Raw genomic sequence first — 132,107 nt, 5'->3', positions numbered from 1 at the left:
TCAATCAAATGTTCCATCTTAAAACGAGCCTCTTTAGGGAGATGTTTTCTACTTGGTAGACGGATAGGTGGGGCAATGTCTCTTTATCCTGAGAAGGGGAATGCCCAATATAGGATCTGTCTGCTAGGAAGATGGCACCGTATGCCCACGGAAGAATCCGGGGGGGCTTGTCGCCTCTCGGTTTCTGATGACCCAGTGACAGCGCTATGCTAAAACGTTTGATTCTGAAAGATTTAGCGCTGTGAAGTGGCTCTAAGACACACACCAGCGCTTTACAAAGCAATTCAACAGTACCCACCCCTCCCCCCATCCCAAAAAAAGCGACTGTAATGAGGCTTACCAAACACCATGGCGACAAAGAGCTTTCTCGGCACTGCTCTGCCTTTTTGTGCAGAAATAAGAAAGTGTCCGTTTTTACCCATCACTGCAGTGCAGTACATTGCTCACACCCATGGTACAGCCCGAGGTTGCACTTCCTTTCGGCCCTTCCTGTAGGAAAGGCGTGCCCATGCCATCTGGATCTGACCTCAGCAAGAATGCCTCGACGTCATTTCCTCTCTGCAACCTGTTCCCACCATTGGGATCCGCTCCAGGCTTCAGCTGCAGTTCGATGCAACCTGCCTTTATAAAAATCAACAGATAGGAAATCTGCGAACTGGGATCTGCTGTTTGTGTGATCAAATTACACCTGTGTGCTTAAGTTTCACGTAACTGTGCAAACATTTTAAATCTGAGCTGCTTTTCAATTAGAGTGCATATTAATATTAAGGGGGTCGCCCGCGCTACCTCATAAGGTTGGTGCACTCTGCCCCACACACCCCAGAACTCACAGAAAACAAAATGGTCTCCTGTTGAAAGTAACACTCATAGTCACTTCAGGGCCACAGGACCACCCCTATGTGCCCGCTGAAGTACATTGTTGCACCTCTCTGCTTCCGGATCGCCCTGTAACTCCGCCTGCAACGAAAAAGGAACACATTAAAAACTCCCTTATGAGTGCCTCCCCCTAGATGACACTCTGGGTTAGAGGTAGGGAGGGAAAAGAGTGTCCCCGACGTAGTGCGCGCGACGTCCGGAGCGGCAAAGAGGCCTGAGCAATGGCAAGGGGGAGAGATATACCCCCTCTCCCTGCCTGCCGCCCCGGACGCGCGTCACCTGGCCCGCCCACATCCAACCGGGCAACGCCTGCCCTGGGAAGGAGTGGCAGAAGATGACATTAAGGGACAGGGGCAGCCCTCCGCGACTAAGGGCCCGCCCTCCTGATGGCCACCGGGTGGCCTCGGGCAGGCACATAGTCACTTCAGGGCCACAGGACCCCCCGCCCCAACATATACAACATCCCGCAAATAACACACAGACACAAGTGTTAAGATTGGGAAAAACTGCTGCAGGTTTATTATTACATACAACATTATGTAATCACGGTGGGTTATCTTACGGACGATCCAAGGGCAGGCCGCATTCTCGCCACCTGCCCGCCTGTTGAGCCAATCAGCACAGTGGCGAACCACCCAACTGCTGCACCATTATGGTAATAAAACTACTCACGCCCCTTGCGAGGTGTAACTAGGCGAACCCCCGTTTGCACAGGCACACAACCGCCCGAAGGACTACTGGGGCGCCGACACGAGTTCCTGGACCTCCCATGAGGTTCTAGGTTAGGCTCTGGCATCCCTATGTGCCAGCTGAAGTACATTGTTGCACCTCTCTGCTTCCGGATCGCCCTGTAACTCCGCCACAGCCCGGCCGGCGGCCACCGTCGCCGTGCGGGCCCCCCACCACTTCGCTTCTTAGGGAACCTGCAACCCTGTACTATAGAGCTTCTCGCCAGTCCCACGGAACACGACCAAAATGACCGGGGAGCGGTGAACCATTTCCACCTAAGGCGACCTTAGATCCAGGCAAGAACATACCTGTCTGAAGAAACCCAGGCCCCTCTGCCACTAATCTGCAGATACCCCCGGGTCCTTATTCCTTACCACATTCGTGTAACCAACCCCGATACGTAAGGACATACTACCAGGGAAATGAAAAGAGAGAGGAGCGGGCCCTAATGCTGAAGGCGATTCGTATTGTGCGATAGGCGCTTCAGCACATGCCACTGGAACTTAACCACACTCCTTACATAGAGCGTCAGCAGACTCACCCTGGTAAGACACACACTGCAGCCCGCCGTACTCCACATATCCCAGAGGAAGTGTGCTACATAGAACGTTTGTGCTGCTAACTCGCAAAATCACACGGGCCTCGAAGGGATCCATACGTAATACTATAATACTTGGGCGATGTCCCTGCATATGCCAATGCAAGATTGCCATGGACCACTGGCTACACCTGGCCTCTCGGGTTTTAGTCTGAAAGCAGCTAGGCCATACTACCTCAGAGAGCTTTGTCTGTAAGGTAGACATAGGACCACCACCAAGGGATCGCTGAGACAGAACCAAGTGCCCCTAAGGTACAGACCTGCAATGACATGCCTGCTGAAACACATGCCCATCTGACACAAACAGCTAGTACCCCCGGGTGCTGATACCTCTACCGCAATGGCGAAGACTATCCTAGGATCGTGAGGACAAACTCCTAGGTAATAGACTAGGAGATGCGGGGGCCTCCCCTGCTGGAAACGCTTCCTATATATATACAATAGCAGAACCAGCGCATGCCACTGAGATCCCCCACACACCTACACATCAAGCATCCGCAGGCAACACCCAGAATATGCAACTTCTGCCGAACGCGGTTCTCCAAATTACACTGTAACAGAACTTTGTTTTAACGCTTATGCCACCGTGCTCCCGAAGAGTACAGAGAGATATTCAAAGTAAAATACCCAGATTTATGGTATGTAACTTGCGTAGTGGCCTTACATATAATATACAGGAAAGCAAAGGAGAAACAGCTGGCATGAAATGCCCCCTCGTTCGGCCTGGCGGCTGCTTCGACCATGCTACCCAAGGATAGCTTGTCTATAGTATTGACTTACAACCCCCAAAAGGGTTTTTTGCGACTGAACCAGAGTGCCCCCAGAAATGGAGACCTCACTACCTCAGCCAACTTCTCTACCTTGGTAGGGGCTCAGGGACATACAAGAGGCTGTGCAAGCGCCAGCCAGGGGAGTCCCACCGTACTAAACGTGATAAAGAAGCTGTGTGAACAGATCCTGATAGGAACCCAACGCCAAAGCCACCACACATATTAGTAAAACGAGCCAACGGGGGGGTGGTAAACCAGTTAGATCATGTGAGCCCCCGCACGCTAAGCGAGGAAAGAATGAGGGCCCCTCCCAAATGCACCACGGTAGCAAGCCCAGCAGCAAATCTGTACTATGTGTGATACCAGGTGCCCAAGCACGCTACCGAGGCGAGCAGCGAGAGGGGGGGGGTACAGAAACATCTGCCCGCTGAGACGAGGGAAGCTGAAATGCTGGCAATGCCACCTGCTCGGTGATCGTGTGGCCTACCACCTTCCCCGGACTGCGGGGTGGGGGGGGGAGGGGGGGAGGCGCGCGCCGAGCACACACAGGAACTGGGCGGTACCTGTAGCGGGAAGGCGGCATGTGTGCCCCGTGTCTTTGCTTGAAGGACTGGCCCTGGAGACAACGCCCCAACTAGACAAATGTTTCTAGGGAAGGCCTGCACTACACTGTATTTGGGCAGACCCAAAAGACGCCTAGTGCTGAACACGTGACTGAAACCTTTGGTACACAAATGCCACTCAGTTGTGGCCTACGTACATACTGATCCGACAGTCGCAGCACTATCCTGGTTTGAAAGTAATGTTAGATGTTTTCCAGACATAACGCTCCAAATGGCTTTACCAAAGCACAAGAGCAGGTGTCCCACACATACCTGTACCCTGAGTGCACAATTACACGCCTCTCCGGACCGGGCAGTCATTCAAAAGTCTGCTGTGCCCACATGCCCTGTTGCTCGGCAGCTCTCTTGTGGGTGACAGGCGCACATACGCATATACACTGTGCACACCTCACACAGTGTCTGTTACATGCAACTCTTCTGCATGGCCACCCATGTACGTGCCCTCTGACCACAGCATGCAGGGTTGGGTGCGACCACATCTCCTACCAACCTGCACTCAGTCACATGTATACATTTATCACACAGTGGACGGCTTGCACAGTCAACGTCCCCTAAAGACAGACACACAAACTCAGATATAGTTTAGCCACATCAACCCGTGTCTGTACACAGGTGGCCTAACTACTGCACGACTCCGATACACCAGCAATCAGTTATGTGTAAATATTGTCTACACTATGCAGTAGCATATGCTTGGCTGGTGTATCGCATATGTCCTAGAACTGGATAACCGGGCACCTGTACATACTGGTCCCCTCATGCATAGTAGGCTCGCAGTTTGTCTGGAAGAAACCAAATCTCTTAACCTGGGTGCTCAGTTACACGTACACATTAATCACATCATACAGTCCCAGCTTGCTGCTTGCCTGATGTATCACACCTCTTGCACAGGGGCGCCCCGTCACACGTACACCAAGCGGCCTACGCAGAGTACCCTCGCTGATGCAGGCACTTGCGGGTATGCACTTACTGAGTATACATGCCGTGTCGGCTTGCTGCCAGCCTGGTTGCCTCACACTCACACCAGCACTTCAAATACAGGTGTTCACAATCCCCAATGGCACATCATAGCTGTGTAACATTGAAATGCTACCGCTCACCCCTTTCCTAGGCAACTGTGAATGCTTCAGTCTACTATCGGAATATTAGCCCAGAGAAATGTAATGCAACTGACTCTCCGTGATGCGCTCTTGACCTATGTGCAAGGATCGCGCTAAACAAACACCCTTAACTAAACGACTACCGCTCCAGCCCCGCAGCCTAAATGGAGCATTAGCCATGGCTAGTATGATGAAAATCAGTTCTTAGATGCGGCACTCTGACCTAGAAAGAGTTCGTACCAGATCTAGGTTCGAATGTGTAACATGCACACGCCTCTCATCTCCTGAAACACAGCATTGTAATCTGTACACTTGTAGAATTCTCCCCCTGTGTCATTACTGTTCCCCGAAGACGCTCTGCCGCCTTCGGGAACGCAGTGCGGGAGCGTAAGGCACACTGGAAATATACCATCCTACCACCCTGTCACCAACGCCTCCTGCAGCACTGGGATAAACGCCTCTGCAGTACCGTATAACAACGCATCATGCCTGCAGGGGGCATGACCCTATACCCCAGACGAAGTGGCAAGTCAAAAGATCCCGGGACCGTTTCCCGATCGCCGACAGAGAAGAGAGGCTGGATAATAAAGAAGACAAAAGAAAAGAAGCCAAACGGCCTCTATGTCCAACGGCAGCCAACAGCAGGGTGAAGGAAGCAACCCGATGACCTCGCGCTTGTCACGACTTGTAATGCCCCCTGTTGTAGTATACAATACTGACCCGCACTAACTATCGGAGGGGGGGGCGTCCTGTTGTACTGACCGAAGCTACCGGGAACAGTAGGGCAAATGGGAATGCTCACACTACGCTTTTCAAGCCTGTACACATCTCACTCACTGATACCCTCTGTAAGGTACGTTAGCAACTATGTCACTCTGACGTTATCTACTGACACTTCGCCGCGTGTCATTTGGGCTTGCTCTGAACAAGCACACTTCACTTCTTTCCCCCCCACGAGAGTCAATACTGTACCCGTAGTGAAGCGCTCTAGGACCCTGAGTCAGTCTGCGCATAAACTAGCATAATGATAAATGAAGCTGGCCGTGCAAAGAACTCCAAAGATAGGACAGCCTATATTTCAGCGTGGGCGGAGCCACTCGTTGGGTTAACATGGGAACCGTGTGACCCAAAACCGACCAGAAAAAAGGGGGGGGAGGGGTCCACGGGGGATGACTCGCTTCCCACACCCACCCCAACAACTGCAATTAGACCGAGCCAGCTCCAGACCACGCCTGACAAGAAGGCCTAGTGTCCCGCCTGAACGGAGGGGCCGACGCCCAGGAGACACATCGCCCACGATTGCCACGGGTAAAAATTGCCCGAGGATATGGAACGCCACAACTGGGAAGCACGCGTGTCCACAGAACTAGTAAATGCGCAGTAGAACCTCGCAATACGGACTCCTGCCCATGCGACATGTAACTGCGCAGGTGAACCCTGCATTACGATACCGAGGCAACCTGGCATATGAAGTGCAAACTCATTACACGTAACTTGGCCTTCGAAAAACCGGCCAAATGAACTTCTCACAATTGTCCCCATCTGTTAGTCCTTACAGGTCTGAGCCGTATACAAACCTCCCTTAACAATACACCCCTCCCTACACACAAACGCATCTCAATATAGTTGTTGCTACAAGGATTGCTCAGTGTCGCTGCCAAGCCCATCGCCTACAACAGAACTGCTGAGATAGCCAGGATCAATCATCGACGCAGAACGCACCCCAAAACAGATCTCCCCGAGGACCTGAACGTGATTGCGAAGTTGCCCAAACAAACCGCCCACGGGCCTCAGCTACAATGGCATAAAGTTACTCTTCACCATATTTAATAAAGGACACTGGAAACCAAATTACGCGCGTGAACGGCTTACCTCTCGCGCTGAAATCTGCAGAGCCACTTGCAACCTGAAAAGATCATTCGATTGGGCCTCGAGGTACCATGGCCTCGTGATACCACAGACCATAAGAAAATTACGGACACCAAGCACAATATTTAGTGCACGAAGTAAGCATAACCATCGCGCTGAAATATGCGGTGCCACGTGTGGAAGACATGAGTCACTCGATTGGGCCTCGAGATACTATGGGCCAAAGATACTAAACACCATTTGTAAACATGGACACCATCAAGCAGATTGCGCATGGAAATAAGCTCACCCATCGCGCCGAAATTGCAATGCCCCGTGTAAACCTGAATAAGTCACCCGATTGTGCCTCGAGGTCTTATGGCCCATTGAAACTAACCACCATTTGCAAATACGGCCACCGTCGACACATTGGCGCACGAAAAGATTACCCATTGCGCTGCAATAAGCGATGCCACGTGTACAATGCACAAGTCACTCGAATGGGCCAGAAATGCTATGGCCCAAAGATACAATACACCTTTGTAAATACGAACACCATCCACCACATTGCGCACAAATATGCAATGCCCCGTGTGAGATAAGTGACACAAATGGGCCGAAGTACTATGGCCCAATGATACTATACACCATTAGTACATCCGGCACCCTCCACAAATTTGCGCACCGAATATGCCTATCCCTCCTGTAGAAATGCCATGCCACGTGTTGAAATTGAAAAGACACCCGAATTGTGGCCAGTGAGCATTTGCTTCAAACCACTCCTAATCCCATGCACAGTTACTCACATTCAAAGCCTGTTAGCAAGAGGTTCACGTGCTGAGTGCACCAACGTGCTCGATAGTGGGACCAAGCATGAATCAGAACACTCGTGGCAATGAGGGAAATTGCCCATGCTTCCCACCTATAATTATAAATGTGTGGATCAGTTTCGCGGCACTGGCTGACAAGCGCCCGGAAGTTCACCGCTCTAAGACGTGAAAAGGCCTCTATCGGTGCTCTACACCCCACTCGCCCAGACGTCCCTTCCAAACATTTCAGTTCCAGCTTGAACAATGGCACATGAAAAAGCGTACGGTTGGTGCACAAGAGCTTTACACTGGGGCATAGCTAACGTGCTCACCCTGAGAAACTCACTTACGAATAGGACACATGGGGATGTAGGCCTCAGAGGTCCGATTTTTGAGCGAGAGAAAAGCCGGCAATACTCTAAGCAAAAGCAGTGCCACAGATCCGCAGTACACAGTTTCGCTGCATGACCATAAGATGCATCAAAATAGTGGGTACCTCGCAACGATCGTCTGTTCATGCTCATCGGCCAAGCACTAGGCTGCACGGGCGCACCGCATCCGCATAATGTGCGGTCTTGATATAACAAATCGACACGCGAACTGCTCCGAACACGGAATGAAGCGCTGGCGCCTAACACACCTAAAAAAATTTCAAACCATCCCAAACCGGAAATGCGCACTCCGCCACCACAGACTGATAGGCCAATACAACCAATTAGTATGCCCGCCTGGCTGCAACCAACATGCGCTCTCGTGCCCCGACACACTCAAAGAAGAACTTCTCCTGCCCTTTAAATTACCGTAGCACGGCTAATTCCATCACAAAGCACGACAATCACCCGTAAGGGTCTCTCGGCGCAGGGGGCCGTCAGGAAGATTAAGCAAGCTATTGCCCGAGTCACAAAGACATTTCTCGAAACTATCCTCACCACTCGGATCCCTCTAAACACTCTTATTGCACACCGCACGATGGACCCGGCCGGAAACACACTGCCCCCATAGCCAAGACAGAGAAAACATGGCCCACGTGCAATCCAGCCAGGCCATACAAAACCGGGCCACTAAGTCCATGTCACCCGACGTAAAGGGACGACTGGAGGAGGCTGGGAATGCCCCGCCACGCACCCAAATCGGGACAGATCAGGGACACGACGTCTAGACAGACAACCGCAGCCGCTCCTCGACACAATCCCCTAAGCCAGCTAAACGAGGACGACAAGAGTGTCCCTAAAACACTCACCACGTAAAAGAGAAGGACCGGGAACACGACGCCTGACAACCGCAGCAGCTCCTCGGCACGACCACCTAGGCTGGGAAAGACGAGGAAAAGAGTGTCCCCGACGTAGTGCGCGCGACGTCCGGAGCGGCAAAGAGGCCTGAGCAATGGCGAGGGGGAGAGATATACCCCCTCTCGCTGCCTGCCGCCCCGGACGCGCGTCACCTGGCCCGCCCACATCCAACCGGGCAACGCCTGCCCTGGGGAGGAGTAGCAGAAGACGACATTAAGGGACGGGGGGAACCCTCCGCGACTAAGGGCCCGCCCTCCTGATGGCCACCGGGTGGCCTCGGGCAGGCACAGGTAACTTTTGTGCTTTTATTCAGTGGCCAAGCCAGGGTGCCCCTGGATAGCCCACAGATTCCTTTGAGAGGACAGGTGTAGGCTGATCCGACTGGCAAGTGGCAGGGTCGGATTGGGATTGAAAAACGGCCCGGGCACACAAAATCGGCCCCCATTTGCATAATGCCTTTCCTCAAATCACTGCTTCAGCGTAATTACATTAAAAAGAAGGAGGGGGGGGGCTTAAAAATAAATGCAAGCATTAGTTTACACTAGTGAAAAACACCTGAAAACAAGTGAGGCCACTTCTACTGAGGCCCCCTGCCCCGCTCAGTATGTGCACACATTAATGGGCCGGCCAGCGAGACAAAAGGGAGTGATACCTCTGCCTATTGCTAAACCAGGGGTGTGGGACCGGCGGTGTTGTTGGGGGGGGGGGGGGCGGAGGGGGTGTTAATGAGCGCCCATCTGCCTGCAGAAAGGCCACTCAGTCATCCACTGGGCCTCTGGCTGTATGCTGAAAATAGAAACACTGCCCAAATCGGCCCCAGACTGCTCAAAGAAGCAGCCCACAGCAGGGACTCAGACACCGGCCCCTCGGGCATTGCCCGATTGCCCGCGTTACCAATCCGAGGCTGCCAAGTGGGTTCTGCACCTGCTGCTGGGATTAGTGTTCAATATGCACTTTGCATGCCGAAATTCCGTCGAGACAATCCAGCCTTTCATCCTTCTATGGCTGATAAAATGAGTACCGCTGAGAGGAGGTAAAGTAGCATATAAATGTCCATTATGGTTGTAGATCCCTTTCGTTGTCCCCGGATGCTGGAGTCGTACCCGTGTTTTGTCCATGCAGGGAAGAAGTCTCTGCGATTGGGGTTCCAGATCTCACATCAGATGTTTGCTGTAGCTGCTGCCTGCATCCATACAAATCCATATCTGCTATGTCCCTGTCGCCATTTTCAACTGGAGAAGGAAGGAAACGTATTTGTATAAATATATGATCAGGTAGAAAATAAACATAAACTGTCATTTTAAAAAGTGGAGAAACTGAGGGGACAGTTGAGATCAGGGTGTCAGGAGTTTCATTCCTGTCCTCCTGTGTCGGCAAAACCATACCCACCTAGGAGACATTAAATGGTGGACATCAGAGGAGCAACTAGAGCCAAATTTCGAGGGTGGGGGGGGGCTAAGATTTTTTTTTTTTTGGTGGTGGGGGGTTAATTCTTCCAGCCATAGGCAGAGTGGAGCTGCAGGGGCTCTAAGAAGGGGTGAAACACAACAAAGCCTCATTCACAAGCAAATGGTCTTTTAAAGACCTGTGAAGTACTCAGGTGTGGCTGTGTGTGTGCCCGGGAAGCTCTCTCAGCCCAGGCTGACACACACGACGGGGGGCTGAAGCCCTTTCAGCCCAGTGGGCGTTGCACGCCTGGTGAACATGCCCAGGGACCTCCATGCATTTCCACCAGAAATGAACAATCACAGTCCTGATCTCATTTTGTGGACTCCATGGTGGAACTGAGGGACACCTCACACACCGTGGGCCGCGTGATTCACTTGTTGAGAAGATGGCCATCCTGGCAAGCTACCTGATTGGCTCGGATGGAGGCTGCTGAACCTGTAATGGAATCGTGGAACCTGTAACATTCAGGTGCCCCTCCACACTGAAAAGCGACCCCTGAAATCAGCTATCCGGAACCCTCCTCACTGCAGTGGAGACCACTCAACCTGCAATGGAGGCCCTCAACAGCGAATGGGGACCCCTGTATCTCCAATGGAACCCATTCCACCCTGGTAAGGAGCCCCCAAAACATGCAATGAATACTCTTCCATAGTGGCCCAGAGAATCCTCAGCACTGAATGGAGACCCCAAAAACCTACAATATGAAACACTGAGTCTGCAATGGGGCCCTCCCCTTAGAGGACACCCTAAAACCTGTAATATAGGCCCTTGCTGATTGTAAAGTGAGAGAGTGGGAAAGAACATCAAACCTAAATTATTTATGTATTTATTTATTGAGGAATTTTAGAAACATTTGACAGGTCCCCTGGAATTATGTGATCCTGCAGCCACATAATTATGTATGTGCTATATCTGCCTCACAATCCATCATCTGCTGCATAATTTTCAGATTTGAACAAAAAGATTAGTTTCTAGCTCAAACTGACGAAGAGTTGCCTCAAATGTATGCGGTGACGTGTTGCCGCACTGGGGCACGCCCTTTGCAAAGACTGACTGGCCCCCTTTCAGTTGCTTAATGCAATAATTGGATGTTTAAAATGTACTAATGAAGTGAAATATTTGTTCAGACAGTGTTAGTATGTGTACAAATGGGAACATATTAAAGTTATCACAAAATGTTTCGCATTATACCGCATAATTTGCTTTGTCTTGTCGCAGAGTGTGCCTTTTCTTGCCGCATAATTTGGTCCTCCTAATTCCAGTGAACTTCTCTTTCATTCAATTATCATTTATAGTTTTATAAAGCTCGGATCTAACCAGTTTAGACATCAGGATGCTGTACAAATCTTTAATCTGGCAATTTATGAGCATATAATAATAATAATAATCTTTATTCGGCATATAAAAATATGGCCATAAAAGAAGCATTTTCAGCTATATGACAATGTAAACAGTATTCATAAAAACAGTCCGGAAGGCATTAAAAAACAGAGCAAGATCCATACAATGTTATTGTCCTTCTTGGTCTCATACATTTATGACACAGCCAATAACCATTACTTCAATTTAAGAGAGGATAAAAAATAACTACTAAAAACATTTGTTTTAAACTCTTGTAGCCACCACACATAATACAAAGATAAACAGGAAGTCTTGGGCCTTTAGGCACCCCTAGTAGTTCTTAACTTTAGAGCGGATCTCAAAAAGTTTGAGACACAAAAGAGTCTAAAAACATCTAAAGACAATTGTAAAACAGCAGAGCAACAGGGCCTGCTTAAATCTTAGTTTCTTTAAAAGCCCCTTGAGAAACACTCGCCTCGGGTATGAATAGTAGGGACAGAGGAGAACAAAGTGTGGAGAACTGTTCATATAAGTAACTACATTTGCAGAGCTCAACATGCCTTACACATGATAGCTTTTTATTTGCATTGGTCTGTGTGTTTTTGGCTCCTTGACTATTAGTTTTACAGTATGAGCTTTGTTCTGATTTGGGTAGGTGCTTCCTTGCACGGTGCAGCTGACAGTCGCTCCTGTTGGTCTGGCCCTAGGTGCAGCTCGAGTGCAAGGAACACACTTTTCTTGGGCACTTCCAGAGTGGAAGTTACTGGATTTCGGAGATAAAAGGACCAGCTATTTTAATGACACATTGGTTAGTTAGGGGTTAACTGGCAAAGTTCATATATGCAGGGCCGGACTGGCCTATAGGGCAAACTGGCAGTGCCAGTAGGACTGGTGGCACAGGTCAGTGTTTGAGCCAATTTTATGGCTTTGTCGGCCTGTTTTATGGTCTTGTTTGACGTTTTTTACTCTTGGTTACTCTGATGTTACCACATATATTGTCTTCGGCAAGCACAAATGCATGTAGTTGCCCTTACCTTGTAAAACACCTATACAGCATATCTTTACAACTTCAAAACTCACTAGATTCTCAAACGCGGGCCATTTTTTTTTGGCTATCTGAGTCACTAATGGGGGCTACTCTTAATTTGGTGCCCGGGCCCATTAATTGTCCCAGTCCTGTAGTGCTACAGGCCTGCTAGGGTTCCACCACCTAGGGCGCCCACGCAGGGGGATTTACCTGTGTCCCCCCCATGAGCGTCTTGACCTTGGCTTGGCCTGGCATCACACTTCAGATTACCAATAAATGGAACTCGTCTAGGCAGGATGTGACAAATGTTCTAGCTGATGCAGCAAGAATGTTCAATTCCATTATGGACATGGATTTGAGGATTATGCTTCTCTTTTCTTTACTGTAAAATTTCAGCACTCAATGAAATAAACAAAAAAAACGACATTACCCATGTGACTCGTTTACGTCACATATCGCATGCCCCAATCATAATAGAGCAACCCTTATAAGTACAGAATACTCCATTTTGTGTCTTCTTTCTTAAGTGGATAATGACGTAAGTACACAATTCTCCAACACGAAACATAATAATAGCCACCAAAAGTCAAAACCAATCTAAACATGGATCCAAAGCTTCCAGATAATCCAACAGGGACGTCGAACAACCAAAACTGGGCCAGATGCAGACATCCAAACTGGACCCCCAGAGCGTAGAAGGCAACAAGCCGTACTCGACCCCTTCTCAGGTGTGACCAGCAATTAAGGCCGGAATCACCTTCTCGACCATTCTTCTGTTCATTGCCTGAAATGGAAAATAGCAAACCGTAAAGCCTGTAAGTGGATATCAGCAATACAAAATATTTAAAATGTAACAGGGTAGGAGAAGAAATCACCAGCATTGAAAAATCAATGAAATATTCATGAATACATTGATTGCATATATTGCGGTGGTATAATACTCGCCTACGTGTACTTAATAGATTTGAAATGTTTTGCAGCGTAAGATAGAAACTTTTCCATTCAATGTCAGGACTGGAGGCTCTGATTATGCTCGTTCAAAGCTGGGTTACCACAACAGACACAACATCTATAATAAGCTTATAGTAAACCGTTCGTACCGTAGACTCGATAGAGCAATCCGCTGTCCTCGTAATGTCCTCTATGCAGGAACCTAAAGCATACAATTTTGATGCCATGGACCCCCAAGCGGAATGTGCTCCAAAAGCAGAGATGTCAATACCTGCTTCTGCTAGCAACCACCTCACTCTCCTGGCTAGTGTAGCCGAGGTCACAGGTCTATAACACTTTTGTAAAGCAATGAGAAGTTGACCACCAGACTCTTGTCTCACTTCACTAGTAGAAACCTTGTATTCTATAAAACACTGAACAACACATAACTGAGAAGTACCTGTCAAGGCCAGGTAGGATTCCAACCTGGAATTTGCTTTAGTACGATGAGTTCTATTGAATGTAACACCCTCTGGGGAAACAACCCTGCCTGCTAAATCCAGTGCTCGAATATGGGATACCCTTTTACACAAAATTAGACATAAAAGCAAAGTGAGCTTAGCCAAAAGCTGCTTGCGCAACAAATATTTGTTCTCTGGCTATCGCTCCAGGAACCTGAGAATAACATTCACATCCCATAGAGATGATTACTTAGGCACCGGAAGACTGGACATACGAATGTCCCTCATTAGTCCTCATTCAGTCCCTACCCCGCCCCTTAGGCCGAGGTGGTGGCATTGCCATCATTCATCGGGACTACCTCCACTGCAAATCCGGCGATGCGCAGATCCCTGACTCTGACTCTGAAAGCCTGCAATTTACAATCAAGCTAGACCCGACCAACTCACTGACAGGAGTCCTTGTTTACCGCCCTCCCGGGCATCCAGGCCCTTTCGCTAGCTCTCTCCTGGACACTGTAGCGACCCAGGCCCACTCCTTATCAAATTTCCTGATTGTAGGGGATCTAAACATCCATCTTGATGACCCTACCGACCCGGCAGCAGCTGACCTGATCTCCGATCTGGCAGCACTTGACATCCACCTCCTTAATTCTGGAGCCACTCATACTAAGGGTCACCTGCTGGATCCAGTGTTCACTAGCACCCCTTCGATGCAAGTGAAGGAGGCCTCTCCCTTACCCTGGACAGACCATTTCTTAGTCTCCTTCCTACTACCAGGATCTTTCAGGACACCTCTAAAACCGCCTACCTACATCAGGGACAGGACCTGGTCCAGACTTCCCACCGAAGAATGGGCCAGGAATCTTAAAAACACCATCCCTGCACACGCAGAAGACCCGGTTGTCGCCGACAGTAATTTCAGAGAGTGGATCACCACCTCCCTGGACTCCGTACTCCCACTAAGAACCAGGGAGGACAAAAACGGAAAACCCGGGTCCGCCCCGTGGTATTCTTCGGACCTCCGACTACTCCGCAAAAACTGTAAAAGAGCTGAACGGCTTTGGAGGAAAGACTGGCAGCACACCAGCAAGGAAGCATACCATAATACAGTCAGACTCTACAAAGATGCCATTAGGCACGCCAAAGCTTCCCATTATGACACGCGGATAACAGAATCCTCCAATTCGGCCAGGGAATCCTTCCTAATTGTAAAGGAGCTGCTTAAAGTACCTAACTCTCCTTCCTCCAGTTCCCCCCCGGTGGACCGAAGTAATGATCTAGCCACCTATTTCGACGACAAAATCGCCCGTATTCTAGCTTCCCTCCCCTCTCCTGATCCCGCCAGCCATTTGGACAATCCTCCACCTCCCAGCCAGACCGAAAGTAATCCCCGCCCTCAACTTGCGACATTCAGGCCAGTAACATACGTAGAGGCAGAACGAACCATGAGAAGCGGATCACCTCTGGATCCGGCTCCCATTAGATTCCTCAAAACCGTGGCCCCTGTCATCGTCCCCACGGTCATGGAGCTCATTAATAGCTCACTTGCCCAGGGATCTGTTCCTGCCAGCTGGAAGAGCACGGTGGTAAAAGCACTCCTTAAAAAACCCCAGCTCGATCCAGCAGATATGGCAAACTACCGACCAATATCACTCCTTCCGGCAATCAGCAAGGTAGCTGAGAAACTGGTCAACGGACAATTGTCCCAGTTCTTTGAAACAAACAACGTCCTACGGGAATCCCAAACTGGATTTCGCCCGGGTCATGGCACAGATACTGCCCTCCTCGCCGTCATCGAGGAGGCAAGGCGCATACTGGATTCAGGAGGGTCAGTGGCAGTGATCCTCCTGGATCTCAGTGCAGCCTTCGACACAGTTAACCATCGTGTCCTTCTCCACCGACTCGCGGCAGCAGGGATCACCGGGACGGCACTCAGCTGGATAGAATCCTTCCTCACCGGACGCACGTTTCAGGTATGGGACGGCAATTACCACTCATCCACCCTCCCCCTCACAAGCGGGGTCCCTCAGGGATCTTCCCTGAGCCCGACGCTTTTTAATGCATATATGGCCCCTCTTGAAGACGTGGTGACACCATTTGACATAAAAATGGTAAGCTACGCTGATGACACTCAACTGGTCGTCTCCTTATCCCAACTAGTCGACCACCCAGATAATCTGGCTAACTGTCTCACACAAATCCACAGCTGGATGAGTGATTCATCATTAAAATTAAATGGGTCTAAGACGGAAGTGATGCTCCTGGGAAAACAATGGGCGACCATCCCCCCAACAGTCTGGCCTGACGTGTTCGGAGAAATCCCTTCTCCGAAGCGTGAAATCAAAACCCTTGGAGTGTGGCTCGAACCTGAGCTCACCATGAAGACGCAAGCGGCCAAAACTGCGGGTACCTGTTTTGGGCTCATGCGCACTACCCGTAAGATTCTCCCCTTACTACCACCTGCTTCCAGGAAACTCCTTATCCAGGGACTAGTATTGTCCCGTCTGGATTATAGCAATATGGTCTACCTGGGAGCCCCAGAGGCCACATTGACGAGACTGCAGCGGACACAGAACGCTGCGGCACGTCTGCTCATGAACCTTCCCTCGAGAGTGTCAGCAAAACCAGCCCTCAAGGCCCTGCACTGGCTCCCTGTGTGCTAAAGGGTGGAATTCAAAGCCATGTGCACGACACACAAACTAATCAACGGATCTGGCCCTGCGATCCTCAGCAGCTTGGTCACCCCCTACAAAGCATCCAGATCCCTCCGTTCGGAGAATGAGCACTTAGCCAACATCCCCAAATTCAAAAGGACACGCACAGGAGGACGACGATTCTCGGTTCAAGCGGCCAGGGGATGGAACTCCCTCCCACGCACCCTCAGACTGGAATCCAGTTACCTGGTTTTTCGCAAAAAACTGAAAACGCACCTATTCCCGAAATAAATGTCCCTCCTCCCTTCCCTTCCCTCAATGGATAACAACCTTCTTACAGCACGGGGATGCCCTTGGGTCACCAGGCGCTATACAAATCGCTAAATAAATAAATAAATAAATTAGTTTGCAGATCAAGGGGTGTTCACCCACTGGTTTACCTTTGAAAGGTGGATGTCCTGTTGAAATTGAAGAACTGAAGTTATTTACAGTTCTGTATGCAAAACCAAAAGATGCCAGGTCAGAAAGGAAATGTATTATCATGCATCACTGCTTCCACAGCATCAACACCCCACTCATTGCACCAAGCACACCATCTCCTCCAAGCTGAGGCAAAATGTTTGTGAGTGCTGTCTGTCCATGCCTGCCTGGTGAAAAAGAAGAGCTTGTTGCTAAATGCTTGGGGTATACCATCTTTTTCAGAAACCATCCAAGCCATCAACTTGAGTTGACCGGACAAGACTAAGGGATGAGGATGATCCTCTGGATCCAATAACAGATCCAGATGGGACATGAATTGGATTAGTGCTCGCTTGAGCTAAGGCTACGGGGAACCAATGATGAGCCCACCAGAATGGAGTCAAGAGAATGATCTCCGACCCCTGATGCCTGACTTGCGCCAGGACTCTGGGTATCATGAGAAAAGTGGGAAAAGCGCAACCCCAAAACTGAGACCATTCTTGGTGAAAAGCATCAGTGGCCTGGGCTTCCAGATCCGGACGCCAACTGAAGAACTTCGCTAGCTGACTCTTAAGCCGAGACGCAAACAAGTCTACTCTGCATGGACCCCACAGGTTGTGAAGGCCCTGGAACAGAGTGTATGAAGCTTCCAGTCACTGAAGTTCCTCAGGTGATAGGAATTACAATTAGCTATTGTGTTTCTCTTGTCCGAAAGATATTCCACTGTGATTGAAATTTGATGTCTGAGGCAGAAATACCAGAAATCCTTGGCAATCTCTGCTAGTAGACGGGACTTTGTCCCCCTAGCTTGTTGACGTATTGAATCACTGAGATGTTGTTCGTCCTCCAAAAGATGCAACAATCTGTCTTTGAAGGGGAGAGACTCCTCATGGCGAAGGACCCCGCCAGGAGTTCCAGCCAATTTATATGGAGACTCAGCGACGCTTCTCACCAACGACCCCCCATTGAGCGGGATCCTCACTTCACTCCCCAGCCCCAATGGCTGACAACTGATTCTATCAACACTTCTGGGAAGGTGCCGAAAATAGCCTTGCCATTCCAGGATTCCATGTGCTCCAACCACCATTTCATCTCTGTCTTGGCTTTGTCCAACAGGGGAACCTGTTCCGAATAAGAGAGAGCCTTCCTCAAGTGACACATTTTTAATCTTTGAAGGACTCTGTGTTGGAGGGGGCACAGAAAAATGGTCTGGTGAGGAGGCTAGCAGACCCACAATCCTGGCAATCAACCTCAACGTTACAGTCTGGCTGTGCAATACAGAACTCAATTCTCTCTTGATGTTTCGACTCTTCTGGGAGGGAAGGATCAATTGGGTCAGGCCCAATCTATCTGGATCCCAAAAATTCCATCTCTTGTGCAGGACACAACACTGACTTTTGTGAGTTGACTATGAATCCCAAACTCTGCAGAAACTGAATGGTCCATGAAAGATGAGTCCTGCGCATCTGCGGATCCTGAGCCATCAAAAGAAGGCTGTCTAGAAACATGATTAGACGGACTCCCAGAGCTCTTAGCGACTCTACCAGTGGTCTCATCAGTTTGGTGAAGCATCAGGGGGCTGATGAGAGACTGAAAGGAAGGCACATTTATCCCAGGCATTGAACCCACCACAGGAATTGTAGAAATCTCCTGTGAGGCGGATAAATGAGAATCAATAGGTAGATATCCTTCAGATCCAGCCCAACCATCTAAGTGCCTTCCTGAAGGATATCTCTAAGCACATGAATGTACTCCATTTTGAAATGTCTGTATAATATCCAGACATTGAAATCTTTCAGATTTAGAACTAAATGGTTGCCACTCCCTTTCTTTTCAACCAGGAAAATGGGACTTACGAACCCTTTAGGGTGATGTACCTGAAAACATACTGCCCCTTCGTCCAACAACGTTTGAATTTCTGAGTCTATAAAAGGCTGCTCTTTCTAGGTAACAGACATGTGTTTTGGAGGACATGATTGCACTGGTGTGTCGTAAAATTCTAGTATGAAGCCTAGCATGGTCTCTAGGACCCACGGATTCTGGGTAATCTGCCTCCATTGTCTGGGAACAATCCCACTCGTCCTCCCCAGGTTACCTCTGAAAAAGGGATAACTCTCATGGTTATATCCAGCGTCCTGAATTTTGTGTTCCTCTGCGATTGCCACAGTGGAAGTGGGACGGCCTCCACATGGACTAGTGGAGTAGAAGGCTGCTGGTTCTTGTTATGTAGTCAGCAGTCTAGTAGCTGGGTGGGTGGAGCTAGCTGGGGTGGAAGGGAAGAGGAGGAGCGTAGGGAGGATGGGGTTAGTTAGAGTAGGGACAGAGACACTGAAGGAGGTACTCAATAAAGCTCCTCTACAAATATATATATTAGTCGGTCTTCATTTCATAGACACGACAACTGGCAACGAGGGTGGGATCGGCGTGTCCATCGCCCACAGAACCTTGCAGGAGTGTCCTGTCCCAAGCAGCGTCCAGAAAAGAGAACGCTGCTATACGAAGCGAAGCTGCCGCCTGAGGAGAGAGGCCAGCAGCAGGTGACCCTGTCCCCCAGTCCGGCGACTGCGAGGGAGCCAAGAGGGGCCGAAGCAACAAGTGCCGAAACGCTCGAGAAAAGGAAGCCCGTTCGCGCCAAAACCGCAACTCACGCCTAATGCGTGTAAGGTAGCACGTATTGAAAGAGCAGAAGTCGGGAGCCCACTCCGACTCTGCCTGCCACCCGAAGCCATCCGGAATCGTCCTGACAGCAAGCATCGCCCACAGAAGGCCTGCGGACCCGTGCCAGCGAGCGTGGTGCACCCGGAGCTCAAGTGGCGCGCGACCTTGCGATCTCACTCCCGATGCGTGAGGTTCGGCGAGGTGGCGCCGAGTGAGCGCGAGACGCCAAGAAAAGCAAGGCGGGAGCCCACCTCATCCTTACCTGGGTGCAGCAGCAGTGGCCCAGGGTGGGGAGACCAGGAGAAGTGCTGCCCTTCCTGGAATCGACGGCCGGTGAGTCTGTACTGAAACAGCCCTGGTCTGAATGAACAGAGAGAAAGTCTCGGGTGCAGTGAGAAGCCAACAATGGCGGCCATTTTGAGGTCAGGCAGCCTCAAGGACAGACTCCTTGTCCAGTGTAGGGGCGGCCATCTTAAGGTCAGGCATGGTGATTGGCCAGTGAAAAACGACACACAGGTTACAAAGAAGCACAGCAAACCTGAATTAACCCGATTAAACAAAGCTGAACAAGCACGAGCAGCGGCAGGCCAGTCAGTGTCAGAGAAAGGGGTGAGAGGCACGTGATACCACGATGGTGACCCCAGATACATCCCCACAGCGAAATGAAGTCAAGCCCATCATTACAGGATTGTCGCATCTGCGGGCCCCGGAACCTTTAACCCTGACCACCGGAGGGAGCATGGGCCCCAAGTGGCAAGAGTGGCTGAAAGACTTCGAAGACTACATCGAGGGATCCAAAGTAACAGCAGATAAAGAAAAATTGATTGCCCTTCGCAACATAGCAGGTCGAGAAATAAGCAAGATAATCAAAGAGCTTCCCCCTGCAGATGCTGGAACCTATGACAAGGTACGTGAGGCATTGAACAAAAAATTCCTCCATAAGAGAAACGTGGATTATGAACGTCATGCGTTTCATCAAGCGCGCCAGGGAAAGGATGAAGCGATGAGCGCGTTCATCACCCGACTGCGGCGGCTGTCGAGACACTGTGAATTCGACAACTTCTCAACAGATGCCGCCATCAAGTCACAAATCATAGATGGATGCCACTCGGAAACCCTCAGGAGGCGGCTGCTACGCAAACCCCATGAATTAGACGACATTGAAGAAATGACTCGCGTCTATGACCAGGCAGAGGAACATGCCACCACCATTGAAACGGGGCGCAATGTAAGTCAGTGCGTCGTGTCCAGGCCAAAGGCAGCAGCCGAAGAAACTCGAGAGAAAAGCAATGGAGACCGAGACCGTCATCTCGTCAAAGACGCCCAGACCACAAGAGGCGAGAACCTGGGCGGAGAGACAGGGGACCGGAAAGGACGAGAAGATGCTACAGGTGTGGATATGACTATCCTCATGCCGATACCTGCCCTGCCATGGGTCAACGATGTAGGAAATGTGGGCGGACGAACCACTTCGAAGCGATGTGTGGGGACTATCACAAGGAGAGGCGAAGCGAAACGACGAGGTCATCTCGTTCCGACACTAGCAAACATCACATAAGAGCTGTCCATGGAAAGTCCGCATTGTCCTCAGGATCGTCACACTCCAGCCGAGAGTCGCGCAGATCTCGATGGGAACGCAGGTCACCGTCCCGGGACTCCAGATCATCGTCCAGAGATTCAGAATACACAGTAGAATATGTAAATATGATTGCGGATCCCGACCAACTCAAAAATATCCACGCTTGGACATAAAAGTAGGGAACCACAACACTAAATTCATACTGGACAGCGGGGCTTTGCTGAACTATATCCCGGTCACAGAATATGAGAGAATGAATCCTAATCCCCCACTAACTTATGCACCGGTCTGAGTTTTCACTTGGATGTCCAAGAAGCCACTCCCTTGTTTGGGAAAATTCCCAACAACACTCAAACACGACACCATCACCATACCAGCGGTCATACATGTCATCAAAGGCCCAGAGGCCGGTTGCTTACTTAGCCTACCAACTGCGGAGCGTCTCCGCCTTGTTGAAATCCTATTTAAGGTCAGCGATGACCAGGACAGTGTCAACAACTTTCCCAAGCTATTTCAAGGTCTAGGGAAATTGAAGGGATGCCAAATACATCTACACATCAATGAACAGGTTAAGCCTGTGGCACAGCACCCTCGACGTATTCCATTCCATCTTCAAAAGGCTGTTGAGGATGAACTTCAAGACCTCCTGTCTGCAGACATCATCGAACGAACGGATGGTCCAACCCCATGGGTATCGCCAGTGGTCATCGTACCGAAGAAAGGGACCCCTAACAAGGTGAGACTGTGTGTTGACATGCGATTACCTAACACGGCGATAGAAAGGGAGCGTCACCCTGGGCCGCATCTGAGCGACATGATCTCTGCTTTGAACGGAGCATGGGTGTTCTCGAAGCTGGATTTAAACAAAGGCTATCACCAGCTGGAATTGGACGTCAAGTCCCGCTACATTACGACATTTGCAACTCACTTAGGGCTCTTCAGATACAAGAGACTGAGTTTTGGTGTCTCATCAGCGGCGGAAATTTTTCAGGAGGCAATCCGGCAAATCATTCAGCACATTCCCAACACTCTGAACTACAGCGACGATATTCCTGTGTATGGCTCCGATGTTCGTGAGCACGACATAGCACTTGATCGCGTCAGTCACGCCCTGTTGGGTGCGAACCTGACATTGAACAAAGATAAGTGCGAGTTCCACCAGTCCACTTTGAAGTTCTTTGGCCACATTTTCTCGGGTGCAGGGATGAAACCTGATCCGGACAAGATAGCGGCTCTGAACGACACCAAGAGCCCGCAAGATGTCAATGAACTGAGATCGTTCCTGGGGATGGCCAGCTACTGTGCCCGCTACATCAGGGACTATGCGACCATCAGCCATCCTCTTCGCAACCTCACTAAACAAGGCCAACCGTTCGACTGGACGCCCCAGTGTGAACAAGCGTTTAGAGAGATCAAGCGTGCAGTGGAATCTGCTGACAACCTCTCGTACTTCAATCCTCGACGGAAGACTGAGATCACTGTAGATGCCAGCCCTGTGGGGTTGGGGGCTATTTTGGCACAATATGACACTGACTCTGACCAGAGACGCATCGTTGCCTATGCCAGTCGCAGTCTGTATGATCCTGAAAAGGCATATTCGCAACCTGAAAAGGAGAGTCTTGCGGTGGTCTGGGCATGTGAACATTTTCATGTCTTCATTTACGGCAAGCACTTTACTTTGATCACCGATCATCAGGCGCTGGTCACCATCTACGGCAACCCCAGATCCAAAATGCCTCAGAGGATTGAGAGGTGGGGTCTCAGACTTCAGGAATATACTTTTACCATTGTCCATAAACCCGGGAAGGCGGAGAACCCGGCTGACTACATGTCCCGACACCCTCATGCATCGTCGGACTCCAAACCATCTATTGCCGAGGAGTACATCCACTTCGTGGCTGACCAGGCACTGCCGCCTGCCATTACCAAGGAAGTCATCCGAGAGGTCACTGCACAAGACGTTATCTTGCAGAAAGTACTCCGTCGGATTCAGACTAACCTGTGGAGACATGACTCTCAAGAAGAAGACAACGACCCGGCTGTTAAGCAGGAGATGCAAGTATTCCATCACGTCTGTGACGAACTGTCTGTTACCACAGATGGAGTAATAATGCGAGGTCAACGGATCGTGGTTCCTAGCCAACTACGGCAGGGAGTCATCAACCTTGCCCATGACGGCCACAGAGGAGTAGTATCAACAAAGCGAGCTCTCCGAGAACGTGTGTGGTTTCCCCTCCTCGACCAGATGGTAGAGTCTACTCTGAAGGATTGCCATCTGTGCCAGCTGACCAACAAAGGTGATCCACCAGCCCCACTACAAATGACCACCCTACCCAGTGGAGTATGGCAAGAACTTGCCATGGATTTCTACGGACCGCTACAATCCGGAAAATACGTGGTAGCTATAGTTGATGAATACTCACGATTTCCCATCGCACAATTTGTGCCATCCACAAGTGCCTCTAGCACTCTCAAAGTGCTAGATGAAGTGTTTGCAACCTGGGGTGTCCCCAGAGAGGTAAAAACAGACAATGGACCTCCGTTCAATGGGCATGAGTTCAGTGCGTTCGCAAAACACCTGAATTTCAATCACAGGAAAATTACACTTCTCTGGCCACAAGCGAATGGCACCATTGAAAGATTTATGGCCACAATCAAAAAGACATTTCAGCAAGCCACGGCTGAAAAGAAGGACCTGCAAGTGGCCCTCAACGAAGTCCTCAGAGCCTATAGGACGACCCCTCACTCGACCACCGGAAAGTGCCCTGCAACACTCATGCTGGGGCGCCCCATGAGAAACCGCATCCCCACCTGGGAAGGGGCTTTGTGAGCAATGTCGCCAACCCGCAGCCATCAAGAGATGATGGCGACTGATAAATGCAACAAGGACAAAATGAAACTATATGCTGATGCCAAAAGGAGAGCGAGATCACCATCCTTGCATGAAGGAGATTACGTTGTTGTCAAACAAGATCAACAAAGAAAGACTGACTGTCGGTTCCGAGATGAACCTTTGCTAGTTACCCAACAGAAGGGCACCATGCTAACTGCGGAATCTGATCAACGACGAGTCACCAGGAATGTATCGCATTTTAAGAAATGTCCACGAGACATGAAAGGACCCTTGATGAACGTGACTGACATGCTCACTCCTGAAGGGTCTGATCAAGTTGACCAAGAGATAAGGGATCAGCCAAGTGGACCCCTGATCGATGATACTACTGGAACCATGTCCACGCGACCCTGCCGAGATGTTCAGCGGCCAAAGAGACTCATTGAAAAAATTTGATTTAGTACACTGTTCTGTCATTTTGTTAAGAAAGGGGGAGATGTTATGTAGTCAGCAGTCTAGTAGCTGGGTGGGTGGAGCTAGCTGGGGTGGAAGGGAAGAGGAGGAGTGTAGGGAGGATGGGGTTAGTTAGAGTAGGGACAGAGACACTGAAGGAGGTACTCAATAAAGCTCCTCTACAAATATATATATTAGTCGGTCTTCATTTCATAGACACAACAGTTCTCCACACCATTCACCCCTGGGGATAGTACCCTTGTTGAGAGCCTTGAAAGGATCACCAGCCTTACGCGTGCCCTCAAAACCCACGGCCATGCCTAAAAGGCTTTTTCAAAATACATTATTTTTTAAAGATTCTTTTTATTAATAAAACCACAAAGAAAATAAATCAGGTGACTATCGTAGCTCTTGCCACGGTTCAGCTTTACATTCCATACATAAAAATAAACAATACAAAATAATGAAATCGGATGAAGGGAACCCGTGCGCCTCCACCCCTTCCGGGCGTATCGGGGGTACACAGACATCTCCTCTGTATTGGTTCCAAGCCTCCCAAACTTTCCCCCACTTCTTAGGACACCCCCTCGCCACATACACTGCTCGTTCCCTGAACATGCACCAATTCAGGTCCTCTTTCCATTTCTTCTCAATACTTTTTTAAGTGACATTTGGGACTTATCCAGTGTGGAATATGTGAAGCAAAACCTGATAAGTTCCTTAACAAATGGACCCACAAACAACAGTCCTTCGGCCACTGGCCAGGCTTCAGAGGTGGCCAAGTCATTAAGCTTTGGGTCTATTCACTTGAGAATAGATCTCCATCGTTCTGTGGAAATAGCGCAGTTGGTGTTTCCCAGTTGGCAAATGGGTCTCTGCGCCCAACCCACTAGGATATCCAGATCCACTAGGGAGTACGATTCTTAAGCATGGAGAGCCAACTCGAGTATCTTTGCCAATGGGTCGGACATGTCCAGGAGGTTGTCCTGGCAATTACGCTATACTCGGCCTAAGCCCTTCTTAAGGTCCTTTGCATACTTTCTCATAAAGAAGACCATGGTAGGGTCCACCTCCGACGTATCTGCGCCCGTACCTATTAGGTCTGTACAAGGCAATTCTGTCAAAGACGAGCACAGACTTCCTTAACGATGCCCGGGCAGAGGTGTGTTTGGACATACGCCTTGACCTCCTGAGGAGGAGCCCAATTTGAAGCTCTGGGTGTATAATCTCTATGAGTTCAAAGGTAAGTACTTGAGGGTTCTTGGAGAAAGAAGAGTGTTTCTTCTTGCTATGCCCAGGTGTATCTTCCTCTTCGCCTGTGGAAGTATGCAGAGTCTGACTCACAGGGTGGGGTGAATGAAGAGCTGTGTGAGGTCTCTCCCTGAGGGGAGGCGCTATAGCCATGATGAGTGTCCCTTTTGTGTTGCAGTTTCTCAAATGCTTCTGCATGCACCTCAGCCTGGATTTTTGACCTTGCCCTTTTATGGGGTCAACAGCATTGCTTCCTGCCGCAGGGATCAATGGCTGCCAGCCCTGTTTACGCTCATAGTTACGTGAATGATGAGTAAAGGGACCCAAAGCCCGGACTACACCCTTATTCACACACTGCAGTCAAGTGCGTCCACCAGGTCCAGTTCCAACTGGTCAACATTATCATTGGGTAAAGCCACCATATCAGGCTCATAAGTGGGCGTTGGTGACAGCTGTCGTGTACAAAAGGGATCGTGCTGCAGCGCGCGCAATTATGCTAAAAAGTAAAGCAAAGCACACAAAGCGAATCCCGAAATAACTATTGGCGATGACAATAATCAGCTGCAAATCAATGGAAACAGCGCAGCGGTCAGCAAATGCAAAAATGCAATATGCATCATCAATAACGTAATATTCAAGCATTAAATAAGGGTATAAATGTACTTTTCTGGCTGTGAAGCAGCAAAGAAAGAGGACACAAATTGAAGCTGTCTATACTTATAAGGGGTGCTCTATTATGATCGGGGCATGTGATATGTGACATATATGGGTGACATGGGTAGTGTAGTTTTTTGTTACTTAATTGGGATTGGCTGCTGAAATTTTACAGTAAAGAAAAGAGAAGCAGAACCGAAGCCTCCAGTCCTGACATAGAATTCGTTTTCGTAGTGCAGAATATGGTGTGTGAGTCGTTATTTAAGTGCGCCCCCACACTACGCCACAAGTCCGGCCTTGCATATATGCTGTACCGCAAATGTAAGGGGAGATGTGGTCTAACGTCTAGAGCTGCCAACTTTGGAACTGGGAAACCATGTTCGAGGCTGGGCGTGGGCTCAACAGCCTCCAATTCTGGCCAAATCACTCAATCTCCCTGCCCCAAAAAATATATATGCAAATGATCTGTTTTTTATGTCCTAGGCCAAGTCTGCGCTATATAAAACTGCACAAAAAAATCTGCATCAGATTAAAAGTGGGTATTTTCGCAACATGGCGCTTCTTGGCAAAATAGCACTGTAATTAAGTAGTTGCCCAGCGGCTGGAACCCGGAAGACCTAAATTTGAATCATCGCGGCTTTCCCTAGAGACCAGGCCGTGTGTTCTGCGATGAAAACGGAAACAAACGGCCCCCGCTTTGATGCCTGTGGACGGCTGAAATGTAGTCGACAAAGCAAGACGTCCGTTTTTACTTCTGGCCGCGAGGCGGCAGTATTTCCACACTGTTGTCCTAATTCCACGTTAGCAATCCAGTTTTGCTTGCAGAGGCAGTTTCCTGGGCGAGTTCGACAATGCATGGCGTCGCAAAAGAAGCTTGTGTATTTATGTGGCGTAGCCTGGAATTCTGAAGGCGGCGTGGAGATATATAGGAAAGTAACCACGTCAAGGAGCCAAGACAAATATAGAAGAAGCATGGGCGAAGGCAATGAGCCGGGTAGTGGCTGCCAGTGCCAGCCCTTTTGGCTTTGTCAATGCTTCGAGGGGGAGATTTCCAAACCATTTGCGCTGTTTTAGCGTCACAAAAGTGACATTAACCGGCGCAATTTTTTGTTTTTGCTATTTTCTTTCCAGTGCAAAACGTGTTTTGCACTGGAAAGCACCCTCTATGATACCGTCCTGATACCTTCAGAAGCGGTTGCTCCTCTCTGCTCTCTGGTGTGATCGGCGCTCGTGGTATCGTAGCGCTATACTTCCAAATTGCTGTGTGCTTGCTCGAATTGCTCCCAATATTCCAAGTGCCTTGCCATTGATATATGTGATCGGCGCTCGTGGTATCGTAGCGCAATACTTCCAAATTGCTGTGTGCTTGCTCGAATTGCTCCCAATATTTCAAGTGCCTTGCCATTGATATATGTGATCGGCGCTCGTGGTATCGTAGCGCTATACTTCCAAATTGCTGTGGGCTTGCTCGAATTGCTCCCAATATTCCAAGTGCCTTGCCATTGATATATGTGATCGGCGCTCGTGGTATCGTAGCGCAATACTTCCTAATTGCTGTGTGCTTGCTCGAATTGCTCCCAATATTCCAAGTGCCTTGCCATTGATATTTCATTTGCCTGTATCTATCATTTGTGCCTGACTGTGCCGGTGCTACTGGCGTTATCATCGCGTTTATTTACTGTGTGCCCCAATCCTGTCTCGCGTTTGGCTTGCAGCCATTTTGTTGTTTGTTTGTTGTTGTACCTCCCTGCCCGGCCCTCCAACCCGCTCCCGCCTCCCAGCTGCTCCTCCCTCCCACTGATAGTTGTGGCTACGCTCTCCAACTGCAGCGCTGTGACCGTCCTGATACCTTCAGAAGCGGTCGCTCCTCTCTGCTCCCTGGTGTGATCGGCGCTCGTGGTATCGTAGCGCTATACTTCCAAATTGCTGTGTGCTTGCTCGAATTGCTCCCAATATTCCAAGTGCCTTGGCATTGATATATGTGATCGGTGCTCGTGGTATCGTAGCGCTATACTTCCAAATTGCTGTGTGCTTGCTCGAATTGCTCCCAATATTCCAAGTGCCTTGCCATTGATATTTCATTTGCCTGTATCTATCATTTGTGCCTGACTGTGCCGGTGCTACTGGCGTTATCATCGCGTTTATTTACTGTGTGCCCCAATCCTGTCTCACGTTTGGCTTGCAGCCATTTTGTTGTTTGTTTGTTGTTGTACCTCCCTGCCTGGCCCTCCAACCCGCTCCCGCCTCCCAGCTGCTCCTCCCTCCCACTGATAGTTGTGGCTACGCTCTCCAACTGCAGCGCTGTGACCGTCCTGATACCTTCAGAAGCGGACGCTCCTCTCTGCTCCCTGGTGTGATCGGCGCTCGTGGTATCGTAGCGCTATACTTCCAAATTGCTGTGTGCTTGCTCGAATTGCTCCCAATATTCCAAGTGCCTTGCCATTGATATATGTGATCGGCGCTCGTGGTATCGTAGCGCAATACTTCCAAATTGCTGTGTGCTTGCTCGAATTGCTCCCAATATTCCAAGTGCCTTGCCATTGATATATGTGATCGGCGCTCGTGGTATCGTAGCGCAATACTTCCAAATTGCTGTGTGCTTGCTCGAATTGCTCCCAATATTCCAAGTGCCTTGCTATTGATATTTCATTTGCCTGTATCTATCATTTGTGCCTGACTGTGCCGGTGCTACTGGCGTTATCATCGCGTTTATTTACTGTGTGCCCCAATCCTGTCTCGCGTTTGGCTTGCAGCCATTTTGTTGTTTGTTTGTTGTTGTACCTCCCTGCCCGGCCCTCCAACCCGCTCCCGCCTCCCAGCTGCTCCTCCCTCGCCCCTCCCCTCTCCACCATCCACATATGACAGATGCCTTCGCACGCAGCGGTCAAGCCCCATGCGCGCCGAAGGTGCGCCAAAGGTAAGCCCGTCTACGCCCGTCCGCTCCTGGACCGCGCCCAACGCCAGACCCCCTGGTCCTCGCAAATCCCACCCCACCCGCATAACGTATGACTCCGCTACCCTCTCAGCCCTCAACCCCGGCCGCACACCACAATGCTACCAAGCTGCCCCAGGACACACCCAGGGACCCTTCACCTGCCACTCCTGCAAATACGACTGCATCAGGACCCACACCAAATCCACTAACTCCAGACATAATTCTGACTCTAACCACCTGAAGTGCATCCTGCTGAACACCCGCTCGGTCCACAGACACTCCATTGAACTCTGGAACCTACTCGACACTACTTTACTGGACGTCGCCTTCCTCACAGAAACCTGGATGAACGCCTCATCTGCACCCGACATCGCCATAGCCATCCCGGACGGCTACAAGATCATCCGAAAGGACCGCACCAACCAAACAGGAGGAGGCATCGCCATCGTCCATAAGAACACCATCCGCATCACAACCAGCTCCGACGATAACCTCGCTACCGCCGAACACCTTCACTTCCAGATCCACACCGACCCCAAGACCACACTCAGAGGCACCCTCCTCTACAGACCACCAGCACCCCGCACACAATTCAGCGAAGACATCACTGACTTCATCAGCCCACATGCCCTCACCTCCGAGAACTACATTCTACTGGGAGACCTCAACTTCCATTTGGAAAAGAAAAACGACAGCAACACCACCTCCCTTCTGGACAACCTGAACAATCTCGGACTCAAACAACTTGTTGACACCCCCACCCACCTTGCCGGACACACGCTCGACCCTATCTTCACCTCCAGCAAACACATCTCCTTCGATCACACCACAGAACTCCATTGGACGGACCACAGCTGCGTCCACTTCAGCTACAAAAAGACCACGACCCACAACCCCCCACATCCTATACCTCGAAGAAATTGGAACAAAATCACCACAGACCAGCTCTTCACTTCACTCCACCAAAACCCCCCTGCCATATTATCTGACCCAAACCAAGCAGCTACCAACCTCACACAATGGATCACCCACAGCGCCGACGAACTAGCACCCTTGAAGAACCATCTATTCAAGCAAAGTAGCAAAAAAGCCTCCTGGTTCAACGATGACCTTAAGAAATCCAAGAAGCTCTGCCGTACTTTTGAGAAAGCCTGGAGAAAAAACCCAACCACTGACAACCTGGCCACCTTCAAGAACGCCACCCGCAAACACCACCAACTGATCCGATCCACAACGAAATCAGCATTCAAGGATCGACTCGACAACAATGCCCAAAACAGCAAGGAACTATTCAACATCGTCAAAGAATTTACTAACCCCACAGCCGGCACCAACGACATCACTCCCTCCCAAGACCTCTGCGACTCTCTATCCTCATTCTTCCACAACAAAATCGCCGACATACATAACAGCTTTGATAACCAGTACGAAGACCAGCCCACTCCACCCACCTCTGAACCAAAACCGCACTCTAACAACCTTTGCGCCTGGAACCCAATCACCACTGAACACACCATCCGCCTGATGAACTCCATCCTCTCAGGATCGCCAACCGACCCATGTCCTCACCACATTTTCAACAAGTCAGACTTCATCATCGCACTCCATCTCCGCGATGTCATCAACTATTCCTTCAACTCCGCTACCTTCCCGGAAAGCTGGAAACATGCCGAACTCAGCGCCCTTCTGAAGAAACCCACAGCAGACCCCACTGAACTTAAGAACTACCGCCCCATCTCGCTCCTCCCATTCCCTGCCAAAGTCATTGAGAAAGCCGTCAATAATCAGCTCGCCGCCTTCCTTCAATCCAACAAATCCCTCGACCCCTCACAGTCCGGCTTCCGAGCCAAACACAGCACCGAAACTGCCCTCATCGCAGCAACAGACGACATTCGAACTCTACTGGACAATGGAGAAACAGCCGCCCTCATTCTACTCGACCTCTCCGCAGCCTTCGACACAGTCTGTCATAGCACCCTCATTCAACGCCTCAGCAACATCGGAATACAAGGGAAAGCATTGGACTGGATCATCTCGTTCCTCGCCGGAAGAACCCAAAGAGTCCGCCTTCCCCCTTTTACATCAGAGGCCACTGAAGTCATCTGTGGCGTACCACAAGGATCGTCACTCAGTCCCACCCTCTTCAACGTATACATGAGTCCCCTCGCATCCATCGCTCGCCAACACAACCTCAACATCATCTCCTACGCAGAAGACACCCAGCTGATCCTCTCCCTCACCAAAGACCCAAACACCGCCAAAACCAACTTACACGAAGGAATGAAAGAAGTAGCCGAGTGGATGAAGAACAGCCGTCTAAAACTAAACTCCGACAAAACGGAAGTCCTCATCTTAGGATCATCCCCCTCTGCCTGGGACGACTCTTGGTGGCCACCGGCCCTAGGAACCGCACCCAAACCTACGGATCACGCACGTAACCTGGGCTTCATCCTAGACTCCTCCCTCTCGATGACCAGACAAGCCAACGCCGTCTCATCATCTTGCTTCAACATCCTCCGCATGCTCAAAAAAATCTTCAGTTGGATCCCCACCGAAACAAGAAAGACGGTCACTCATGCACTGGTCACCAGCCGACTGGATTACGGAAACACCCTCTACGCCGGAACCACAGCCAAACTACAGAAAAAACTCCAACGAATCCAAAACGCCTCAGCCAGACTCATATTGGACATCCCTCGGCAAGCTCACATTTCTAGCCACCTGAAAGACCTCCATTGGCTGCCCGTCAACAAGAGAATAACGTTCCGCCTCCTCACCCACGCACACAAAGCCCTCTACGACCAAGGACCCGAATGCCTCAACACGCGACTGTCCTTCTACACCCCCTCCCGCCAACTAAGATCGTCCAATCAAGCCCTCGCCGCTATTCTGCGCATCCATAAATCCACCATGGGGGGAAGATCCTTCTCCTACTTAGCAGCCAAATCCTGGAATTCTCTCCCCACCCACCTCCGCCTTACACAGAACCACCTCGCCTTCAGAAAGCAACTAAAAACTTGGATATTCGATAAGTAAAGCACCCCCCCCCCCCTCTCAAGCGCCTTGAGACCCTCTGGGTGAGTAGTGCGCTATACAAATCTCTGAACTTGAACTCTAAGTAGCGCAAAGCACTGCTTTGTGTTACTTTGCGCCGAGGGGGTGTTCCATGGGTGGTACACGGGCGTTCCCCTGCAACCATCCATGCCTTTTGACGCAAAACCATATTTACAAAGATTTGTAAACATGGTTTTGCGCCAAAAGTTAACGCCCCTTCAGAGGCGGTGCTAACAGGAGAAATGCTTTAATTTCCCCGTGTTTTTCCGACTTTGTATGCGTGCTGCACTGTGCAGCACACGTACAAAGTGGGAAAAGCTTTGCATCGTGCCTCGAACAGTATTTTGCACAAGCAGGGTACCCTTCCTGTACGAAACCTAGGCTACACTCATGCACACACCCTAGCGATGCAGCTCTAAGATGTGTGCATGGTGCACAGCAACTGAAATCAGCGCTGGCGCAAGGGAAAGGGGCGGAGAGTGCCAGATCTCTGCAGATATGGCGCACTCCTGCTCCCTCTTTGTCGCGCAACAAAGAGTCTTGCGGGGGCTGCACTGCATTGCGCAACTTTCTCTCTTTCTCTCCTTCTCTTTCTCCTCTCTCTCTCTCTCTCTCTGTATATATGTATATATATACATACATGTGATCAAGGCCTCTTTGAGGCCGAAACGCGTCATGGCGGCAGTGCTGGGTTTTATAAAACAATAAAGACTTTGCAGGCACGTTTGGGTCCGTATCCGTCCTTTCAGTAGAGTTTGATTAACGTGACAGAGTTCTTCTCTCTCTCTCTCTCTCTATATATATATATATATATATATATATATATGTATATTTGCTGATTCCTTTGGTCCGTCTCCCTCGTTTGCTGGCGCGCGCTGTGGCCGTGGCGCTGTGAAATCTGAGGAGGAGCCTGTACTTGATGTGTATATATATATATATATATATCCACCTCACATTCTCCGATCTTGAGCCCCGACCTCTCACAGGGTGGCCTCGGCGCGCGGGGACCGGAGTGCCTTGCTTAACATAAAGCATACCTCCCTTTGACAACAAAAGAAGAGCGCCGTGCACCAAATTTAAAATACAGGAGCTTTATTTCGAAAACACCAGCATGGCAGCAGATAGGTTCCTGACGCGTTTCAGCTAATGAAGCCTTGATCACAGGTGAGCCTCTGGATAATTATGCGGGCGTGGCCTTGATGCTACGCCCTTTAACAAAGACTGCAACGTCACTCTGCAGTCCTCACATACTTCAACATCCAAGATGCACTGGGTAAGTCTTTTATCGACAAAGTCAGCAATTGCATTTTCCAAATTATTAAAGTGTTTCAGGGAAATTGCAGACTCCGTACTTGTAGTATTTTAGTTTCCAAGTGCACCTATTGCTGGCTCAAAATGTCATACTGCCAAATTAATGCCATGTTTCAGCGCCTGCATTTGGAAATCTGTAACAAACAGACCAGTGTCTGCTTGTATCCCCTTGCTCTGCTGCACCTTTCCTGATACCGGCTGAAATTCTTCATACCTTCCATGTGGTGACTCACGCAGGCGGGTCAGGCTCTTCACTGTTCAATCCACCTCACATTCTCCGATCTTGAGCCCCGACCTCTCACAGGGTGGCCTCGGCGCGCGGGGACCGGAGTGCCTCGCTTAACATAAAGCATACCTCCCTTTGACAACAAAAGAAGAGCGCCGTGCACCAAATTTAAAATACAGGAGCTTTATTTCGAAAACACCAGCATGGCAGCAGATAGGTTCCTGACGCGTTTCAGCTAATGAAGCCTTGATCACAGGTGAGCCTCTGGATAATTATGCGGGCGTGGCCTTGATGCTACGCCCTTTAACAAAGACTGCAACGTCACTCTGCAGTCCTCACATACTTCAACATCCAAGATGCACTGGGTAAGTCTTTTATCGACAAAGTCAGCAATTGCATTTTCCAAATTATTAAAGTGTTTCAGGGAAATTGCAGACTCCGTACTTGTAGTATTTTAGTTTCCAAGTGCACCTATTGCTGGCTCAAAATGTCATACTGCCAAATTAATGCCATGTTTCAGCGCCTGCATTTGGAAATCTGTAACAAACAGACCAGTGTCTGCTTGTATCCCCTTGCTCTGCTGCACCTTTCCTGATACCGGCTGAAATTCTTCATACCTTCCATGTGGTGACTCACGCAGGCGGGTCAGGCTCTTCACTGTTCAATCCACCTCACATTCTCCGATCTTGAGCCCCGACCTCTCACAGGGTGGCCTCGGCGCGCCGGGACCGGAGTGCCTCGCTTAACATAAAGCATACCTCCCTTTGACAACAAAAGAAGAGCGCCGTGCACCAAATTTAAAATACAGGAGCTTTATTTCGAAAACACCAGCATGGCAGCAGATAGGTTCCTGACGCGTTTCAGCTAATGAAGCCTTGATCACAGGTGAGCCTCTGGATAATTATGCGGGCGTGGCCACGCCCGCATAATTATCCAGAGGCTCACCTGTGATCAAGGCTTCATTAGCTGAAACGCGTCAGGAACCTATCTGCTGCCATGCTGGTGTTTTCGAAATAAAGCTCCTGTATTTTAAATTTGGTGCACGGCGCTCTTCTTTTGTTGTCAAAGGGAGGTATGCTTTATATATATATATATATATATATATATATATATATATATGTATGTATATATATATATATATATATCCCATGTGAATGACATGACAACAGACCATAGGATAAACAAGGCTGGCTTAATTCCCTATAAGTAAGTATATTATAAACATATTTTTACTAAAATCAAACATTCTTGCCAATTGCCAGAGGTAAAAACCATTCAATGGGAAGTTAAAGATACATTGGGATGTGACTGAGACAGCGTTGAAGATACCTTGACCAACTTAAAGGCCCAAAGAAGAAAGAACAGAAACACAGTGGGTAAGAAAATTCAGAAGTATTCAGGAAAGTTCTAGTGGATCCCTGGAAGCTGTGAAATCAGGGTTGGAGGTTATAGACACATGGGCAGTTACAAAGGCACAAAAGAGTATAAAATCAAGGTGAAAGTTTCAGGGAGGAAACACAGGGTGCAGCCGCGGTCCGTACAGGTAACAGCGGTGGGGGGGTTCCGACGGACGATGCAGAGGGAAAATTAAATAAATAATTAATTTCTCCCTCTGCATCTTCGGTCGCAATCCGCCCCCACCCGGCCACACCACCCCACCACCCCACCACTGTTACCTGCACAGACTGCGGTTGACAGGGTGACTGTACAGAGACACAGTGAGGAGTTTATATGGCCGACCTGGGAGGTTGTTACAGATGCTCAAGAAGTCTTCTCTAACCCACCACGTCCAAGGAGTGCAAATGGAGTACTTTTATATGGTGATTGAATGGAAATGAATGAGACATTATGCCACAAGAGGATATGGCGTAAGAGTCAGAGCTGCCAACTTTGGATATGGGGAACCAGGTTTGAGCCTTGGCTCAACATCCTGAGATTCTGGGAAAATCACTTAATCTCTCCTGCTTACCAAAAATGAATGTGTCTTTGTGTAACGTAACTGATGCTCATGTAAAGGGCTCCAATACCTTCGGGTCGAGTTTGCGCTATATAAAACTGCAAAGAAAAATGGGGTGGACATGTTGTTTTGTTGGGGGAGTAGGTTTTCAGGCTGGATGATTCCACTCAAACCTGATTATACCAAGGGTGACACCACCGACTGACGGTGAGATGAGAGGTATGCATGGATGGACTTACTCCAACAACGAACTACAACCAACATAACTTACTCCGATTTTGCCAGAGCCCCACGCAGTGACAGCCCCTTGCTGCGCTAGGGTGTCAATAGAAACATGTAACTGTGTGATAATATAAATAGAGGCATCAGATATTTAAAATCTGTCAATGGTAAAAAAGCTTTGGGAAGATCTCAAATATTTTAAAAAAAGCCCTCTTGAGTCGAAATGCAATGTTGCCAGGAGCACTGAAAATCTCTGCCTTATTTCTGTGAGGCTCAGGGTGTCGAAAAAAGCCACGGGTAGGGCATAGATAGGACAGAGTCATCAGGTATTTTGAATAAGAACATATGCATGAGAGGCACAGACCTGGATTAAGGTATAGAATGTGGGTATCTATCTATCTATCTATCTATCTATATATATATATATATATATATATATGTATATATATATATATATGTATATATATATATATATATATATATATATATCCATTCAAAAAGGTTGCCTGCTATGTAAGAAACCACACCACTGGTTTGTATTTCGCCCAATTCGTTTTAATAGGAGAGCAGCAGCATGTAGGTAATTCAGTCCACAATAGTAACAAAGTCCAACCCGACACGTTTCATCATAACTTCTTCAGGGGCATTGGACTCGAGTCAAGCGGCAGCATATTTTTGGCGGCAACTCTGTTATTCAAATACCTTTTCCTCAGTGGGCGTGGCCCGCACACCGCGGCCTGCTGGTACTTGGAGTCCCGTCATCTTCCTCCAGCGAGTTACCTGCCACTAACTCGAAAATATCATTTCATTCTTTTCCCAGGGGAACGTGGCACAAATTACTGTCCCTGCCACAGCTGAAGTCTCTTACTAAACGGCACCAGCTTTGTTACTATTGTGGACTGAATTACCTACATGCTGCTGCTCTCCTATTAAAACGAATTGGGCGAAATACAAACCAGTGGTGTGGTTTCTTCCATATCAGGCAACCTTTTTGGCTGGATGTTGAGCGGCTGGTCTGAGCCGCGGAAGGCGCTCCGGTGCTGTTTCCAGGACCCATGCTGAACCGTCAACTGGTGGATCAGCGTAAGGCGCTGGTGTCAGTACCCATGCTGAACCGTCAACTGGTGGATCAGCGTAAGGCGCTGGTGTCAGTACCCATGCTGAACCGTCAACTGGTGGATCAGCGTAAGGCGCTGGTGTCAGTACCCCTGCTGAACCGTCAACCGGCGGATTAGCGTAAGGCGCTGGTGCCGTTTTGTAAGAGACTTCAGCTGTGGCAGGGACAGTAATTTGTGCCATGTTCCACTGGGAAAAGAATAGAACAGACTCCAACTCAACCGAGATTTATCTCACACCGCGGCTCCACGGATGAGCTGAGACAGACAACTGGGCAAGGTTAAGTAGAGACAAGCATGACTCTTATCTCCCTTACACTCTTCTGCAGCACGAATGTGCTTAAACATGGCACACAGATGCAGCAACATACCTGGAGCACCCCTCTGGCTGTCATGCATGACACCTAGCACTTCTCACACAGGTCACACTACAAATAAATGCTCTATCTCAAAAAACACCATCAGTATGAACATATTGTATAAGTGATTTACTACTATGCAGTACACTACAACAGAGGCAAAGAGCTTAAAGTTTCACCCTCAGGGGCCAGAGGGTATATAACAGATACCTAGTGGACTGAAGTTGGATGGAAACCCAAAACAGGAGTGCAGGGTATAGAAAAAAAGACACTGTGTAATTGGCATCATAGATAGAGACTCCCAGAAGCAAGCAGTACCATCAGTAATGTCTTACCTGTTCCCCCTTGGCAGTCCTCTTTCTGCTTCCACTAGGCTCAGTGGCCCTGCTTAGAGGCCCCTGCCTCCACAATGGCGTCTGTTTGGCACAGCTTCCTGAAAACATGGGGACAACAAGAGAAACAGGTGTCAGATCCACACTTTCCGCTTATCTCTTTGATGGATGCCTGGTAAAATAGACACACCAACCCCTACACCCACTAGTATCTCTTCAACGTTCCTTGGCACAGGGCTCTTAGCCAATGCTATTTTGTAAAAAATTAAGTGCCATGGCTAACGTCAGGAGGCTACTGCAGCTTGCACCACACATCACCCCTGCCAACGCTGCCAATGATGGTAACACAACTACTAACCATCAAACTCCTAAAGGTGTGGCCATTTGGACTATTTTAGGCCCCCAAAGCTATAAGAATTACTTGGGCAGCAGGTATTAGTCATTTTTGATGTATATTGAATTAATAATTAACTGTTGTTGTGGTCATCGCTAAATTGGCAAGACAGCACCACCTTGTGGCAGAATGTCACAAGCACAGGTGCTGACAATTAAGTGCCGTGCAGAGCACCAGAAACCACCGGCTCATATTAAGCACTGCTCTTTGCCTTTTCCATGTTTAAGGCAACATGTACCCCATGTACACTTTTATAGATAACAGAAAGATGAAAACCAGGCTGGCAATATGATATCTCACACTCTTTTAATATTCATGCCATGCGCTAGCAAAGGTACATGTGTTAGAGGGAGATCATGGTTTTTAGGTCTGGCTTAACATTGCAACTTTCGCCAGACATAATGTGATCAACAACAAAAAAAGAGCTTTCAGGAGTACTACAGGGAGGGGGTTTGGCTCTGCCCATATGTTGGTAGCCAGAAGCATGTGCTCTGATAGGGCAGAAGTTGTACGCTTCCACAGAAAAAAAAATTCTCCTCCACGCAGCTGTGATTACATTATTTGTCCAGCTGCCTGAGAAAGCAGCAGTATGGCTGCCAGAACTGGAACTTTCAGGGGCACACACATGGCATTGTAATGCTGTTGAAGCATCTTAGATAACTTGATAATGTTCCGTGTTTATTTTTCTCCGACCGCAGCACAGATGTTAGGAGGGCAGCCACATTGAATTTATTACAGTCCCAGCACCTTCTCGTTTCATCATAAACTTTAGACTTCAGAGTGCTGTTTTATTTTTTGAGAACAGTATGGGATGCCAAGGGCTACACTAAGCTACATTGATGTTTAGGTCTGGCTTGACAGTGCAACTGTCGCCTGACCTTATGTTATAAACAAAAAGAGTTTGCAGAGTAGTACTGATAGGGGCGTATACTGCAACCACATGTTGGTTCCCCTGAGAACATCATTTAATTGGGCTGAACGTGTGTACTTTCACAGGAATACTTCTTGTATTGCATTTTTTCTCTTGTGGCTAAGTTGACACTCGATTCAGCAGGACTGACTTGGTTATGGTGGCAAGCCAATGATCATGGCTATAGGACTGATCTGTTTATTATGACATATTTATTGTGAAAAGCATGTATTAAAGTCGAAGGGCATTTATGTGTGACTTTGTTTAACTCTCTATTAAAGCCCATGGAATCTAACAAATTAACATCATAGGCAATGGTTTTGGAGTTGGCTACCCCACGTGACAAACTGTGGATGTAGAAGGTTGGCTCTGTGAGAATCCTTCTTATGTTCTCCTGCAGGAGGCAGTATTTTGCTTAGCCAGCTGTCATTTTGAATACCTTTCTGATTTTAAACAAATGTATAAAGAATATACATTCAAGATGGAAACAATCCAAAGGAAAATGTTGATGCTTCCAATGAAAAGCCTTATGGCAATTATAGACTTAATGGATGCATATTTTCACATTCCTATAGCAGTCGAGAGCCTGTATTTTCTAAGGTTATGTGTTTTTGGCATCCGCAGTCAGTTCCCAGTGTTGCCCTTTGCAATCAAATCTGCCCCTAGCGTATTGACGAAAAAGATGGCTCCACTGGTAACCTCTGTCTATCTTCAAGGTCTTCTCATTTTTAGGTCTCGCCTGTCGATGCGCATGCGCATCGAGCTTGCGAGACTATTGGGGCTTAAACAGTCTTTAACCAACTTGCAAGGAATCGTGGCGATTCCTTGCAGTGCCCGTGAAATTCAAGCTTAATGCGCATGTGCATTGAGCGTAAAAGCGCGTGCACATGCCCCCAGCCGCCTGCTTGCATGTATTTTCCCTCAGCCGCACTCCTCCCACACCCCCGCTCCGCCCCCTCCCCTGCCTGCCGTGTCGCATTTCTTCAGTTCCCTTAGCCGCACTCCAGGCCCCTGCTGCTTTCACACACTCATGCCGCTCTCCCCGCTCCGCCCCCTCGCCTGCCCGCCGTGTCGCATTCATCCCCCCTCCCCTTCTCTGCCTTTCCTCCGTCTTCTCCCCCACAGGCAACAAGAGGCTAGTTCACGACGCGCGTCCACATCACAGCCTTCAGCCTCCCTCCCGCGGGCAGCTTGGCCTCAGGTATTCACCCCAGCGCGACTTCTCCTCCCCCCTAATTACTTGCCTGCTGTTTACTTCTTTCACGGCAGCTCTCTCGCACATCAAAGGCTGCCCCCCACGCCTCGCAACAGACTTCATTGGAATGCGCTCCATGCATTCTCCCCTTCCTTTCAGCCTCTTTCCCAGCTCCAAGCCGGACCCTCCTTTCTCACCTCCTCTTTCTTTATTTACAGGGAGAACTTGTATTTTTCCCCGAGGCAACCAGTTCTGACACACACCAACTTAGAGCTTGACTTGTACTGACACTGTCACCCCAGCAGACATGCAAGCATCAGACATCCACAAGCATCAGACATATATATTCACCCACTCTGCTTCAGTCACCCACTCTGCTTCAGTCACCCACTCTGCTTCAGTCACCCACTCTGCTTCAGTCACCCACTCTGCTTCAGTCACCCACTCTGCTTCAGTCACCCACTCTGCTTCAGTCACCCACTCTGCTTCATTCACCCACTCTGCTTCAGTCACCCACTCTAAATCTTTCACCCACTCTAAATCTTTCACCCACTCTAAATCTTTCACCCACTCTAAATCTTTCACCCACTCTGCACCTTTCACCCACTCTGTACCTTTCACCCACTCTGTACCTTTCACCCACTCTGTACCTTTCACGCACTCTGTACCTTTCACCCACTCTGTACCTTTCACCCACTCTGTACCTTTCACCTTCTCTGTACCTTTCACCCACTCTGTACCTTTCACCCACTCTGTACCTTTCACCCACTCTGTACCTTTCACCCACTCTGCACTTTTCACCCACTCTCTACCTTTCACCCACTCTCTACCTTTCACCCACTCTCTACCTTTCACCCACTCTGTACCTTTCATCCACTCTGTACCTTTCATCCACTCAGCACCTTTCACCCACTCCGTAACTTTCACCCACTCCGTACCTTTCACCCACTCCGTACCTTTCACCCACTCTGTACCTTTCACCCACTCTGCACTTTTAACCCACTCTGTACCTTTCACCCACTCAGTACCTTTCACACACACTGTACCTTTCACCCACTCTGTACCTTTCACACACTCTGTACCTTTCACACACTCTGTACCTTTCACACACTCTGTACCTTTCACCCACTCTGTACCTTTCACCCACTCTGTACCTTTCGCCCGCTCTGTAGCTTTCAGCCAGTCTGTACCTTTCACCCACTCTGTACCTTTCACCCACTCCGTACCTTTCACCCACTCCGTACTTTTAACCCACTCTGTACCTTTCACCCACTCTGTACCTTTCACCCACTCTGTACCTTTCACCCACTCTGTACCTTTCACCCACTCTGTACCTTTCACCCTCTCTGTACCTTTCACCCACTCTGTACCTTTCACCCACTCTGTACCTTTCACCCACTCTGTACCTTTCACCCACTCTGTACCTTTCACCCACTCTGTACCTTTCACCCACTCTGCACTTTTAACCCACTCTGTACCTTTCACCCACTCAGTACCTTTCACACACACTGTACCTTTCACACACTCTGTACCTTTCACACACTCTGTACCTTTCACACACTCTGTACCTTTCACACACTCTGTACCTTTCACACACTCTGTACCTTTCACACACTCTGTACCTTTCACACACTCTGTACCTTTCACCCACTCTGTACCTTTCACCCACTCTGTACCTTTCGCCCGCTCTGTAGCTTTCAGCCAGTCTGTACCTTTCACCCACTCCGTACCTTTCACCCACTCTGTACTTTTAACCCACTCTGTACCTTTCACCCACTCTGTACCTTTCACCCACTCTGTACCTTTCACCCACTCTGTACCTTTCACCCACTCTGTACCTTTCACCCACTCTGCACTTTTAACCCACTCTGTACCTTTCACCCACTCTGCACTTTTAACCCACTCTGTACCTTTCACCCACTCTGCACTTTTAACCCACTCTGTACCTTTCACACACTCAGTACCTTTCACACACACTGTACCTTTCACCCACTCTGTACCTTTCACACACTCTGTACCTTTCACACACTCTGTACCTTTCACACACTCTGTACCTTTCACCCACTCTGTACCTTTCACCCACTCTGTACCTTTCGCCCGCTCTGTAGCTTTCAGCCAGTCTGTACCTTTCACCCACTCTGTACCTTTCACCCACTCCGTACCTTTCACCCACTCCGTACTTTTAACCCACTCTGTACCTTTCACCCACTCTGTACCTTTCACCCACTCTGTACCTTTCACCCACTCTGTACCTTTCACCCACTCTGTACCTTTCACCCTCTCTGTACCTTTCACCCACTCTGTACCTTTCACCCACTCTGTACCTTTCACCCACTCTGTACCTTTCACCCACTCCGTACCTTTCACCCACTCCGTACCTTTAACCCACTCTGTACCTTTCACCCACTCTGCACTTTTAACCCACTCTGTACCTTTCACACACTCAGTACCTTTCACACACACTGTACCTTTCACCCACTCTGTACCTTTCACACACTCTGTACCTTTCACACACTCTGTACCTTTCACACACTCTGTACCTTTCACCCACTCTGTACCTTTCACCCACTCTGTACCTTTCGCCCGCTCTGTAGCTTTCAGCCAGTCTGTACCTTTCACCCACTCTGTACCTTTCACCCACTCCGTACCTTTCACCCACTCCGTACTTTTAACCCACTCTGTACCTTTCACCCACTCTGTACCTTTCACCCACTCTGTACCTTTCACCCACTCTGTACCTTTCACCCACTCTGTACCTTTCACCCTCTCTGTACCTTTCACCCACTCTGTACCTTTCACCCACTCTGTACCTTTCACCCACTCTGTACCTTTCACCCACTCTGTACCTTTCACCCACTCTGTACCTTTCACCCACTCTGCACTTTTAACCCACTCTGTACCTTTCACCCACTCAGTACCTTTCACACACACTGTACCTTTCACACACTCTGTACCTTTCACACACTCTGTACCTTTCACACACTCTGTACCTTTCACACACTCTGTACCTTTCACACACTCTGTACCTTTCACACACTCTGTACCTTTCACACACTCTGTACCTTTCACCCACTCTGTACCTTTCACCCACTCTGTACCTTTCGCCCGCTCTGTAGCTTTCAGCCAGTCTGTACCTTTCACCCACTCCGTACCTTTCACCCACTCTGTACTTTTAACCCACTCTGTACCTTTCACCCACTCTGTACCTTTCACCCACTCTGTACCTTTCACCCACTCTGTACCTTTCACCCACTCTGTACCTTTCACCCACTCTGCACTTTTAACCCACTCTGTACCTTTCACCCACTCTGCACTTTTAACCCACTCTGTACCTTTCACCCACTCTGCACTTTTAACCCACTCTGTACCTTTCACACACTCTGTACCTTTCACACACTCTGTACCTTTCACACACTCTGTACCTTTCACCCACTCTGTACCTTTCACCCACTCTGTACCTTTCACCCACTCTGTACCTTTCACCCACTCTGTACTCTGTAACCACTCACACCCACGCAAGCCCACTATCACCCACGCAACGCCACTCACTCACGCAACGCCACTCACCCACGCAACGCCACTCACCCACGCAACGCCACTCACCCACGTAACAACACTCACACATGCAACGCCACTCACCCACGCAACGCCACTCACTCAAAGCAATGCCACTCACACACGCAACGCCACTCACACACGCAACGCCACTCACACACGCAACGCCACTCACACACGCAACGCCACTCACACACACAACGCCACTCACACACAAGCCGAATATGTGCATGCAGCTTTCCAATATAGAAAACAAATTGGACTTTATTCGCAAAAAAATATATACTACAATTGGACTCCTTGGGTTCACTCACATGCAAACCTCAAGTGACTCCAACTATGAAATCTTCATTAACACAAACAAAGATACTTGGCACAAAACCACCCAATAGGCATACTGCCAATAAAACCATGCTCAAATCAGGCCAGAAAGTTAGTCTCGTTTTGCCATCAAGGAACAATGAATTTACAATAAACATGGCCATTGAAAATGTATTCTTAAAAATGAGGATTGGAATTATATGGCCATTAAGTTATTAACTATTTTGCAGATGAAAAGAAACCGTAAGTCCGTAACTGACACACTAGTTAGAATTCTTTAGATAAGTACTGAGCTCTGACATCGATGTACAACCTTCAGGCCATAAATGTAAACCCCGTCAGGAGTGAATCCGACCTTCATCCTTCTGAGGTGGATACACGGAGTACCACTGAGTGATCAACAGACACACCTTTTACGAACAGCGCTATATATAACAGCAAAACTAACGAAGCAAGGGAGGGTTAAAACAAGAATATGCTTTATTAATAGGGAAATTCAAAAGTGGGGCTGCGACGTGATAAAATAAAATGGAAAGTAATGATTGACGTCATTGACAGCACATGTGAACATATCATCCACGAGCTGATCACGTAAATATCGTTCCGGCGTTTCTTCCGCCGATTACTTTCAAGATTCATCTGGCAATGCATAAGTCTTAAAAACACCTTTGTAAATCAAACCAATGCACATGAAAACATTTTCGGCCATATTGGAAAAAACATAGACTATTTGAAAAAAAAACGAGCCAAAACACTTCACAAACGATCACAGGCTAAAGCAAAATAAACTGCAAGTACAAAAACATATTTACTGCAAACACCAAGTAACACTAGTTTAAACGTTGAAGGTTGTTGCATACCAATAGTGTCTAAATTCATCTCAGCCTTAAATATTAATCAAAATCATTCACAACACAAAAGAATAATACTGCAAAAGAAAGACACTGTGATTACAATACAACAGTACAATCGCAATCGCACATTGTCAACAAAAAAAATATTTCCCAAAAAATGTCTGAAGTACAGTACATAAAATAACTACATCGAAAGATATTTACTAAAAACAACATTTATACATAGCACATAAAAATGTTGAAACTTTCAATAGCTAGACACGATGTGCAAAAGAAAAGTCAAATTCAGTCGGAATATGTTGTACGTACATCACAAAAAATTCCAACATTGCCATATATTCATTACAAACAACATTAATACATAGCAGATAAAAATTTGCAAACGTTCAATAGCTGTACACAAACAGCATACAAAAAGTCAAATTCAGTTGGAATATGTCGGAACTACGTCCCATAAAATTAAGACATTTGCAATATATTCATTAAAATCAACATTTATACATAGCACATCAACATTTTTAAACGTCACATAACTATACACTAAGTACATACGCAAAACGAAATACAGTCTGAATACGCAAACGTCATAAACAATACAAAACATTAATAATATTAAAATTCAAACTTACCTGTCAAACGACGCAGCAACAACACAAGAAGCACAACGCGCCTTTCACACGTGACGGTTCTCGAAGATATGGGAATTTCCCCGTTGACGCACGTCAAACGCAACGCTACGTCACAAAACGTAGCGCTGCGATTGGCTAGAAATTACGTCACACTAAACATTACATAAAAAAAAAAAAAAGACTAGAACGCTAATCTCCCTTACGTAACAAACGTAAAGGGAATACAAAGCGTACGACATTTTTACATAATAAAAATAAAACACACTTTAAAAATATTCACTAAACACTTATAATCCCAATACAAATACACGAATACACACACACATTACATTAAAAATATAAATTAACACATGCAAAACACTCACATATGCCAATCACACATGCAACCCCACTCACACATGCAACGCCACTCACACATGCAACGCCACTCACACATGCAACGCCACACACACATGCAACGCCACACACACATGCAACGCCACACACACATGCAACGCCACTCACACATGCAACGCCACTCACACATGCAACGCCACTCACACATGCAACGCCACTCACACATGCAACGCCACTCAACCACGCAACGCCACTCAACCACGCAACGCCACTCAACCACGCAACGCCACTCAACCACGCAACGCCACTCAACCACGCAACGCCACTCACACACACAACGCCACTCACACACACAACGCCACTCACACACGCAACGCCACTCACCCACGCAACGCCACTTAACCACGCAACGCCACTCACCCACGCAACGCCACTCACCCACGCAACGCCACTCAGCCACGCAACGCCACTCACACACGCAACGCCACTCACACACGCAACGCCACTCACACACGCAACGCCACTCACACAGGCAACGCCACTCATCCACGCAACACCACTCACACATGCAACGCCACTCAACAACGCAACGCCACTCAACCATGCAACGCCACTCACACATGCAACGCCACTCACACACGCAACGCCACTGAAACAACAGCGCCACTCAAACAACAGCGCCACTCACACACGCAACGCCACTCACACACGCAACGCCACTCACACATGCAACGCCACTCACACAAACAACGCCACTCACACAAACAACGCCACTCACAAACACAACGCCACTCAACCACGCAACGCCACTCACCCACGCAACGCCACTCACCCACGCAACGCCACTCAGCCACGCAACGCCACTCACCCACGTAACGCCACTCACACACGCAATGCCAATCACACACGCAACGCCACTCACACACGCAACGCCACTCACACACGCAACGCCACTCACACAGGCAACGCCACTCATCCACGCAACACCACTCACACACGCAACGCCACTCACACTCGCAACGCCACTCACACACGCAACGCCACTCACACACGCAACGCCACTCACACACGCAACGCCACTCACACACGCAACGCCACTCACCCATGCAACGCCACTCACCCACGCAGCGCCACTCACCCACGCAGCGCCACTCACCCACGCAACGCCACTCACCCACGCAACACCACTCACCCACGCAACGCCACTCACACATGCAACGCCACTCAACGTCACTCAACAACGCAACGCAAATCAACAACGCAACGTCACTCACACATGCAACGCCACTCACACACGCAACGCCACTCACACACGCAACGCCACTCATCCACGCAACGCCACTCATCCACGCAACGCCACTCATCCACGCAACGCCACTCATCCACGCAACGCCACTCATCCACGCAACGCCACTCATCCATTTGCAAAACGAAAAATGTCAAACTCTTCTATTGCGAGACCTATTGCATTTTCAATGCTTGTTCCATATCTGGACGATGGGCCCTGGTGGCCAGAAAAGAGCAGAAAACTCTAGAGAGAGTCAGACTCATGGGGTACTGTCTAAAGCCTCATGGTCTCGTCTTGAATCATGCAAAATGCCAATTCATTCCCTTCCAAAAGAGGATTTTCATAGGCGCTCTTGTCTATACTCTCAAGGGTATGGTCTATCTTTCTCAAGGAGAGGTTTAGGTAGACCTTATGCCAGCTGCTCAAACAGGATAAAGCCTCAATAAGGTTTTGGTTGAAAGTTTAGGGGCACAAGGCCTCATTTGTCTTCCTAGTTCCATGGGTGAGATTGGGTATGAGTCCTCAATAGGCACAGCTACTCAAATTCTGCAGACCAGCATCATTGAATTTTAAGAAGAAGATTCTTATTATAAGACAAATCTCAATGCAGCTCCTGTGGTGTCTCAAGAGTTCCTCCATTTTAGGTCGAGCCTAGACAGCGCTTGCGGTGTCTGGACGATCTATTGTATGTACTTTGTGGGCTCTGGAGATCAGCCCCAGCACTTGTCTGCTTTCGCTTAAGGACTTTTCTTTCTGTTCAACTGCCTCCATTTAACTGTCTTGATAGAAAACTACCAGTAGAGGTCAGTTAAATACCAGAATTGCTTTCTGCTTAGGAACTTTCTTCTTTTATTTTCTGGCAACAGCCTCTATTTAACTTTCTTGATCGAAAACAACCAGCAGAAGTCAGTAAAATTCCAGAATCACTTTAGCATTCCCTAGATTTCAGGCTATAGAAACTTGCCTTCCACAAGCACCCGTAGACAAAAATATTGTTTTCAAATCTTGTATTTTTACTGATATGACCACTGAAGGCCCTGATTTTATATTAAAAACTGAGCTTTGGACAATACCATTTCCCGCCAGTATGCGGTATTTCTCTTCATGTGTTCCCATAGCTGGCGTGTTCAGCAGTTTGGTGCTTACTTTTCTTCCATGCTAAAGAACAGTAGATGTTTCAGCACCCAGGCTAATGGGCTGCATAGCTTAATACATATAAGGTCCCAAAAGCGAGACCAATTGCATTGCAAATGCTTGTTTTAACCTATTTTTATTCTGATTTTCACCATATTACCATAGCTGTCATTTGCCATGGTGAAACATGTGAATCAAATGCATTAAGTTTATCAATTTTCCCCGTTCGGAATCTTCGATCCCCCACTTCCGGGGCCTCCTTCCACCCACCTTCTCGATCCCACCCAATCTCTATCTCCCTACCCAGGAAATCTCCAGTGGGTATGGTTGGTTCTGTCCGCATCATCCAAGAGCTCCTCTTTGAGCACAGGGCTTTCCATCGAACCCCAGTCTTCCTCTCATTCTAACGACAGATGCCAGTCTAGCAGGATGGGGAGCAACACTGGGATATCATACAGTGGAAAAAAGATGGTCATGGAAACAGAAACAACATTCTATTAATTTGAAAGAACGATCGGAAATCTAGGAAGCCTTCTCAAACAGAACCATGTCTGATGATGCTAACTGTGCACATCAACAGGCGGGATTGGAGGGGGCAAATAGTCCTTAAATCTGGTAGCAGTAAAAATAGGGATTTTGGCAGATACATTACTCTTATCCATGATGGCCACATACATCAATAGGGAAGAAATGCTCAAATGGACTTGCTGAGTCGACCCTTGCCTCTCACAGCTGACATTCAAGGAGGTGTGTGGCAGATTCAGTGACCCCTTCTTGGACCTCTTCGTGTCCCCAAACAACATGCAGCTGATGAGGTGTGCCACACTGACTCCTACTCCGGTTGGAGTGGATGCTCTAATGTAGGGTGACCAGGCGTCCCAAATTTCCCCGGACAGTCCCAGGTTTTCACCAGCTGTCCTGGCAGATTACGCACATTTTGTCTCATGTCCCGGTTTTTAGAGGGGGTCGACTGAAACCAGTGAGAGGCACTTATTGAGTGTTCTAAAGTTGTGCTAGTTAGCAGATGCACCTGCAAGTTTAATAAAAATATTTTTTTTATTAAAGAAAAGGCGGGCTAAAGAAAAGAAGGGTTCTTGATAATTTGTCCTTGGTATTTCAGCATTCTAGATACATTGTCATCGGTAAAGCACCTTCACCTGCATCCGTGACCCCACATGCTGTAACAATGCAGTCGTTATAATGACCGCGTTGTGACAACGCATACCATTACTCCGCAAGTCATTACAACGACTTGCGGAGGGGGGGAGAAGGCGTTGGATTTAAAATCCAACACCTTCCCTAAAGTCTGCACACATTTGAGTTGGAATAGTACATTTTACTATTCCAACATCCAGCGCCCCCCCTCCGCAAGTCGTTGTAACGACTTGCGGAGTAATGGTATGTGTTGTCACAACGTGTTCGTTGTTACGACCGCGTTATGATAGCATGCAGGATAATGGTATGCGGAGTGAAGAGGCATATTCATTGTCATCATATTCTCGACATTGGAAGAAGTCCCAGACCTGGAGTTTACAGAAACAGAGCTCTCCAATTGATTGTGAGATTGGCACAGTACGACAGTTTCTGTTTTATGGTTATAATAAGGGTTTATCAGTTTTCAAAGTTGAGATTTCAGTAGGCGGCTATCAGAGCCTTTAAAAACCACGAGGATGGGTTTGTGACAAAAGATACTTAATTGTTAGACTTCTGAGAGGCTTCTCCACCTCTAGACCTGTGATTATCCTATTATTAGCTCCTCGGGTTGTACATTTGGTCATTAAAGCTTTGCAAAGTTTACCTTTCAAATCTTTATCTATGGTGAAGCTTAAATGGCTCACATTAAAGGTGATATTTCTGGTGGTAGTCTCATCAGCAAGCAGGGCTGGTGAATTAGGGGCCTTGTTGTGTAAAGCTCCAGGTTTGAAGGTTTTGGAAGCTGGAATATTTTTGAGAATTGACCCAGGTTTCTTAACAAAGGTGCCCTCTTTGGGCCATAGGGAGCAGGACATGTTTATTCCTTCTTTTTTTCCTAATTCCTCTTCTCATGATGAAACCCTTATTCCTTCTCCAGACTTGAAGAGGGCAGATTTGATGGACTTAGATCATACCAAGAGCTTCAGGGAAACAGATAAGCTTCTTGTTAACTTCGGAAGTGTCATCCAGGGATGTAAATAGTCTAGGATTACTGTAAGCAGATGGATTAGAGAAACAATTTCAGTAGTTTGAGTCATCCAATGTTACTTCACCGGTGCTTTTTAAGGGCTTTTCCACAAGGGGTGTAGCTGCCTCTTGGGCTAACTTTAAAGGGGGTTCCTTATCGGGAAACATCCTTTACGACGCAACTTTTACCACGCAGTGCCTTTACAATGCAGGTTTTTCAACGCAAGTCATTACAACTAATTGCGCTGGGGGGCGCTCTAGGATAGGTAATAGTTTAATTTACTATCCAACACCTTCCCTACTATCCATGGGGACTGGAGTTGGAATAGTAAATTAAACTATTCACTATCCAGCACCCCCCAACGCAAGTCGTTGTAACGACTTGCGTTGAAAAACCTGCGTTGTAAAGGCATGTGTAGTAAAAGCATGCGTTGTAACAACGTACATCCTCCTTATCAGAGATATAACCAGTAGGAACCTGAAAACTCCTCACACCTTCCCGAAACATTACAAAATTGAGGGAGTGGGCCTGGAGGGAAATTGTTTTGGTCACAAAGTTTTGGAATGAAGATTACCGGTAAGTAACCAGGTCAGTACTTGAGACTCATTGCTGGGGTAGCCATGCGCTTTACAAGACAACCTAACATAACATAACACAACCTGGAGCAAATCGCCTAACGAGGCAGTTGTTCTGGTCTGCCGAAAATGGGATAATGGCAACATTTGGTGACCACCTGTATTTAGAGGGGAGTGGCTATCAACTGTGTGCGGCACGTGCAGTGTCGCAGGGACTCGGTACAGTAAGTGACCCTCTGCATCCCAATTGTAGCCTTTTACAGCTTAGCACGGGGATAGCAGATCAATTTTCCATGCTGGCATTAGGGGCATGGCACCCTGCTGGGCTGGCGGGAATAAGTGTTATTTAAACGTGGACATCAAATCTCAGCATGTAGCGGTGTTGTTAATAAATGATTCCTTTTCTGAGTTGGCGCTAAGTCCAGGTCAGAGTTGGTGTTTTCAAGAAGTAAGGCAAGATCCCATTTCACTCATGGGGACTTAAGAGTCCGAAACTAGACTTACCGAGCTTCCACCAAGTTTCCGGCCGCCACGCGCGCACACTGGTCTCGTGCCCGGTCCTTTAGCTGATGTACATTCTTCTCCAGCTCCTGGATCTTCAATTCTATTCATGCCAAGGGAACATCAATTAAGATTCGTCTTCCTTATTTCGGTTGTCGCACACGCGCATGCGCACAAAAACACACACGGTACCATGCAAGCAGCACCAGGCTCCAATGCACACATACACCCTGGGTATGGTAAGGGCTGATGCAGCCGCGGCCCATGCAGGTAAGAGCGATGGGTGGTGTGGCGGTGGGGCCAGGTGGGGGGGGGGTTAATTCGACAACAACAAGGGAAAATGAACTATTTAATTTTCCCTTGTCATCCTCTGTCAAAATTCCCCCCCACCCGGCCCATCGCTCTTACCTGCACGGGCCGTGGCTGACTGCTAGGTTACCTTACACACAGGAATTATACTCTCCATAGGGTGACCAACCATCCGTAAATTTCACGGACTGTGAGAAGCCTCAGCCCTCTGATGGGGCTGCCTCACACTCCTCCTAGAGCACAAGCACAGCCCATTATCATTCTGCATGCGGCTAATTGTGAGGTTCTGAAAATCTGGATTCGTATAATTATTCTGAACTCGAGAATTAAAACTTCACCGAAACATGACGAATTTGGTATCAGAAGACCGAGAATGACGAGCACCTCATATACCTATATTTTCAGCACATTCGAGTGACGATTACACCTCGAAATCGTCACTTAACGTTCTGAACCCTTGACTCCCATCTATACGTTGCCCTTTACATAGGCCTTAATCCAGTAGAATTCAACTCCACAAGGACACATGCTCCTTGATTGACTTTTCCATGACCCGTGCAGGTTGGAACCATTGCCCCAGGCCGAACTCGTTAGGTCAGTTCCCCTCCCAGTGCCCGAGCAAGATAGCATCTAGGCTCAACTAACCATAAAACCATTTCAGCACACGCACCTGCCATATCTCGACTCACATCTATCTCCACTCTTTGCTTCACTTATTTTATGATGGGGAGGTGCCCGTTTTTATTGGGGTCCAGCGATATCTGATGAAATGTTAGGCCTTGCCGGATGATTTGTTATGGGCAGCACGACGTAAAATATGTACATGTCATCATAACTCTGCTTTTCTTTTGTAACCAGTAACTATAAATGACATACTACGAATTCGAAGAATGTTTGCCTAAGGCTGAATATTATGTATAAAGAGAGAAGCCTGACTTCGTGAATGTGTGCAGTCTCCTGAGAATATACCCCCGTTGTACTTCTAGGACACTTGTTACCTTGGTTGCAGCCAATAAACGAATCTTTGACTTCACCTAGAAGACTCTGAGTTTCTGTAGGTCTGAATCAGGAAGAACCCGAGGTCTCTGGGTGTTGATTCCCTGGCCCGCTGGGTTACCGGTTCTGTGCCGGTCCTTAAAAACCCAGTACCTCAATTGCCACATACACATTGGCAATGGGGCAGTCTGGTCTGTTAAAGCATATGGTGGCCTCCTCCTGCCTCCGTGTACAGCAGGGCATTCTGTTAGATGGATAAAAGGTAAAATGCCCACGCTGCAACGTGAGAATACAGTTTATATAAAGAAGCCTGCGAAACAAGTTAAAAAGAACGGGTTATAGTTCTTTCACTGTCTCACCATTTTAGAGCTGATGCATTTTCAAATTATATTCAACAAAGCCATGGTTGCTGCTTTTTTAGGGCTCGGCCTACATCCCACGAAGTGGGTGTGGCTTCAGAGTCCTCTAGAGAGTAGTTTGGCGAGCTAACCTAGACATTCCAGAGAAGCGCGTGAAATGGGTTCGGAATTTATGGCAGCTGCATGTCAATTGGCCCGCGCATGGCTGTGTTTTTACAAACCAGCACGCAATAGGCCATAGGTTTTTGAGCTGCTCCGCTTCCTGCATATTCCGTGCGAGGACGCGCACCAGAAGTCTATATTTCATCAATAACCAGCTGTCAGGGGCTGTGGTAATTGAAGGCAGATGCTCTGTGCGCATTCACCTTATCCAGGTCATTTTTTTTCAGCTGTGTGTGCGCGCGCATGCTGGCTCCCTGCCAAAGCTTGTGGGCCTGTGGTAATTGAAGCCAGATGCCGTACCACTCGTTAGTATTAACGCAGACCTCCTCTGTACTCTTCAAAACTAGGTAGATTGCATAAACACCTATAGTGTCGCCTCAGCACAAAAGAACCCTTCATGTACACACCTCTTGTAATAATAAACGTGCCACATTTATTTATTCTGTGCTTGAAAGTTATGCTATGGGAGTGACACCCACAGAGAACAGGCAGTGCACCAGTGCAATGGGAGTGACACCCATAGGGAACAGGCACTGCACCAATGCTATAGGAATGACACCCATAGAGAACAGGCACTGCACCAATGCTGTGAGAGTGACACCCATAAAGAACAGGCACTGCACCAATGCTATGGGAGTGAAACCCACAGAGAACAGGCACTGCACCAGTGCAATGGGAGTGACACCCATAGAGAACAGGCACTGCAACAATGCTATGATAGTGACACCCATAGGGAACAGGCACTGCACCAGTGAAATGGGAATGACACCCATAGAGAACAGGCACTGCACCAATGCTATGATAGTGACACCCATAGGGAACAGGCACTGCACCAATGCTATGGGAGTGACACCCACAGAGAACAGGCACTGCACCCGTGCAACGGGAGTGACACCCACAGAGAACAGGCAGTGCACCAATGCAATGGGAGTGACACCCACAGAGAACAGGCACTGCACCAGTGCAATGGGGAGTGACACCCTTAGAAAACAGGCACTGCACCAATGCTATGATAGTGACACCCATAGGGAACAGGCACTGCACCAGTGCAATGGGAATGACACCCATAGAGAACAGGCACTGCACCAATGCTATGATAGTGACACCCATAGGGAACAGGCACTGCACCAATGTTATAGGAATGACACTCATAGAGAACAGGCACTGCACCAATGCTGTGAGAGTGACACCCATAGGGAACAGGCACTGCACCAGTGCAATGGGAATGACACCCATAGAGAACAGGCACTGCACCAATGCTATGATAGTGACACCCATAGGGAACAGGCACTGCACCAATGCTATAGGAATGACACCCATAGAGAACAGGCACTGCACCAATTCTGTGAGAGTGACACCCATAGGGAACAGGCACTACACCAGTGCAATGGGAATGACACCCATAGAGAACAGGCACTGCACCAATGCTATGATAGTGACACCCATAGAGAACAGGCACTGCACCAAGATAGACCTAAACCCACATCTTGTAAAGGTAACGTACAGCGCAAATGACTTAAGGCATAAAATTGAAGGAAGTGTAAGGTCCCATTCTGAAAGGTGCCCTCCATTGTTTTTATATAGGTACCCAACTAACAAAAGCCCTGAAGAAAAGCCTGGCGAACAAGACACGGGCTTGGAAACGCGTCGGCTCATTATATTTTGTTTGTTCACTTCAATACATGAACACTTAATGCGCAAAGGGCCATCAATATAACGTTGGACTTTTTACTTTAACGTTTATGAAATACGTTTGCCCTTGCGTAACCAGCCCCGAATTATACACAAGTCATACAATGACGGTCTGGTGGTACAAATTGTTAGTAGGGTTCAATTTCGATTGTTTGTTTGTAAAATATATGTAGAAATTGTATAGTAATGTATAGTCATTTTCTATTTGTTTGTTTGGATGTTAATTGTAGATTTTGTATATAATAACTTGGTGTCTGTGCATGATAAAGCAAACCCTCGGACCAATATACCGGGTGATCCAAGTGAAGCAACTTACTTTGGCTATAAACTAATCACAACACCCACGGATTAAAAATCGTAGGGTGCAAAAATCTGCTCAAATAAAAATAAGTAGCAGAATCAAAAAGCGACTGGGTGCCTATTATTGATATACATGATTACGTTGTCCTACCCAGCGCTAAATAGGACACAACCCCTCCTTTTCTCAAACCTATATAGAGCGGTAAATCTTCCGCGAGGGTACTGCATTTAAATTAAATGCCAGTTCAATTAATCAACAGAGGATTAACCAAAATATAGGCTGCCCAACAGCCTAGCAACATATGTCCGAGGAGGAAACTTTGTCATTCACAGAAGCATATACCAAAAATGTAATCTCTGGACCTTCACCTTTCGCGTCATTAAAATTGAGTACTAATGTTCAGCAACAGAATGAAACGGACAAGTTGATGCGCTTAAGCAAAAAACACGTTCGGACGGAGTTACACGGGCACTTTTTGTTTCAACACTTAAAAACAGGTACCATCCCTTGGAGACTCCAAGTTAAAAACGTGCCGGTGGTTTTTACAGAGGACCCAGTCTATAAAAAAGGCTTCAGTTATATTGCCACGAAGTGCAGTAGGGACCTAATGGTCCATACAGTAGAGACTGCTCAACGAATTTGCTCAAAAGAACAGGAGGAAATAGACGCTTTGGCCAAAGAGATCACTGATAACCATAATACACTGGAAGCAAAGGCCTTATTAGAGAAAATAGAGAAGGAGCTCCAAACGTTCAAGGACACGACAATAAATTATAGAATTAATAAATTTGAGAAGGACTGTAAAGCATTCAACTTAGAAACAGTTTATCCATATTTAAGGGAGGATTTTTACACTCAACAAGAATCCCGTAGAGCACTCTCCCAATATCAAGGGCGTTCTAAAAATCGTTTTCTCACCTTCTCAGAGAGTTCATCTTCTGACTCTTCTGGAGATCCAGACCCCAGAGAAGGTACATCAAAACGTCAAAATACTTTTTTAGAGAAGGCCGAAGGCAGAGGCCGAGTAAGGTTCAAGCCCCAACCACAAGCATGGGAGATGAGAACCCGCAACAAGAATTACTACAAGACATAACAAACTCGTCTATCATTAACCTTTCTACTAAACAGCTCACTGTACATGAAAGATCAGTCCTTGAACTAGGAATTAAATGTGTCCCAATAGTCAAAACGGATATAATAAATCTAAAGATAGAGGTTCAAGATCTATTCAGAAAAATCAGATTAAAAGCCTTCTTTCACAATAAGGAAAACACAAGATCACTGGAACCATCTAATTTATCTAATAAATCGTCTTTTACTCCGACATCTCAAATGGTTCCCAAACAAGTATTGGCGTTTGAACAAGCCGTGCTTTCCTCAATCACGCAGTTAGGCCAACAAAAGACATTTTTTAGGAGAAACATCTCAAAAGACCAACAGACAGCAATTAAACATCTAAGCGAGGACACAACCATCGTAGTGAAGCCGGCCGATAAAGGGGGAGCCCTGGTGGTTTGGCAAAAAGATAAATACATTAAAGAAGCGACAAGCCAAATAGACAACACAGAATGGTATAGAAAATTAACAGATGATCCAACTAATAGGATCCAGGCAGAGATACAAATTAAACTGAAAGAAGGACTTGATGAAGGCATATTGGGCACAAAGGAATTTGAATACATGAACAAGAAAAATCCACGGACCCCAGTGATTTACTTCATGCCCAAGGTGCATAAAAATCTGCAAAATCCGCCCGGAAGACCGATAGTCTCCGAGTGTGATTCCATCCTAGAACCACTAGCCAAATATGTGGATGTTTTTTTAAAACCCTTCTTGAGCGATGTAAAATCCTACATTAAGAACACAGGAGATTTCATCAATAAAGTTGAAAACTTGCCGTTTGATGAAAAGAAAGAACTAATGGTGGCGTTCGACGTAAATTCGTTGTACACCCAGATCCCCCAAGAGGAGGGACTTGAAGCTATTGAGTTCTTCTTAGATACCAGGCCAAACCCCCAAAGAGTTCCCACCAAATTCATAATAGAGCTGGCCAGCTTGGCACTAAAAAGGAACTACTTTCGATTCATGGACACCTTCTACGTGCAGGTGAAGGGCATCGCCATGGGGTGTCCTTATGCCCCGGAGATGGCGGTGCTCTTCATGGCCCTGTACGAAGAAAGATTTGTCTATCAAAACAACCCATACAACAAGCACATCCTAAAATGGTACCTCTATATAGACGACGTCTGGTGCCATTGGAGTGGGACCCAAGAACATCTGGCCCAGTTCCATGAATGGCTAAACAGCAGGCACCAAGACATCAAATTCAGTATGGCACATAGCAACACTCGCTTAACTTTTCTAGATGTTGAGGTGTTTCCCAAAAATAACGAATTGGTTACCACATTACACCGAAAACAGACTGATAAAAATAACATCCTACATTATCGAAGCTTCCACCCACAGAGCCTAAAAGAAAATCTACCGTATAGTCAATTGTTAAGAATCCGGCGAAACTGCTCTAGAAAAGAAGATTATCTGACACATGCTGAAATCTTCTGTGAGCAACTAAAGGCTAGAGGCTACCCGAAGAAAATGTTAAAACACGCGACAAAACGCGCGTGGTTTACTCCCAGAGAGGTACTGCTAACAAAAAAGAAAAAAACCTCTGGAACAATTAGTTTGTGTCTCAACATATGGCCCACTGACAAACCGATTTAAATCCATAGTTTTAAAAAATCGGCATATATTGTCAAATCTTGAAATTCCATTCGCAAAACCTTTGTTTTCTCTAAAAAAGAACAAAAACTTTGGTCAACAACTAATAAGAGCTGACTTAGGCGTTTCAACAGTGAAAAGTGACCTTCGACACTCTATGGAATCTAGATCCAGTACAAGGCCATCATAAATGTGGCAATTGTGTTTCATGTGCAAGTACCATTGAAGGTACGATGTTTGAACACAACACCATCAAATGGAGCCATAATGAATTTACTAACTGCAAAAGCAAAAATATTGTCTATGTAATAGTTTGTCCATGTGACAAAATATACATCGGCAAGACTAATCAGCAAATCACACAAAGATTGGCACAACACAGCTCCAGGATAAAACAGAAAGTGTTGACCGCACCCATGGTACAACACTTCATAGAGCAGAACCACACTGAAAAAGACCTACGTTGGTCTGTTTTATCTGGAATAAAACCTCCCCCGAGAGGAGGTAATGTGGAAACGCTTTTAATTAGGAGAGAAGCGTACTTAATTATGAAGTTCAACTGCGTGACTGCGGGATTAAATGAGCAATTTGAAAACTGAATGTAAGACTGTGTCCTCAGTAAAAAGACTGACTAAAAAAATAGCATCAGGACTACATCTCCCACAACCTCCAGATCACATGACATGAGTATAATATAAGAGATCATGTGACCAACATCACCAAACACCCGTTGAACACGAAAGCTGACAGGAAAACTACGAGCGAGAAAGAATTCTAAAGGTAAGGTGTACTAACGGAAGGGCAAACGAGGCGATCCCACAGTACAATTCCTAAAAAACCTTCCCTTTTACTTTTGCAGTAAACGCGATAAAAACGAGAACAGAGATAAAGGCGGTGCCGCGCATTTGAAAAAAGCAGCGGCCGGCCCGCGGGCTAACCCCCAAGTAAGTAAGCACCAAAAATTGGGGAATTAATTAAAAAGTCTCGCTATATGAATAAATAGAACTTAGGACTCTCCTCACCTTATCGCCAATACAGTCCCTGCCTTCGCCGCTCAAAGAAACGGCAGTAAAATGAAAAACAGACTCCCCAACTACAACATAACGAAGACGTTAGATAAATGTAAGTCCTGATGTAACTTTAACCACTGTGACAGTAAGCTGCTTGTATAAACTCTAACCATTGTGATAGTAAGCTGCTGTATAAACATGGACAACAGAGATAATAAGTGCCTCTCACTTCTGCAGAACCACCTGTAGCCCAGGAGTTTTCGACCAAGATAGACCTAAACCCACATCTTGTAAAGGTAACGTACAGCGCAAATGACTTAAGGCATAAAATTGAAGGAAGTGTAAGGTCCCATTCTGAAAGGTGTCCTCCATTGTTTTTATATAGGTACCCAACTAACAAAAGCCCTGAAGAAAAGCCTGGCGAACAAGACACAGGCTTGGAAACGCGTCGGCTCATTTATATTTTGTTTGTTCACTTCAATACATGAACACTTAATGCGCAAAGGGCCATCAATATAACGTTGGACTTTTTACTGTAACGTTTATGAAATACGTTTGCCCTTGCGTAACCAGCCCCGAATTATACACAAGTCATACAATGACGGTCTGGTGGTAAAAATTGTTAGTAGGGTTCAATTTCGATTGTTTGTTTGTAAAATATATGTAGAAATTGTATAGTAATGTATAGTCATTTTCTATTTGTTTGTTTGGATGTTAATTGTAGATTTTGTATATAATAACTTGGTGTCTGTGCATGATAAAGCAAACCCTCGGACCAATATACCGGGTGATCCAAGTAAAGCAATTTGTAACTTTGGCTATAAACTAATCACAACACCCACGGATTAAAAATCGTAGGGTGCAACAATCTGCTCAAATAAAAATAAGTAGCAGAATCAAAAAGAGACTGGGTGCCTATTATTGATTTACATGATTACGTTGTCCTACCCAGCGCTAAATAGGACACAACCCCTCCTTTTCTCAAACCCATAGAGAACAGGCACTGCACCAATGCTGTCAGAGTAACACCCATAGAGAACTGGCACTGCACCAATGCTATAGGAATGACACCCATAGAGAACATGCACTGCACCCGTGCAATGGGAATGACACCCATAGAGAACAGGCACTGCACCAGTGCAATGGGAGTGACACCCACAGAGAACAGGCACTGCACCAGTGCAATGGGAGTGACACCCATAGAGAACAGGCACTGCACCAATGCTATGTGCAATGGGAGAGACACCCACAGAGAACAGGCACTGCACCAGTGCAATGGGAGTGACACCCATAGAGAACAGGCACTGCACCAATGCTATGATAGTGACACCCATAGGGAAGAGGCACTGCACCAATGCTATGATAGTGACAACCATAGGGAACAGGCACTGCACCAATGCTATAGGAATGACACCCATAGAGAACAGGCACTGCACCAATGCTGTGAGAGTGAAACCCATAGGGCTCAGGCACTGCACCAATGCTATGGAATGACACCCACAGAGAACAGGCACTGCACCAGTGCAAGTGGAGTGACACCCACAGAGAACAGGCGCTGCACCAGTGCAATGGGAGTGACACCCATAGAGAACAGGCACTGCACCAATGCTATGATAGTGACACCCATAGAGAACAGGCAGTGCACCAATGATATGATAGTGACACCCACAGGGAACAGGCACTGCACCAATGCTATAGGAATGACACCCATAGAGAACAGGCACTGCACCAATGCTGTGAGAGTGACACACATAGGGGACAGGCACTGCAACATTGCTATAGGAATGCCACCCACAGAGAACAGGCACTGCACCAGTGCAATGGGAGTGACACCCACAGAGAACAGGCACTGTACCAGTGCAATGGGAGTGACACCCATAGAGAACAGGCACTGCACCAATGCTATGATAGTGACACCCATAGGGAACAGGCACTGCACCAGTGCTATAGGAATACACCTATAGAGAACAGGCACTGCACCAATGCTGTATGAGTGACACCAACAGAGAACAGGCAGTGCACCAATGCTATGGGAGTGACACCCACAGAGAACGGGCACTGCACTAGGTGGCTCTATGTGAGGGTGGCTCTGTGTGTGTGGGTGGCTCTATGTGAATGACTGTGTGGGTGGCTTTGTATGTGTGTGTGGGTGGCTTTGTGTGTGTGGCTCTGTGTTAGTGTAAATGCAATAGGCCATGCATCTGCGAGCGATTAAGCTATTGGCATTGTAAATGACAAAATGCCATTTATTTATGTTTTAAAAACCAAAACATAAATAAAAATAATGTCATGAGCAATGCCAATAGTTCTAACTTTAACAATGCCGAGACCATTGCATTGTAAATGCTTGTTATTTTAAACAACTAACAAATATTTTCAAAGCCAATAGTCCTGGCTTGTTGGTGTAATGATACTTGCTGTATTATATATCTGTATGCAAAGACAGAAACAGCATAATACCAGTCGGGCGGAACACTAAGCTAAGCACAGATTTTAGCCTAGGTGTTTTTAAGCCACACCCTTAATTACATCGAACACCCCCTTTGAAGAGACCCCCCCCCAGTTTTTTCATCCCACTTAAAGCCCTGGAAACACCATTTCACAGTCACCTCATGACCTGGCACTGTGCATTGAAAATGACTCATGACTGCTAAGTTTTCAGATTGCCTATGTGCAGGGTCATAGTGAATCCACTCCACCCCACCCCTTTCTTTAGGAACTACAGTGAGGGTCAAGGTATTGATGGGCCTCTTCTGCCTGCAACTCTGCAGACAAAGGGTCAGCTCATAATGTGAAAAGGTCGGTGAGTAAATAAGTGAAGGAATGGGTGAATGGCTGGATGGATTAGTGAAAAGATGAATGAAATGGTGAATGGATAGATAATGAAAGAAACTGAGTGAGTGGAAGGATGGATGAGAGAAAAAGTACATAGATGGATGTATGGGTGGAAGGGTAGATGGATGGGTAAAAAGGTGGATGGGTGAGTGAAAGGATGGATGAGTGAAAGGGTAGATGATGTGGGAGTGAATGGGTGGATGGATGAGTGAAAGGATGGATGGATTGATAAGTGAAATGGATGGATGGGTGAGTGTACGGTGGATGTAAGGATTGATGAGTGAGTGGAAGGGGGTAGATGGACAAAAGGATGGATAGATGAGTGAAGAAGTGAAAGGGTGGATGGATGAGTGAAAGGATGGATGAGTAATAGGGTCAATGGATGGATTCATGAATGGATGAGTAGATGGGTGGTTGGGTATAAAGAATGGCTGGATAAGTGAAAGGGGGATGGAGAGAGAAAGGAAGGCTGAATGGCTGAAAGGGTGCATGGGTGGAAGTGTAAGTGACTGGGTGGTTGGATGATTAAGTGACAGGATGGCTGGATGGGTGAAAGGGTAAATGGCTGGATGGATCAATGAATAGATGGGTGGATGAGTTGATGGATGAGTGTACGGATGGATGGGGTGAAAAAGTGGATGGATGAATAATGGATGGATATGTGAAAGGGTGGATGGAGGGATGGCTGAGTGAAATGATGGATGGAAGGATACATGGTGGATAGGTTTGCAAATGGTTACATATGTTTGGATATAGATGGGCACACAGATGGAAGGACAGAATGAATGGTGAAAGACTGAATGATAGATGAAAGAATGATTACACCTTGTAGCCCCCATTATCATAAGTAACATTTATTTCCTATACATGAACTTTCACGTTTAAATAAGTCAATGTCTCTATATAATGTGTGTGTGATGTAACACACTCCGACACCCTGCCCTACATACTTGGGATGAGTAACTCTATAAAAGAAATTAAATACACATGAGAGAGGTCTATGTGAAGATGAGGGGCACCATTGGAGGGTGGTAGCAAGGTCGGACTGGCCGGACCGGGCATCGGGTGTTCACCTGGGAGGCTGGAAAGAGGGGGGGGGGTTGTTACTGGAGGCTGGCACTGCAAAGTTCCTTGCATATCCAGTAGTTTTCAGTCAACAATAAAAGCGGCCTCACTTATATTCAGGTGTGGTTCACCATTGTCTGGTGACTAATGTACCTGCTGGAGCGAGATGCGCGTTTTGAATCGTCTAAGGTAGCAATCTGCGGCCATACTGAAAACCGTGAAGTGCACTATTGTCTCAACTTAATATAAACTTATTTTGACTTGTGCTTAAGTGGGTGTCTATTTACTTACTTATATACTATTGCGCAACCTCCTCTGACGTGTCTGTAAAACGTACCTTTTGTCCCGAATTTATGTCCGGAATTTTGACCCTTTGTCCTGAATTTTTACACTCGCCGTCCTGAATTTGCACCCATGCTAGTTGGTCACCCTAACACTCCAGGAGCTGGAGTGCACACTTCACACACATGCAGAGGCGCAGCAGCACATCCACAGTGCAAGCTTCTTTCGCACACAGGTAAGGCACCGACACAGCCGCAGCACTGCAAGCTTCCTTCTCTCTCTCCCTCTCTTTGTCTCTCCCGCTCTCTCCTCCTCCCTTTACCACTCAGGCATATTATTGACAGCAGAAGGCCAAGCTTCCCTCACACACAGTACAAAGTGCACTTGCGGCAGCAGAGCAAACGCCTCCCACCGAAACAAAACAGGTGCAGCACGGGCAGCCAAGGTGAAACATTTCCTCACACGGAAATAATACCACGAAGCCTGCAGGCAGAGGTGTTTGGCCCTCTTACACATACAGGCGAGGCACAGCCACACATGCCGACATTTTGAAGCTGGTAAGAGGGAGATTTTGAGAAATAAAATTCGTGGGATATGTATTTCCTCATTGACTTACATTAAAGTGAAAGAGACTTTAGGTGGGACACACCTAAAATACAGCCATTTTGGGGTTAAACAAATCAGGAGTCTCCCTCCTGAATCAGGTTTTTGTGAATGTGATGGCACAACACAGAAACTTGCAGTGCGGTGGTCCCTTCCATTCATAGCACAGGAGCATCGTTTGAGGCAACCGATCAAGCTACACTCACATGAGGCAGCTGTGCAAGCTTCCTTGTGCTCAGAACAGGTACAGTGTAGGCAGCATAAGTGCAAGCTTCCCATACACACACACAGCAGTTACAGCAAACACCTGGCCTGCAAGCTTCTCTCACACACAGCAGTCACAGCAAACAACAGTCGTGCAAGAGTCTTTCAGACACACAGAACTCATACAGTCAAGGCAGATGTAGTACAACGGCATGGACGACAGCTTCACAAGCTTCCCATCCACACATACTGCAGTTACATCAAACAGCAGATCTGCAAGCTTCCCTCACACACATAAGTTACAGAAAACAGTAGTTGTGCTGGAGTCTCTCAGACACACACAACTGATACAGTCAAGGCAGCTGTAGTACAATGGCATGGACATCAGTTTTGCAAGCTTCCCTTACACACATACAACAGTTACATCAAACAGCAGACCTGTAAACTTCTCACACACACAGCAGTCACAGCAAACAACAGTTGTGCAAGAGTCTTTCAGACACACAGAACTCATACAGTCAAGGCAGATGTAGTACAACAGCATGGACGACAGCTTCACAAGCTTCCCATGCACACATACTGCAGTTACATCAAACAGCAGATCTGCAAGCTTCCCTCACACACATAAGGTACAGAAAACAGTAGTTGTGCTGGAGTCTCTCAGACACACACGACTGATACAGTCAAGGCAGCTGTAGTACAACGGCATGGACGACAGCTTCACAAGCTTCCCATGCACACATACTGCAGTTACATCAAACAGCAGATCTGCAAGCTTCCCTCACACACATAAGTTACAGAAAACAGTAGTTGTGCTGGAGTCTCTCAGACACACACGACTGATACAGTCAAGGCAGCTGTAGTACAATGGCATGGACATCAGTTTTGCAAGCTTCCCTTACACACATACAACAGTTACATCAAACAGCAGACCTGCAAACTTCTCACACACACAGCGGTTACAGCAAACAACAGTTGTGCCAGAGTGTCTCAGACACACAAAACTGAAGCAGTGAAGGCAGCTGTGGTGCAAGCTTCCCATACAGAAATAACAATCTGTGACTTCTGTCACACCCAGAGCTGATATAGGGGGACCTAACTGCTCAGCGACCCCCAACCCAGCAGGGGTGGCCCTATCCCACCAAGGCCAATTAATATTTCTGTGATATGGGAGACTTTAGGGCCCCTCTTCACAACCTGCAGGAACACCCCATCATTTTACTTACTTCACTGAGCAGTAATGCAAGCTTCACTCACACAACAGGTACAGCCTTGGCTTCCATCACATACACATAAGAGGTGCAACATAGGCTTCGGCTGTGCAAGCTTTCCACACACACATACGAATATATGATGTTACGACGCAAACAATTACAACGTATGCTTTTACAACGCGGTTTTTAAATCGCAACTACCAGCATGCCATTACAACGCATTTTTAACAACTACCATTACAACGCATTACTTTACAACGCATACGATTACAAGGCATAATACTTTTAGGGCAACAGAAGGGTAAGTGTTGGATAGCTTAGGGGTAAAAATTACTATTCCCACTCCAGAGAGTGCAACAGTAGAGAAATGGTTGGATAGCGTAGGGGTACAAATTACTATTCCCATTCCAGTGAGTGCAACAGTAGGGCAAAGTGTTGGATAGTGTAGGGGTAAAAATTACTATTCCCACTCTAGTGAGTGCAACAGTAGGGTAAGTGTTGGATAGTGTAGGGGTAAAAATTACTATTCCCATCTACTCCAGAAGCCATACCAACCCTAAAAATAAAATATCTCCATTACTTACCTTATAATGCGTTGTAATGGCATGTGTTGTAATGGCATGCATTGTAGTGATATGTGTTGTAATGGCATGCGCTGTAATGGCATACGATGTAGAGGCAGCTGCGTTGTAATATCAGTGCAATGTAATGACTGCGCTGTAATGGATGCTTCCCCACACATACAGCAGTTACAGCAGAACTGCAAGCTTCTCTCACACACCAGTTACAGCGAAAAGCTGCTGTGCAGGTTTCTCTCCGACTCTCACGGAACTAGTATAGTATAGGCAAATGTAGTCCAAGAGTTTCTTGCACAGGAAGCAGCTACAGTATGGACAGAACCGGTGCAAGCTTCCTCCACACACAGAACAATAATAAAAGAGGCAGCTGCAGAAAAATCGTCCCAGTACACATGGGCAATATAATGCTAACAGGAGCAGTGCAAGCTTCACTCACAGAACAGTTTCAACCCAAGCTTCAATCACATATACATACAAGGTGCAGTATAGGCATCAACTGTGCACGCTTTCCTCATATACACATACGGCAGTTACAGCAAACAGCAGAACTGCAAGCTTCTCTCACACACAGAATTTACAAAAACAGCTGCGGTGCAAGATTCTCAACCACACACGCATAACAAGTACAGTATAAGTAACAGTAGTATAAGATTTCCTTACACACTAAAAAGGTAAGGTATAGACAGCCGCCAGCAGTTTTAGTACAAGCGTCCATCACACACAGCATAGTAAGGACAGGAGCAGTGCAAGCTTCTTTTGATGCACAGAAAAAGTACAGTAAAAGAGTGGCTGTCTAGCTTCCCTCTCACACAATCTGCATAAAGGCTAACATTATGATCTCACCTTTTACATTCCTGATTTGATTTATCTCCTGCTGTTTCTGTTGCTTGAGTTTCATCTAAGGGAAAAAACATACTGTTTTACAAAATTATACAACACAGTGTTGATAGTCAACTGTACTAAGGCGTTCCTTTTAAGGAAAAGAATTTGTGGTCCAATTGACCAGGCCAGGAGTATTTTGAGTGTGCATCAAACATACAAAAGCTGGTGGGAGCAATGCTTTGAAATCTAAACAACTGGCAATCACTCAGGACAGCTTGTCAACCCATTGTTTTTTGCCTGCTGTGCCACTCTAGACAGAAGCTTGCCTCATACAAAGCCAAACAGACCCTTCTCCTCATGGGAACAGTCCATTCCGAACTGCCAGGCGCCCTGCAGAAGGGGGCACAAGTGACCACCGACAGGTTTCGGCCTTTTTATGCCTAATCATAAACAGACATTTTGAAAAAAAAACTTTACATCCAGTTTTTTGGCACTATTCCCAGCATGGCCTCCTCCCTGTGCCTCTAAAAATCGATAATTACTGTCTATCTCTTGTCAATAACTTGTAAATCATCTGAACATTGAGGAGAAACTGTGTGCATATCAATGTTGGGCAGAAGTAATGGAAAAAGCTGAATCTTTGCTGGTGGCTTCTCTCTCTTGGGCATGGACAATCCTGGATTTCTCGTATCCAGTGCTGCTGTGACCTGCATGAGACATGCAGCTGAACTGCAGTGCTGGGTAGGAACTGCATAGGATGCCTGGATGACCCGCACAAGGCCCAGCTGATTGAAGATCTGCCTGGAGACTGACTCAAGGAGCCAAGCTCACCCTGCATGGGCATCTCCATCAAGAGTTTGTACCTCTAACCAGATAGTGGGCTCAATGGTCCAGTACTTCATTTGAGCCGATGGTTGCCAGTGGGCATCACCACCAGTTATATTAGGGCAAGGGGATGGTTTATACTTGCATAGCTGCCAAGTTTTCAGTATGCTTATGTGTGACGTTTCCATGTGTTCAGTGGGTTTATCAATAACATTTAAATTACTTGTGTGAGACACCTTTTATCTGTTGTACTTTCAGTGAAGTGAACGGCCTGAAGAAGTTTTTACCGCAAATTTGATAGCTATACCTTTGAGACACCAGGTAGAGTGATACAAGGCAAATTAATACCTCAGGCTCTTTATGGTGCAGAGGTGTTGGCAATGGATAGACGGGTTGCTTGGGATGGCTTAGAAGGTAATTCATTGAAATGGCTCCTAGGTTTACCGAAAAATGCTATGGTACAAGCCATCAGAAGGGAGTTGAGAACAGTATCCTGGAGTGCGAGGGCAGACACTTCTATTCCTGGATTTAAAATGGGGTCCCTGAGGAGAAACTGTCAGTGCTAATTTTACCAGAGGTACTGGCAACCTTCCAGACAAGGAGGAACCTTGTGATAGAAAAGTTAGAGTGCCTGGAAGTTCCTGATTTGTGCACTGAGGGGGGGACAGTAGCTCAAGTTAGTCATATAAATAGCACCTTCAGACGACGCGCTATTGATACTAGTTGGAAAGAGGACCTTCAGTATCTCAAAGTCAGTCAGTCAGTCAGTCAGTCAAACACTTTTATTTCGGTTAGAAACCATAAAAAGGCATATTACATACAGTGCTATTTATACATGGTTATAAAAAACGTTAAAATACATCATAGGATCACCATACGAAATTTCCAAGTTAAAAAGGGTTAAAAAAGGGATGTGCAAGAATAAATATCTCGAAAGTGCTATAACAAGTCCCATAGGTGCTGTAACAAGTTGCAGTGACAAAAGGGGGACCTCCCCATTTTTTACATCAAATGCCCAGGGAAGATAATTAGTGTGGAGTGCCTTTTTTTAGTATAGCACACCTAGTAAACCGCATGGACAACAAAAATTTTGATGTTGCATATACGGTCATAAATGCAGTGTCGGTTTTGAGGATTCTATAGGTCTCCCTAAAATCTCTAAGACCCCTGGACTTGCACAAAGAGATTGTCCATTTTGCTCTAGGCCTAGAATACGAGTATCTCAAAGTTAAGAGTTCATTTAGCCCCTTTTTAGCTGTGCAGCAGGAGAGCATGGATTTCTTCCCGTATCTCTATGCAATTCATGATAAGTCTTTACGGAATGAAATTCTGCGGCTGAGGGTAGGAATTGACCCGGGTTGGTGAATGTCATGGGTAAAAACCAAAGTAGACAAGTGCCATGACCAATGCCCCTTTAAGTGGGGTAGGAAATATTCAGGGATCCACCTATTGATGGAATCCTTACTCTTCCTTGAGGCAAGGAAAAAGATTCTCCGACCTGTATTCAAAAAGTATGGAATACAGCCGAGAGAAGTGGGCTTAAAATTGCTGTGTGATCTTAGATACCAGGATGTAGCCACAGCCACCGGCCAATACCTGCAAAAAATGATAACATCTCAGGATAGGCTTTGTTCTTCTTAGTGTCCTAAGATAAAGGTTGGCTCGCAGTTACAGCTGGCAGAGTGGTGTTTTGACCTAACAAGTAATTTGTTGCAAGCTGTTGAATATTTGTTTATTATCTTTCTTTTAAAAAGTTTTTAATATGTGCTGGACTGTTTCGAAGATCTAACTGCGTTCTGTTTGCATCAAGAGGATGATCTGGCAAGGCCTAGCGTGAGAAGGGAAATTCGACCTGTTAACAAGATTGATTAAGAGAACCCACGTGATTGTGATAAGCTGCTATGCACACTGCACTTTACAATGTTGTACCAAAACGAAATAAGCTGCAAATTAATGGTCAGTTCTGCATCCTTTGTCTTTGTAATGCGTTCTTAATATATGTGGGACTTTGGGTTGTCAACCACCTGCTGTCTTTTAGTGCTGGAAATTTTAAGCGTTTATCCGGCTATTAGCGAAGTCATGTGTCGGTCAAATTGATCCGAATGAGTGCTGCGCACTATTCATTTTATGACATTCGTTTTTTTTACTCATGAATTGGGTAATGTGCAATATTTCTGTAAGAATTTATTTCTTGGAAATAAAGTATTTTTTATTTTTTTTCGATTTTTACAAGGGAAGCAGTGCAGTGATCTGTTAATCGGATTATCGATTGAACAAGCCGCGAGTGTGGCCCCAGCCCACATAGTCTCAGTGAAACAAAAGAGCAGTCCCCCCACCGGCACAGTCACCCACCTTCTCAGCAATACAGGCATTGAGTGAAGTTCGGACCCTGTCAAGCTGTTCCTGGGCTGCAACAAGCTGAGCTCCCTCGTTCGACAGGCGGTGCTGCATGTCGTCCGCACGAACCGTCTCTTCGGCCACTCGGCGCTCCAGCTTCTGCACCTGCATCTGTGAGGTGCTCATGTGCTTCTCCAGTCCTCCCACCTTGGCCAGGCACTGCTGTGCGGTTGATTGCCAACTCAGAGAGTGCTGCCAGAAGACCACTGAGAGCCCAGCTGCCCCAAGCAGTACCAGGAGCTGTAGGTAGTGAAGCAGCATGGCGGCTTACTGGCGATGACCTTGGAGGATTCTGGTGCAGAGAGAAGATTTAGTGGGTATGGGGAGACTGGAATTTTGTGGGGAGCACAGAGGATTCTCAAAGAGATCAGGGAGATTGTGTCAGTAAAGATGAGTGTTGTGGAGAAGTGTGGTGAGAATAGAGAGAATTCTGGGGAAAGCAAGAATGCTACTAGGAGAGTATATGAGGGGACCCAAATGAAAGAACACACACACCTCCTTAGTGCAAAGAACAATTCTTTGTGAAGAAAATACAGAAACAGAAGTGGTTTAGAGTATCATAAACATTCTTGAGGAAATCCAAGAACAGAGAAAAGAAAGTAGAGGGATTTATTTTTTGATCAGCTAAAGGTCCTTGGTAGCAGGTAAAGGAGAAACACCCTGGTGACATGGCAAGACCTCTAGTATTAGAGATAATTAGATATTGGGTCCGTAGTAAATTAAAGTTAATTCACTAAATATTATTTGTTGATCCATTATCATTCTCTTAGAAAGGATCACCTCACATCTGAAAGTCGTTTGTTTTATTGGTAATTTCAAGTTAAAATTCTTCAAATTGCATCATAATTTCATCAATTTGTAAGTGGACTCAGATCCCTTTACAAAAGCAGCCAAGACATGTTTCGCTGAAGAATTCGCTTCATCAGGGCTGTAAATAATGATAAAAAACATCAATGAAAAAATGCCCCCTACGCACATAAATATAAAATCTTTCAATGTAACAAAAACAAAACTAAGGCTGTCTCTCAGTATTTACCAGAAAATAGAGATTGTGATATTTAATATCATTAAATATTATCAATCTAGTTACATTTCGGTAATGATACATGTTGTAAAGCACTAATTTTCATTATTCGTTATAACATGACGTAGAGGAGATAGTGGTACTTCGTAAGTTATGAGGCTTTTCTTTGAAACAAACATGCTATTATTGAAATGTTCTGCGGTCAGGGGATTAGTCCTATTCAGAAGGAAAAAAAACCGGTGCAAAATAACCAACGTATTTAAATTCATCAATTGACAGTTCATTTATTTCTGTATGGTCAAGTCTAACTAGGATTAATAAGATTTGATATTTTAATATAGTACCTAAATGCGTGAATGCCAACAATAGTATGTTAGATGCATTTTCATTTTGATATCCAAACTAATGTTTCACTCAAAACCTAATCATTTAGCATATTGGCACTAGTCAAGTCAGGGTAAACTAATGTGGCTAGTTGATCATTTTTTTCCACATAGACTGACTCACCCACTTTATGTAAATTCACAGGTATCTCCTTTTTTAGCCCATGAACATATACATTTTCTAAAATATTAAATCAGCAAAATGAGGTTCTAACATTGTTGAAACATGTCAGTCTATGTGGAAAAAGTTACCAACTAGCCACATTAGCTTACCCTGAATTCACAATAGAGGATCATTGTGAATATCCTGGAAAATTAGTTCTTACTGACCAAACTTTGTGGTTAGTTCCATGATAATCAATCTAAAAGGACAGAATAAAAAAACTCGATTATCTTTTAATGGCAAAGGTCCATCTAATTAGTCTAAAAATAGAACCAGAAAGTCCTTATTACCTTCATAGTTAGCAACAGCAGTTCCTCATTCTTAGACCATGGCAAAAGAAAGCAGCCACTTTATAAGACTATTTATACTCTTCTAAGATCTTCCTGCCTGTTTTTTCCATGTGGTCAGACTCAGAGCAAGAAATATCCTAAACTTATAGAAACTGTAGTTTGAAAGGGAGCGGTCAGACCCGCAAGGGGAAATACTTTTGATTCATGGGAAATGTAATTTTAAACCAATCTCTTTGCCTCTATTCGAGTAAAACAATTCCCTTGTTATACACATTTTTTTTTAAATGAATGTTTTCAACATTGCATTTGTATAAAATATATTATAGTAACAAATGTTTACTTTGCTATAGCTTAGTATAGAGCCTGTGATTTGTAGCATTGCAGAACAGTGACTTACTGGATAGTTTAACCCAGATTTCTAATAAGATGTGTATTCAAATTAATATGTAAAAACTGCAGATTAAACAGGCCAAAATATTCTTCAGAACGAAAGATCTTGTTTTATTACCACATGAAGTATATACTTTATTAATAAATGTTTCTTGATGCACTTTCAACTTTCAAATTAAATTAAATGTGGAATGTTACTCAACAAAAACTTGCTAACTTTCACATTAAATAAATTGCAGATTGCTATCCAGTACAAAATATTCTAAGTTATGAATCCTTGTCCTCAGTCTTTAGGGTAGATTAAGAGACTGTGACTCTAGATAATCATTCAGTTATGCTCAGCATAAAATGAATACATTGCTCGACTTCTAGTGAGTTAAAATAAGTCAGTGGTTCTTCGTTTTGTTTTATTCCCTCAGTTATCTTAGGTTATAGCTGAATATAACATCACCTATTCATGCAGTTATACCAAAAATAGACTATTCAACCTCTAATAGTTTAATTAAGCATTCAGTATTTCATCCTCGAATTCATAACAAAATCTTAAGTCACAATAAATTCCTGTGGAATGGGGAAGCGATCCGAGTGACACTCCATACATGCGCACAATCCACGTACTATGGGGGGGGTCGCAGCAGCGGACGTGTATGCATACTGCGCCGCATCTCCCCTCCTAATTATTAATGAATAGTGGTATAATTCCCCAACGGGCCCGGATTTTGCGCTAGAGCATGCGGAAATGGAGGGGGTTCCCCTTCTTCAGTTCCTATATAGCTCTATGAATCTCAATGTACTACCCCCTGCGAGTAGGACTGTGATTCAGCTCTGGCGGTACAAGGTGAGGCAAATGGGGTAGCACGGGACCCTGACCCAAACAACCCCTTTGTGGCCAGGCACATACTTATGCCCAGTGGCGGCCTTGCAGGGATTTCGTCAATGGGACTTGGTGGGAATATCTACGTTAGGAGATGTGTTGCCGGGCACTACATTGAAATCCTTTCACAGTTGCAAGAGGAATTTCACTTGCATAAGGCACAATTCTATAAATATCTTCAACTACGTCATGCACTGGACCCCCTGATTTGTGCTCTAGAAACCCTACCTGAATTCCATCCACTTGAGGGCCGCCTACTGGTGGGAGACCATGGGCTCTATAAAATCAGGCAAATATATCAAACACTGACAACACACACACAAACATCACTTGATAAAGCTAGGAGAGCATGACAAGACGATATCTCTGATTTGACAGATGATGACTGGGCCGAAGCCAAAGCCAGCCCCCGGAGTGCCGCGGTGTCTACACCCTACCGCCTCATTCAATTCAAGTACATACACCGGGCCTATTACACCCAATTCTGACTTTGGAAAATGGGGGTAATTCAGTCCCCTACCTGTTTGAGATGTGAGAGCGAAGAGGGTACATTTTTACACATGATCTGGAGCTGTTCGGTGTTGCAGCCGTTCACCGTTCAGAAGGAGGGTGGCTTCTTGACTTAGTGACATACTTTCATGGGAGCTCCCGCTAGATCCGAGACTTTTCCTTTTACACAGCACTGACGGGATCGGGGTAAAAAATACAAACAGCATTTACTTTTTGTTGGCTCTTACCATTACCAAACGCGACATAGCCAAACTGTGGAAGGGGTCTCCCCTCCGACTATGGGAAATGGAAGGCTGAACTAGACAGGTGTATGGGTGCAGAGATTGCGGTGTTTCTGGCCCGTGGATGCCCCCAGAAGCATAGAAAGATATGGACTCGTTGGGCGACATAGCGAGGGATTGACCTTCCCCCTCCCATCTTTAGACCCCTGATAGAACTTCCCGCTCATACCAATATTTGTTACACGTTTCATTCCGCATCATGTGACTGTCTGCCTTAGCTCATATGTAACTTTTACGCAGTCACTGGGATCTAGGATTGTCTGCACTGTGTTTGTATTGTTTTACCTGCAGTTCCTGCAGGAGTTACAATTCTTTAAATACTATGGTACTCCTGGTTCATCTTGTTTCCGACAGGTACTTGTAGAGTTATGGCCCATATTGCATCAGGAAAACCAAATAAAATGTGTTATTATCTTTTTAAAAATCTTAGGTCAGTGTTCTAGCTCAGTATAGAACCTGTGATCTTTAGGGTTGTGGCATAATGACTTAATGCTGGGGCTATTAGAGTTTATATTACATTTGCAATGAAAGCAATGTTATGGCAGATTAGATGGGAATTAACCATATGAATGACTGACAGCTCCTTCTGCTCCGGTGACACGCGCACAGCAAGGCACGTGTACACCATACGCTCTCAGTAAGATACACACGCATGTCCTTACCCCATACCTCTTCGCAGTGCCTCTGTACCTCACACATACTTTCCATACAGCATAAGCAAGATTTAATGGCACCCTAACTCCCCACTGTTATCAAAGGTCCCATTAACTTTAGTGGAGTCTCACTCTTGGCCAATCACTATGTTCTTTCAGGCATTAATGTGGCCTCGCACTTGGAAGGCAGCTGCATCCCTGCCATTGTCAATGTACTATTAGTTTAAAGGATCCTTACATTTTAGAAGCATCACTCCTTCCAAGCTCAGGTTTTAAGGGCCTCATACTTTGGAAGACAGTTTAACTTCTGCACTGAATACATAATGGAGTCTCACACCTTGGAAAATAGTCACATTTCAGTCAGACTCTAAGGGCCCGATTCACAGAACTAACTTAAGACAAAATCCTAAACTTACTACCATTTTGGTATTCACAGAAGGCACTTACTCATTTTGGTATTCACAGAAGGCACTTACTCGTTTCGGTATTCACATAAGTTAGGAGTCCTAACTTTAGGACTCCTAAATGCCTTCTGTGAATACCGAAAGTCTTAAAGTTAGGATTGTTCTCAGTTTAGGAGTAGTAAAATTAGGACTCCTAACTTTAGGACTCCTAAATGCCTTCTGTGAATACCGAAAGTCTTAAAGTTAGGATTTTTCTCAGTTTAGGAGTAGTAAAATTAGGACTCCTAAATTTAGGACTCCTAAATGCCTTCTGTGAATACCGAAAGTCTTAAAGTTAGGATTTTTCTCACTTTAGTTGTAGTAAAGTTAGGACACCTAAGCCAAAGGCCCTATAGAGTTTCACATTTTAGAAGGCTGCTTTATTTCTGCTAAGCATGGGTTTTCATAACGTCTCACAACTTGAAAGGTCATTTCACCACTGCACTGTGTGTCTATGCATACTTTAATAGGTTCTCACACTTTAGAAGATAGTCATATTCCAATCTATTAAATGATACATGAGATGAAGTACCCCCTGGCGTACATTAAAATCACTAAAGTGTTCCATGATCATATTGAGGAACAAAGCCAAAGGCTGAGTTCTTTTATACGGTTATGGAACTCCGAGGTGACTTGCAGTATCCTCATCATATCTGGCAGGGGGTACTTTATCCCATTCATTAAATAGTCACACCATCACATTTCGCACAAACCACTTTAATCCTTTGGACATAGTTCTTTCATATAAACGAGACAGCGTGCTTGCAAATATGAAGAATCAAAATACAGTCTCTAGTGCAAAATTAAACACATTAAAAAAAGTTGTTAGACATTTGTTGCAAAAAGATATTAGAATAAGTTTATTACAAGTCAGTTTCTTCAAACAAAATGCAGTAGATCAGGAGATGTAGAAACATACGGAAAGATTCGAACTTTTCAATAATTACCTAAGAAGTGGAAAAAATTAACAAAATGCCAGAAATATCTCCTTTCTCCTTGTCACTGTAAGCTGGAACAAGCATTGGCAAAGCCAATAGGTCTTACCTATGCTCGATTTATTTGCTTTGTCAATTTTGTTTACATGTTCTACAGCAGTGTAGCTGTTGTACAGCATGGCTAAAAGTTGTTTTTGTTTAAACTATGACACAGCCAGCATTGACCACATCATATGCCTCATAGCACTTTATTTTTTACTTTCAGCTATGTTGCACAGCAGCTGCACTGCTGTACAACATAGCAAAAAAATTGACAAAGCCAATAGATGTCACATAAGTGAGACCTATTGGCTTTGCCAATGTTTGCTTTATATGCGACACTGCAGAATGACGTGCTCCTGGCATGGTATGCACGTGCTTTGTGTCCTCGCCATTCTATCAAATGGGCGTCTTCTGGATTTTTCAGTGGTTTTACTTTCCATGCTGCTCTTAGTGATACAGCGCCTGGGTCTGAGGCAACTGAAAGGTGGCACTTCAGAAGGTGCTACTCTGTGCCCGTCTGCACAACACATATGATTCTGTTAACTTATACCTTATTAGAGACAAATTGTGACGTTCCGGAGGAGGTTTGTATCTCTCACTTAACTAGTTTATATAGTTCTCCTGATCATCTAAGCAGATGCCTCTGGGTTTCCCTAGAGGATAGCTTTTTAAATCTACTAAGGCTAAATCCCTTGACTAAAATAACATCCTCCCTTAAGTTGACTAGAGCAGCCGGTCCAGATAACTTACCTGTACTTTTAATCAAATCTGATGTTAGCTGGTGGGCCCACTTTTTCTCTAAAGTGTTTATTTAAATAACTAATTTAGGACTGTTCCCAGTTAGCTGGAAGGGGCGGTAATCAAATCAGTCCACAAGAAAAATGAGCCAGCAGACCCAACAGCTTTTGTTTGATAAGTTTAATGGGTTTTAGAGAAAATATACTCAAAGGCTATTTTACAGCATGTGAAGGAATGGATTGAGTGTTATAACCTGATTCCAACCGAACAAGGTGGTTTTAAACCAGACCACTCTACGATTGACCATTGCTTCAGCTTATGGGCAATCGGTCAGAAGGCGATGGAAACCACTGGTACCTTATTTCTTACTTTGTGGATTCTCGCTTGGCTTTTGACTTAGTAAATCAACTAATTATATGGTGCAAATTGACTGACATGGGCATCCCAGAATACCTCTTGGGGAAGGAATTCTTCAAGATTTACACAATGAGAACTGGGAGAAAGCAGAACTAGATTTCTGTGGGTCTTTGCCAAGGAAAATCACCTTAGAGAATGGGTTGAGATGGGGTACGTGTTGACCCCTACATTTTTTGCCTTCTATCTTGCTGACTGGCCACAAGTCCTAATGGAAGCCAAGACGTTCCCCCCTAAAATGGGGGAGGGGGAGATATATATCTTGCCACCAGTATGCTGATTATCTTGCAATTTTTGACCTAACACAGGCGGGGCTCCAAAGAATGTTTGAGTTGTTCAGTAAATATTATACTTCCAATGAGTTGACCATAAATATGGATAACATGAAAATTGTCCAATTTGGAAAGAAAGCCAAATCTTACATGTGGGTCTTGGGGCAAAAACCTGTAGAAGTGGCTTCCCCACGTAAGTACTTTTAGATTACATTTTCAGATAAATTGAATTGGGTGTTGCATCATGAAATGGGGATGTCAAGACTGTATCTATGACTGGGGGCTGTCCACATTTAAGAAAGCTTTTGGTGGTCCCTCGTCCCCCCCCGCTAGAGTTTACTGTATATAGAACAATGGTGTCTCCTCAGTGTTTTGACGTTTTATGCCTAAGCTCATCGTCAATGTGGGATAAGTGTGAAGACAAATGTCTAAACAAATTGCTTGGGCTACCCAGTGGAGTAATGAGAAAGTTAAATATTGGTAATTATAATGTTGTGGAGTCTCCGCCCCTTCCGAAAAAAGACTTCAATACATTTTATACAGGGAATCAAGGCTTACGGATTTACTTTACTTGGAAACGAAGAGGTCGGCTTGCTACATGTTTGAACCCTGGCAATTACATCAAAGCTCCTTATGTGTCTTCCTTACCTCACCCTCTTCTTCGTCAGTTGCTGCTGAAGTTTCCGGGTTATTTTTAATGTTTTGCATTTAAATCATAGTAAATTCCAAGGGCTATTGAACATGGAGGGTAACTGTAATGTGGTTCATGGTATGATAATTTTTATGTATTTCTGCTTTTTGAGTGTTTACATTTTTTAGATGTTGAACGTTTCATTTTAAAACTGATTTATATTAAGTATAATATTCAGCTCTGAAGGGTGACAATCTGACTCTTGTTAAACATGTAATTTTTAGACATAGCATGTGCCTTAGGAAGGTTTTGAACGTCTATTCTTGTATAGTGGATGATATTCTATGTAGTTTTAAATTGCGTTTATTGTGTAAAGATTTTTATGTTGGTTTTACATACTAAGGTCTAAGGTATATACCGTGATTCATTCAAACAAAGAACAAAGAGACAAATTGTGAAGTCCCTCTGCTCTTGGCATCTGCAGCGCATGCGCACAACAGTCTCCTGGCTTCCCTCGCTAGCCCTGTGCCACACAGGGACAATATACAGCCTTTCACATCCCCAAACTCTTCTTCTAAGATGTCAGAGGCAGACTTTGGCGAACATTGGCCTTAAGCGCACGTGGTCCACTCCACACGGTTCAAATCACTAAAATGGTGGAGGCTAGAGACCTGTGTGCGAATACCAGGCCCAGTTTAACGTTTCGGCAGAGTCATATCAGCCTTTCATCCTTCAGCTGCCGATAAAAGAATACCATTGAGTTTGATGATAATGACATAGTATTAGTGTTTGAACATAGTGAACTTGCCAGGCTTTTAATGCTTTTTATTTAAACAACTGAAAATTATTTTCCCAGATGGCATAATGAGCCAACAGGCTCTTCAGATGAAGCGATGGCGTGTTCAATCGAAAGGCTCGAAAAAGTCAAACAGCGCTTACAAAATATAGTGTCAGACTGTACTGCTCAGCAGTCAATCCAGGCGTTCTTGATTGAATGATATGTTTTGCATTTACTGTGACATAGCGCTTACTACCCACTCTAGGGGTATTGAAGCACTTGTTTTACATGGGTAAACGATACATCGTGAAGAGAGTATGTGGTTGGAAGATTGGTTTGGAACACCACTGCGCGCAGTAAGGTTACAACACTAATTATTCTTATGTACTTTACTTGATTGCTTTTTCTTTTTGATACATTTGTCCTGTATTCTTTTGACTATCATACCTACAATGTAAAGCGCTCTGATACCCTTGGGTGAAGCCAGCGCTATATAAAACTTAAATAAATAAATAAAAATCATCAGAAACGTTTCATGTGAAATGTAACACAACACATTCAATGGTACTGTTACTGTGGCATGTTAACTGCACATAAAGCAATAGTCAACTTTTGATGGTGCGATACGACTTCACTTTCCGTACACCATTCAAAGTTACACTTCTCGGATCTGCTTTTGTTCGGCAGCTCCATGTGAAAAGATGCACATTTTTGATTATCTGTGTATGAAAATGCAATCCGGAGCATTTTTGCATTTCCCTGAATGTCAAACCACTCCAACAAACAACGAAAAAGGAAGCAAAACGACAGAAAAAAACAACAAAAAAATACCTTCATCTGAGTATGAGGAGCGGACGGACATCAATAAAGATATTAATCAGTACTTGGTCCATGCTCCATCGAAGAGATGTACAAATGAAGAGGAAGTGAAGTCTGCACAAGCGTACCAATGAGAAGCAAGGAAATAAGAGTGAAGAAGAAGCTACCCAATGGTAAGTAATGGGCAGGCTAAAACCCGCTCTTTATTTATTTATTGTTTTAGGAACATTAGATTATCACCAGCGACAGCGCATGCGCGCTGCTTGCAGGCGAGCCATAAAAATTGCATAAGAAAGAATAGCAAGATTTCATTTTTCTTTAAGCCGCTGGCTTAATTATTCACCGTGACCTGACCTGCCTTTACCCTCATCTGCTGATCCTGAGGAACTCAACTACAACAAAGTTATAACAGTTGAGTTTTGACGTTATTTTATTTCTTCGTGATGGGTGACTGGCAACATCACAAGTTCGAAATGAGAGACAGTTTTTATACAGGGATTGAGGAATTTCATGTATTTTAATTACATTCCAATCTATGAACCTGTAGGATTCGATTGTCCTACAGAGTCTAATAGATTCTCACATTTTTGGAAGAAGTGTTTTCGTAGCGTGACGTCTTGGAAGGTCGTTTCACTTCTGCGCTGAGCGACTACACATGCTTTAATGGATTCTCACAGTACAGTCAAACACAATGGTCCTATAAAGTCTAATAGAGTTTCGCATTTTTGGAGACCTATTTCATAACGTCTCACACCATGGCTTTAAGTGGGCCGGGTCCTGCCTGTGATCATTACCGGCAGTTCTAAAAAGCAGGTACTGAGACGGGTACCTGTCGGGTTCTCCATTTTTGCCCTCACCCCAGTAGCGGTTGGTGGTGGGAGTAACTGCCGGGCTGTGACGTGGGGAAGGATAGGGTGGGGGGTAGTAATCTATTGATTATGGAGGATTACAGGTAAGTAAACATATAAATAAATAAATAATTTTATTGCGTGCACTGCATCGCAACGAAACCCCTTTGAAAGACCCCCTTGTTTTTTTCATCCCACTTAAAGCCCTGTATCACACCTTGGAAGGCAGTTGCATTTCTGCCCGACTTCCCAGCTATGTATGCTTTAACAGAGTCTCACACATAGGAACAAAGTTTCACTCTGTGCTCAGCTGGTGACAAGGGCGTTAACGAGGCCTTACTACTCCTGGTATCACAAGAGCGGATCCTTGGACATTGAGACTGCCGCAAGAAACCCGCCCTCTCCTTTCACAACTTGGGCTCGCCCTGTGCAATTGCAGGCAACTGACACGCCCAGCTACAACACACACTCACCGTCCAGGGAGGCAGACACCTTGTGAAAATACACCATACGAGAAGAGAGGGCGTGAGGGTGTGCTTAAGGGGCAGTGTGTTAAGAGTACTTAAAACACAGTGGCCTCATTTATGAAAAATTACGCATCGCTGAGTGAAAACAGTGATGCGTCACTTTTCACTGCACCCTCCTTGCAACACCAATGATGCATCATATTTACAGTATGACGCATCATGGCGCAAGGAGTTACAGATACGTCAGTATTTCTGATGTATGTGTATGGCGCAAAAGTGACGCATTGCTGGAGTGTGTCACAAAAGTGACGCAACTCCAGCAATGTACCCATGTGAAAGGGCCTGCGTCAGTCTAATTGACGCATTTGTGTCCTAGAAATGGCGCAGTGAAATCTTATAGATTTCACTGCGTCACTTCCATGCCTCTTTCTTGCGTCACAACGCCCCCTCTTGCATACATTATACCTGGCGCAGGTATAATGTGGCGCAGGGGTTTACAAAGTGACGCATCTACCTAGATGAGTCGTAAATGTGGTGCAACAAGGCGCATTTTTTACGCCACTGGTGCGTCACAAAAAGTGACACACGGCAGAGTAAATGTGACGCACAGCCTCATAAATGAGGGCCAGTATTTTTCAAACTAACCAACATTTTTAAGACCGTTAAAACAGAGACAAGAGAGCGAGAGTGTGTGTGTTTTTGTCTGTGTGTATGTGAAAATGTCAGGTGAAATCCGACAGACACCTCACCATACCCGACTAAAAGGACTTGTACCCAACTATTTACTACAGAAAACATTTTTCAATGGGGTGTAACACCTCAAACACCCCCCCCACCCCCGAAGGTACGCCCCTGCCTCAACACAAACACAGAGTCAGCACAGGACAAAGGGGCGTGGAGAAATGAGTGACAAAAGGAGTTATACATTTTGTGGCATACACTCTATTAGGACTCTAGGGGGTGGGGGGATCTGAGCTGACAGATTCTGGGTCGGTCAGCATTTTCTGATGGGTGAAGAGGCAGATAGCCATGGGGAAGACAGACACAGGGCAGCCAGATATGGGGTCAGACAGACATAGATATAGGCAAACAGACACAAGTCCAGACAGGCGCAGAGGTCAGATGCCAGGCTATGTTTTCCAGGAGTGGTTGGAGACCTTTCAAAGTGGTGGGGCGAGCGAAGTGCCCCACCACCTCCAAAATACCAAAAACACATTTTCCCTCCCTACAAAAGCCATATTAAAAAAAACTCCCTCAAAAGCCCTCAAAATAAAACAAACAGTACATGCATTCCACATTATATTAATTAAATAAAACTAAATTGTACTTATCCGCGGGCTCCGCGTTTTCCTCGCTGCCCCTTCCGAAGACTGTGGAATGAAGAACCCCCTAACCAATCCTGGCACGGCTCTCATGCTGCATGAGAACAAGGCCAGGATTGGATGGAGCGGGTTGGCCTAATGCTTGTTCAGTGATTTGCATACAATACAAATTGACATAACATAACATATTATACTTCGTCTTAGTGTAACTATTGGATTCTTCACAATACCTATGATTTGGGTGATGTAACATTGATGGCAGCACTCCCACTCTGAAAATTGTTCAAGCCCCACTGGATACAAAAGCAGATACACATGGAGGCAGGATTGAAGCATGCAACATGAAACACATGCAGGGCAGACAGACAGACACAGGAGAAGACCGATACAGGAGCGAAAGAGGACAGACATTGAGACGGAGATGAGGCAGCTACGGTGAAACAAAAACAGGCCTGGAGATAAACAAGGGGGCAAAGAGATACAGGCCAGTCCAACGAGGGGCGACAGAGACATGGAGAACCAATCAATCAATCATATCATTTGTAAAGCACACTACTCACCTGTGAGGGTCTCAAGGCGCTGGGGTGGGGAATGGTGCTACTGCTCGAAAAGCCAGGTCTTGATGAGTTTTCTGAAGGTCAGCAGGTCTTGGGTCTGCCGTAGGTGGATGAAGAGGGTGTTCCAGGTCTTGGCGGCGAGGTGGGGGCAGGCAGACACAATAGAGGAGGTACAGGGTCAGACCGTCAGAGGGACAGAGATAAAGGAGACATATGCAGGGGACGCAACAATCAGGTCCCTGCAGCCCCTGCAGCTCAGGGGCCACAACACTTCAAGGGGCCGCCACTCAGCCTCAGGTCAATGAATATCTGTGAGATATGGTAGACTCAGGCCCCATCGTCACATTCTGCAGGGGGGCACCATCAGTTTGAGTTACTTGATTGGAAACAACGACAAACAATCGAGTCACACTCATAAAGGGTAACACACCTTTGCCCACAACACAGACCTGCGCCCATATGCAGCACCTCTACTCCGTTGCCTCCGTGCCGGGGGACGGCACGACAGACCGCCGTCAGACGTGCGTGGTGGGACAGGTGGTTGCACCGTGATCTGATGGCACAGCGTCTGCTGGCAGCTTGGTCTGGACTGTGAGCAATGGCAGACTTTACCCGCAGTGCCACAACCTCTAGGGCTTATCTCAAGCCCTGACACGTTTTATTACCTAATTGCTCTTTTGAAAGCACTGAAATAACAAGCATTTACAATGCAATAGGTCTTGCATTAGTCAGAGTTAGAGGTATTGGTGTTGTAAATGACAACGTCTTTTATCTATGTGTTTTGGTTTTGAGTATAGTGGAGTACGAGCAGAGGCAAAGCTGCAACACTGCCTAGAGCTCTTAGAATAAGGAATTACCACTGGGATCAGAAAAGCAGATGCAGCACTTTCTAGGGGACTTAGAATGAGGAATTACCAGTTAGATCTTAGAAACAGCTTGCAGCACTGTGTAGAAGACTTAGAATGATGAATTACTGATGGGACAAGTGAAGCAGCTAGCAGCATTGTCTAGAGGATTTAAGAAGGAGGAATTACTGACAGGACCTAATATAGAGCTGCAGCACTGCCTTGAAGTCTTAGAATGAAGAATTACCGCTGAGACCAGAGAAGCAGCTATCAGCACTGTCTAGAGGACTTAGAAGGAGGAATTACCAACAAAAATAGAGACACAGCTGCAGCACTGCCTAGAGGATTTAGAATCAGGGAGTTACTGACTGGACCAGAGAAGCAGCTAGGAGCACTGACTAGAGGATTTAGAATGAGGAATTATCAACAGGACCAGAGAACCCACTAGCAGCACTGGCTAGAGGGCATAGAATGAGGAATTACCACAGGGACCATAGAAGTAGCTAGCAGCACTGTCTAGAGACTTAGAAGGAGGAATTACAAACAAGACCAGAGACACAGCTGCAGCACTGCCTAGAGGATTTAGAATGGGAGAGTTAGTGACGGGACCAGAGAAGCAGCTAGGAGCACTGGCTAGAGGACTCAGAATGAGGAATTACCAACAGGACCAGAGGAGCAGCTAGCAGCACTGTCTAGAGGATTTAGAATGGGGGAGTTACTGACAGGACCAGACAACAGCTAGGAGCACTGTCTAGAGGACTAAGAATGAGGAATTATCAACAGGACCAGAGAAGCAGCTAGCAGCACTGGCTAGAGGGCATAGAATGAGAAATTACCACTGGGACCAGAGAAGCAGCTAGCAGCACTGTCTAGAGGATTTAGCAGGAGGAATTACCAACAAGAACAGAGACACAACTGCAGCACTGCCTAGAGGATTTAGAATGGAGGAGTTACTGACGGGACCAAAGAAGCAGGCCCGGACTGGCCGTTGCGGGCACCGGGCAATCCCCCGGTGCACCGCAAGGGTGGGGGCCGGTTTTGGGCCCCTGGGGGCCGTTTTTGTTACAGGACTGTTTTGCTGCAAAATCAGCCCTGTAACAAAATCGGCCGAAAACCGGCCCCAGCAAAGTGCTCGCCCCCCCCCCCCGCCCCCGGGGAAGGGGGGTGGGGGGAGGGCGAGCACTTTGCCAGGGCCGGTTTTCGTTCCCAGTCCGGCCCTGCAAAGAAGCAGCTGCAGAACTGTGTAGAGTACTATGGATGAGGACTGCTTAGAGGACTTAAAATGTGGGAATTTGCGACATAACCAGAGTATCAAGTAGCAGCATTGTCTGGAAGACTTAGAATGAGGAATTACAGACGGGACCAGAGTAGCCTAAAGGACTTAGAATGTGGAATTTCCAATGGGACGAGAGTAGCAGCTAGCAGCACTGCCTAGAGGACTTAGAATGAGGAATTACAACTGGGACCAGAAAAGCAGCTAGCAGCACTGTCTAGAGGACTTAGAAGGAGGCATTATCACTGGGACCAGAGACACAACTGCAGCACTGACGAGAGAACTTAGAATGAGGAATTACAGAGGGACTAGAGAAGAAGCAGCTGCAGAACTGTTTAGAGGAGTAAGAAAAAGGAATTGCCACTGGGACCAGAGAAGCAGCTAGCAACACTGTCTAGAGGACTAAGAATGAGGAATTACTTATTGGACCAAAGATGCGGCTGCAGCACTGCCTAGAGGACCTAGAATAAGGAACTATCACTGCTGGGAACAGAGACACCGCTGTAGCACTGCCTATAGAACTTAGAATGGAGGATTTACCAATGGGACTAGAGAAGCCACAAGCAGCACTGTCTGAAAGACTTAGAATGAGGAATTAGCGACAGGACCGTAGAAGCAGCTGGCAGCACTACGTTGAAGACTGAGAATGAGGAATTACCACTGGGAACAGTGACACAACTGCAGCACTGCCTAGGGGACTTAGAGTGAGGAATTACAAATGAGACCAAAGAAGCAGCTGCAGCACTGGCTAGAGGACTAAGAATGAGGAATTAATGACGGAACCAGAGTAGCAGCTATCAGCACTATCTGAAAGACAGAATGAGGAATTACCACCAGGACCAGAATAGCAGCTAGCAGCACTGTCTAGAGGACTCAGAAAGAGGAATTACTAATGGGACCAGAGAAGCAGCTAGCAGCACTGCCTAGAGGACTAAGAATGAGCAATTGCCACTGGGACAGAGAAGCAGCTAGCAGCACTGTCTAGAGGACTTACAATAAGGAATTAGCACAATGACCAGAGACCCAGCTGCAGCACTGCCTAGAGGATTTATAATGAGGTATTACCGACTGGACCAGAGAAGCCGCTAGCAGCACTGTCTAGAGGATTGAGAATGAGGAATTTCCACTGAGACCAGAGAAGCAGCTGCAGCACTACCCAGAGGACTAAGATTGAGGAATTACCACTGTGAACAGAGAAGCAGCTGCAGCACCACCTAGAGGACTCAGAATGGAGGAATTAGTGACAGGAATTACAGATGATACCAGAGAAGCAGCTAGCATCACTGTCTAGAGGATTTAGAATGAGAATTACCAACGGCACCAGAGAAGCAGCTGCGGCACTGTCTAGAGGATTTAGAATGAGGAATTACCACTGGGAGCAGAGACACAGCTGCTGCACAGCCTAGTGGACATAGAATGAGGAATTAATAACGGGACCAGAGTAGCAGCTAGCAGCACTGCCTAGAGGTCTAAGAATGAGGAATTACCACTGGGACCAGAGAAGCAGCTAGCAGCACTGCCTAGAGGACTAAGAATGAGGAAGTACCACTGGGACCAGAGAAGCAGCTAGCAGCACTGCCTAGAGGACTAAGAATGAGGAATTACCACTGGGACCAGAGAAGCAGCTAGCAGCACTGCCTAGAGGACTAAGAATGAGGAATTACCACTGGGTCCAGAGAAGCAGCTAGCAGCACTGCCTAGAGGACTAAGAATGAGGAATTACCACTGGGACCAGAGTAGCAGCTAGCAGCACTGCCTAGAGGACTAAGAATGAGGAAGTACCACTGGGACCAGAGTAGCAGCTAGCAGCACTGCCTAGAGGACTAAGAATGAGGAAGTACCACTGGGACCAGAGAAGCAGCTAGCAGCACTGGCTAGAGGACTAAGAAGGAGTTATTACCACTGGGAACAGAGACACAGCTGACACGCTTGTGACCAGCTAAAAAAAGATTTACAGCCCTGTTTACACAAATGGAGCAACTGAGCTCTGAGAGAGTAAAACATAATTAATGCTAAAAACAAAAGATTGGGTGAAAGGAGCAAGCGAGTATAATTGAATTTCTAACATTCTAACCATGTGACTGCATAACTTGAACTTCAGTGAACCAAAACTCTGTAGATCATAAGTGAAAGCTAAGGTGCGGAGGGGCGAGCACATTGAGACATAGTTGGTGGGAGGAGAAAGCAGTAACACTGGAATGCTGCCTGTGTTTTCAACATTTCCAGAACAAGAGGCAGGCAATCAGAAAAAATAGTGCGTGAATCGGACAGAAGTAAAATGAGCCCTGTAATAGGGCCAGTCGCTATGGGAGGGAATGACAGACCAAAAGGAGGGACAAATAGGCACGATTTACCATTCAAAAGTTTGGAAAGGCATTCAGAACAACCAATGACAAGGGCTGGGCCGGCTTGAAGCCCATGTACTGAATACACCATGCCTCATAGAGCAGCGCATGGGCACTGCTAGGCGCGACCTCAAAATGCTTCTGGGAAAGGCCAGGGACGATGCTTTCTAGTCCAAAAAGAGGCAATAAAACAATATAACTCTCCAGAACACCAAAACATGCTAAATTGAAAACACCTACCCACCGCCGTACATCTAGACTGATATAAAGAGACCCAAACAGGATGCCAGTCTCAATTATTTCATAAACATACCTCAAGCAGAGCAATGTACATACCACTCATCTAAGATGGTGCACAACTGACATCCAACAAACCACATTAATTATAATAGTCATATACACAAGGATAGAGTTGTGGTTCTACCCACCTTCTGATCCACTCAAACAGAAAAAAAACATTCGGGTCAGACCAGGGTGTGAAAGTATGCATTATATTGATATTTAAGTAGAGCTACCCAGACATCATACAAGGTCAAAAGCACTTTATGAGCGGTCTGGTTCATGATGTAGCGCTTCATGACTCCGGTGAGATCATGAAGTGCTGTAATTTGCATCAGGTTCCCGGATACCTTTAGAACACAATATGTTGTTTGCAGTTAGGCCTTTATAGGTCATGTTTAGAAAGATGTGTGATGTTTGAGACATCCTGGTGGAAGCTGGGTGGTCCTAGCGCACGTATGCACCGGGGGTAGTGGAGGGAGTGTGAATAGATGCATCTATGCGTGCAAGCACTTTCCAGCTTCAGGGAGGACAGCATCAAACATAGAAACATGAAGTTGATGTGCATCAGTTGGAGCCACTAGGCTGCATGGAGTCCAGTCAACAGTGTCAAAGATCCAGCCCACTGGAGCCACTTGTAAACCACTATATGACTACAATTTGAAGTCCATCCAGGAGCCACAGGGGCCCAACTTCCTGGAAGCATTGCTAAGCCACTAAGGGCCAGATGTAGGTAGCCTAATACCGGTCGGTAACGGCCGAAATTACCGAATTTCGGCCGTTACCGACCGGTATTAGGCTTTTCGGATGTTTGGTGGCATGATTGTAGGATTTGGTATTTTACCGAATCGGTAACTTAAGGGATCGGTAAATTACCGAATTCTTAACATACTGATTGGGTAAATTACCGAATCCGTAATGTAGGGAGCACTCAAATGAGTGCTTTTCCCATTTTAGGATTCGTTATTCACCACCAACCACAAGTAAATATCGAAAACCCTAAAAGAAGCAATTTTTTGCAATTCAAAACAGTGACATGCGGCAGACATACATGCCCTTAGGGCATGTATGTGTGCCACATGTGCACCCATGCAATATTGAGGGGTGCAACAGGGTGTCAAAGTGACACCCTGCCACCCTTCAATGTTTTCCCCCTTTTACCAAATCGGTATTTACCGATTCGGTAATTCCCCTTCATTCCTATGGGCCTCCATAGTATTACCGATTCGGTAATACTTACCGAATTTTTACCTACATTGCATTTACCGATTCTAAAATACCGAATCGCTAAAAATTCGGTATTTTGGAATCAGTAAATGATATTTACCTACATCTGGCCCTAAGTGAGTACTATACAGAGTCCATCCTGAGTGGCAGGGGAACAAACCCTAAGAGTCACTGTTAACCACCAGCGAAGTGGTATATTCAATCTACTCACAAGCGACAGGTGATCCAGTCTTCAGAGGTGCTGTTCATCCATCAAAGTAGTACTAAGTAGAGTTCATTATGGAGCCACCGTGGACCAACCCGTTGGAGACGATGTTAAAGCCACCAGGGGACTGCTATATGGAGTCTACCCAGGAGCGACAGTGGAGCAACCCGTTGGAGGCGCTGTGAAAGCCACAGAGGAGAAGATAGAGTCAATTCTGAAGCGTTAGTTGGACCAACCCATTGGAGACACTGTTATGCCACAGAGGGGGTAACAGAGAGCCTATCCAGCAGTGCCAGCGTACCCAGCCATTGGAGACACTGTTATGCCACAGAGGGAGTAACAGGGAGCCTATCCAGCAGTGGCAGCGTACCCAGCCATTGGAGGCTCAGTTAAACCCCCTTGGGAGTACTAAGTGGAATCTACCAAGGAGCGACAGGGGACCAACATCTTGAAGGCGCTATTCATCTCCGATGAATGGAGGGATTTACAGAGTCTACCCAACAGCAACAGAGGGCCCACTCAATAAAGGTATGGTTAGGCCACCAAGGGTGCACTGTACAGGGTCTTCACAGCAGCGACAGTGAACTCACCTATTTCAGGCACTGTTAAATCATATAAGGGGCACTGTTTAGAGTCCATTCAGACAAAACAAGGCACTTTCATCCACAAAGAGATTGCTGTATAGAGTCTGCCCATGAGCGAAAGAGTAACATCTACTGCAGGTGATGCTAAACCACCAATGAAATTCTAAATGGAGTCCGTTCGGGACAATGGAAAGCGACGATGACCAAGGAGCGCAGCGGTTGTACATCACCATTACCATACGACTCTGTCAATTGCTTTTTATAGAATTACTCTTCAAAAATATATGGCTGAACGTGAGTGTGAGGTAAACCACTGGATATCCTGGAACCTTCCCAGACCAATATGGCTGACTGCATTAGCCACAAGTGTTGCTGGATCAGGAAACACCACTAGAGAGTGGGGGCAGAGTCTCATCAGCCTGGGCCCAGATGATTCCATGCTACAGTGTGTGACAGGCATGAGTCTTCCCAGCATGAAATTAGGCACTTTAGCCCAGAGGCTGAAACCCATCAGAATTGCAAGTCTGTCCTAATGTATAAGTGCGCTACACACATCTTTGTCGCAAAAAATGAAGCAAACCATTGCAAAATCTTCATAAACAATTACTTTCCACTGCAAAATGTTTTTTTGCACTGGAAAGCTGTGAACAAGTAATGCAAATAGCGCTTTGCACTACTTCGCATCAGGTAGGCACTCCCTGGATGGTACATGGCACGTTCTCCTGCAGCAACCCATTTGTGTTGACGGAAAGCCCTATCTACTAAACAATGGTTGACAGGACCTTGCATCAAAAACATAATGCCTGCTTGAGACAGGCATTACGAAGAATAAATGGTTTTATTTCTCCTACCTTTTCCAACATTGCATGTGTGCCGTACTGTACAATAGACATCTAATGTTGGAAACGTCCACTCTCCTTCTGAAGCTTGATAATGAGTCAGGCAGTGCATACAATGGAAGTATAAAAGTGCCAGTACTCAGTATCCCAGGGTTCCTGTTTTCTATTGAGAAGTGCTGGCTGTTTCACATTAATAGTGCTATACCTCTGCTGAGAAGTGCTGCTGCTCTGGGTTTGATATGAAAAACTTTAAGCACTTACAGCCTGATTCATGTACGGGCCGTTTTGCTTGGCCCTAATAGCGAATCATAGCAACTCGCTATTGAGGACACGCAAAACGGCATTCATGTAGGAATTGCTAAATCAATAGCGATTCCTACATGTTCTCTATTTGCGAGTAGCAATTTGCTACTCGCAAAAAAAGGAATAACTCCCATTCATTCCTATGGGCCAAAAGGCCCATAGGAATGAATGGGGAGTATCCCTCATTTGCGAGTAGCAATTTGCTACTCGCAAATCAGATAGCGATTTTAAGGGTGCCAGGGGTGTCCAAAGGACACCCTGTAGCACCCCTAAAATGCACAATTGAACAGGTGTTGCGCACACACATGTCCAAAGGACATGTGTGTGTGCAACATGCAACTTAGAAAAATGCTTTTAAAAGCATTTTTCTGAGTTTTTGCTATTTACCGAGAGGTCTAACCTCTCGGTAAATAGCGGCCCAAAAGTGCTAAATCGCAATTTTTTTTTGTGTCATGAATAGCATTTGAGGAATCTCTATTAGAGATTCCTTAAATGCCATTCCTCGCAAATATGCGAATTCTTAAATAGCGATTTTTGCATTTGGGATGATGAATACCAAATGCAAAAATCGCACTCGCAAAGGGCCAGATTCTCAGAATCTGGCCCTTTTGCGAGCGCTTTTAGCTACATGAATCAGGCTGTTAGTTCCTGATAACACCTGCACATGTAATGCACTGGGGTCTGGTGATGTTCTTGTTATTATTGTTAATCCTCAGAGAGGTACAGAGAAGGTACACTAGGACAGACTAGACTTTGTATGTTGCTCCCCAAGTAGGTAAGCAACGTTCACTGACCCCATCCCACACTGTGACGAGTAAGGGACCGCCGCCTCCTCTCACTGGTTGACCCAAGGAGATGAGGTGGCAGATCCAACCCTCAGGAGCCTTGGAGGCTTCTATCCTGCCACCCGAGATCACCGCTGCAGCCTGGTAAATTTGTCTTTTTTTAACGTATAGTGCGTGCTTGGGTGCGTATGTGTATGTATGAATGTATGTATGTGTATAAGTGCGGGGCTGCTGTGAGAGGGCGTGTGCATGTGTATGTGCTTGTGAATGGTGAGTGTATGTTATGCATCAGCTGCAAAAAACGGTGAAATAGCTTAGGGTGTTATGCACCACTAGCTCAGCATGTAGAAAAACCATGACACACATGTCAGCTGTAGTGAATAAGTCATGTGTAGATAACTTGGACAATGGGGATTAAAGCACAGTGCCTGAAGTCCCTACAGGTGATAATGCTATAAGAATCTTTGTAGTCAAATCTCAGTCCAAAAAGATGCAAGGTCCTTGTAGCTTTTGTCAGACCCTATTTGGGGGAGCTACAGAACAGAGAGCGGCTGCTGGGCCACAACCGTGGTGTTTCAAGTTGTTTGTCACAAGTGATCTGGGGGTGATTGAAGTATAGATCTGAGAACGGGGCCTAATACACCCTTTTTGCATTTTCCACTTGGTGAAGCGAAGGCGAGGAGTCAAAAGCTTTTCAGGGAGATAGTGTGGTGTGCAGAGACTCAGAACTCAAACGGACATACAACAGGGACAATAATTCACTGCTAAGCCAAGTGCTTATCTTTTAATGTTAATGTTAATGTTAATGTTATTGGTACTTGAAGAGTGCAACTGTTAACCGAAGGTGTCCCGGCGCTGTGTGAAGGCCTACTGCGGACTAAAAAAGTGAGGGAATTTAACCAGATCCGTTAGAAAACAACCATGTTTTCAGTGCTTGCCTGAAGGTCAAAAGATTGGTCAAATTTCTCAAGGGTGGTGGAAGAGCATTCCATGATTTGGCCGTATTAGTTATAAAGCTTCTGCCGCCCCAATTGGCTTTTTTTACCCTAGGAATATTCACGAGTTTTGCGTCATATGAAAGCAGTGCTCTTTTTGGTATGCACCAGCGGAGTAAGTGTTTTAAGAATTTGGTTCCGGTTCCCTGGAGGGCTTTAAAAACCAGACAAAGAGACTTAAATTGGGGTTCTTTCCTAACTGGCAACCAATTAAGTTTTTTTATTTTGGCTGAGATTGACTCATGTTTTCGTGGGTCAGTTAGGAGTGTGGCCGCTGCGTTCCGCAGAATCTGTAGTTTATTCATAGATCCTTTATGGATCGTAAGATAAAGGCTGTTGCAGTAGTCTAATTTGGATATTATTAGTGCCGTAATCACTGTTTGTTGTGCGTCTTTCGGAAGAAGTGACATATTTTTTTTGCAAGATTTGAGGATATACGATGTTGATGAAGCCACTGTATTAACCTGGTCCCTAAAACTTAATTTATCGTCTAGCTATCACGGAAGAACAAAATGCTACACAATTATATAAGGCCTACAAGAACAAATTTACAAAGATCACCCATGGGCTCTTAGATAAGCACTACAACATGTATAGTACCCTGATCCAAACTCTACAATGCCCCCAAGGGCTAAGGTGGCTACTCCTGTCTCAGGCAAGATTGGGCCAAGACTAGTACCTACGTGACGCTGAGGCTCCGGTACACCACGCCAAACGATTGCGCAAACAAATCTGAAGTATTAAATGCACTAGTGAAAGAAGGACGACTGACCGATCAACAAAAAGAAAGAAAACGTTTAAAATTTAGCCCTGTTAAAGATCGAAATCAGATACGCATCAGAACTACCTAGGAGAGCCACTCGAACACTTTCAATATATCCAAGGTCACGATTGGACCACATTGCTAAGAGTCACTGCTAAATGCACACTGTATTGTCCTGAAGAAGGTCTTATGGATTAACACAATTTGAGACCGAAACGTCAATTATCTAGTCCATTTCTTTGTTTGTGAATATTTCTATAGGTTATTTTTTAGTCAAGGAAGTTAAATTTCACCTTCTGTTTTATCCAGGATTGGACTTTTTTCAGATGAAATATAGGATAAATTATGAAATTCCTTGTTCATTTGTAATGCAATTGTAATCAACGTGAACTGTTGATATGTACCCTATAAATCAAATAATGATATAAATAAGAAATACTTTTCTAAAAAAAGATTTTTCCCGGTTTGTTTTTCATCTCTACTTTTGACTATATCATTTGACTAGTCTTGTTGTTATATTTATTGTCAGAAAATTACAAACTGATTTAAACTGTGACAGAAATGTAATTAATTGATTAGATTTTGTAAGTATTAATAACACAAATCTTAATCTGAGAAACATCTTGCTAAATAAATTCCCTTGCTGGCACCATAAACTATATTTAATTTAAATTTGCCCAAGCCCGCAAGGGTTTATTGGGTTGACTCACCCCCTCTCCTCTTTCTAAGATTGGGCACAGGCGCAAGTTCACTGCGCCATCGCCACATCCGCAAGTCAGCTGGAACAGTTCTTAATCCCAAAGAGTTCTCACTGACAAGAGCAATGTCTTAAGGGAGGATTATCTTTTGTGCTCGCAATATAGTCTTTTACACTTTTGAGACCGGTAATACCTACCCAGAGATAGGGATTTGCTGGCACAGGGTCATGCACTTGTCAGGCTTGCACCATCTGTGCCATCTTCAGCATTATTCGACCATGGTGGTAGGCTTGCTCCACACTCAGGCCACTGAGAGGATCAGTCTGGAAGGCCGGACTGTGTTGGGGTATCTGAGCCCGGGATAGGTCTTATACTTAAGCAGCAACAATGGCTCCTTGGAGGAATGCGCCACTCATCAGCAGCGCCAGCACCAGTCCTCCAGCCATGCTGCAGGGGTACCTTCTCACCTCCAGGAGACTGACTGTCATGCAGATACCAGCCCTGACCTCACAGCAACTAATTAAGTACTCTCCACAGCACTGCCTTCCTTGGTCAAGAAAAACTTGGAATTGGAACAAGTTTGAGGCCCACTTTTTTTACTGATTTTCCAGACAGTGGACGTGGATCCGCAGACCAAGGTTCTGGAACTGGTTTCGGGTGTTTTCCTTTCAAATGTAATTCTCTGACTGCACTGCACACTCAGCCCTTGACTGGTGCAACTGTACTCACATGGATAGTGATGACGCTGGCTCCAAGCTGGAAAATCCATAATACAGGCACAATAAAGTAGGAAATTTCTCGACTTGGCTGTTATAAGCTTTCCTGAAATAGAAATCAGAGAAAAAGTGGCAGACACCTTCTTGGAAACTCCCTCACCTTTAAAAGCAGAACTCTTGGCTCACCCCTCTCCTCTACCATCCACCACATGGCAGTGCTCTGGAAAATCTAATCTGCAATCCCTCACTAAAATGACCCAGATCATTTTAAGGGTAACAGTGTCTTCATCTGTCTTCAGTGTCTGGGTTTCTAGTTTCATCCTTCCAACCACAGGAATGTAAGCACTACACTTCCCACACACAGAATGTCAGCAGAAGAGTCTGGTGTTCAAGACCATTAATATATAAAACCGGTACAATGCCACCGCCACTTCATGTCAGCAATCCAGGCCATGTCCAGTAATCCCAATTCGAACACAGATTTATGCTTCGTGTGCCCCTCCAGGTGAGATAACAAGTTCTGGACCTTGGCTTTACCCGGCACCGGCCTACCGTGTAGGGCACGAGCTAGATTAGCATGTTCATTTAATTTGGTATGGACATACTGGCATGATGAAAGAAGCAAATCAAACCTGCTTCTTTCAAAAAGGAAATAAAATCTTTTCTCATGGCCAAATTCACCTGAGCATGGTCTAAAGAAATTTCGAGACCAAATATATCCTCGCTACTAACCCTTATTACGACAAGGGACCATCCAGTGAGTAGAGAGGTGTGAATGTTGCTGGCGCCTGGGGCCTGGGCGGCAAGACAGTAGTGAAATCTGGCCAATCACCCTTCAGCTACAGGTGCAAGCTGAAGGGTGATTGCCCATATATTGTGTTCTTTTTTTCTGCCCATCACCCGACATCGAGCTCGCACAGGAGTGCGTGCGTTTCCTGTTCTGTTTGTGACCAGGCCCAGGGCATTTTGCTATCTGTCCCCATTTGCCCTGAAAGCAGATGCATGGCGACATAGAAGAGCATTGGAGGCTGGAACTGCATGAAAGTGTTTAATTTGTGTATGCGTGTTTGTGTGGGTATATTTGAAAGCAGTCCAAACTCTGTGACGCATCCACTCAGGACACAAGCATACCATATGAGTAATTATATTTGTAAATAAGTGTGCTTGTCACAACTGCCCTGAAGTTAAAATGATTCATGCATTTTAATCTTTTCCTTTCCTTTCGCAGACTGCAAAAGCTTCTTAAACCATACCCAGTAGTGACTGTATATTTCCAGGTACAATCTTCTTTACTGATGACCCTTCCCCTTTACTTCTTGTCTTTTCATCTGCTGCACACTCGATTATAAATTAATATAACGAAGGCCTAGGATTTCATGGCTTCAGGATTGATGCGCTGTAGCAGTTTCCACAGACAACCACTTTCTTCACATTCCTCAGTTTGATCCAGCTGAGAGTCAGAGTCAGAGGGTAAGAATAGCACTTTCGTAAAAGCTGTGGTGGGGACTTCCCTCTGCCCTCATTTAATTTTAATTTTAGAAGTGTTAAATATCGCTAGCTTTACCCGTAGGTATGAGAGCGCTTTACATACCTTCTCTCTCTTTAAAAAGTGCAACAGTCAGTAATAGGACTGAGAGCAAGCCTGTGGAACAAGATGCTCACACCACACGTAGGAAAGTGTGACATCTCCCAAGTGTCCCCGGTGCAGTACCCGGGAGCGACACTAAACGTGCCCACAGAAAATGAGTTAATGATCATTATTGCACATTTACACGTGGGTTTATCATGAAGAAAATACACGAGCGCGGTGAGAAGCATCAAGTCTGTAATTAGGAGTGACATTCAACAACTATGAGCACGGTTCTGTCTCTCTATCTGTGTGTTTCCCTACAGGCCAGTCTGACACACGCAGCATAAGAATCATTTAAACAAGCATTTACAATGCAATAGGTCTCGCATTAGGAAATTGTGAGCTATTGGTATTGTAAATGACACATTTTTTTAATATGTGTTGGCTTTGAAAATATATAAATTAATAGCATTGTGATTCACAAAGCCAATAGCTTACACTTTCCTAATGCGAGTCCTATTGGCTATGGCAATGCTTGTTGGTAGCAAGAAAGGACAGTGCTGTTGTGGTGCTGAGTGATGATGTGGTTGGGCTGAGTGATGTGGTGGTGTCCCCGAGTGATGTGGTGGTGTCCCCGAGTGGTGTGGTGGTGTCCCCGAGTGGTGTGGTGGTGTCCCCGAGTGATGTGGTGGTGTCCCCGAGTGATGTGGTGGTGTCCCTGACTGATGTGGTGGTGTTCCTGAGTGATGCAGTGGTATCCCCGAGTGATGTGGTGGTGTCCCCGAGTGATGTGGTGGTGTCCCTGAGTGATGTGGTGGTGTCCCCGAGTGGTGTGGTGGTGTCCCCGAGTGATGTGGTGGTGTCCCCGAGTGATGTGGTGGTGTCCCCGAGTGCCACCCATTTTTTTAAAATAAATATATTGGCAGTCAGTTTATATGCATGAACTTGCGGATTCTCTTGCCCAAAGAGCACAGAAGAGAGTGCAAAACCAATGTGGCGACGGTCAGATCTTCGCATTACCAAATTAACACACACTGTAAATAATAAAAGCTTTAGTAATGCAAGTATTTGTTTGGTGTGTACTTGTTTGTGTATTTTTTGCGAATTACTGTTTTAATTTTTTTTAATTGAAATTGTACAAATTGCTTGGGGGTCCCCGACTTCCAGTAGTGATTCAGTGGGGGTCCTCAAGAGTCAAAAGTTTGGGAACCACTGATCTAGGCAACCTAGACTTCATATCTTACCTTTATTTGACGTTACAGGATAGTTTCATTGTTGTATGTTTACTACTCTGTTCTTACATTATGTGATGTATACGTGCTATAACTTGCTTTTAATTGAGGTATAAAGAACTTTACTTACTGTAAAGCGCTCTGATATCCGCAAGGATCTTGTTCACGCTCTATAAAACTTTCAAAATAAATAAATAAATAAATGTGTTTATAGTAGTTTTCAGGAGAATGCATGTCAATACCTACCACAGGGAACTGCGCGGTTAACAGTAAATATGGTTCTTCTACCTTATCAGGGCTACAGTGGTAATTGGTTGACTGAATGGATGAAAGGAACACTTTTAAATTAAGATTGAGATTAACAACAGGAAAAAGTGAAGCTGAAAGAATAGAGAAATTGTGTGGCCTAATAAAAAGACTATTGGATTGTGAAGCAAAGGTGTATAAGACAGAATTACCTGAAGAAGTCCTAAATTGTATGGAGTGAAACATGTTGGCTGAATGGAATGTATTTTAATGTTGGATGCTTGCACAAGATGAAGACTACAATAGATTAATTCATTTTGAGCTACGTTCCAGCTCATGTGGACTTTTGATTAAGGTGCGGCTAGAAAAAATGTATAGGAATTGAATGAAGTGACATTAGCAGCTAGGTCAACAAGTCTAATAGTCCCTTTCACATGAAATTAGGGGTAATAGCTCCTATCATATAAAATTGGGGACATTATTGATGCATAGGAAATTTAAACCATTAGCCCCAATTGTAATCGGTTATTTAGATTAGCGTGCGAGCCGGTAAAAAGTTAGAATGCCTGTTTTGCCCATGCCTTCCCTGGCTATCTACAATAGTAATAAAAGTATATATATATATATATGATGCATTCTAGACACCCTTTCGATTATGCAAAGCAATTGGGACGCCAAACAGAACACATTGCAGGTTTTATCACTATACACCCAGGTCTGAGGGGCACAGGGTAACCCCATTATTTGTGATGGTATCTACAATAGTAAGCAGAGTGGACGTGCCACCATGAGGGCTCTAGCGAGAAACAGGGAAAAGGGAGTGAGAGAGCGAGAAACGTCTGCCTGAAGCCCAGTCTACTTCGCGTAATTAACGGTTTCAAGCAACTGCACATTTCGCCTGAACGCCGCAAGGGATGGTAGGTCTGAACCAGCTTGAAGACAGAGGACCAGATGTAAGCATGTGATGCCAGCTGATTGAATCTGTAATATATAAATAACGCGACCAAGCCTACTGGTTCCAGCAGCGGATGGCGCTATGAGGAGCTGTGAGCTGACCATGAATACATGAGAAGGTGCCGAGACACACAACAACCCCACCGCTGGCTGCTATAAAGGTGTGAACGAGAGACAATGCAACAACAGGGTAAGCCAGGATTAGACTAACAAGGGACACCGGGGACAATGGAGATTGGCTAAACAACACACGTAGTGGTGCAAGCTACTACAAAATAGAAGAGCCAATGCAACTAAACAGCTCATTGGCCAACACGTAACTCCGGGTGGCATCTTAATAGGGTTCTACCAACCTTACCCAGAAATGACCCAAACAAGCATTTGCAATGCAATAGGTCTCGCATTTGCGAGAGTTTGAGCTATTGGCCATGCAATCGCTTAAACTCTCGCAAATGCAAGACCTATTGCATTGCAAATTACTAGCGCCCATGCAGCGCTTTCACATTCATAGAGGCTGCACCCCTTTCTTTAGACAAACTGCGTCTGAAGAAAGGGGTGTGGCCGACATTAAAGGGAAACCTCGGCAAGGGGGGCTTTGACAAAAAAGCATCTGTTTGTTAATTTGACAAAGATGTTTTTTTCTGTAAAAGCACTCATGCCGGGCTTTCAATTTAATTGCGGCCGCGCACCCTTCTTTAGATGCAGCTTGTCTGAAGATAAATAAGGGGCGTGGCCTCAATGAATATGAAAGCACCGCATGGGCGCTGGTAAACAAAACAAAAAAGTACGCGTGGCCGCTTTGCTTAAAGCAAACTGCGCTGCTAAAGTAAAGAAAGAAAGAAACGCGGCTTCTATAGTTAAAGCAGACCGCCATTAGTAAATAAAATAGAAGCGGGCGGCGTGCGGTGACATAGTGGGTGGTATAGAGCAAAATCTTAAACAAAATAGTACTCACAGCCGAGATAAAGCAGACCGTGTAAGAAGACAAGTAAAAGGTCCAGTCGTTATCGGAGGTAACAAATGCAGACAAGGCGGTACCAAGGCGGGTGCTAACAAGCCTAATAACGACTCGGAAGCCAGCATTTACGAAGGACAATGACACAAGCCAATTAAAAATGTGGGCAGAGAGTGGGTGGGGCTTCAAAGCCATACTCCAATACTGCATGCCTCGCAGCAGTGCATGCGCTGCCCAGGCTCGACCTAAAAACAGAAAGTAAGGAAGTGAGTGTTTACTTTGCAGTTAATGGTCTCCTGTTCCTGTCCTTCTTAGTTTCCATTTCCCTTTTTACAGCATTTCCAGCCCCAGTGAGCCCTATGCTCTTCTTCTGAATCCTGTCATTGGGTCACTCAGCAGAGGGCTCCATGGCCATATTCCATGCAGAGGACATTCCAGTCCCAACAGTTTTCTCTGCTGATTATCGTTTAATGGTTTTCATAATCTATAGTTTAAGTAAAGACATATATGTTTTCGGAACTAAGGGCCAGATGTAGGTAGCTAAATACCGGTCGGTAACGGTCGAAAATCGGTGATTTTCCCATTACCGACCGGTATTTAGCCCTTTCTAATGAGGAGGCTGGAAATAAGCATTCGGTATTTTACCGATTACTTATTTTAAGGAATCCTTATTTTAAGGAATCTGTAAAATACCGAATCCTTAAAACCTATGTAGCTAGCACTCAAGTGAGTGCATTTTGGCTTTAAGGATTCGTTGTTTACCACCAACTCATTCATTTCATTCATTCATTCAACTACAAGTTGGTGGTAAATACCGAATACCTTTAAAAAAGCAAGTATTTGCTTTTTGCAAGGTGCCATGTGTCAGACATACATGCCCTTAGGGCATGTATGTGCGCCACATGTGCACACATGCACGATTCAGGGATGCAACAGGGTGTCAATGTGACACCCTGCCACCCTTGAATATGCTCCCGCTGTTACCGATTCGGTAAATACCGAATCGGTAATAGCGAATGGCTTCCCATTCATTCCTATGGGCCTCTAGGCCCATAGGGATGAATGGGAAGGTATTTCTTATTACCGAATCGGTATTACCGAATCGGTAATAAGAAATATTACCGAATCGGTAAATTTAAACCGATTTATTACCTACATCATATTTACTGATTCCTAAATACCGAATCGGTAAAATTCGGTATTTAGGAATCGGTAAAATGAGATTACCTACATCTAGCCCTAAATCTCTGACCATGATCGGCTGATATTTGCTTTTGACAAACTGCCCATGTTGTTGTCGAGTAGCCGCCTCTTAGATTAAATGATATGGTATCAGGATATTGAGTCTTTAATATTGTACTAACATAATATCACAGCAAAATTACCGATGACCAAAATATAGGCAATGTAAGAATATACAAAGGGTGATTCTAGGTTTACTAACTGTAACGCCGCACATATATAAAATGTATTAGGTGAGTGGGCTCGTCATATCAAATATACATGTCACTTACATATCAGATTTCTTATTTTCAGTGAGAGATTTAGGGTTTCTTCTCACTTCTTTTCCTTTTTTTACCCTCACTTAGGCAACAATTCCTTTTAACATAACTTTGACCAGGGTGGTTAGTAAGGACAAAACTGATTGGGTTACTGTCTGGCAGAAAAAAAACCTAGGATAACTCTATTATGCTTTACTTTATATGCCTACAAAAGCTCACTCTTGCAAACTCACTACAGGATCACCCACTACATTCATGTTCATGTTTCAAGAACTATTACCCTGTTGGTGAGCACTTCAAATGTGTTTATGTCACTTTTGTGAACTTCCACTTAGAATGTATATTTAATGTACCTAAATACATTATTGTATTATATTTACTATTGTGACATTATACATGGTTTGCTATTTGATTATTTTCGTTTGGCCTATCCTATTTCTCTACGTTTATGGATACACCAATACATTTTGGTCTTAGGACATGCATTATTAGCCTCTGACAAAAAAAGATTGTTGCTAATGGTCCACAAAAATTAAGAAGGCTCTTTAGTATATTTGCAACAAGTACAGACTGAGCGCTCCTTACACTGACTGACTCAAGTACAGACTGAGGGCTCCTTACACTGACGGACTCAAGTACAGACTGAGGGCTCCTTACACTGACTGACTCAAGTACAGACTGAGGGCTCCTTACACTGACTGACTCAAGTACAGACTGAGGGCTCCTTACACTGACGGACTCAAGTACAGACTGAGGGCTCCTTACACTGACGGACTCAAGTACAGACTGAGGGCTCCTTACACTGACGGACTCAAGGACAGACTGAGGGCTCCTTACACTGACGGACTCAAGTACAGACTGAGGGCTCCTTACACTGACGGACTCAAGGACAGACTGAGGGCTCCTTACACTGACGGACTCAAGGACAGACTGAGAGCTCCTTACACTGACGGACTCAAGGACAGACTGAGGGCTCCGTACACCTGACGGACTCAAGTACAGACTGAGGGCTCCTTACACTGACGGACTCAAGTACAGACTGAGGGCTCCTTACACTGACTGACTCAAGTACAGACTGAGGGCTCCTTACACTGACTGACTCAAGTACAGACTGAGGGCTCCTTACACTCACGGACTCAAGGACAGACTGAGGGCTCCTTACACTCACGGACTCAAGGACAGACTGAGGGCTCCTTACACTGACGGACTCAAGGACAGACTGAGGGCTCCTTACACTCACGGACTCAAGGGCAGACTGAGGGCTCCTTACACTGACGGACTCAAGTACAGACTGAGGGCTCCTTACACTGACGGACTCAAGTACAGACTGAGGGCTCCTTACACTGACGGACTCAAGTACAGACTGAGGGCTCCTTACACTGACGGACTCAGGTACAGACTGAGGGCTCCTTACACTGACGGACTCAAGTACAGACTGAGGGCTCCTTACACTGACGGACTCAAGTACAGACTGAGGGCTCCTTACACTGACGGACTCAAGTACAGACTGAGGGCTCCTTACACTGACGGACTCAAGGACAGACTGAGAGCTCCTTACACTGACGGACTCAAGTACAGACTGAGGGCTCCTTACACTGACGGACTCAAGGACAGACTGAGGGCTCCTTACACTGACGGACTCAAGTACAGACCGAGGGCTCCTTACACTCACGGACTCAAGGACAGACTGAGGGCTCCTTACACTGACGGACTGAAGTACAGACTGAGGGCTCCTTACACTGACGGACTCAAGTACAGACTGAGGGCTCCTTACACTGACGGACTCAAGTACAGACTGAGGGCTCCTTACACTGACGGACTCAAGGACAGACTGAGGGCTCCTTACACTGACGGACTCAAGTACAGACTGAGGGCTCCTTACACTGCCTGACACTAGTACAGACTGAGGGCTCCTTACACTGACGGACTCAAGTACAGACTGAGGGCTCCTTACACTGACGGACTCAAGTACAGACTGAGGGCTCCTTACACTGATGGACTCAAGTACAGACTGAGGGCTCCTTACACTGACGGACTCAAGTACAGACTGAGGGCTCCTTACACTGACGGACTCAGGTACAGACTGAGGGCTCCTTACACTGACGGACTCAGGTACAGACTGAGGGCTCCTTACACTGACGTACTCAAGTACAGACTGAGGGCTCCTTACACTGACGGACTCAAGTACAGACTGAGGGCTCCTTACACTGACGGACTCAAGTACACACAGAGGGCTCCTTACACTGACGGACTCAAGGACAGACTGAGGGCTCCTTACACTGACGGACTCAAGTACAGACTGAGGGCTCCTTACACTGACGGACTCAAGTACAGACTGAGAGCTCCTTACACTGACGGACTCAAGGACAGACTGAGGGCTCCTTACACTGACGGACCCAAGTACAGACTGAGGGCTCCTTACACTGACGGACTCAAGGACAGACTGAGGGCTCCTTACACTGACTGACTCAAGTACAGACTGAGGGCTCCTTACACTGACGGACTCAAGTACAGACTGAGGGCTCCTTACACTGACGGACTCAAGGACAGACTGAGGGCTCCTTACACTGACTGACTCAAGTACAGACTGAGGGCTCCTTACACTGACGGACTCAAGGACAGACTGAGGGCTCCTTACACTGCCTGACACTAGTACAGACTGAGGGCTCCTTACACTGACGGACTCAAGTACAGACTGAGGGCTCCTTACACTGACGGACTCAAGTACAGACTGAGGGCTCCTTACACTGACTGACTCAAGTACAGACTGAGGGCTCCTTACTCTCACGGACTCAAGGACAGACTGAGGGCTCCTTACACTGACTGACTCAAGTACAGACTGAGGGCTCCTTACACTGACTGACTCAAGTACAGACTGAGGGCTCCTTACACTGACGGACTCAAGTACAGACTGAGGGCTCCTTACACTGACGGACTCAAGTACAGACTGAGGGCTCCTTACACTGACGGACTCAAGTACAGACTGAGGGCTCCTTACACTGACGGACTCAAGTACAGACTGAGGGCTCCTTACACTGCCTGACACTAGTACAGACTGAGGGCTCCTTACACTGACGGACTCAAGTACAGACTGAGGGCTCCTTACACTGACGGACTCAAGGACAGACTGAGGGCTCCTTACACTGACGGACTCAAGGACAGACTGAGGGCTCTGTACACCTGACGGACTCAAGTACAGACTGAGGGCTCCTTACACTGACGGACTCAAGTACAGACTGAGGGCTCCTTACACTGACGGACTCAAGTACAGACTGAGGGCTCCTTACACTGACAGACTCAAGGACAGACTGAGGGCTCCTTACACTGACGGACTCAAGTACAGACTGAGGGCTCCTTACACTGACGGACTCAAGGACAGACTGAGGGCTCCGTACACCTGACGGACTCAAGTACAGACTGAGGGCTCCTTACACTGACGGACTCAAGGACAGACTGAGGGCTCCTTACACTGACGGACTCAAGTACAGACTGAGGGCTCCTTACACTGACGGACTCAAGGACAGACTGAGGGCTCCTTACACTCACGGACTCAAGGACAGACTGAGGGCTCCTTACACTGACGGACTCAAGTACAGACTGAGGGCTCCTTACACTCACGGACTCAAGGACAGACTGAGGGCTCCTTACACTGACGGACTCAAGGACAGACTGAAGGCTCCTTACACTGACTGACTCAAGTACAGACTGAGGGCTCCTTACACTGACTGACTCAAGTACAGACTGAGGGCTCCTTACACTGACGGACTCAAGTACAGACTGAGGGCTCCTTACACTGACGGACTCAAGTACAGACTGAGGGCTCCTTACACTGACTGACTCAAGTACAGACTGTGGGCTCCTTACGCTGACGGACTCAAGTACAGACTGAGGGCTCCTTACACTGACGGACTCAAGTACAGACTGAGGGCTCCTTACACTGACTGACTCAAGTACAGATTGAGAGCTCCTTACCCTGACTGACTCAAGTACAGACTGAGGGCTCCTTACACTGACGGACTCAAGTACAGACTGAGGGCTCCTTACACTGACTGACTCAAGTACAGACTGAGGGCTCCTTACACTGACGGACTCAAGGACAGACTGAGGGCTCCTTACACTGACGGACTCAAGTACAGACTGAGGGCTCCTTACACTGACTGACTCAAGTACAGACTGAGGGCTCCTTACACTGACGGACTCAAGTACAGACTGAGGGCTCCTTACACTGACGGACTCAAGTACAGACTGAGAGCTCCTTACACTGACGGACTAAAGGACAGACTGAGGGCTCCTTACACTGACTGACTCAAGTACAGACTGAGGGCTCCTTACACTGACGGACTCAAGTACAGACTGAGGGCTCCTTACACTGACTGACTCAAGTACAGATTGAGAGCTCCTTACACTGACTGACTCAAGTACAGACTGAGGGCTCCTTACACTGACGGACTCAAGTACAGACTGAGGGCTCCTTACACTGACGGACCCAAGTACAGACTGAGGGCTCCTTACACTGACGGACTCAAGGACAGACTGAGGGCTCCTTACACTGACGGACTCAAATACAGACTGAGGGCTCCTTACACTGACTGGCACTGCCACAGAATGAGGGCTCCTCCTGGAACAAGCATAGACGGAGGGTCTCTGTCACTACCTGACACTAGGACAGACGGGGGTCCCTCTCGCTGCCTGACATCAGCAAGGACCGGTGGTGCTTCTCACTTCATTACACTAGCAGAGACTGAGGGCCCCTCTCCCTGCCTGACACTAGCACACATTGGACGTTTCTCTTACTTCCTCACACCAACACCCACTGACCTTCGCGCGCTGCCTGGCACCAGCCCAGACTGGGGGGGGGGCTTTTTACTGCACCACCCTAGCAGAGACAGGGGGTCCCCCTCCATGCCTGTCACTAGCCGAGAATGAGGGCTCCTCTCATCGCCAAACACTGGCACAAACTGGGGTACCCTTTCACTGCTTGACACCAGCCCGGATTGAGGGGTCTTGTTGAATGACGCAACACAGTTCCTGGTTCCCCTTCCCCGCATTCCTGTCAAAGACGACCCCCCCCCCCCCTCTCTCCCACAACCGCCCCCACAGCCCTCACATGTTCGAGGTCTGTGAGTGGAATTGGTGCGTGCGCCCCCTTTTCTGGGACTAGATTGAGTGCCCGGGAGCTTTGAAAGTAAAGATAGTTCCGGGGCGGGGTCTGTGGGCCGAGCAGTGATGCCAACTGCGGGGCCTGATCAATGACGGGCCCGGGCTGTGCCCTTGAACGCCCCCTGCCCCGGGGGTCGCGCGCTGCACAGGCCTCCTCCACTTATTGACAGAGTCTGAGGGACCCCGAGGAGAAGGTCCTGACATTGGGCGCGCGTCAGAGCCAATCACGTCCTCTAAGGCCTAATGGAGCAGAAGAGGCGGCAGGGTAGAGAGGGGCGCAGGGGGGCCCGGGGAAGAGACCCACGGAGCCAGGCCTGGGACTGAAACGGAGCTAAAGAACCAGGCGGGCGCCACAGTCAGGCCTGGAGAACAGGGCCACAGAGTCAGGCCCGGAGAACAGGGCCCCAGACCCCAGCCTGGAGAACAGGGCCCCAGACCCCAGCCTGGAGAAAAGGGCCACAGAGTCAGGCCTGGAGAACAGGGCCCCAGAGAACAGGGCCCCAGAGTCAGGCCTGGAGAACAGGGCCACAGAGTCAGGCCTGGAGAACAGGGCCCCAGAGTCAGGCCTGGAGAACAGGGCCCCAGAGAACAGGGCCCCAGAGTCAGGCCTGGAGAACAGGGCCCCAGAGTCAGGCCTGGAGAACAGGGCCCCAGAGTCAGGCCTGGAGAACAGGGCCCCAGACCCCAGCCTGGAGAAAAGGGCCACAGAGTCAGGCCTGGAGAACAGGGCCCCAGAGAACAGGGCCCCAGAGTCAGGCCTGGAGAACAGGGCCACAGAGTCAGGCCTGGAGAACAGGGCCCCAGAGTCAGGCCTGGAGAACAGGGCCCCAGAGAACAGGGCCCCAGAGTCAGGCCTGGAGAACAGGGCCCCAGAGTCAGGCCTGGAGAACAGGGCCCCAGAGTCAGGCCTGGAGAACAGGGCCCCAGAGTCAGGCCTGGAGAACAGGGCCCCAGAGTCAGGCCCGGAGAACAGGGCCCCAGAGTCAGGCCCGGAGAACAGGGCCCCAGACCCCAGCCTGGAGAACAGGGCCCCAGACCCCAGCCTGGAGAACAGGGCCCCAGACCCCAGCCTGGAGAACAGGGCCCCAGAGTCAGGCCTGGAGAACAGGGCCCCAGAGAACAGGGCCCCAGAGTCAGGCCTGGAGAACAGGGCCCCAGAGTCAGGCCTGGAGAACAGGGCCCCAGAGAACAGGGCCCCAGAGTCAGGCCTGGAGAACAGGGCCCCAGAGTCAGGCCTGGAGAACAGGGCCCCAGACCCCAGCCTGGAGAACAGGGCCCCAGACCCCAGCCTGGAGAACAGGGCCCCAGACCCCAGCCTGGAGAAAAGGGCCACAGAGTCAGGCCTGGAAAACACGGCCACAGAGCTGGCCTGGAGAACAGGGCCCCAGAGTCAGGCCTGGAGAACAGGGCCCCAGACCCCAGCCTGGAGAACAGGGCCCCAGAGTCAGGCCTGGAGAACAGGGCCCCAGACCCCAGCCTGGAGAACAGGGCCCCAGACCCCAGCCTGGAGAACAGGGCCCCAGACCCCAGCCTGGAGAAAAGGGCCACAGAGTCAGGCCTGGAAAACACGGCCACAGAGCTGGCCTGGAGAACAGGGCCCCAGAGTCAGGCCTGGAGAACAGGGCCCCAGACCCCAGCCTGGAGAACAGGGCCCCAGAGTCAGGCCTGGAGAACAGGGCCCCAGACCCCAGCCTGGAGAACAGGGCCCCAGACCCCAGCCTGGAGAACAGGGCCCCAGACCCCAGCCTGGAGAAAAGGGCCACAGAGTCAGGCCTGGAAAACACGGCCACAGAGCTGGCCTGGAGAACAGGGCCCCAGAGTCAGGCCTGGAGAACAGGGCCCCAGAGTCAGGCCTGGAGAACAGGGCCCCAGACCCCAGCCTGGAGAAAAGGGCCACAGAGTCAGGCCTGGAAAACACGGCCACTGAGCTGGCCTGGAGAACAGGGCCCCAGAGTCAGGCCCGGAGAACACGGCCACGGAGCCAGGCCTAGGATTGAAGCAGCGCTAAACAACCAGGCCAGGCCCCAGAAAACAGGGCCACAGAGTCAGGCCTGGAGAATACGTCCGAGGCCTCAGAGCCTGGCCCAGAGCACAGGGCCAGAGAGCAGTCCTTGAGAGCAGGGTACAAGCCATACAGCACAGCCGGACCTGGGGTACAGGGACACAGAGCCAAGTGTGAAGAACACGTCCTAGGTCTCAGAGCCTGACCCAAAAAAAACGTCTAGGAGAACACGGCCACAGAGCTGGCCCGGAGAACTGGGCAACGGAGCAGACCTGGAAAGCACAGCCTGGACCTCAGATACGGAGAAGAGGACCAGAAATCAAGAACATGTGTGTCAGCGCGTGTCACTCTCTTTTTACTCCATTTCACCCCCCTAATAAACAAAAGGCCTGCGTAGACTTCAACATGGCCACAGTCTTGTCAGGCCTATATGACCCTCCAAAATATCTGTCCATTCTCCACTCGCCTTAATGGGACCGGCTGCTTAAACACCTGACTGCACCCCCATTTTAGAGTTAATAAGGTGGACAGGTATGTGGGCCTGGAGAACAGGTCCACTTAGATTTCCTGGGAAAGAGGTCACTGAGCTGGGTTTGGGGAGCAGGACCAAAGAGCCAGTCCTGTGAGGACAGGACCACAGAGGAGGCCTGTGCAAACGGTCTGGGGAACAGGGTCAGAGGCCCACAGAGCAGGCCCAGTGAACAGGAGGACAAAGTTGGGGAGAGGTTATACCTTAACGGCTAGAGTGGTCGATCTCAAATCTGGGGAACTGGGTTCGAGTCTCGACAATGACGCTCAACATCTTGTGATTCTGGGCAAATCATGAAATCTCGCCGTGCCTAACAAAAAAAATTAATGTTTCCTTGTGTAAGGTACTGGTGCTCATGTAAAGCGCTCTGATACCAGATACCTTTGGGTAAAAAAAAAAAAAAAAAAGCTTGGCCTAGAGTAGAGAACAAGAGCACACAGGACGACTTGAGGAACAAGATGGCGGAGGCAGTCCTGCGAACCGTGGCCATAGAGCAGGCCCTACTAACGGGCTTGAGAGCCAAGCCTGGGGGAGCATGGGTACATAACCTGGAGAACAGGAGTAGAGATGACAGCCAGGGGACTAGCAGGAGCATAGAGCTAGGTCTGGGTTCACTATTGGCAGTGTTTTAGGAAGGAAGAGAATTAGCACCAGGTTTTGTGCATATTTCTAAGCATCAAATTAGACGTTGTACAAACTGACTAAATACAACTGTGAATTGTCATGATATATGTTTTCATTGTATTATTATTGCATTGTTATTTTTGGAATCTTTTTTTCAAATTTTTTTTCCCATTTTTTTCAGTATCAAATTCACAATAAATAATTCTTCATACAATCATTATTCTGTACATAAATAAATTCTCAGTGCAGACAGAATACAAAAAATGCATAATACAATTCATTAGTTAATGTTCATATACAGAACCAAAATTCCATTCAACGCGTTTCGGCGTGTGCCTTCCTCAGGAATTCTGTATTTTTGTCACATTAGTGGTTACTATAGGAAAAAAATTAATTCAATCAGTTATTCGTATTTTTTAAGTTTCAGAAGTCAACGTCTAACAGATTACAATATTTATATATCTAACAACTTTATCTCTATTCTGCTTATTATGGGGACTTCTCTAGCACCGTCAGATTCAATCCTAGCTCTACCACAACTTATTGTCACTAGATTTCCATTACATTTCTATACATATTTACAGTGCACATATTTATCTCACTCTCTATACATTATATACATTCTTTACATATTATCGCATTCTGTACAAGTCTTCACCTTCTCATGGGCTTATAGTACTGTAATTCTACCTACCGATCGGTCGTTATGTATTAAAATTTTGACTGCAAAATGTTACAACAATCAGCTAGATGATTCTGTATAGTATAATTATAAGAGATGAAAGTGAATTTTTCAGGTTGGATCTATAGTTAAGTGGACCCATTAAGGTATTATCCATGGGCACCAAGGCGGCTGGATGAATTAATTGAGTAAAGCAGAGTAGTAACCAGCTCATAATTCTAGGATTAACAGCACAACTGAGAGGTTGCGTGTAATTTGAGAGCAAGGGGATTTATATATAGTGGCTGTCTTTCCCTAGAATACGTGCATTATGTCAAGTTGACAGTACCTGTGAATAATATAAACACAAGGGATACTATAAGTCTATAATAAGCTCAATATTGTATGTCAATTGTAGGAGAGAGCATGCATGAACTAGTGTCTGATCAAAAGAACCAAGAAAGAAGTGTGAGAACAAAACATAAATACTCCCATCAGCCCACCACTTGGCGGAATCTCGTCATCTGGGATTTTTTGTAAACAGACTGGTATCCGTAAGGTCTCTCACCTGATGATATTGTGAGGAGACCTATCAACAGATCCTCCAGTGACAAAGGACAAATATAGATAACATGGCTAGATGGGAGAAGTTGCAGTGAAAAAACGGTGAAAGAAAAAAGTGAAAAGTGAAATAAAATTACCTAATGTGATGCCAAGACAAAACTGCTTTATTAGGGGTGGGTCATCACAAGGGTAATATTAAAAGCAACAGTATAAGGATAGTGTTGGAACAAATATCACTATCAATCAGATGGAGCTGGTCGACATGTTTCAGCCTTACAGGGCTTTCTTCAGGACCTAAGATTCACAATACTACTGCAACAAACACTATACAAGTTAATAATCACTTGATAGAGAGACCACAATTCTTGTGGATGCCTACCGTGTACCTCATGGTAGGTCAGTAGATTCTCACCTGTATTAGAAATTTAAAACAGACACATGACATACATACAAACATAGTCCAAGAGCAGCATTATATATAATATATGGCACATATATTGGCTTGCAATTCTTAAGTGAAGAAAGCAGTCAAACAAACTCACCCAAATGTTTCATGGGTGAAGGCCTCACCTCACCTGGCACTCGCTCAGGTCTAAAAGAGGCCCCGCTCTGAAGAAATAGAAGAAAGGAGGGGGGGCAAGGGGAACAACATACCCATTTGTCAAATGACTATTATTGAAGATGACACATCAATGGTTAAAATTTAACAAGATTAACTCATCCAAGGTTGTTGTTTAGATTTCCTCAAATTACCTAATTTTGAACAAGAAGTAGTGGACTAGAGAGGCGCTCCACAGGTCAGAAAGACTGACTAATGACACATAACTCAGAAGGGAACACCAAAGAAAGTGCGCTGGTAAAATAAGAGAGTGGACCGCCCTCTCCTTGGGACCTAGCAAACAATCTAGAATAGTGGATTCCCAGAGGATCAAACCAGCGTGTAGAATCACAGCAGCGAGGTCAGCATGCTTGAAAAGAGGAGAAGCGTGCAACCAACCTGTCCGTCGGTACCTCGGGCCTTAACTGAGCCGAGGGGGAGGTACCGGGGACAGTCAAGGAAGTCTTTAAAAAGGCCATGGGCTGACCACAGTGGGAACTGCTCGAAACGGCCGTTGATTGGACAGTAAAGAATTGTCCGGTCGAGTATGTTTCCACACTGTTAAAGCGGAAAAACCACTTAGTTATGAGTTATATGCGGCAGTGTGGTAAATGCAAACAGCATAATGGAGAAAAGACCCGAAGGAATTGGCGGCTCGAAAGTTCTATAAAGAGCCTAAATAGAAATAAAGGATGTGTGCAGTCCAAGGAGCCCATTCTACACGCTGGTTTGATCCTCTGGGAATCCACTATTCTAGATTGTTTGCTAGGTCCCAAGGAGAGGGCGGTCCACTCTCCTATTTTACCAGCGCACTTTCTTTGGTGTTCCCTTCTGAGTTATGTGTCATTAGTCAGTCTTTCTGACCTGTGGAGCGCCTCTCTAGTCCACTACTTGTTCAAAATTAGGTAATTTGAGGAAATCTAAACAATAACCTTGGATGAGTTAATCTTGTTAAATTTTAACCATTGATGTGTCATCTTCAATAAGAGTCATTTGACAAATGGGTATGTTGTTCCCCTTCCCCCCCCCCCTTTCTTCTATTTCCTCAGAGCGGGGCCTCTTTTAGACCTGAGCGAGTGCCAGGTGAGGTGAGGCCTTCACCCATGAAACATTTGGGTGAGTTTGTTTGACTGCTTTCTTCACTTAAGAATTGCAAGCCAATATATGTGCCATATATTATATATAATGCTGCTCTTGGACTATGTTTGTATGTATGTCATGTGTCTGTTTTAAATTTCTAATACAGGTGAGAATCTACTGACCTACCATGAGGTACACGGTAGGCATCCACAAGAATTGTGGTCTCTCTATCAAGTGATTATTAACTTGTATAGTGTTTGTTGCAGTAGTATTGTGAATCTTAGGTCCTGAAGAAAGCCTTGTAAGGCTGAAACATGTCGACCAGCTCCATCTGATTGATAGTGATATTTGTTCCAACACTATCCTTATACTGTTGCTTTTAATATTACCCTTGTGATGACCCACCCCATATAAAGTAGTTTTGTCTTGGCAACACATTAGGTAATTTTATTTCACTTTTCACTTTTTTCTTTCACCGTTTTTTCACTGCAACTTCTCCCATCTAGCCATGCTATCTATATTTGTCCTTTGTCACTGGAGGATCTGTTGATAGGTCTCCTCACAATATCATCAGGTGAGAGACTTTACGGATACCAGTCTGTTTACAAAAAATCCCAGGTGACGAGATTCCGCCAAGTGGTGGGCTGATGGGAGTATTTATGTTTTGTTCTCACACTTCTTTCTTGGTTCTTTTGATCAGACACTAGTTCATGCATGCTCTCTCCTACAATTGACATACAATATTGAGCTTATTATAGACTTATAGTATCCCTTGTGTTTATATTATAGTTAGATTGGGGGATAGGATACTTAATAGGTCTCTAAACTTGTTTCCCCTACAGACCCCCTTGCACAGGTGTTTTTATCAGTACCTGTGAATAACCAAAAGGAATGCCTCTGGCGACGGGTAATGCCGGAACAAGAAACAAAGCTGTCCACTCATAATTGTGTCTCCACTTATGGGACTACAGGATAGGATAATCTCCTGAATAAAAGAACAGTAGGTATGAAAGATGTTCACTATATATATCTGATACTATGTTCTAAGCTACCTAGCAAAAAATTCGTATACCTTCAATAGTGATTTCTAATGTCGATATTCCATATGAAGATAACGGTGGCTGGTGGACCCCTGCCGAAGATACTCTGTGTCCGATAGAACCATAAATCACTGCGTGGGTGGAGATAGAAGAAGCATTGATTCTGTCAATTGTGTATACACATGTTATATGTCAATAAGACAAAGCTAAAGTGCACGATGTCCCAACATACCTTAGCATGAAATTTGTCACAGAAGTAGATGATACGCTTATTGCTTCAATGCGCCATGGGTGTGTGTCACCATCAGAGCAGTGATGTTTCCTGAAAGATGTGAAAAGTAGCACCATGAAGTATGGTAGTTGTGCTTATACTAGAGGGGAGAGATAAAGGCCTCTCCTATTGCCAGTCATATCAGGCTACCTTATATTAACCCGACTGGCATATAGATGGTTATTGACAAGCCCACTATAATCATCCTATGGGACCCAATGGCGACATCATGCTAGATGGAACCAATACTAGAGTCAAAAGACTTAACTTATTTAGACCCCGTATGGCTTGTGGCTAATTGTAATGAAACCTCAATGGATGCCGGGTTCACATGCAATATTGCGTGCCGCTGCCTACTAGTAGCCACAGGTTAAACATACGCCGAAATCCGCAGATAACATCGGAATAATCGAATATTCCTATCGTCCCCAAGTTAAATGAAATCTAAACACACTACGTGCAACCCGTGAGGATCCTGTAACTAACCCCGGTTACCGCTTCATACGTCCCACAGCCTAAGATACGCGAACACTTACTAGTACAGAATGGTATTTCGCAGAAACAATGCGACTTCCGTCTGGTCGCTCTCGGTAAAAGCTCCACTAATACTACCGGTTTAAAAGGAGGCCCGATCTCGCGCCCTTTTGGAAGCAAATATCGCAATATAATGTGGTCGGAGACGTCTGAAATACTGCTCTATGGCGACTCTACTAAATAAACCGCCATCTCATAGTGGGGTGAAACCAAGGTTTCTAAATATGAGTTGAAGATGAAATATCACTTCGTCCAAGATGCTATAGGTACAGAGTTTAATGACGCCGAGATTAATTCAAAGCTGCGCCGTGTTCCGATTACAAGTGTTGTATGACAAATCTATTTTCTGTTGGTTTCTAGAACTGATTAATTAACATCAACTAATCAGAATTTACAGTAATGACGGATTTGTCTATAAACACATTTAGAGACTACTATATGTGTGAATAATTAAGATTGCAGCAACTGTCTGTAATTCCGCAGTATAAGAGGGGCTTGGAGTCTAACTGAGCCACCATCTTGGGAAGGGGTGTTGTCTTGATACTAGGATTATGAAATGTAACTCAGATGTTCAAAGCCATGGTAATGCAAGCAGTACTATTGGCAGTACCAGGCCTGGAGACCCGGGTCACAGAGCCGCGCCTGGCCAGAATGTAGCAGAGGTAGGACTGGGGAGAAGGGTCATGAAGCCAAGTCTGCACACTCACCATGCACAGTAATTTCATTCATTTGATCATTTCAGATGATTTCAGTGATGTTATCAATGATATCATAGAACATGTAATGAGTGACGTTAAATGTCAGGTCATATATTGAAGTCATAAGCAGGGAATGGCGAGTGCACAAGTTATAGTTACTTCATTTTATTATAACTGGTGAATTTCTGTGTTTTTTTAAATTAAACTATTACTTCTTAACATCCATTTTTACCTAACTATATCATCACATTCACCTTTGGCTTTTCCAGTAAACTTCTTGTTTTTCTATGTAATGTAAAATATTTGTACCATTCCCATGGTCCTGTGTGGCATGGGGTTGACCACAGGGCCTGTATTGAACTACCTACGGGTTGCTGACACCCCCACACTGCGCACAGTCTTTGGCCGTGCAAAGGATGGGGGTGGCTGCAGGGCCAGGCCTATGGCCAGACCCAGCACCCAGCTTCTGCAGGCACCCAACTCTCCACCGTGCAAGGAATGGAAATGGCCCCAGGGCCCGGCTTGCCCCAAAAGACACCCACCCCACTTGTTTTTTAACTGTTTTTCGAACTTGCGGGCTTCTTGTAGGAACAAGGGGGTGGGGGGGTTCACTGGTTCCCACAAAAGTCCTGCAGAATGACGGCCACCACAAATTTCTTTTTTTATCTCTGGCTCCTTTGGGACTCAGACGTTCCGGAGGTCAGGTTACCACTGCCCTGCCCTGTTATATACCCTTTCCTCTTGAGGGTCCTGGGCACCAACTAGCCCTCCTGTTACCTCCAGTAAGCCCCACACAGTGGGATTGCTGAGAGGTGGTAAGAGGCCACACCCTCTTTTTACACCACTCTGCAAACACGCCTCCTGGTGCTCAGGACACAAGGGGACCTCACCAACCCACCAGCTGTGCGCCAAGATGCGCGTTTGGAGAGTGGTGTAAAAAGCGGCGTGGCCTTCGACCACTTCTAAGCAATCCCACGGTGTGGGGCTTACTGCAGGTAACAGGTGGGCTAGTTGACGCCTAAGGACCCTCATCATCGAAGGAGACTTTCTCCCCAAACCAAAAGCGCGCCCAGAGGCACATTTGCAGAGTAGTGCAGAAAGGGGGCCGGGCCTCCGGCGACTTGCCGGCTTCGTTTGTATTTCCCTATTTTAGGAAGGGGGGCTGTGTGCCCCCCTTTCCTTGATCCGTTTTGGGCCCTGGGGACCCATCTCCCAGGGCCTGTCCCATAAAAAAAAATGTTAAACTAAAACGAGAGAGGGGCTGTGGGTCCCCCCTCCCGAGGCTGATTTCTGCCCCGGGGCTGGGCACTTTTTAAAATGTATTTTATACATTTTTTTTAAGGAAGGGGACCCGTGGCCCCCTTCCCTGGGCTAGTTTGGGCCCCGGGGACACCATCCCCCAGAGCCTGCCCTCCATTAATTTATTTTTTAATTTTTGGATCCCCCTCCTGAGCCCTATCTTGTCTCAGGGACCCCACCCCAGGGGCATGGCCACAACCTCTGTTTTAAAAAAAATTAGAAATGGGTAGGGGGCCTACGCGGCCCCTCTACCCGGGCCATTTTCGGCCCCGGGACCCCATTCCCTGGGGCATGGCCACAACGTTTGGGACTCCGGGGGTGGCGCATGGCCCCCGCGGTCCCTGTTGGCTCCCCACCTCCTGCGGGAGACGACATTGCTTTTGGGCAGGGGAGCTGCCAACATGCACCTCCCTCTGCCCAGGAGCACTTCTGTTTCGCTTCATGGAAGCGAGAGCATTTTCCATGCTCTTGCTTCCATGAAGTGAAGCAGTATTTGCTATGGCAGGGCGGGAGCAGTGCCACCGCCAAGACATAGCAAACTGAAATGTCCGGGAGGTGGGCACCCCGGGACATTGCTGGAGCCGGCCCGGCGGGGTGACAGTCCCCAGAGCCTTGTGTAGCCCCAGGGAGGTGGTGGTCCCCGGGGGTCCGCAACAGACTCCCGTATTAACTTAATTTGTGCCCTGCGGAGGTGGTGGTCCCCAGGGGTGTTGTTGAGGGGCCTTGAGTGTTCCCCCTAGGGAAATACCTCCCATTGCGAGTGGGGCATTACAGTTTCTATTCTCAAAAACAAAATCCTGTTACTGGGTCTTCTTTTGAAAATAAAAAATAAACCAGTTAAAAGCACCGACGGGAACTGCTGTGATGGCGGTTCCTGCCTATGCTTTAAAAATGGCCGCCAGCTGGGCAGACATTTCTCATTTCAGAGTGCGGCATCTACACCAGGGCGACGCAGTAATTTACTCTGTCTCCAAGGAGGAGAAACAGGCCTCACGTCAAAATATAAATCAGGCCCTTAGTCTCTAATTCCTTTTTTTGAAAACTTTAGTGCTGCTTCCCACGTGCACAGTTGCCTCGAGTAAAAGCCTGTGGAAAAAGTGAACTAGTCTTTTTAGGTGTATTGGAGCTGTAAACGAAATTGGCCTTCAAAGACCTATAGATTCACTATTGTCCATTTCTATAGAATTTTCTAGCATTTGTATGATCCTACCGCGCTTTTAAAGTTGGGTGTCATTAATTGTTGTGGTGTACTTGTAGACCTGTGCCAATGATGACATTGTACTTGGTAATGTTTCATGCAGTGGTGGAGCACATGGTTTCATGGGCATTAATGCAAACAAGGAAAATAGCCCCAGACACATGATTTGGTAGTGAAAAAAGCCATAATTTGGGCTGTCCAGGTTCCTTTAACCTCCTGGGCCACTGTACCCCTTCACCTGGTGCACTATTGGTAGCTAAATCCCTAGTTTCATTTAGAGGTGAGTTACATTGGATCTCTGCCGGCGAGGTTAGAATAGACCAGCATATTGTTTTGTGATGTATTGTATTGGGCATTCTCTACTATATCGTTTTATGGAACTGCGTGGAGCATTATACGCATAGATGTTTGTTTCGAAGGATATTGCAGCATGTTTCTTTCTACTCTGATGTACGGTTGTGCATCGGTTGACTTCAGGTGGCTTTTATGTTTTAAGGTATCAACTATTACACTGGCACCAGTGGTTACTATTAACCGCATAGCCCCAATTATAGCGGCTATGGAAATTTCTCAAAATATAAACTAAAATGCATGTCAAGCAATAGGGTGCTGCAACAGATTGCACCTTTGCTACCCTACAGAGGCAATCACAGTGATGGCAGAGACATGTCCGCGTACCATAGAAACAATCAGCTTGCACACACCAAGTATGTTTGCTTGTAAATAGTAAACAAGTAGTGTAAAATGAAAAGACAACATTTTGATAGCTACTCGACTAGTTCTATTTATTGTATACGAAACACATGCCTAATTACATTCCAAGTCGCAACGCTGGGACACAAACTAGTGCCCCAAACCATGGCACAATCGCTGCTGCATATGCAGATCAAAGAATTCATTATCCAGTGAGTCATGTGTAATCCATATCTAAACTTCTTGAATCCTTTTTATCAACCATTTTTGAGTCCGCATGCAAGGAAATGTCAATTTCCAAAATGTATTGTATTCCTGATGGGCCATCCGAACCTCTTCTGTCAAGAATACGCACTTAAGCACACTTCATCCAAAGCAGTTTATTGACAACCCAATGCATTTTGGGCCTCCATGGGCCCTTCGTCAGGGGTAACTGCTGCAAAACATTCAACCGCTTCTCTCTGTCTCAAAAAGAGTTTCGGAGAGAAGCGGTTGAATGTTTTGCAGAAGTTACCCCTGACGAAGGGCCCATGGAAGCCCGAAATGCATTGGGTTGTCAATAAACTGCTTTTGATGAAATGTGCTTAAGTGCGTATTCTTGACAGAAGAGGTTCGGATGGCCCATGATGAATACAAGAAATTCTGGAAATTGGCATTTCCTTGCATGCGGGCTTAAAAATGGTTGATAAAAAGGATTGAAGAAGTTTAGATATGGATTACATAGGACTCACTGGATAATGAATTCTTTGATCTGCATATGCAGCAGCGATTGTGCCATGGTTTGGGGAACTAGTTTGTGTCCCAGCGTTGCGACTTGTTGTATCACGTGCCACTGGGGCTGGGCACGTTACCATTGTGCACGCTTTTGAGAAGCTTGGAATGATATAAGGAGTAACTTGATGTAAAAAATGGTGTGCAACCCACCCTCATATGATAATTACATTCCATCCACTATGAAAGTACATTTGTGGAGATTTACAATTTTTCAAAACGATCTGTCAACCAAATAAGACAACATTAATACAATAATACATCCGTTGTTAACAAATTACACTGATTTTACCTTTATGGTACGCCAGCGGTACAACTAATTGCATCACTTTCTTATCCTTATCGTACTATGTACTTCAACCATTCCCCATTATTTACTATAACCTGAATAGTCTTGAAAAAGTCATGTGACGAAACATGTGTCTCCTGTTGCTGACGTTTACCGAACTCAGATCAACGGAGGATCTTTACTCCTTATCTCAACCAGCAGTGTAAGTTGTTACTAACCGATGTATTCACATTATCTTGTTTTGTTCCCATTACCACATTTCCTTGACAAACTGTGAACTTCTACCAATGCACTTTCATAATGGATGGAATATAATTAGACATTCATTTCATATACAATAAAAAGAACTGTTTGAGTAGCTATTAAAACTTTGTCTCCTTAGTTTACACTACTTGTTTACGGTGAACAGCCTTTACAACGAAACTTTTACAACGCACTACCATTACGACGCAACTTTTACAATGCAAACCATTACAATGCATAGCGCTGGGGGGGCGCTCTAGGATAGGGAATAGGTTTAATGTACTATCCAACACCTTCCCTACTATCCACGGGGACTGGAGTTGGAATAGTAAATTAAACTATTCACTATCCAGCGCCCAAAAGCATTATGCGTTGTAATGGATCCTGCGTTGTAAAACTTGCGATGTAAAGGTAGGCGTTGTAAAAGTATGCGTTGTAACGTCATACATCCCTTGTTTACTGTTTACCAGCAAACATACTTGGTGGGTGCAAGCTGATTATTTATAATGTTTTAAGGTATCTTTGTCAATAACATGTCTTGAATAAATTATTTATAACTAGGTGTCTCATATTTAAGATAAAGTGTACTGGACAACTGATGTGCGGACGGGTTAGTGGTTTTAGGTGTGATTTAAGGAGGCATATATGCGGCCCAGTATATGGTTTGCAACCGAATTGTCTGTAGAGCCCTCAAATCTTGAGTACACCAAAAGATTGCAAGTCTGTTATTCCCCCACAGATCACAAGCCTGATTTAATCAGAAAGTCCCAAAGGTGTGGTGACCTAAAATAACCTTAAGTAATCAACCAAGAGATCTGAAACCTGTTTCACCCAAACACACCTCACATCTTTTCCATAGCTTTAAACTCAATCTCAAGCGTCTCCTTTTTACTCATTTTCCCCCTTCTGACAAAATAAATGTCTCCATCTACTTTAATAGGGTCACTATGTTTTCAAACCCATATCACTCCCAGAAACTCTTCACTTTAATGGGATCGCCCTCTTAAACGAGACTTCACCTCATTGGAGAGCTAACAGGCTGACAGCTTTGCTATTCTACCCGAGGCCTGCTCACAGGAGCACCCCAAAACCCCCCTTTGTCTCTGAGATCCCAGGCCTTGTAACCAAACGAGAGATAAAGGTCTGAGTGAAAAGCCCCGGATCTTGGGTGCAACAACAGATTGATAGTTTTCGAAGCCTCAAAGCCCCAAAAATCATGCTTCTCTTCAAAGACCCCCAAATCATGCCTGTCCCATCTGACCTTCACCTTTGTGAGCCCCCCAAAGATCCTACGCCATGTTGTGTTCCCCAAAGACACCTTGCCAACGCCCTCTGTGCCGGGATGAGCGCCGGCTGGCTCCATCCTGGAATGAGTGGATGGATGGGGGGGCTGCCTGCGATGGCGGGCAGTGGTGGCAGCAGAGGCGCTGCCAGGCCGGAGGGCACCCCATCAGAGCAGGACACACAATCCCACTTATTGATCCGCCCGCCGGACTCCTAGGGCGCGGGGGAATATTTCACACATCAACGAATGTTAATTAATGTGAATAATGACACATGTGAGGTACTCAGGGGGCGGGGGGGGGGGGGGGCACGCTGCCTCCTACCCACGCCCCCGCCTCCCGCGGTGGGGCCAGAGTTGCTTTATAAGGCAGCAGCCCCTCACAGGCAGCAGCAGGCACGGGGAGGACCCCTCGAGACTCAGGGAGTCTGGACACGAGGTAAGGCCCGAGAGGTGCCAGCTCAGACCACCCTCTCTGTTCGGCGCCCCCACCTGTCCCTGCTTCTCTCATCCGTGCATCTCTCCCCTCTGAAGTTCATTGACTCCTCTCTCGCGCTCTCCCTTCAGCGCCCCCTACTCCCTCTGCGCCTCTCACCCCTCCACTGGTTGGGTTACCCTCCCTGAGTCCAATACCTGCTGTTCCAGTTTTCCTCGTGTCCTTGCGTTTCTCCTCTGCCTCGCCCCCTCCCCACTCTCTGCAGTTCTCAGCTGCAGTTCTCAGTTGTCCCTCTCCCTCCAGCACCCCCTTGTTGTTCTACCCCCCCCCCTCCATTTCCTGCTCTTCCTGTCTCACCTGCTCACATCTCTTCCAGGCCCTGCACTCATACCACTTTCTCCCCTAATGATCCCCGCCTCGCCTCTTTCAGCTCTGCGCTTGGGGGTCTTTCATCTCCACTGACCTTCTAGCACTCAGTTCCCCCCTTTTTTTAACCCCCCCCCCCTCACCTTTCACCACTCCCTGACATCAGTGGTCCTAACCTGTCACCTTAATTCAACACTTTCCCCTGCTTCTCTAATCTACTCCTCTCTCCAGAGCTCATTGCTTCTCCCACCTGAAAAGTTGAAAGGAACGCTAGTTTTAAGCAGGGTTGGGTTTGCACGCTTCGCGAGCTCGGTGTGATTAGAGGTCTGTTTCAAGTGGGGGGTTCTTTTAATTTTCTGGCTACTGTCCTGTGTCCCTTCCTTCAGCACCCATGCCCCCCCGTTCACCAGGCCGTGCTCACCCTTTCTTTCTTGCCTGCCCTCCCCCGACTATCTCCTCCTCTCCCTGCTTCTGTGCGTGCCTTCCTTCCCTCCCTTCAGTGGTTCCTGCTCACCAAACTGCTTCTTTCGTGTGCCTTGCCCTTCCTTGCTTCCCTCACACACCAGACGTCCCTGGTTCTTGCATGTCCTGCTCTCTTCCGCTCACCCCTCTTAGCAGTTTCTGATTTCTCGTCTTTCTCCTCAGCTCTTTCATCCCAGCTCTCTTCCCTTTCTCTCCTGCCACCTCCTCGAGCCCCTCGGCCCTCACTGCTTCCTGCCCCCCCCCCCCCCCCCGCACCTGCAAATCATTCTCCACCTACTGCCCTCGTGCGCTCATTTAGACATTTAGACCCCAAACTTCCCCTCCTGCCTACCAGTGCCTTAGCAAGGGAGCCAAGGGCCGCACTGCGAGCAAGGAATACAGAGCTACATTGGGGGTGCAGTGGGCCCTCCCACGTCTCGGTGCCACTGCACCCGCCGCACTATTGATAGCTAGGCCTCTGCGGGCCCTCCCGCGTCTCGGTGCCACTGCACCCGCCGCACTATTGAGAGCTAGGCCTCTGCGGGCCCTCCCGCGTCTCGGTGCCACTGCACCCGCCGCACTACTGACAGCTAGGCCTCTGCGGGCCCTCCCGTGTCCCGGTGCGACTGCACCCGCCGCACTATTGATAGCTAGGCACTCTGTGGGCCCTCCCGTGTCTCGGTGCCCCTGCACTCGCCGCACTAATGACAGCTAGGCCTCTGTGGGGCCCTCCCGTGTCTCGGTGCCACTGCACCCGCCGCACTACTGACAGCTAGGCCTCTGCGGGCCCTCCCGTGTCCCGGTGCGACTGCACCCGCCGCACTATTGATAGCTAGGCCTCTGTGGGCCCTCCCGTGTCTCGGTGCCACTGCACCCTCTGCACAATTGATAGCCAGGTCTCTGTGTGCCCCCGTGTCTCGGTGCCACCGCACCCACTGCACTATTGATAGCCAGGCCTCTGCGTGCCCTCCCGCGTCTCGGTGCCACTGCACCCGCCGCACTACTGACAGCTAGGCCTCTCCCCGGGCTGGGCGGCAGGCCTGGCTCCAGCACGGGGCAGAGGACGGCAGGGCGGGCCCGTCGGGTCACGGGGAGGGCAGGCCGCGGCGCTGCGGTGTTTCCCGAGGCCGCAGCGGATGCAGGCGCTTCTGGCCGGCGGGGGAGCGAGGCCTGGCAGCCGAGGAGGCCGCAGGAAGCGGGAACCTCCCCCCGCGGGGCCGGGCACAGGAGCCACAGAGGGAGCTCGACGCGGAAGCACAGGAGCTGCCGGGAGGGGCCGTGGGGGGGGGGGGGAGGGGGCAGGAGGAAATGCCCGTGGGGGAGGGGAGGGGGCAGGAGGAAATGCCCGGGGCAGGGAGAGGGGGGCAGGAAAAGGCAGCAGCGAGTGCTGCGGGGAGATGGGGGCTGACAGGCCAGGGATGAGCAGGAAGTGCAGATGGGGAGAGAGGCTGGGAGCAAAGAAACTCTTCACAAGTGACTGGTGTGTGTGTGTGTGTGGGGGGGGGGGGGGGGGGCTATTCCAGGAAAGTGTGGGGAGCAGTGAGGGAAGAGTGAGCAGCAGATGCTGCGTGAACACTGGGAGGAAGTTGTGACTAGCAGAGGGGAGTGAGAAGGTGTGTGAGCAGCACGTCCTGCTAGTGACTCACAGCACTGATTCTAATTCTAGCTCTGCCCCTCTTCCCTTTGAGAAGGCTGCGGGTGCCTGGCTCCCCAGCAGGGCAGGCCTCCTTGTACTGCACGCCCCCCCCGGAACTGGCAAGACGCTGGTACACTGGGCCCTTCACCTGAAACATGCCAGTGTGCCTTGCAACAAATGTGAAGTTACCTCATGTGAATGCTATATCTATCTCTCTGTTCATTTAACTTTCCGCTCTCTTCTTCCCCTCCTTGTTCATGTTATTTGTCTCTCTCATCTGCACCATTCTCTCTATCCCTCTCCTGTTCCTCTCTATGTACGTTTATTTTTCTTTCTCACACACACCCTACTCTCATCCCATGCACTCTCACTATAATTCACCCCATTCACTCTCACTATAATTCACCCCATTCACTCTCACTATAATTCACCCCATTCACTCCCCCTATAATTCACCCCATTCACTCTCACTATAATTTACCCCATTCACTCTCACTATAATTCACCCCATTCACTCCCCCTATAATTCACGCCATTCACTCTCACTATAATTCACCCCATTCACTCTCACTATAATTCACCCCATTCACTCTCACTATAATTCACCCCATTCACTCCCCCTATAATTCACGCCATTCACTCTCACTATAATTTACCCCATTCACTCTCACTATAATTCACCCCATTCACTCTCACTATAATTCATCCCATTCACTCTCCCTAAAATTCACCCCATTCACTCTCACTATAATTCACCCCATTCACTCCCCCTATAATTCACCCCATTCACTCTCACTATAATTCACCCCATTCGCTCCCCCTATAATTCACCCCAGTCACTCTCACTATAATTCACCCCATTCTTTCTCACTTTCATTCCCTATGTTTTTTTCTCTCTCTCTTTTTTCAGGCTATCCCACTTCGCCTCTCTCTCGTACACACAGACACACGCATGCACACACTCCGCTGAAGGGAACTAGGAAAGAGAGAGCGGGACTAGGCCACAAACTGCCAAGGCTGGAAGTGCACATCAGGCACAAGCTTGTGTTACACTCAGTGTGACTGTGGGAGGTGTACTTCTGTTAATGCCTCACGGTGTGGGGCTGTAAGAGAGGCACAGGGCTAAGTTTCACCACACAGTCATAAGAAATGTATGGTTATATGCTTTTTGTCATGTGAGGCAGCACTGCCAAGTGCGGCTCTGTTGCGTGTGCACTGTAAACCAGTGGAAAATGTTCCCTCAATCAGACGTGCCGTTGAGCCTGTAATTAACACACCTGCTTCTCCACTCGAGGATATCGGATTACAGCTGACATCGGATTACAGTTGCCAGCCGGACCAGGTGATTGGAGCCTTCCTTGCCTCTGTCTGATATGTTTGATATTAGGTTGTTTTATTACAAATCAACTAAATATCAAGCATATTCCTACAGCGGCAGGTTCATTCTTCTTTCCTTGAGGATGTGGGGAGTCATCGATTTGGGTGTCACAGGTATTGTTGAATTGCCTCCTTAGAACAGGATAATCAAGGCCAGTGGGGGACTTGGCACTGGGGATGTGTTAAGGTACCAACGTTCACAATTAATCAGCACAGTAACATAGGATAGTTTAATCAGGTAAGACTATTCAATGTGCAGACATCTCTGTTTAAAATGGAGACAAAAAAAGTTCTAATTTCCACTGGCTGGCTCCGCCTTTTGTCCTTTTTGATGCATTGAATAAGGAACATTGAGTTGAGTAATAGGGATAACTGTTCGTTATAGCGTACCAAGCGTTGCAAGGAGAAGCAAATTAAACATTTTAATCCTTTGTTAACCCTCTCTTTCTCAGTGTCTTCAGTTAATGTGTGCACCCGCTAAATATAATGTCTAGAAAGGTACTACACAAGTCGCAGGTGAGTTTTAATCCTACAAAAAAGTTGCTATAAATTGATCATGAAACTGGGTAAGGGTTAAATTTACAATCGAAAATATTGATACAAACAATAACATCAGCTAAATATATAAAAGTGTGTATAAAGAATTGTAAATAACAATTGGTTGATTATCATGAGAAGAAAATAAGCATTGGAATCTATAGACCCGCACCAGATAAAGCAGATTCAACACAGGTTGAAACATGCACTATGTGACAGTTGGGGAAAACTGCTGCTCAGACGCATAGCGACACTCGGTCAGGTTGTCCCCGACATCCCCTCAAGGCACAGGGCACTAATAGTAGCGCATGTTGTTTCACGGGTGCAGTGGAGGTTGCCACTTCATCCCTGTACTTAGTTTGTAAAAAACAGCATTGCAGGGCGCCAAAGATTTTCTTAGGGGCCTGCCAGGTGCTGTCACATGCTGGGGTTGTTGAATACCATGGCTGTCTATTCTTGATTCCGCGTAACACTTTTATTCCACCACCCTACACTCTCTCTCTCTCTCTCTCTCTCTCTCTCTCTCTCTCCCTCTTTATCTCACTCTTAAAGATTCTTTAATCCCTGCTTTTGTCCCCTTGTTACTGTTTTCCTATCTTTCCCTTCCTTTTTCTTTCTCCATTTTCTGTCTTTCTCTCTTTTGATTTAGTTCAAAGACTGATAAAGAAAATAAGTCCTGGTCCCCAAAGATGAGCGTCAGTGGGCCCCACCTGCAAACCACCAGCACAAATTAAGCACTGCCCCACTAACCGACCTCCTCCTCTCTGATGAAAAGAAGCAACTCCTCAGCGAAAGAGGCACCGAGCTCAGAACACAGTGAGTGTGAGTAAGAGATAACTGTTAAGCATCGCTTGAAAAATATCAAATGCAAAATAAGTCGTTGGTCTGAAAACTGTACTGTTTAGACGTTGTCATTCGTCATTTATATTGCTGATTTATAACAATTGAATGCATTAGATGAGTTTTAAATTCCGAGATTTTTCAGATAAAATGAAAACCCTGGGTTGAAAAAAGCCACTCGGTTATGGGTAAAAGGATCTCACAGAAATAAAACAAGGGGGATACAAGGAAACCTAAGCATTTCCAAATTAAGATGTTCAGCTACATATGAGGTATTGTGGGATGGATAATTGTGTAAATGGGTTAACTCTCTTTCTGTAAGTGAGATTACAGTAACCGACTAGCTTCTTGTCCTCTGAGCCACCATGTTTACTATACGGCGATGTTATTATTTGACAGCATTATGCATTTTTGGAGCTGCAGTCTTTGTTCGCATCAATTGTCTAAAAAACAGATTACACCGGTTTGCACAATGTAAGCTTTTACCCTAAAACAGGGGCTGCCCGGTGACATGGAGTGATGTGGCAAGTGTATGTGGGGGCCTGATTCCTGATGGAAAAACAGCAACACAGAGTTGCAAATCTGATGAGCATGATGTATATTTTTCAATAATATGTTCTCTGCACTGACCTATAAATCATGAATCCAGCTGACACGTGTTTCGCCAAGCTAGCTTTTCAAGGCTCGTAGCATTTTCTGAAAATTCTTAGTGGCTTGAGGTGAATCCTTAACTGAAGAATTTTTTTTTGTAGATAGTGCATTCATACTTTCCTCAATAACTCCCCTAGCGTAGGAGTGCTGCAACATCAGAACTGTAACTGGGTGCAGTTGCTTTTTAGGTGAGGCTTGAGAGCACGGCTTTCTGCAAGACCTATTGTTACCAATGTTTTAAAATATGCATAGAGTGGGCTTTGGGTCTGATGGAAGCATTTGCCTCTCTAACCTTGTGCTATTGGCTGTTTGGTGTATGTCTCTGCCTTCTTTGGCGTGCTTGCATTGCAATGCATAAGGGACTTTTTTTTACATTATCACAGTGCATTGAATCACCACACATTATATATCTTACTTCACAGAGACATTGCATACAGAAGACAATCATTTTTTTATTTTGTTTTTTCACTTCTGGGGGCATTTTTAAATGTTTTATTCGTGCTTAATGTGCAAGCCAAACATTTTGGATTTGCCAAGACTTGTTTCAATAGAATTAAGTCCCTTTCTGTCCATATTCTGCGTATGGATTGCTTTGTAGAGCCAAGAAAGTAGTTTTGAACTTCTCCAAAATTCTGGACATTTGCACAACTTTAAGGAAGCTACTTTAGGGTGAGCCCCCATTACTGTGACTGCTAACCTAAAGCTGGAAATTGTTAGTGTAGTGAAATAAGATTCTTTAATCTCATGCTTCATGTGTAATAACATTCTTAAATTCAGTCTGATAGTCCACCCTCTTCCTACAAGAAGGCTTGTGAGTTATCATGGCAAATATAGGAGCTGAACAACAAAAGTATGAACTAGTCATTAGGTAGGAACTAAATGGTTCTGCGAAAATGAAGTATTTTTAAAGTGATTTCTTTTCACCAAAAGGGTGATAGCAAACCATTCTATTGCATATGAAGTAATTTTCGAATCTGGAGTGGAATATTAAATGGTAAAAGGAACAATCAGTTAAAATACAAAGGCCTTTCAAATGAGTATTTTTTTGTCTTAACATTAGGTAATGGTAATAGATTTAGTATAGTGAACACTCTGACATTGTGGCACTTTTGGTCGTCTGTGGTTGACCTCCCAGAGATTTCCTTCGTAGACAGGAGTCTGATTTGGCTTCAGATAATTATATATATATTGTTATGACGGCAGGTACAGGGAGGAAACAGCCCAAAGAAATAGTGCTAAAAAACCAAAAAATAGAATTTACTCCTGATTATTGTTACCTGGGCATTACGATAGATGACAATCTGACTTGGAAGGCGGCAGTTGAAGCCAGGAAACATTGTTTCAAGAGAGCCATAGCAGCCTTGGTCTCCTTCACACAAAAACTGGGCAAACGCCCACACCTAGAACTATTAAAAATATACAGAGCCAAATGCCAGTCAACAGCACTGTATGGGGCTGGCGTTTGGGGCCATACAGATGTCTCTGCCCTACAGGTTGCAGAAAATGCATTTTTTAGGTTTCTCCTGATGGCTCCAAAGAGATCCTCAACATATGCGTGCCATGTAGAACTAGGCACCCCATATCTTGAGGATCTGGTAAGAATTCAACCGCTGCTCCTATGGCGGCGTATCTGGACCTCGGAAAAAAACGCGTTGACAAAAAGGATAGTGGCAGATGCCATGGCATTGGACCATTCTCAAAAAATAAAATGGCTAGCCTATATTAAGAAGTTTCTCACTGACCTAGGTTTGGAGATTTATTATCTCACTCCGGAAAATATTAGTGAAATCTCCAAGAAAGAGCTAAAAGACCTGGCCCTGGGTCACTTAGATAATTTGAGACTTCTTATTGAATCGGGCAAGCCCTCTGTCCAACACGCTATAATGATCCAGACTACCCTTACCATTCAGCCCTATTTAAACCTTGAAATGAGTACATTTGACCGTTTCCTTCTGACGAGATTCAGGTTAAACTTATTTCACAGGCTAGTAGCCTTTCCTGAAAGGAACTCTTGGGTCATGCCCAGGCCCGGACTGGCCGTTGCGGGCACCGGGCAATCCCCCGGTGCGCCGCAAGGGTGGTGGCCGGTTTTGGGCCCTGGAGGCCGTTTTTGTTACAGGGCCATTTTTGCAGCATAGCTGCAAAATCGGCCCTGTAACAAAATCGGCCGAAAACCGGCCCCGGCAAAGAGGTCAGTCGCACCCCCAGGGGGCCGGCTGAGCACTTTGCCAGGGCCGGTTTTGGTTCTCAGTCCGGCCCTGGTCATGCCCCTACCCCCCTGTCCTTGTGACGAAACTTCAGTACAAACCACTATACATGTAGCTTTGTTTTGTAAATTTTACAAAGAACACCGTAAACTGTGGTTATTGTCTTTGTTAAAATCTCGGGGTTTTAAGCAGTGTCGTCCAGCCATGCTATACCTACAGTACCTAGACACAGAAACCACCTGCTATCATGTTCTTAATTTTTTGAAATGTATATTTAGACACAGGAAAATTGTGTAAATATAATTAACTAATGCATTTAATTTGTACTGTAAAAAAAAAATTTCCATACTAAAACTTATTGTATTTTAAAAACCTCATGCTGAAAATTCTTTTTAATTGAAAAATTGTATGTATTAACACTGCTTTTATGGATTTCTAAACCTGAAATTCCGAATAAAGAATTTATAATAATAATATATATATATATATATATATAGATATATATATATATAGATATATATATAGAGATATATATATAGCAGTTTTATATAGCGCAAATTCCATTCGAGGTTATTGGAGCGCTTTCCACGAGCACCAGTTACGTTACCTAACAACACATTCATTTCTTTTTTCTTTTTTAGGCACCGGGAAATTTTAAGTTGCCCAGAATCACAGGATGTTGAGCAGACGCCGTGACCCGAATCTGATTCCACAGTTCCAAGGTCAGAAGCTCTGGCCGGTGCGTCACATCCTTTCCCTTGTGAATCATTATCTTCCTGTCTGAGTTGACTATGTCATTTGCAAATGCAATAGGTAGCAGCAAGTGGACAGCATTGGAGTTTGGTGGATGAGAACCGAGGTCTGTACCGCATCCATGGGCGCCATCCCTATTTCCCAGAAGCCTTTGTGCGTAAGACAGTCGGGGGCAGCAAATGCTGCCTGGCTCCTTGAGGGTCCAATTCATGGCGTTTGGGCGATTGTTAGGGCTCGGGTGTGTATTAGGGGTTCTGTTGTAGGACAGCGCATGGTTGGTCCTGGTGGAAAGGGCTGCAGTAAGCAGAGGGGTCGCCGGATATAAGGGGGCAGATTTACAAGACCTTACGCCACTTTTGCGTCGTTTTTAACACGGGAAAAATGACGCAAAAGTGGCGCAAGGGGCTTATAAATCTGCCCCAAGGTGCTGAATGTGGGTGCCGTGTTCCATCTAAAGTCGCCTGATGACCGTTTGTGTTATCCTCGTCAAGAATGGTTATGGGAAAGCAGGAGTCCAGCGAGAGAGAGAGAGAGAGAGAGATAGACAGACATGTCCACCCTATATCATCCGAACTTCACAACAAGTGCCCTTGAAAACCCGCCCTGACCCCTCTGAGCCTTCAAGGGCCCATCGCCGGTCTCCCTGTCACTCTTGGGCCTTGCTTCGGTTTTCAGCACACACTTTCACGCTGTCAGTTCAGAGGTTGCTTACTCAGGAGAAGCTCTGTGGTCAGGCGAGCCACCTAAAAGGGAAGGAGAAAGAGAGCGACTGGCCTGCTCGCTGTGTGTGCATGGTTGGGAGTTCCAGAGTAACCTTGGCAATATTTTGTAGTAAATAGGAGATGCCCTACTGTGCCTTTTACCACGCCTGTGAGTGATCTACGCCATGCTTGGACCCACAGGTCAATGCTGCCTCTTCCATGAGAAAGAGGTCGACCGAAGCTTTAGGGCTCCACCTAGTGGTTTTTCCAAATAACAACAAAAGAGCTGAAATTGTTTGTCTACTGGGAGTGCTCCAGAGGCAAAGTAGCATTTTGCTCGATGTACTTAAAATTCTCTCACTGTTTCTGCTCCTATGAGAGTTGCCAGGTACTGGCTCACACCAGGAAAGGTGGGATAAGGGTTGCGTTGCAGGGATAAAGCAGTGAATTAATCCAAATTAATTTAATCTATGGAGCTGTTAGCTTTGGGACGCCTTTGCAACAGGCGGATGCTGACCTGTCTGGCAAAGCCTTCCCGTTAAGATGCCGCCTCCTGGGATGCAAGGTTCCCTTGCTGCGGTTCCTGCCTTTGCTCGTGTTGGCCATACACAGATGACATTGCACATTTGGGCAGCAGGGGAAGGCTACCTGGGAGCCCAATCTACTTCTCCTTTGATTGGTGAGTCCAAACACAGCTGCAGGTAGTCTCAGTAAAACCGATTCAACCCTTCACCCGTTCCTAGGTAAGAAAGGTGTAAGGGTTTTCAGCAGTCCGGGCAAAATAGGATTTTGCCTCCTGGAGCACTCCCAATATGCTAAAAGAGACGTTTTTTTCTGGTCTTTTGCAGTAACTCTTCACCACCACCAGATGACGTCTTACATTGATTTATGGACGCACTGGACCTGTTTGCCAATTAACAGAAGGAGCTGCATGAAGTTCTGAAATAACACCCTATATTTAAATGTGGATTCAATATATGTTGTGGTGCCTTCGCTGTCCGTGCAGATAGTAGGACATAACGTCATATTCCCTTAACTCTTCCTACTAATTCCCCACGTGCTCCCCATCTCTCTTCCACCCCCCTACCTTCACCCTTCTCATCCCTTATCTGTTCTCCCACAACGCCTAGAAGTGGCCCGAGACGATGCTGAGTGCTATACAGTGTGACTTGCATGACGTTGACGCAGCGTCACGCACGCATCAATTTGTTTTTCGTACGGGTGGAGTTTGAGTCCCTATCACTTCGTTTCCATCCTCTGTTTCCATTTGTGGTCCTGGTTTAGCTCAATTGAATTCATTTATCGCACGTGGTAACAATACTTTGTAA

General features: G+C 46.6%; 1 protein-coding gene across 4 annotated transcripts; it reads right to left on the bottom strand.

The window, feature by feature from the left end:
• Positions 1 to 11,451: 11,451 nt before the first annotated feature.
• LOC144799653 (uncharacterized) lies at positions 11,452 to 83,558 on the bottom strand. 4 transcript variants are annotated; one of them, XM_078671103.1, is made up of 6 exons: positions 82,965 to 83,558; positions 70,083 to 71,055; positions 66,927 to 66,981; positions 51,759 to 51,858; positions 37,906 to 38,003; positions 11,452 to 13,243 (listed from the first exon to the last, which is right to left on the bottom strand). In XM_078671103.1, exons 2-5 carry the CDS (start codon positions 70,386 to 70,388, stop codon positions 37,946 to 37,948), a joined length of 519 nt encoding a protein of 172 aa, XP_078527229.1. In that variant the 5' UTR covers positions 70,389 to 71,055; positions 82,965 to 83,558; the 3' UTR covers positions 11,452 to 13,243; positions 37,906 to 37,945. The 4 variants fall into 4 exon arrangements, with proteins under 4 accessions (XP_078527229.1, XP_078527230.1, XP_078527231.1 ...); XM_078671104.1 differs by having other exon boundaries at positions 83,411 to 83,557; XM_078671105.1 differs by lacking the exon at positions 82,965 to 83,558 and adding an exon at positions 73,772 to 73,933.
• Positions 83,559 to 132,107: the final 48,549 nt, after the last annotated feature.

Source organism: Lissotriton helveticus, chromosome 12 (genome assembly GCF_964261635.1).
Source record: "Lissotriton helveticus chromosome 12, aLisHel1.1, whole genome shotgun sequence".
NCBI classification, from domain to species: Eukaryota; Metazoa; Chordata; class Amphibia; order Caudata; family Salamandridae; genus Lissotriton; species Lissotriton helveticus.
The sequence above is the reverse complement of the archived record's forward strand: the minus strand, read 5'-3'. Positions and strand labels throughout refer to the sequence as shown.

What these genes read in the sequence shown, in the direction of transcription:
- LOC144799653 (XM_078671103.1), bottom strand. Translation starts at nt 70,388, where the DNA reads ATGCTGCTTCACTACCTACAGCTCCTGGTACTGCTTGGGGCAGCTGGG. An exon ending in TCAAATCAGGAATGTAAAAG is followed by an intron (nt 51,859 to 66,926) that starts GTGAGATCATAA and finishes TGGCATGAATAG; the next exon opens with AATTGAAGATCCAGGAGCTG. An exon ending in GGAAACTTGGTGGAAGCTCG is followed by an intron (nt 38,004 to 51,758) that starts GTAAGTCTAGTT and finishes CCATGTTTTCAG; the next exon opens with GAAGCTGTGCCAAACAGACG.